The sequence below is a fragment of the Numida meleagris genome, chromosome 1 (assembly GCF_002078875.1).
Source record: "Numida meleagris isolate 19003 breed g44 Domestic line chromosome 1, NumMel1.0, whole genome shotgun sequence".
NCBI lineage: Eukaryota > Metazoa > Chordata > Aves > Galliformes > Numididae > Numida > Numida meleagris.
In genome coordinates, this window is record NC_034409.1 from 15339264 (window position 1) to 15474960 (window position 135697).

Sequence of the window (135697 nt, forward strand, 5' to 3'; positions counted from 1 at the left end):
GTTCGTCTTCGTGAGCCACGAGTTCGGGCTGGTGGAGGGCTAAGGCGAGCGGAGGAGTCGGCTGGGCAGGCAGAGCTCTCCCGTGCGGAGCTGCTGTGGCGCTGGCGGCGCGGTGACTCTCTCCCCGGCGGACGGGGAGGACGGGCGGCCAGCGGCTGCGGGACGGGACGGGAGCGTCGGCGCAGGCAAGAGAGGGGCGGGCGGGCGGCGGGCAGCCGGCTCCGCTCCCTTCAGGCGGCTCCCGCTTGCGGTGACGTCAGCGCCCCGCTCCTCAGTCGGCGGTGCGGAGCGGCGCGGAGCGGGCGCGCCCGGGACTCCGCGCGCGGTCAGCGGCCGTCGCGCCGCAGAAGGGCCGCCCGGCGCCGCCTCCTCCCCTCCGTCCCTCCCTTCTGCGCTGCCGGCCGCCCTCCGCGCTGCCTCATGTTCGGGTTGGAGAAGCCGCCGGGGCAGCAGAAGCTGGGCAGGAGCGGTGGGTTCCCGAACATGGCGTCCGTGGGGGATTTTAACGTGCTCAGCTCCAGCATCCCGGCCACCAAGGTGGAGCTCTCCGTGTCCTGCAGGTGAGGCGGCGGCGCGGAGCGGGCGGTGGGTGCGCGGCGGTCCCGGGGCGGGCAGCGGTTTCCCCTCCCGCGGAGGCACGCTGGGAGTCCGCGCCGCGGGCAGCCCCGGGGCCGCCGGAGCTGTGTTGCCTGCCCGGGCACGGGGCCGCCGGAGCTGTGTTGCCTGCCCGGGCACGGAGCCGCGGCTGTGGGGAGCGCCCGGCGCTGGAGCCGAGCCGGGGGAGCGCTGCTCAGCGGGCATTTAACTTCTGGAGCTGTCCCAAGTGCCGCGGGAGGGGAAGGAAAAAACTCCCATCCGGAGTAATCCTTTCATATAGTTTTAAGGCTCTCCTGCAAAACTCTTCGGAAACCTGGCGCGCCGCCTCGTCGCGTTTTGCCCGACCGCTGCTGCTGGAAATGCCGACCCGTAACACGGAGCGCACTGTGTGCAGTTCTGCTCCTCGATGTTTATTTGGCCCCGGGTTGTTCGCCGGGATTTCAGAAATGATGCTTTCTCTCTATGAAGCACAGACACATTTCCAGTAGCGCTCTGGATTTTTTTTTTTTTTTTGGTGAATTTTTACGTTTATTTTTTCACTCTCGTTTCCCTGTCTCTCTAAATATGCCCCAGCAGTTGAAGAGCAGGGGTTCCTCCCGGCAGCAGAACTCGCAGCTTCTCGTGGATAACTTGAACTGTTGATGTTATTTCCTGATGGGAAATGAGACAAAGTTTGTGCCACGCTGCTCCATTTTCTGCTGTGGTTGCCCAGGAGTTACTGCTGTTAGCACTGCTTCTGTGAGGACGGATGTTCAGGGCTTGGAACTTCAATCAGACCACTCCCTCTCTTCCCTTGATATATTTACGAAGGGAATTTTTTTTTTTAAACTAAAGGAATATACTTAGTATATTTACTATGTGTGCTTTGGTGTTTTATCATTAAAAAAAAAAAGCTGAGACCATGACAAATGTAGTAAGATTGAATTTGGAATACTGAAGGTGTCAGTAGCTGAGATGTGAATGTGCTGATGTTCAGCCCATCTCCACAAAGTTTACCTGCAGCAAGCACAGAGCCCATGGTTGCTCAGAAGGCATGCTGTTAGGTGTTGAAGCAGACGGGACCCCTGGCATTACTTCAGGTTCTTCAGATAGCCTATCAAAATTACAGATGTCAAAATTCTTAATGCTGCTTTTGACCCAGTTCATATGTAAAGGGAGTTTTTTTGATTCCAAGGGCTGTTTGTATCAGCCTGCAGCGTCTCCTTCAAGCCTAAGTTTTATAGTTATTTGAAAATCCATCCAGTAGTTAGTAACTGCAGGTGTACAACAAGGTGATCATTTCTGACATTAATTACCTGACTTATAACTAACCTTAGGACATCATTTACATGTTAATTTCTTTGTATGTATCTCTGACATATTTTCAAAAGCCGCATCTGTTTTGCTTAAACAAGGAAAAAAAAAAACTTTTAAAAATGTTTTCTCATCCTGATAACTCTTGATGTCAAATGTAGGGTAGGAATTTCCAAGGTGATTCCCTTCTTGGTGTGCTGCAGTGACAGCTTTTGATTGCAAAATCGTGTTTCAGACCTGAGTGTGAAATGATTGGGGCAGAGATTAACCATGAACAAACACATGGTTGTGATTCATCTGTAAAAACATTCCTTGGCTAAAGCTCTGGAAAAGTAGGGTTAAACAAAATTGTGAAATACAGTGAGGGTCAAGCGTGCAAAGTTCAGCAAATGCTGAAAATTCTTTCATAATTCAAATCAGCTATGTAGTTTCAGACATATGCAGAGAAATTATTTAAAAACAGTTAGAGTCACGTCATTAATTTTCCCTTGCTATCTACAGAGTTGTAATACCAATTTGGTCTCTAGTTTACATCAGTAGTTACCAGCTGATGATTAGTCTTTTGTGTGTGTATATATATATATATATTGTTTTAAATATTTGTTTTGATTATAGTAAATAAGGGATCTTCTTCCAATTTGTACATGTGCTGTAGTTGGGTGGCAGGTGAAGCAGTGCAAGGTGTTAGGTTTCATGTCTGACTGCGCCACAAATTTCTGATTCTAGTCAATACTTTTACCTCTGTGGTGTTTTTTGTTGCTTGTTTTTACTTATTTTTCAGTGAAGATACAGCTTCTACTCACATTTTGGTGTGGTTCATCTGTTGGCATTTCATAAGTCGTTGTCCCTGGCATGCCCATGCTGTCCATGGGATCAGACTAGCTGGGTGTCAGTACTGTGCAGGTGGGATTGCAGTGCTTCATGTTCTGCAAGCCAGCCCGGATTGGTGCAGGGGCTGGAGGCAGCCTTTAGGAGAGGTGCATCTCACACGATGGGTGATATTTTGTCTATGAAAAATGCATTCAACAGATGCCTTGGATGTTAGTTGATACTCTTCTTGGGGTTTCTTTATGACTAAAAACCTTTCACATGATACTCGCTGCTTATTGAGTGCCAGCACTGGCTGTAGTTTTGCAAGTGCTAGAAAAGCAAGAAATTAATTTTTCTAATTATTACTATTCAGTGTCAATCAAACAAAAAGTTTGGTCTTTTTCCAACACTTCTAAGTTGTAGATTTCCAAGCCTCTAAGATTATTTTTATCAGGAATCTGTATTCTTTGGCTCAAGGGCCAGATTTAATGTGGCATAACAACTTAAATGTGATACCTGGAAGGATCCTCTGATGTTGGCAGAAGTCCATGGTTGTCTGTCAGTTATTTTTGTAGCCATCTCCCTCTGTGCCCAGTAGCTCCCTCCATCATGTGCACAGGAGTGTGTCCATGGTCTGATGAAGACCTGCTACGCTGTCTGTTTTTTTTAAATTGCAGACTGGCATTGCTTTGGGTGATTGTCATGAGGTGGGAGATGGGATCAAGACCTTGACCCTCCAGTTGATGTGTAAAAGAGAATATAGGTTATTCTTTTATCTTTTACTCTGCTATTATTTTCCAACCAAAAAGTTTCTCTTTCTCCAAAGATGCATTTGCACAGCTCACCGATTATAGGCCTGTGTCTAAACTTGAATCTGTGCTTACCAGCTGCAGGTAGAAACTTGTGGTCTCAAGTGAGCTTGTGGTGAGCTTCAGACTGTGTTAAGGGGAAGAAAGTAACAGGAACATTTGAGATTGCTCATCTTTTATGTGTGCCTGCCCTGGTGTGTCTACCAGAACGTGACCCTGTCTGGTCATATCCTTCGTTGACTGCAATCGAGTTAAATGTTGGAAAAGTGTCACAGTCTGTTCTCATCTTCCCTGCTGTCAGTGAAGTTACATACACAGTAGGATCTCAAGCTTTTCAGTTTTTGTCGTGATCAGTATAATGGTGATATCTGCTCCTAGTGGTTACTGGGTGGACTGACCTCGAGTATCCTGATTAAGCCACAGCCTTTTATGAAACCTTATATTGCAAGGAAGTAAAGAGTTTCATGGTGCATCATGTTAGTGTTTATTTACCTGCTGAATGAGGAGTTGTCAAACAGAATTATCTTCCTTATTTCTGCACATCTGTAGGAAAGTGAAGAAGTAGTTTGATCATTTTATGACTTCTAGTCATAAAGCCAAGTCTAAAGCCAAAACGTAGCATCGTACCGGACACTGTGAAGCAAATGAACTCTGTCCCAGCTGAAACCAGGACATGCATCAATTATGCTGTAGTTACCTGAGAGATGGTAAAAGTCTTGTAAAACATTGACATAGGTCTGCTAGGCTTTATGAAGGATCAAGTGAACTGTCCTCATCATTCCATGTTCATGCTGGATGGGTTCTGCACTTTCTGTATTCCCATGCCAGACATAATGTGCAGGAAGGCAGCGTAGACTCCTTATGATTGGTTCAGAAGTACAATTGGTTGTCTGTGCCTGGTTTGGATCAGTTCTAAACTGCTTCACAATTTGTACAGAAATTTAATATTAATGAATGGGATGAATGGAATTAAACAAATCCTATTCTCATTTATGAGAATAATCTAATTTCAGGTTTCTTCCATGGAGGAACAAAATGTACCGCCTCAGGATTTTTGTCTTTCCATTTGTATGACAGCCTAAAAGTCTTAAGCAGTTCCTTTCTAGTGGTTGTGGTACCCACAGCATGTTTAATTTTATCGTTGATTGTCATGAGGACTGATTTCTAGTAAGCTCTCTTCTCTCCAGCCAGTATGCTTATCTCCATGTTTTTTCTTAGGAATCTGTATGGCAGAAAGATGCAATGGTAAAAGATATAATAAATTATTTGAGCTTGTAACTCTGTGCAGTACAGAGCACAGAATATAAAATTCATCCTGATTCAAAGTCTGCTTTTCATTTTCCTGCAGTTTTGTGTATGTGTGTCCAGGCTGGTTTCAAAATCTGTTTATCCACGTTTATGGATGGCTGACAACAGAAGGTTGATCTTGCACGTTTTTTCTTTGAAATGGAACCACCTAAACAGCCAGCTGGCTTCAAGAAAAATACATAAATGGGTGACAGCATCCATTGGATCAGTCATAGAGGTGTGCTCCTGATAGACTGTGGTTTGGTTTTCCTATGTGTGCATGTATTTTTTTTAACTTTAGGCAAACGCACATTAATTATAAAATTTAAGGCAGATCTGTGGCCCTGTAGATGCAGTCTTGCAGCTGTTAGGAGCAGTTACCAAGTTCTGTATCATGTGAAGTCTCAGGACTTGTCAGGTTTTGTCTGAACTTGTCTTTGCCTACTTGGTGCTTTGTTTGGATTTCCTTGGCTACAAAAGCAGTTTTTCTAATGGTCAAGTGGCTACTGTTTAGATAGTTTGTCTTGTGCAATGATGTGGCATAGCCATTATTTTTCTGTAGATAGCCGTAGCAGGTAGTTGTTCAGTGCAGAGTAAGGTGTCTGACTGTCACAGAATGGTGTAGCGCGGAGGAGCACCGTGGGGACACAGGATGCAAGGTGGAGTAGCAGAGGCAGAGGGTGGAAAGAGGAGGTATGGGATGCCTGCGGAGGAGACCTCACCAGTGGTCTTTAAAGTAGTACAGACTTGGGATATGGGCAAAGCTGTTTTTTGGAATAATAATGAAACCAAAGAGCAGGAACCAGATAGGTGTAACAAACAAATATAGTAAGTTTGAGTGCAAAATGGAGTTGCAGACCAACAAAAAAAGATCATGGTGTAACAGTGCGTTGGAAAACTAGCCCCAAGTGGGGCTCAGAATTTGGAAAAGGAAACCATCAACATCGTAATCCTCCTGAAATGACCTGATCCTCCACTGCTACCACCAGGAGCTTCCTCCTCCCCAGCCAGGATGCGGGATGCTTACTGGTGACTCACTGCTACACCCTTGCACAGCTGAAACCAACTATTCTAGGCCTCAGAAAGGTAATACAGGGGAAAGAGGAGAAAGGATTAGGTAGTAGGAAGTGTGTGTACAGCTTTAACTGTACCAAGGCTTTCTCTATTAATTTTCCTCATTTTCTTTTCTTTCTTTCACTGCCTTTGTAAGCAATGCCTCCTCCCCCATCCCACAATGGCTGAGAGGGAATATTACATTCATTGTATAAATTCACTTTCTAAATGACTTCTTTGATGTATACCCTTTAAAGAATTGTTTCAGAAAAACTGTGTGAGAACAATTTCTGTGCTTTAAACATTATTATACATTATGTTAAAACACATCTAAACTAGAACAGCATCTCCATGGATTTGGATCAACTGAGTAAAAGTAGCTGGGAGAGGACCAGTGAGCTGACCTTAGAATGAACTGCCAGAGCTTTGGACTGCCAGGAATCCTCAGTGCCGTCCCCCACGATACGAATCTGGAAGCTCAGAGCCACAGTCTGTTTACACGTCCAGCCTTAAAAATATTAATGTAGCAGGTTCATTCTGTTGTTTTCAAGTGATAATTGGTGTTGTGCTGAAGGAGAGTTCAACCAGTTTGTGATGTGAGCTGTTTGCTCACCTCAGCCAAAACCAGGATGTGTTCATAAATGGACTTTCTTTTGTTTAAAATGGAACAACTCAACTTTCATGTAGGTCTGCTTCATCTGCACAAGCCTTTCTTCGTTCCTGTCAGTTTCCACAGACAACTGCTGCAAAACCACTGTTTTGTTGATGGTTTAACCCCTGAGACCAGTCAGCAGTTTTAATAGAGGTATTGTCCTAAAACTGTTTTTATACATCTAGTCAGATAATATTTTTTGTGTGTTGTCATAAAAACTTACATAAGCTATGCTGCTCCAGTCGTCCTCCCTGCTTCCCTCTTTCTCCAGAGAGAAACACTTCTGAACCAGGATGTTTTGTAATCTGATGATTAATGTTACTTGGGAGGCTGACAATTATTTCTTCATCTTCTTGTGAACAAGAAGAGCCAGTTACTTCTCCAGAGGAATATTGTGGATGTTTTCTTAAGCTTGCTTATCAGAGATATGTTTACTTTCTTCAAGTGCCTCAAAGAGTGGAGGTAATCAGAGCAGATCATCCTAACTGCCTCTTGGTCAGGAGAGCCACCATTTTCTCACCTCCAGGCCTTTCCTAAAAGAAGCAGTCATTCTGACAAGGAGATAAAATTTTGAGAAATTGTCTGATCTACTCTTAGGTCCAGGGCATTTTGAATCTGGAGGCTAATAGGTTCTTTTTTGTTGTTTCCTGACAGAATATAGGAGAGTGTAAATAGCTGGGGAAAGATGATTGCTTAAGCTAGCATTACAACTGAAAAGAATATTCAGTAAATTACTCTGCAAGAAGTCAAGTGGGCTCTTCACTTAAGTAGATTGTTTGGATCGTGTGTTGCCTTACCTAGGGCTGACCGTTGGAAGTCCAGTGGTAGCAATTAAGGTTGAGAGACATTGACTACTGTGATATAAAACAGTTAAAATAAAAATAGTAGTGAAATAGATACAGTTCTGAACAAAAAAAAAAAAAAAAGGAAATTTGTTTTTCAGGATGTTCTTTGAAAAAAAGATACATGGGCCTGATATTAAAGGAGAAAATACATTTGTTTAATGAATTGTTGTGGTTTAATTCTGGCAGGCAGCTCAGTGCCACACAGCTCACTGCCCCTGACCCAGGGTGCAGGAGGGAGTTGGGAAGGTGGAAGTGAAAAAACTTGTGGGTTGAGATAAAGGCAGTTCACTAGGTAAAGCAAAAGCTGCGCATGCAAGCAAAGCAGAACAAGGAATTCGTTTGCTACTTCCGTTCAGCAGGCAGGTGTTCACTACTTCTGAGAGAGCAAGGCTCATCATGTGTGATGGTTTCTTGGGAAGACAAATGCCCAGCCTCCTTGCTGGAAGGGCAGCATGAGAAGCTGAAAAGTCCTTGGCTCTGTGCAAGCAGTGCTCAGCAAAAAACCGTGGGTGTGTTATCGCCACAACTTTCATTACAACTCCAAAACACAGCATCATACAAGCCTCCCCATGGAGTAATTCAAGTATACTCTGAGAAAAGTGATGTATGCTCATATAAGAATATATTATATTTAAAATACATGCTTTCTAAAAATTAAAAATCAGTCTTGCATAGGCAACTAAATTTTGTGTTTGCAATCCACCTGATGCTGCACTTCCTGGTAGGCAGTGCAGCACCACGCAGCCTTGCACTTCCTCTACCTCCCGACGGGACGTGGGGGGGAGTTGAAGAGGTGGAAGTGAGAAAACTGGTGGGCTGAGATAAAGACAGTTTAATAGATAAAGCAAAAGCTGCACACGCAAGCAAAGCAAAATAAAGAATTCATTCAGCACGTCATGTGTAATGGTTACAGGGGTGGGGAGGGGTGGGGAATGAGGTGGAAGAAAAAGAAACAAGACAAAAAAATGCCTTGTGGGTTCGAGACAGGAGCAATTTAATGAAAGAAGAAAGCAGAGGCTGCATGGAAGCAAAAGGAAAAAAATTATTCTATACTTCCAGTCAGCAAAGTTCGGTCACTTCTTGTGAATCAAGCCCCTCAGGACGTGTGCTGATTGCTTGGGAAGGCAAATGTTTTTGTAATCAGTGTCCTTAGTTCTCTTTCTTTCCCACCTCCCTCCAGCTGTTATTGCTGAGCATGACAGCGTAGGGTACGGAAAATCCCTTTGGTGGATGGGTGGCTGCATCCCCTCCCCACCTCTTGCCCACCGACAGCCTATGGCTTTGTGTTGGAGCCAGCCCTGCTCAGCGGTAGCCAAAACATCTCTGTGGTGTCACGGCTGCTCTGGCGACACGTGCAGAGCACAGAACTACATGAGCTGCTGTGGGGAAAGTCAGACCATCCCAGCCAGACCCAGGACACTTGGGAAGACAGATGTCTTAACTCTTTACCACCTCCCCCACTTCTTTCTTTACCCCCAATTTTATAGTTAAGCCCTATACCACATCTCTGTCTGCAGTTTGGGTCAACTGTCCTGGTTCTGCCTCCTCCCAGCTCCTTGAGTAACACCAGCCACTCGCTGGCAGGCAGCACTTCTTAGCTGAAAATAGTTTCAACCTGTGCAAGCACTGCCCAGCAACAAACCATGGGTGTGTTATCACTGCTATTTCATGAAAAATCCAAAATACAGCACCATACACGGCTCTGTGAAGACAATTAATTCCATCCTAGCTGATACCCAGGACGCTTTGTTTTCATAGAATCATAGAATTAGCTAGGTTGGAAAAGACCTACAAGATCATCCAGTCCAACCATCCACCTACCACCAATAATTCCACTAAACCATGTCTCTCAACGCTATATCTAAACGTTTCTTGAACACCTCCAGGGACGGTGACTCAACCACCTCCCTGGGCAGCCCATTCCAGCGCCTGACCACTCTTTCAGAAAAGTAGTATTTCCTAATGTCCAGCCTAAATCTCCCCTGGTGCAACTTGAAGCCATTCCCTCTCATTCTCTCACTAGTCAGAAGAGGCTGACCCCCAGCTCATTACAACCTCCCTTCAGGTAGTTATAGAGAGCGATAAGGTCTCCCCTGAGCCTCCTCTTCTCCAGACTGAACAATCCCAGCTCCCTCAGCCACTCCTCATCAGGCCTGTGCTCCAGACCCCTCACCAGCTTCGTCGCCCTCCTCTGAACACGCTCCAGGGCCTCAATGTCTTTCTTGCAGTGAGGGGCCCAAAACTGGACACAGTACTCGAGGTGCGGCCTCACCAGTGCTGAGCACAGAGGGACAATTACTTCCCTACTCCTACTGGCAACACTATTTCTGATACAAGTTTCTTAAGCACTGATACAAGTTTCATCAACACTATTTCTGATAGGAGTTTTCTTACGTGTAATCTGAAGGTGAAGAGAAACAGGAAACTTTAGCACCTGGAGAGATTCTAACAAATCCATCTGAAGTAAATCTCAGTTTTATCATCAGGGGTTTTAGTTTAAAACAGTGTGTAAACAGGTATTTCTCCAGTAATACAAACAGTTTTTTGAAACTAGAGGAACAGACTTTAAAATATTCAGTGCTGTAGTTCCTGTTTGTTCTTCGGTGCCAAATTTCTGTAATTTCTGGTGGAGGAATTGAATTTACTTCTGCATAGCAGTTAAGTATAACAAAGGGTTAAATTTAAAAGCTTACAGAACAGGAAGTTAGTATACTGAACATTAAAAAAAGTCAAATTTGAAGCAAATTATATGTGAATTAGGTGAGTAAATACTAGTTTTTAAGGTAGAGCTGTCTTTCTCAACGTATATGTTATACGTATATTACATTCAGATCATACAAAGCCATATAGCAATGATTTCTGTTCAGCAAACACTGCTAACTTGATCAGTGGATCTTAAAGAATCTGAATTATAGACAAGATCTTCAAGTTTTATGCTAAACACACTAAACATAGTCAAGAATTTTTTGAAGGAAAGCACTGGGCAGAAACTGTCATAGACATACTGACGTGTTTGTGGAGTTCATGAAACTGCATGAACAAGGTGATTCCACACAAGGCATTTTAACTTTTCTTCTTTACTCTTTTTTTTCTCCTTGGGAAATTGCTCTCATTATACAGATAAAGAAATCTTTATTCCAGTATTTCTGATCTCCTCTGTACTTTCCAGAGCAGACTAAGTAGGTGTTATTGCCATGGCTCCTATTGTTTTTTCTTCCCTTAGTCATCTATGCTCCTGCAAGTGTATTGGAAGGTGCAAAATGAATTCCTTCAGGATCTGTGACTGCAGAATAGCACTTTCTGCACAGATATTCCCAGAGTTCTTTGCGGTAGGTGTTTGATGTACGTGTTTCTCCAGAGGGAAAAAAAATCCACATGATTTATAGTAATTTCTTTTTGTTTTCTTTTTGCATTGTTTATCTGCACTATTTATCATAGGGGGTATAGAAAGAATATCCTCACTATGTTCAGTTGAAATACAAGTCTGTTTTTCTGGATATTTTGATTAGGAGGAAGTAACAAGTTTTTGGCTTTTCTTGCTTTTGAATTTGTGAACTTTCCTGAGAAAATAGTGTACTGCCAAAGAGAATGCTTTTGTAAGCAAAAAATTTTCTGCTCAGACTATTAAGGGGATAAGGACTACGTGAAGTTCTAGAAATACATCCAACTTTCTTTCTCCTTTTGCTCTTAGCACTTCTTTTGGTTGCAGATTGTCCTGTGCTTTTGTGACTTGCAGTTTTCATACATTTAAAGGAGCATTTTGATTGTTTTCCCACTAAAATGAAAATACACTGAGGAAATTATGCAGCCTCTTGAGCTGTTAGATGAACAAAACAGACCTTTCTTTCCTGTTGACATAGGCCTCTTAAGTTCCCTTTGAAGCCTACGTTGCTTGAACAGCCTGTTAAGTTCTTGTGTTGATATTTTAGTTGGTTATTAAGAATTTGGAAAATCAGGTGTCTGCAAACTTTGCTGAAGACACTTTTTATTTATGGTAAAATGTACAAAGTGTTGAATTGAAGATATTACAAGCTGTATCGGTTCAAAGCTGTGCATTGGCGATGCTTACTGAGCTGAACTGTGATGTCAGACTTTGATATCTCAATCCTTAGAATCCTTTCAGGGATGCTGATTGTATTGAAGTGTTCTTAGTTCATTAGGTCCCTGACAGCGAATGCTTAGTGGCTGGGAAAAGCATGAGCATGGGAGGCCTATGCTATGAGCTGAGGTGCTATTTCTTCCATGTAACTCTTAATCCTGAAATTTTCTAGGTTTGTAGGAATGCATTTTTGGATAATAAAAACAATTCCAGTTGCCATGAATTAATGACGTATCAAAGTATGTATAAATTAAAAAGGAAAAGAAGGCAATTTTTGTTTGAGATTGGCAATTCTGATATTGCAAAACCTCCTGTACTGTGTTTTGAAGCTGTTTGTGGTGGTCATTATGAAATAGATTTGTAATTACTGTTTTCACTTGCTTTGTTAATATTTCAATTTATATTTGCACATTGTTGCTTAAGATTGACTCCAGTCTCTCTCAATATAATTAAATGGGTATGCAAAAATCCCATTCTGAATAAAGAAGATCTGAAGAATGTGCAGGCTTTAGATTCATTCACAAGTAATAACTGTAATGATTTGGCTAAAATAAGTGAAAGGTTCTTTTAAAGCTGTCCTTTTCATATTGCCTGTTCTGAACTGTGGATTTGGCAGTACCTAAACTGAGGACACAGTATCTTTTCCTTGAAGTGTAAATGCACCGCTTAGAAAACCTGCATTTAGCAACGTATTCATATGCATTTCAACACTATGCAGAGGCATGAAACTAATGTGATTTAGACCTGAATGAGAGTAATAAATGCTGACCTTTAGAGAGGCTCACTAATTATTAAAAATAGTAAATTGTAAGGGATGTAAACTGGTTATTTAATCTGTCTCTTGCTCCAGGGTAGGATCAAAGAACTGTTCAGGACTTGCAGCTACCTAACTTGTTCTTAAAGATATTCAGGGGCAGAGATTTCATATCACGTCTGGCTACCTTTAACCAAGAAAGATGGTAAAACAATGGAATAAAGTTCAACTTAAGCACTTGAAGTACAGAGAATTCAGCTTAAGGTCAAGCGTGTTCCTACTTGTTCTGTCTACCTGGGGATCAGCATCAATATGTAGCAGTGTTTTCTTTGTAGGTATATTCCACAGACTTCTCATTATTTCTGCCTAAAACTTTATTGCTTTATTGCTTGAATTGAATGTTGAGTATTAAGAAGAAAACATGACTAGACTGAGAAGTTTCCAAAGTGGAATTTTCATTTGTTTATTCCCTTTTTCCTCAGAAAGGCACAAGATTTTTGGCTTGCATTCAATTCATGGCCTGTTGTGATACCTAGAACCATTTCAGCATTGCTGCTGTGTATCCACCTTTTCTTTATTTGTTTTCTGTTGTTCTTGAGTAATACCAAACCTAGACTAGCTGCCTAAGTTTAATAGCTTTTTCTTGTTCAGTGATTTCCATCATTGGAAAATGATGGTTTTCAGACCATTTTTTGGCTTGTCAGAATAATTTAAACTTTATTGATTTGTGTATTTGAATTTTGGATGATGAAATATTGATAACTGTATTCTGAGAATGGTTTTGTGGTCAGTCCTACTTCTCTAGACTTATTGGTAATAATGAGTCTCCTCATTTGTGTATGATTCACAGCTGGCTGAAGCATGGCTGATATTAGGTCTTGTAACAAAGAAACTTTTCTTCCAACTTTTTCCTAGGTATTTTGTAGGTATTTAGAATTTTCCTGTTTCTGTTTCCTGTGTTCTGTTTACCTGTTAGTTTTGTTTCGTCTTACTCATCCACACCAGATTCTTTAGATATTTGGTAATGGCTCTGTCATAACCATTCTTTTAAATAAAGTACACCGTTTTTTAGTTCAGCTAGCATGTTAATCTGTGGTAGAAGTTTTGGATCTAAAGTTACTTTTGTTTTTGATGTATCTTGTATATGTTAATGTGCTTGTTTTGTTTTTGGTTTTTACTTCAAGACATCATTCAAACATTCAAAATTTTGCTTTTTACTTCAAGACATCAGAGTACTTAAGCTAAGATTTGCTCAAATCCAAAATATATAACAAAAACAAAGGTGAGAAAACTCAACTGATAGTGCTGACTGACTTTTAGTAAAGGTTATGAGTTAGAAGGGTAGAAAACTAAGCAGATTCTTGATCGATATCATTAAAAATATCTGCAATGGTATCTTCTTTTTAATAAGATTACTTTTCTCTCTCTTTTTTTAACAGAAATCTTTTGGACAGAGATACATTTTCTAAGTCTGATCCGAGTAAGTATGTAGTGTTTTATTGTTTTTCCTCATCATATATTTCAAATGTGTAAACACTGGATTAAAAATGAGATTAGTGGATTACTGTGATGTCTGCTGGGTTTACGTTGTCTTTGTGACAGTTACTTAAAGCAGTGCTGGCTGTGCTTATAGCTCCTGTTACAGGAACAGGAATGTTAAAGACTCTGTAACCACTCTTGCATTCCTGAACTATGTCATCCCTTAGTTAAGCAATCAAGCTACGTTTTCCTAAAATCAATGAATGTAGAAAAGTATTTTTTTTTTCTTTTTAACTTTCTGTTGTTCTAGATTGCTTTCAAATCCAGGCAGCATACTTCTAGATAAACAGGAAGCACTTGTTGTTGCTAGTACATAGTGTCTGCTAATCTGAGAATCAAAATCTGGAAAAATAAAATTGCATTAATTTGTCTCTGGATACGTGATCTTTAGTTTTTCATGAGTTCATATTACCAGATATGTAAGACAGTCACACACATTTTCCTCTTCTTCCTCTTTAAGTTTTCTTAATGCATGACTGTATCCCAACAAACTCATTCCCATGAATTTAGCTGTGGTGAGACTTTTGATTTAAAATCTGAACATTTTATAAAATCTTATCAAGGGACTGAGACCACAAAGTATTTTTGTAGTTCTTTCTTTCCTTTTTATTTTTTTCCCTGAAAGTGGTGAATCAAAGCACTCCTGTATTGTTTATTGACTAATCCTTAGATTATATTGTCTTTGGTCATTTTTTCCCTCTCTACAACTCTCCGTATCTATTTTTATTTGTAGGTTCATTGTCTTTTTTATAAGCCCAGGCTTTTTTTTTTTTCCTCAGAATACCATGTACTGTACTCTTTCACTCTAGACATAAGCCCCGAGACAAACATGCTTCCATCATGTGTTTGGACATGTAACTGTGTCCTGATGGGATACATACTTGAATACTGAGTCATGAGACAGTATGAAATATTTAAGTACTTCTCTGAGTTTTTATTTGTTGGATCTTAATCAAATGTTTCTCGAGAGAGATTTCACAGTAGACCTTTGATTACTTCTGCCTCCTGGGAAACAGATGCATGAAGGTAGGAGGGCCTTTGACATTCCTAAGCTAGAAAGGTGTTGGTTTTTTTTAAATGGAGACATAGGTAATATCATGCCCCGATGTAGGAAATTTTTGAAGAAGCAGAGAAGAGTATCTTGCATATTGCAGACTGTTTTTTTAACCAATTTAGAAGAGTGTTCAGTGGCCTGTTGCCTTGATGGATTAAATTCAGGGATTTCTGTATTGAATTAAGACGTCTTTCAACAAAATTGATGAGATGTCCCTAACAGCATTTAAGCTTAAAAACTAGGCAAGTACTTCAAGTTTTTAACAGATGGGAAACTGTATTAGGCATGAATGTCAGGATTTGAGTAGCAGTGTGACTTGTGTGGAAGGAGGCCCTGACCCACTCTGTGACAGTCATGGCTTCTTCCAGGCAGCTCTGAAAACCATGTGAATAACCAGTGCCAGCTAGAGCTTCTGCCAGCCAGGGGAGCACACAAGGCCCTGCGAAAACACGTTTCAGAAGGAAAGTGGCAGCAGCTAGGGGCTAGAAACACAGCTGCTGAGAGTAATCCTGGAGCCACGCTTCTGAAGATGTGCTACCTGGAAAAGTCGCTATTCTGGAATGCGACCTGGAAAGGTGACACTCCATGCAAAAGACTTCTGAAGAGGCTGTGGTCTGCGGGCAAACGATGCTGGGGCAGGGATACCCCCAGGGGACTGTGGCTATTGGGTGGCCCGCAGGAGGGAAGGGGCAGGAAAACCTGCAGAAATCTTACTGTCTATCTTTGTAATATTTCTGAGATGTAAGGCAGCGATATTTTCATAGAATTAAATTAAATTACTTGGATATATGTTTTTAACCTTGCCTATCAGTGCAAAACACAGTGTTTTCTTGTTTCTTGTAAACTGCTTTTTTTAAAGCACTCAAATTGATGGTGTACTTTGGAGATCTGGGCTCACATTGTGAGTGCCCAGTTACTGTGCTAGTCAGGCCTATCTGTCTCAGGCTAGCTGTATAAAATCGTGGAATACAATATTACTGTCCTTGGTAAAGAGAAAAGGGGAAAACTTACATCTAGTAATGCTCATACTGTATTTGCACTCAGGAAATGACTTGGCATTGGTGGGTACTCTGCAAGAAGTATAGATTTTGTATTCTGGAGGCTATTAGATAATTAGTTTGCTGCCAGTGCCCTTTGTTTGAATGCAGACACATCACCATAATATAACAGTGAAAGTTAGAAGGGTGTATTGTAAAAAATGCTATTATTTTCTGTACTTGGAAGTATAGCAGAATATCTTTCCTCAGTGTCTGTTTGGACAAAGGCTGTTCTTGCACTGGTCTTGTGTACAGTAACTTTATCTTGTTAGCTAAAAAAGGTTTCAAATCCAGCACCATACTGCTTTCACAAGATCTGCTTTAAGGCCAGCTGAATTTACAGCCACCGGATCGCATAAAAAATAGAACTACACAGAGTTGCTCTGTATGTTAAGGTCTCATTGGATTTGAGGCCAATTCTAATATGCATTTCAAACTTCAATGCAGTTATCTAGGGATCATACTGATAGTGAAAATTCAATTTTGGCCTGTTGGTCTTTTGCTCAGAGAGGGACACACATGAATATAGTGGACTCCCATGCCCACATAAGCAGCGTTCTCCTGAAATTAAAAAGGAACTTGTGATTTCTCCAGTTCTCTGAGAAGGCTTGCTAAGCCTTTTTTGAAATTGCACTTGCTACTCAGTATTCTATTCAAATTCCAGTCAGTTCACTACAATCCAGAATATTCATGCCAAGAGGGATCTGGTACTTTGCCTCCCTAGAGACAAATTACCAAAATAATGTAGAATCGTAGAATCATAGAATGGCTTGGGTTGGAAGGAACATCAAAGACCATCAAGCTCCAACCCCCCTGCCGCAGGCAGGGCCACCAACCTCCACATCTGATACCAGGCTGCTCAGAGCCCCCATCCAACCTGGCCTTGAACACCTCCAGGGACGGGGCATCCACAGCCTGTCTGGACAGCCTGTTCCAGCACCTCAGCACTCTCTTGGTAAAGAACTTCCCCTGATATCCAATCTAAATCTTCCCTCCTTCAACTTAAAACCATTTCCCCTTGTCCTGCCGTTATCTACCCTTGTAAAGAGTTGACTCCCTCCTGTTTGGAGTCTCCCTTTAGGTACTAGAAGGCTGCAATGAGGTCACCCCGCAGCCTTCTCTTCTCCAGGCTGAACAAGCCCAGCTCCCTCAGCCTGTCTTTGGAGGGGAGGTGCTCCAGCCCTCTGATCATCTTTGTGGTCCTTCTCTGGACCCTCTCTAACAGTTCCCCATCTTTCTTGTATTGGGGGCCCCAGTAATGTAATACAGTGTTACTAGACATAGGTGGGACAGACTTGGATAACAATTACTCGTGGCGTATTTTAAATACTGAAGTCCATTACTGACAATGCTCTTCAGTGGTGTATATACTGATTTACTGTAATTTGGACCTTTGTATCTTCTCCAGTTTGGAGAGAGAGATACCGTTTTTTACCCCTAGCAATATTTTTGAGAAAATCCACTTCTTTTTTTTTTAATATTTCTCATAGAGACTGAGCTAAAGCAGTGATTCCATGATGAGGCAGGGAGAAGACCTTCTGCCAAGGAGCTACAGATTTATTAGTGTGGTCTTCTTTGAGGCAGTTGACAAAATCATTTTCCCATCCACTTCCTGACCAAACTGAGCCACCCTGAACCACTGTGCAACTGTGGCAGCAGCACCAGTTAGGATGGAGTGTCCTCTGGTGGAACCATGTATCTGCTGAGTATGGTAATAGAAGGAGTGTCATATGAAAGACTGGAAAAATAAAATCCAGGTCCTCCTGGGGAGGGTGTACCCGCAGAAGAAAGAAACAATGAGAAGAATCTCATGGCTCTTGGAGTAGGACCTTCAGGAAGCTCTGCCTAAAGGGTGTAGATGCTGGTCAGCAAAGAGCCTGTTGGAACTGGGTACAGGTTCGTGGGAGGATTATTGTGGAGAAAAAGCCTACTTTACTGTGGCTAACACTTTCTTGAAGGGAATTGAGGTTTTTATGCTTGGAAAAACTGATGTGAGCGGTTAGAGTAGTTTCCAGGCTAAAGGGTAAGTGTATACGCATTCAGTGAGAGAGGACCAGAGTAGGGTAAGGGGTGCTCAAACTATATGGGAAAACAAGACGTGGTAGACTGCTGTGTTTTGAGAATTGAATCTGTAGCCATTGAAACGTCTGCCCTCTTCTTCATTGAAAGATTTAATTTATCCAGAATTTGATACCGTCTTAAGGGCCCCGGAGTTTTAAATTACTAAATGTTAACATTTCTGGCTGTTGGTATCTTCCCTTGGAAGAACTCATATGGAAAGGCTCATTTCTCCAGTTGGAAATGACTTTGAAAATGTTGTTCAGAGGGATTACTGTAATTAGTATAATACCGGGATTGTTATGAAACTTCTCCTAAAGGCATTAGGGTAATAAAACATACCACCAGTGGAGACCAGTAACATGGACAATTATGTGACGATCTGGGGAGCAATCAGCTTTAGAGAAAAGAAAGAAGAAAGTTTTAAATTATTCTAAATTTGTGAAGTATTTATGAGAAAGTCTATGACTTTCATGATCCTTTTTCTTTACAGCCAAGACTGATTTTTTTTTTTCAAACATTGTTTATGAGATGCATGTTTCCATATCACTGTCAAATTTGCATCTTGCACCTATAAGAAAATAAAAATTACTGCTGCTACCTGCTAGTCTGTCTTAGTTATATTTGGAGTACCCAAGTCTCCAAAAGTAATACCTCCTATTTATTTCCATGGAAACTACAAGAAAGAACACAGTAACGCTATTTGATAGAGCAAATTCTAAGCTACAAAACACTATTTTTCAGCATAGTCAACACCATTAATTATGCATTTTCACCAGTGATGAACAAGGGCCTGCATGCCACACTCATAGAAATCTGCACCAGTAGAGGTGACCCACTGTTTCACAGCTGCTATGATGGCATGATTGCTAGGAAAATGTTGCTCATGCAGTCCATGTTTCATTGGCTCAAACAGATGGAAGTCAGAAGGCACCTAATCTGGACTATACAGTGGGTGTGGTAGGACTGTCCAGCCAAGATTGGCAATGTGCTTGACAGTCTTCATACTGGCATGGTGCCTGGAATTATCATGTTGCTAGGAGAAGGTTATCTTCTCTGGCCTGACTCTGGAAGTTTAGGCCTTCAGAACAGTGAGCATTGCTACATAGCAGTCAGAGTTGGTAGTTTGTCTGGGTTCCAGGAAATCCAGAAGAATCACCCCACTGCTGTCTTAGAAGACTGCACATCACTTTACCTGCTGAAGGTTGTGTCATGAACTTCTTGTCCATGGGAAATTCACGTACTGACGCTCCATCCGCTGCCGCTTTAACAGTGGCTCATAGTAGTGTTACTACATCTTGACACTGGTAATGATGCAGTCCACTAAACTGTCACCTTCAGCCTTGTGCTGGTTCAATAAGTTCTGACAAACTTGCACATGGTGTTCTTTCTGTTCCTGTGTGAACCTTCATGGGACCCACCTGGCACAAACTTTGCGATATTCCAACATTACCACCATTGTTTCCAATTCCTTGAAGCTGATTTTCATCTCCATACACTGTGCCCTGGTCATAATCTGACAATTTCCCTGAATGAACTGATCAAGACATTCTTCATTTTGTGCTGTGCATGATCATCCACAGCATGGTTTGTCTTTCAGGTCACTGTCATCACTGCTGAAATACACCTCCCCCTGCCTCACTGTGCTGACATCTGTTGTTCGGTCTTCATAAACATTCAGCAAATGTCATTGAATGTCAGTGGGTACCACTTTTTCCACATGGAGGAATTCAGTGACACACCTTTGCTTCATATGCACGTCCACATCAGACACCATTCTGTCAGAATGCCCCTCTGCTGCCATCTGTCGCACGGTGACAGAATGTAATGGAATACTGGGGGGAAGGTTCAACCTCTGCTGCCATACCACCAAAATCTGCCTCTGCTGTTGTAGGCCAGTGTAATAAAATAGGAGACATTACGTTTGGAGCAGCCCTCGTATATGCCATATCTGCAACCAGCAGAAAATTGCAAGTCGTGCTATCGATTCTTAGCTTTTTTCTCCTCATTTTAAGTTTATAAATATATATAAATGGTTCTTAAACAAGAGATGTGGTCCCAGTCCTGGAATGTACTTTTGGAAGCACTGGGAAGCCACTGAGAATGGAGGGGAACAGAAGCCCACTAATGCCTCAGAAATGAAAAGGTGAGAAGGATAACATTGCTTACTCTATGTCCTCCAAAGAGAAAAATGCAAATTATAGTGAACTGACCACAAAGAAACTGATTCTAGCAGATGTGTGAGCAGCCTTCCAAAAGGTAGAAAAAGAGTAAGAGAATGAATTAGGTTTAAAGTGGAGCTTTACTGTGTTTAAACCCTTTTGTATTGCGCGACTTCCATCTCATCGACCACAGTAGAAGACTAAAAGTATTCAACAGTAATCCTTTTTTAGTCTTTCTGTTCATAACTCTTTCATTTGGCTTCATAAACTGAGGAGATAAGGTAGTGCCAGAATGCCTCTTTTCTGAAACTTTGATAGTAACGGATATTTTACAGTTGTATTGTTGCTTTCTTGTCTTCAATATTGAATTTTTCCTCTTTTATATTCTTTTTTGTTGGACAGCTACGATGCACAATTGTTACTTGATTTACTGTATTAACACTAATACACAGGGCAGCATGTAGTACAAAAAACAAAGCAGGAAATCAATGATGAAAGATTATTACGTTTAGGAAAAATCTAGACAATAGAAATATTTGAATAGCAGAAGTGCACATTATCTATAAAGAGTGGCTTTTTCTACAAATGAATTTCAGTTGTATTCTCAAGTGAGTTTATAGATATGAGAAGTTTTTAATGGAAAACTTAGATTGAAGACCTCAGCAAAATGGATGAAATCTGCAGTTATATCTGCTTTTGAAATTAGTAAGACATCTGCCTTCTTGGAAACCACTACTGAAGATAGAAAATATTAATCACTGCTGAATTGGTGTTATTTGTTTAAAGAAGAGTTGCTAGTGGGGAAAGTGGAAGGGAAATTTGAGAGAGTATGTGATTTCATGTTAGCACTAGGGGTATTTCCAGAGAATATTTCTTAGTTTGTTTTTATATGTGGAAACTTCCTTTGACAACATCTCTCACATCTGCCAGGATTATCTTGACACAGATCTTAATAGATACAAAGATTAGTCAGAAATGTAGTAACCTTTGGACATCTCCATAGCTGATTTTATAGCTTCCATTTCATCCTATTTTCCCATTTAACTTCATTCTTTATATAATATAGTCCAGCAATCTTCTCCAAAGAGTGCTGTAAAAATAGGCTCATTGCTTTGGATTCATCCTACTATAATCAGGTACTGAAGCTCATAGTGTGATTGTACAAGGTTTCATTTGAGTGAATGGAGAAAGACAGAGATTGATTTGGATTTTTTTTTAAAAAAGCTTTTTCTTCTACAAGATACCTTATCTGGAAAAAATAAAGTTGAATTGTGTTAACTTTGAAGTCAAGCTGAAATGTTGAACTTGCTTTTTTTTCTGCTCTTCCTAATGTGTTTTTTGTGTATTTTACCTTCCAAGTAAGAAGAAAACATAGTTTGAAGCTTGACTTCATTTCTGCTTAGGTCAGTTGATGGTTCTGACTTTGCTGAGAACAAAACCAGGCTTCTACTTTTATTGTTCAAGACAGACATTCAAAATGGTATTATTTTTGTCTTCTGTTGAAAAATAACAATTGGCACAGGAGAAGAATTTGACAGAGAAAAGTGTGTTTCTGTATTTCCCTTATTTAGGAAATGGTGAGAGTTTCAGGATATCATCTCTTTACAATTGTTAGATACAACTAGTTCAAAACTGTTGAAAATGAAGTTTGCAGTACTCAGTGCAAATGATTTATGCTTATACTGGTACTTAGTGTATGGAAGACCTAATTAACTGTACCCCTGGGATGAAGGCTGCAGATTAATGTGTTGTGGGTTCTGTATTAGAAGTGCGAATCTGTAAGCACTGTGAAGCTATTGAGATTACGCTTCTTGATGTTTCAAACATAGCTTAGATACATAGATGTAATTGATTCAATTTTTATTAGGTTTTAATATAAAAAAAAGAGATACTTATGCAATATTCTTAAGTATGTGAGAAGGACTTACAGCAGAAAAAGAAGAATACCTGAAGAATTATTTTTTCCTTTTTCCACTTCTATTTCCTGTCTCTTTCTAGTAGGGACCTCATTTGTTTTTATTTTAATTCTCTCATTTCCTGAAAGAAGAAATAATTTAGGGTAATTATGCACTGGATTAACTAGGATAGTTAGAAAATCCACATTTAACAAAAACCTGCTTTTATCCAATTTTACTCGTAAGGATTTTAGGTGATTTGCTGGAGGCCAGCCTTAAGTGTCACCTTCCATTTTAGAACATTAGAACTCTATTTCGTAGTTCATTGCGGCAGCAGCGAGACCATATTGTCACTGATCTGGGGAGGCATACTGGAAGCTGAGGGGCAACACTAATATTTGATTTTCCAAGTTAATAGTTTTGGCAGCAAAACTGTCTACAAAATCAGCTTGTTTAATTAAAAAGAAACCATTCAATTCTGAAAATGATCAATTTTTATTTCCTTCCACAGTCTGCGTTTTGTACACACAAGCCATTGGAAACAAAGAATGGAGAGAGGTAAGATATATATACACACGCATGTATCAACTTTTGTAGTATATTTAATGCTTGGCATTTGCCCAGAGGAAGGAATGTCATAGCCTCTTGAATGCCGTGCTAACCAATAGTAATCCTATATCCCAGTAAGGAATACCTAGTCACATTGTTCTCAGTTTTCATATCTGTATCCCATTTATTCATTGAAAGGGAAAGCAAAATAAAATATGTAATTCTTCTGTTTGATACTCTTCATGAGATATGAAGTCAGACTATCAATCTGAACAAGGTTTGTGAATACCAAGAGAGGAGGATTCTCAAACAGTACAAGATCTGCGGAAAGATATAGCTGTTGTGATGCCTGGGATCAGCAAGAGTAACCTACAGTTGATGTAGAGTAGTGTTGGTACAGTGTTTGAGAGAAGCTAGGTCCTGCTGAAAAAGTATTGTTCAGCAGGGATTGTTCAGTCTGGAGAAGAGGAGGCTCAGAGGAGACCTTATCGCTCTCTGTAACTACCTGAAGGGAGGTTGTAGTGAGCTGGGAGTCAGTTTCTTCTCTCTTGTAACTAGTGACAGGACGAGGGAGAGTGGCTTCAAGTTGCACCAGGGGAAATTTAGACTGGACATTAGGAAATTCTACTTTTCTGAAAGAGTGGTCAGGTGCTGGAATGGACTGCCCAGGGAGGTGATTGAGTCACCGCCCCTGAAGGTGTTCAAGAAACATTTAGATATAGTGTTGAGAGACATGGTTTAGTGGGGTTATTGGTGGTAGGTGGATGGTTGGACTGGATGATCTTGTAGGTCTTTTCCAACCTAGCTAATTCTATGATTCTATGATTCTAAGAAGGTAAATCAAATATGTCTAAATTAGATAAATACAGCATGTCAACATATATATCCTATAACTGTCTCCCTGTACTTAGTTATCAAATTCTTTTTCCTTTAATGTTATTCTTTGAAAGAAGTGAAAGTGTTAGAGGATGGGTGGTCATCTTTCCCTTCTCCTCATGGAACGTACTTTTTAGCTGCCTTATAGAGAGGATTGATAGTTACTTAAAGAGCCATGAGAGGAATGAACTATCTTGCTATTGTTCACTGTAAAAAAGAGCAGCTGTGATATTCTTGTTTTCAGAACTGATATTTTTTGTGTTTGCTGCTGTCTGAAGGGGACAGGGGTACAGAAACCAGACCTCTTCCCTTATTTTTGCTGTCCTTGTTAGTTTTCTGGAGAAACATAATTTTTGCTGAAACTTCCATTCTGTCACCCTTAGGGAATTGAATTTGTCTCTGTCTTGGACAAAAGCTCATCATCTGTAGTTAACTTACTGCTCTCTCTGGTTCTGTATTATTTACCAGACGTGCTTTCAGTATGCCTACAGGATCACATTCCTCTCATGATTTCTGTAAAGAAATGTCAGACTGAAGACCTAAGTGGGAACTCTCTAATCTTAACTAAATTGTCAGAAGTAATGGATGTGCACAGAGTTCTATATGTCTGGACAGCTAACCCTGAAAACAGAGGAGCCTTTAGGCATTCAAGTGCCTGTAAGTGGCTCAGTGCAGCTGTGTAGTGAAGTCATTAAGTTATCCAGGTACTTTCTTGGTCTAGGATGAACAGGATTTATTTGTGAGAAATACTTTTTGTTGTTGTTGTCTAAGATTGATGTGTGATTCTGTGGAATTTTCATTCTATTCTGTTGTAACTGTTAAAATAGGTATTAACCATTTTACTTACTGTAATTGTCCTGACAGTCAAATTATAACGTTATCACCTCACTTAAAAAATGTTCCATGAGACGTTTGTGGGTTGCTTTAGGAGACTGTGAATGGAAAAACGCATCTGCTCTCCTTTTTAATAGATCCTAGTTTGTAATGGTTGAAGTAAGCTACCACCTTACAGCTTTGTATTGTTTGGTGCAAAATAGGATAGTGTGCTCGAATTGTATCTTCTCAGTGATGAGGGAGTGCATGTGGTTACGGTATCATGTGCCCATTTAGGAATTGCACTGTTTAAAATATGCTTTCAACAAGAGCGTTGATAGGAAATCTTACCTTTTTTTTTCCACTCTTAAAACACAGTTATCTTGTCTGTCATCTAGGTATAGGTATTTACAAGTCCTTCGACTGTTTAAACTATTTATAGTTAGTGAAAAAAGATAACTTCCTTAGGGCAGTTAATCATATCTAATTTAGATGTCCACAGTAGATTAGATGAATCATTCTTTAGAAATGCCTCCAAGTGATAATCAAAAGCCAACACTTCTACTACATTGGATGTAAAGTTCAGTGAATAGAATCCTGTTCCTATTAGCTGTTATGACAGTCAAAATTTCAGAGGTTGTCACAATAGAAGGACTGAGTCAGGATTGCATTTTGTATGTTATGGTGTATGATACTTATACCAGTGGTAAAATATAAAGCAGTAGGTAGAAAATTAGTTGATAATGTACATTGGATGGATAATCACGTCTTTATTTTTGTGCTTTTTCTGTCAGCTGTGGTGAGTGCAGTTATACTGTGTTTCACTGTCTGTGTATGTGTCATATTGTTGCATTAAAACACTTGTTTAATATTTCATGAGCTCGCAGAGGTAGAACCCACCTGCAACTGTATGGAGAAGAGAAAACTAGAAGGCAAATAACAAGACCCTGATAATATATGTGGACATTAAAGAATGGTGTTCAGTCGTGTCAACATACTTAACTTTTTTTTCTATTTTTTATCTTTTTATTCATAATTATCTTGTTTCTTTTGCCTAATGATTTTCTTTCAAAGACTACAGAATATGCCTGGGGATCATAAACTTACTAAATCATTTCATAATCTCCATAATTTCCCTAGTGCTCTATTCTATCAATGTGCTTTTTTCCCCCTCAGCTAGGATATCTGAGTTGATTCAATAGAGTAGTTAAATCAAGCCCTCTATTTAATTTCTGAGTAGATGTGTTCTGGGCATTGACTCCAGTTTGCCCATGGTACAGATTCCAGTGTTTTACTCAGTGTTATTCTTGTACACCAAATCCTCAGCAAACAATTAAAATGTTTAGTTCTCAGTTTAATAGGCTGTTATTTTTCAAAACAGTTTTTCTGTCATTACTTGCAGTGTGATCATTAGGTACTTCCACTGGTAGAATTAGCAACAAATGCATCATCAGAATCTAATCTTTGGTTTTAAAAACACTCTACTTCACCTTACTTTGTGAGGACATACACAAAATATGGCAAAGTATAACTTACTGCCATCTGTAGAAGACTTAAATAATATTTTGGAAGTATGTGAATTTCTTGACTTCAAAGGGGATGTTAATTGTGAAAAACAGAGCAGTTAAAAGTCAAATGTTAAGTAAATAATAGAAATTGGTGAAATACTTCAGCAATGGAAATTCTACTGGTAATATCCGCCACTGGTAAGGTGCAATTCTGTAAAAATCTATTTGTTTTGCCCCTTTATTATTTCAGTCCTTGTTCTAGATCATTTAGGAAGGTGCTGTATGCATGAGTCAGTCACAGGAACTTGTTGGAACCTCGCAAGAAGTTTTCATCCAGAAAATAGACTTTTATTTTTACATTTTCTTTCCTATATGCTAATAACTCAGTAAATTATTGTAATAATATAAATATTTATTAGTAAATGATAATTAAACTATTATGTTAATAAATTGATCTTCAAGATGAGTATATTCTCCCCTTCTACTGTAAGATTTTATGTGACCTACTTGATTTTGCTCAAAGTGGACACTTAGTCATATGTTTAGTGATTATGTATTTCACTGTAGCATCTACAATGCCATTACTGTTTTCACCCTAATAAGATACACTTTCGAGTTTTCCATGAGTAAAATTCAGAGGCTGTCCTAATAGAAATGATAGACTAGATACTTTTTAATCAACACTTATTGGGATTATTTTTTAAGAGTACTAGTGAAAGTTTCTTTGCTACAATAATTTATATCCACTTTAGCAGAGGGCCAGGGTATAAATGGGAATGTGTTTTTTAGCAGCCATGTAAAAAAAGTTTCAGTACATAGAAGCAAGTGATGGAGAGCACTGGAGAAGCCTACACTATCCCAATAAAGAAGAAAGAATAACTTCTCCTATTGTGTGATATTCAGTTCAGTGAGCAGATTTCTAGAAGGAAGCAACGGTATGAGGGAATAAAGGAAGTAATCTTCTTCTCAAGAAACTCATGTGTCCTTTCAAGCAAACTGTTTATGTAAAAAAGCCAAAGCACAGAAAAAAAAGCCAAAGCACAGGAATCAGTTCTATATTTTATATGCTTACAGTTGTATGACCATCAGTTAAAAAGTGGTACTTAGAAATCACTGGAGTTTGAACACAGAGTACACGTATCTCATATGAATGTCTGCATGTGTGTGTTAGAAGCAGGTTGTTTTACAGAACATTTTATGACTGTGCTTTTTCTGTAGTAAATTTGTGAATTTTTCAGTTTTTTTTTTCCTTGTAGCCTCTAATTCTGATTATTTGAGTCTGTTGGTCATATATATGTATAAGAATAAATTATTTTGTTATTTCTTCCCCACAATTCAAGTTTCTTATTTGTTCTGTTAACATGCTGTCGAGCTAGATTATAAAACATGAGATTAGGATTATTTTTTCTTGTGTCTTCATATGCAGTTGTGTGTGGGAAATTTCCAGTGGACACTTCTACTTGGAGCTTCCTAAAGAAATTTCAAAAAAAGAACTTACAACCAAGCACCTAGTGATAGTTTAAACCATTCCTTAGTTAATTATTTTCCTAGAACTTTTAAAAGAATACAGGGTTCTGTCTGTTCACATTTCAGGGAAGATTTCTAAAAGAAGAATTACTAAAGAGAAAAGTAATGGATTATTAAAGGACTAGATAAAGTATGCTACACTAAAAAACTCACATTATTTGCCTAATGAAAGAGTAGATTAGGGATAATTGTAATCTGTTATTAATAGAATAATGTAAACTATTAGTATAAACACTAAGAACTTAAATTTCATAATGGAAAACATTTGCATCTAAAAAAGAAATAAAAGATCCAAAAAATAGGAAAGGAAATGAGATAAAATCAGGAAAAAAAAACCAAGGAATTTTTCAGAACACATGTAATTACTTATTGGATCAACTTTACTGCAACTGTAGTAAAACTTAATGCATTTTAAAAACCGAAAAAAGATGTCTTAATAAATGTTATTCTCAAGTTCAATTACAGCCATAAGGTTGAAGTAAGAATGCATTCTGAATTCTTATGGAAAGTGGTTAGCAAGTGGTTGGATTAGGTCATTGTAGTTCCTTTATATCTTCTGATTGGGAAATACAGAATAGATAGTGGTCTTAACTAACTCGCTAGTCTTCTGTAACTCTTGTATCAAAATGAAGCTTATGATTTTCCATTAACCTCAAAGCCCCTTGGGATGGATCACTAAATTGAGATGGTATAAAAATTAAGATGACTAAATAAATAAATAAAATTCCTTTCTATGAGGAGAACTTGCATTAGGAGGTGGCAAAGACTCTCCATCTTGGGAAATACAAAAAATGAAAGCTTTTCTTGATTTTTTTTTCAAGTTTTTTTTCCCCATTTAATTAGTTAAATTGATTTTTTTACACTCTTGAATGACATTTCTAAAGTTATTTGTGTGTTGGCCATGTTAAGATTTTAGCTCTACACAGCTGTTAGTGGGGAAACTAGGCCATGAAGGGAACTAATTAATTAGCTGCTATGCTACTAGTTCTAATGGATTATAGAAATAACCTGTTCTACTTTAAAAAGCCATAGTTAATATGGAAAAGAGATTTAAAAAGATGAAGCTTTGTTTATCTTACTAAAAATATAGCCTGATGATTTTTAGAGGCCAGTATTTTAATGTCATCTATTAGATAAATTTTAATAGTCATCCTACAAGTAATTATATTAATTTAATACAACCAGACTGTTTAAGTAACCCTCTGAAAAAAATAAATAGATAAAAAAACTGAACCTTAACATAAGAAAAGTAATTTAAAATTAAGTACAAGTTAGCTGTGGTACTGAATTCAATCTTCTGAGTTTTGTAAGAATTTCACTGTAAAGGTAGCAGTGTAACACACATTGTCGAGCCTCCTCTGGTCTCAGTGATTTTATCAGCACCGTGCTGTGTATTTATCTTCTTTCCTCTTTTCCTGATAGGCTTCTGTCATGGCTCTCAAATCAAGTCCAAAACATTTCCCAGATGTAACATGGGTTTTGGTTTAAATGGAATATTGTTTTCTAGAAAGAAGAAAACAAATTTGGAGGGACTGAAACTGCCTATACATTTGCTATATTATCTTGTTTTTAAAAATTAACTGACTTTACCATTCTATAAGTAATAAATATTTTTCCTTTTGAAGTAACTTTTCTTTCAGATTCGTACATGGAGCTATTTCTAATGAAACTCTAAAACTTAGAAACCCAGTACATGACATGGTCATGAAATAATTTAGGTGAAAGGAACCTTTATGTTATTCAGCCTCCAACTAATCTCCTGTATCATGTTAATCAGCCTCCTGTTTCAAGCAAAACTGTCTTCATGATTATGTCAGGTTGCTCAAGGCCTTTCCCAAATCATGCCTGAAAAACTCTAGTGGCAGAGACTACACAGCTCTCTGGGTGACCTATTCCAGAGCTTAATCACTCATTTTGGAGGCTTGTTTCGCTTTATCCCATCATAACTTTCTTTGTTTTCACTTGTGATAGAAGTCTCTTTTCGTTGTGTTCTCTGAACTGTCTGGCTTTGTCTTCTACAATGCTGCTTAGGTACTGTAGGATGGCAGTGGCAATAGATCTTCCCTTAACCTTCTCCTCTCCAAGCTGAAGAAACCAAACTCCATGAGCTTTTCCTCATGGAATGTGTTCCAGCCTGCTGATCAGTTTTCTTAGCATCCAGTGAGTGGGAGACTAGCTAGCAGACCTTTACATTAAAGCCTCAGGTACAGAGGTTCATGTCTCTTATGTGTTATAAGCATTATAAGAACACTGTATGGAATTTCTTGATGAGTGAAAGTCAGGTCTTCAACATAGCATCTTGAAGCTTGGAGCAGTGTGGAATATGCTTGAGGATTGCATCCTTGGGTGAAGAACAGCCTTATATTTGAAAATTGAACGTTCAGGATGGACAGTTCAACAGCAGAGCAAACAGTCTGTATAGTCTGTCTACAGATAGTGAAAGTCATGCATTTTAACACCATCTTTCTCTATTCTTTTATTCTCTTAGTCCATTTACTATCCCTCAAGTGAATGACATGTTCTGAAATTCTTGAGAGCAATTTTTTATTGGGCTTGTCAAGTAAAGAATTGTTTGTTCCTACTCCAACAAGAGCAGTCCACTCAAGAGTGACCTCTATCTGAATTTCATTATTTTAGAAAGTCTGGATCAATGTAAGGAGGGACAGGGCTTTGCTGACCTTACTGCGTTTGCCAGTTTTGTTTTCAGGACCTTCTCCAACTACCCATCCAATCTTTGGCACATCTGTTTCTCCCTATAGTACTCTTCTTTCAGAGTCACAGTCGCATTCTTCACAGAATCATTTAGGTTGGAAAAGACCTTAAAGATAATTAAGTTCAACTGTTGACCTAACCTTCCGAGTCCTCTCATTTAAGCCATGTCTCTTAGTTCTGCATCCATGCATATATTAAATGCTGCCAGGCATTTAATGTAGATACTTCATCCTATTACTTGTCACCTGAGAAAAGAGACTAACATCCTCCCCACTGCATTCTCTTCTCAGGTGGTTGTAGAGACTAAGTAACCCCAGTTCTGTCAGTTGCTCCTCATCTCTCTTGTTTTCTAGTCCTTCACCAGCTTCGTTGCTCTTCTCTGCACATGCTCAAACAGCTCTGTGTCCTTTGGGGTGCATTAAACATAGCATAGACAGCCAGTCAAAACAGGTGATGCTGCCTCTTGACACTATATTTAGCCATTGGTGTGGCCTCACCTTGAATATTCTGTACAGTTCTGAGCTCCACAATGAAAAAATATGTCAGTGTCCTGACTTCTTTCATAGAAGTGCTGGGATATGAATACGTCTGAATAATACTGTCACGATTGAACATCTCACAGCATAACAAAGTGAACTTACCTAACAGAATTTGAGCATGCTATTTAAAGATGCAAATCACTACTGTGTCACTTCTGAGGATTGTTCCTGTTTCTGAGACTATCTAATGCCATGTCTTGAAGATGTGTTAACTTCTGTTGAATATTTAATTGTTCCTGAGGTGGGTGATTGCTTTTCACAAGGTAGTCATGCTCTAAGATACAGACTCACTTCTCCAGATGACCAGTGTGAATGAGTGGTGTTGGAAGTTATTTGGGCATTGTAAGAGGAAAAATAGTTACTGAAAGTAATTGAATTTATTTAAATCAAAGAAATAATGTCTCTGTAGTTCTTTACTATTTTGTTTTAATGAGAATCAAGTAATTAAAGGAAATTCCTGAGTTTTGAGAGGAAGGGACAGCAGAGTATGCTCTTGTCCATTCATACCATGTAGATGTTAGTTTAAATATTCAGTGCTCCAGTTAGAAACTTGGGCTCTTTGTGGTGGCTACATTCACACCTGTGATATGAAAACTTAAAAAAAAATTCTCAAAAAACTTCAGTTAGAAGAAAATAACTGTCTTTATTCTTTCCTTGTCCATGTTTATGGGTTTAATTCAGTCTGTCAGTTAAGCAGTTGGCAGTCTTTGACTTGCTGGAAGATTGGAGTCGCAGACTGCAGTTTTGAGAAGCTACTAACGATGATCTTTCAGGAAAGTGTCAGTGACCTTTTCAATAGTTCTATTAAAATGTCTTGATATATTCAATATGTAGGACAAAATGAATTGCTCATGTCATTAACACTTTTGTTTTGCTTTCTGTTTCAAAAGTACGTCTTGAAAGAACAGCTAAAACACAGAACTGTAGTTTTATGATCAGTTATTTATATCTGTGATGCTTATGAACTGAAGTCAATCAAAAGTTATTTTTTTTCATCTAAAATATTTTCAGCTCATCAAGAACTTGGTGTAAACACCAAGGGAAAAAAAAGCATTTTGCAGAAAGCTCAGAGATTACATGTAAAAAGAGAGCTGAACAAAGGTGAAATAGGAGTAGGATAGTGCAAAAATGATACACTTCTAATGGAAGAACTATGTTCTCTGATATTTAAATCTACCTGAAATAAGCAGTCTTTGTAAGCTTTTATTTGCTGTTGTCTTTTCTGAGGGAAAAGTGGGTTTTCGTGCTACTGAATTTCTTACTCAAATTTTCCTGGATTCTGATTGACTTTGGGAGCTGATGTTCATAAAGTTTTTACCGTATAACACAGGGCATGCACTACCCTTCATGTTGATCTATGAGTTCTTCTGCCAGTCTGTCTTCATCCATGGATAACTGGTCTATTCATGTGAACATAATCATTTTCTTTGTTGGCATCTGTTTAAGATAATTTTATAGGCTTTTTCGTATCATACTGCAGGTTTTGGAAGTCTCCTTAATTACAGCTCCTTAAATTACTTGCCTTAAATTGATATTTTTCTTTTACAGTTTGGAAGAACAGAAGTAATTGACAATACTTTAAATCCAGATTTTGTAAGAAAATTTATAATGGACTACTTCTTTGAAGAAAGAGAGAATCTGCGATTTGATTTGTAAGTTCACAGTTTTCGACTCTAATATTACAATATCTGTAAACATATTGAGTTTTGTAAAGCACAAAATTAACTTGAAATAGTACCTCTTGACATTGAACAAATTATTAAACACAATTGATTTAGCACTTCTTCTTCAGAAATAAATACGTATCGTAACAATGACTGAGTTTTAAGAAATTGGTTGGTTCTAACTAATCAAAATATAGTCATACAGTCATTGCTTTCATGATATAGTTTGAAGTGGTTTGCATTTAGAACATTTCTGTCTTGAAGACAGCAAAGCAGAGGGATAAACCCTTCTTCATTTGCCTAAAATCTCCCAGGAAATCTGTGGTAAACCCATTTTTAAGTATTACACTCTTTAGCCTCAATGTGCCATTTTTGTATCTAAGTAGTTGCTTCAAAGCAACTCTTACAATCCCTTGATTTTTATTCTTTTTTGGAGTTTCTGGAATGCAAACCAATCTGTATATTCATCAGGGCATAAAGTAAATAGAGCATTAGTATGGATTTTTCCTATAGTAATAGAAAAAAAGAAGGTATGGTGCCTGATGTGTATGTTAGCAATGTTAATGAACTTACATGTGTTTTTTCTTTTGTGCTGATTTTCTTTTAAGTTGCTTGCAGAGTGTATTGAAATGCTCTTGAATAGCAGTATCTCCTATGTCGTAGATACAAGCAAATAAAAAATCATGTCTGATTGTTTTTAGCTTTAACTGTCTTTTTGTAGCATGTCAGAATGCTGCCTAAGCTAATAAGAACTGTAGGAAGGATGAGTATGGGAGAAAAAGTACTACTGTATCCAACGTGCAGGTAGAAGCTAGCTGTTTGCGTCTGGACTTCAACTGCTGAAGGAGCGAAATGAATGCCAAGATAGATTGCAGAGTGCTTCTGGGTGGCTAGATGCAGTTGTTTTCATCTTCACTGTGAAAACCTGGTGTTCATTTTTTTTCCCAATTTTTTTTCTTAGAATTTGGATGCAGTATCATTAAATCTACTGAGTATAACTGTTTCCTGCTGTTTAAGTTATCTTTTAGTATGAGTTAGTCACTGTGAAATAGTGGTTTCCCCTCCAAGCTCAGATGAAGCATTTCAGAAGTTTCACAGTCGGGGCTGTGTAGGAATCCTGATTTGGCTATCTGTTGTTCCTTGTAGGCTGCATGTATGTTATGGGAGGAGAAAGTGCAATAGAAGAGCAAAAGAAATGAAGTAAGGAAAAGAATGTTAGGCTCAGTTGAAGCAAAGAAAGAAAAGTCTGTAAAGAACTTCTGAATAAGCGTAGTCTGAAAAAGTACTTGGAGCTGACGGGAAAGTCAGTCTCCTATTTGATTCTTCATGTATTCAGAGAAGTGGACTTTTGTTTGTTTACCTACAAAAAGCTGTAAACATCATATTCTTTACTTACAGGAAAGACCTGCCTGCTCTCTACTGTTGACAGACACAAGTCTGAACTCAGAGCTGAATAACTTTTTTTTTAACACTTGCCTGACCATATAGCCAGTGTGTGATTTCCCTTCAAGGTCCTATTACTGATTGGAAATGAATTAGTGTAGTTAAAGATGTGACTCACAGCTGTTGATGGATTAGAACTCCAATATAGATCGAGAAAGAAGCATCTTTAGAAAGCTTATTTTTGAAATTCCTCATTAAAATTGTGTACTACAGTTGGCCAAAATGTTATTTTTCAAAGAGAGAAAGGCCTGATAGATTTCAACTTCTGGCAGCAAAGAAGAAAAAGGCAGGCATATCTCTGATTCTTGTTCTTATGGTGGTACTGATAAATGAACATGAGCCCCTGCATACATCATATAGGACCAGTGTCTCAGCCTTCTTTCCATTGCTATTTGATGGCTTGTCGCTGATTTTGCCAGTGAAGTATTTTTTTTGTTCCAGTAGCATAGCTAGCCCTGAGGTCAACCTAACAGTTGTTTTTTGTTTGGTTGTTTGTTTCTGTTCAGTTTCACCAGACAGTGTGCAGTTATTATTGTCTTTCTAAAACCATCTGTTAGTGATTCCTTTAGTAATTTTTTCTATTGCCCAAATGTGGCTGGAGTACCAGAGTGTGGGAATTGAAACATGGAGTAAGAGGCTGAGGTGGGATTTGAGAAAACTCTTTCAATTCTGTTACTGAATCAAATGATACAAATATTACTGGGGATTTCTGACAATGAGAGAAGACTGATAGTATAGAGATTAGTATTCACAAAAGGACTTAGTGTATTAAATATTTTTAAAATTTTCTTGAATTCACAGTTGTTTTTTTTAAATCTGACATGATAATGAAAAGAAAACAATGACATTTTCTAGCTGGAGGAAGAAGATTATGATAAAAAGCTGAAAAGAGCAAGTCAAATGCTTGCTAAAAGCAATTTGATTTATTGTTAGTTATTTTTATTTAGTTAGGTAGTTTTTCAGTCATTTGACTAAGATAGTAATTCACAACGTAGTTTGATTTCTGTTAAAAGATTTTGAAATTTTATTCCAATTTTTTTTTTCTAGCTTCCATTGCTCAAACAGGAGTATTAGAATAATTTCTCTTACTAACCTGTACTCTGGAAACAATTTTATTTCAGATAGCCAGTGGACAGTTATCTTGTAATCTGTAATGATTCAATTTGCCTTTCTTACTAGTGAGACTTCCATTCATGTATCTTTTTGTGTAAATTTCACACACTGAAATAGGTGAAAGAACTGTTTGATTTTCATTTTTTTACATTGTCCTCAGATCTGTCATCTGGCAAGTTGGATATAACTTTCTTTTTTGTTTTTAAAGCTACGATGTTGACTCCAAGAGTCCTAATCTATCGAAACATGTAAGTTTTTTCCTGGTTATTACAATTTCTTGTGATGAAATGCTTTAGCTTTCTTAAGTGTATTTATTTTCTTTTGAGTGTAATTAATACCAGATGCTCAGAGAGAATTACAGAGCTTGTGCTCTTGTTAATAACAAGAATAATGCACGTGAGTATAACTTTAATATGATATATTACTATAAAGAGCATATTTAAGCACACGTATACCTTTTCAGGAGTTGAACTGCAGCATAATTTTTTTTTCAATATCCATCCAACACTTTGAAAATCCATTCATATTATGGTGCTTCTTATGTTACAAGAAGATGGAATATGAAAATTACTTGATACAGTAAAATTATAAAAATCAAAAATTAAATTAAATGTCATTAAAGCAATCCTGGATTGTCAATCCAAGATTCTCACAAAGATCCTGCGCAGGCTTGAATTCCTGCCAACATAGTTAACTTTCAAGAAATTGGTAGAATTATTGTACACTCCTTTATAGAAGAGCAATCTATTAAAATGCTCCAATTTATTGAGGAAGGCTTTATAAAGTCTTTGAAGGTTCTTAAGATTCTTAAAACCTTCTTTGAAGGGGAAAGTTGAATTTTTTTTCCATCTCAGTTTCATTTTTCTTGATGAAAAAGGCAATATAAGAACAGTATAGTTACACAATTACTGTTAGGATACAATATTCAGTAGAATGTGATTTACTCTAAAGAAAAGCCTAAATAAATGATAAACTTTTTTTCTTTTTTTCCTCAGTTGAAAACACAATTTCTTAATTCTCTTGTTACTGCTTTTCAGGATTTTTTGGGACAAATGTTCTGTACGCTTGGAGAAATAGTTGGATCACAGGGGAGCAGACTGGAAAAACCAATTGCGTAAGTATGCCATTCTTCAGTGTTGTTTGAATACATACTGCTAAATGAAGTGAGAGTTAGGGTTGGTTTTTTTTGTGTGAGTTCTCATTTTCTAATCCAGAATTTTTGTCAAATTGATTATGTTGTGCATGAGAGATAGTTTAAGTATAATAATCTTAAAAATATTTGCTTTGGTGTTGTAAATAGTTTATTCTTGTCAATCTATACTTAGGAATGACCACTGACATAGTTTTGATTTAGTTCATATCATTGATAAGATTAAATAATTGATTTCTGCTTCTTAAGGAAACACATTTCCAGTGTTTTGACATGACTGGTTATTCTGTAGGTGTCCTCATTTTTTATATTATTATCTTTAGATAGTTACAATACTTTATGATAAAAAGCTCAAGCTCAAAGAGGGTAGATTTAGATTGGATATATGGAAAAAATCTTTTACAGTGAGGGTGGTGAGGCACCAGAACAGGCTGCCTAGGGATGTGGTCGATGCCCCATCCCTGGAGACTTTCAGGGTGACTGGATAAGGCCATGGGCAACCTGGTCTAGCTGTGGTGTCCCTGTTCATTGCAGGGGAGTTGGATTAGATGGCCTTGAGAGGTCCCTTCCAACTCTAAGGATTCTATGATTCTATGATTCTATAATTATATAAATCACCTTTCTGTAAAAATGTGAAATTCCTGGTAACGCTGACATTCCTTAATCTTTACTTTTCGCTTCTGTCTTAATTGTTTTTAAATGATGTCAACTACTAAGAACATGTACACAGTGATAATGTTGCTAATGTTTATTTTCCTTTATTTTCTGAGGAATGTTACCAGTATATTTATAAATGTCTATAAGATGCCCATAGCTTTTTATAATCATCTTTATTTTATATAAATAGCTAGACCTAGAGCTCAGTGCCAGATGAAATAATAACTGTGAAGAATTTCCATCTCTGAAATTCAGTGGGTATTCAGTACTTAACAAAACTAGTGATTTTATTTATTCACTTTAAATGAAGGCATTAGTCCAGGTGAGTCCCTGTCTCAAAGCATCTGTAGACTTAAGATGTGAAAACATGAGTACTTACTTCCTCATTATGTCACCTAAATCTACTAAATTGCTTTGTCCTTGTTAAGGAAGTGATCTTTTTATGTAATAGATCATAAATTTGGACAACTGGGTAGTAACAAGTAACATTATCATAATTAAAGAAAGTTACACTTTTACTTCAGCAAAACAGAAACAAAAAAACAAAAAACAGTTAAAATTGATATAGAATTAGGTTCAGACAAGCACTTGCACAAGCAAAATTTCCTTCAGAAGAAAATGTTATCTTCTTACTAACCTCCTGTCTTGTCCATGGATATGAAACTGTCATGTTGCGTAAATCTGCAAAGAACCTTTCCTTAGGTGTACCCATTTATAATCCAAGTAATAAAATTTACCTTTTCATAGAATCACAGAATTGTTACAACTTCTATAGTACAAGTATAGTACCTTATTTCATTGATTTAAGTATGGATTTAATGTTGACTATCACTCAACATTTACAGAATCATTTGTGCTTAATGAATCTCATCAAAATCCTTTTGATCGCATGGAACGTTGTTATCAAAGCAATATAAGACATTATAAAACTACCAAAGCACTGAGATACCATATCAGAATATCCTCATAACCCACCAAAATGACATTCTAGCCTGCAGATTAACACATCATAAATCTCTATGGCTTTTTGTTCAAACATCAAGGAAGAAAACCCTGTATTTCAAAGACAGACTTTCCTACTTTTATTTTTATTAATGCTAGTAACACAATTTCCAAACAGTAAGTAAAATATTTGCTATTTATCCAACAAAATTTATCAAAAACTTTATATGGTCTATGGATTTTTCTGCTGCTGAGAGGATTTTGTGTCTGCAAACCACTGCTCATAGGGATATACAAATATTTAAAGTGCAAAAGATTTGAGAAATAACTGCGCTATTTATTCCTAAAAAATGCTGTAGTAATTGAAAATAATTTACAATTTTTATCCTAATGTAAGCTACAAATTTAGGTTGGCACACACTAAAAGCAAATATTTAAAGGTATAGCTGGACACTTTATGTGATTAATATTTATTGAATTTAGTATATTTCTTCATTTTGATCAGTTTGTTTTTTTTTAACAGTAGTTGCACTTCTGTGAATGATCATGCATTTGTTTACTGTGCTGTAATGTTCTTGTTACATTTTACTGGGTTCGTTGTGAATAATTTCCTCAATGCTGGTTTCCTTGCAAATCCAGGTGAAGGTTTCAGGCTTAGGAGACCTTATATATAAATGATGACAAGCACTGTTTGGGTTGAGTTGTTTCTGTGTGATTCCTTAGGGAAGAGATTGCATTTGTACTTTGTAGATCTTGACTCTTCCATGCAGCGTCTAAGCAGACATCTGTCACTTGTAGGAGAATATTTGTCTGTGTCAAACTTTGGTAAAAGCACCACCAATGGTACTTATTCTGATTTTGTATTCAAATAATGAGAATCAGGATCAGGATGAAGTACAATTCATACCAGTTGTAGCCTTTTTCCCTAGACTTTACTAGCTTTTTTTTCTTGCTAATGTGAAGAACTTAGTGTCATTAATAAAATACTAAGAAAAATGACCATTTCTGTAATTTGTATCAAAGGAGCTTGTTGATATGGTGTGGAGGTGGTCCTAAATTTTTCAGCTTCATGAAAACTGTGGCCAGCTTCAAGGAGAGCTATGTATGATAGCCATGATTTTCTCTTTAAATAACTTTGAAGTATTGAAGTGTGTCATGCCCCAAACCTTCTCAATACTTGAATCCAATTAAATTCTCAATTTTTTACAATTCCAGCAGAGGTGTAAGCTTGGAAATAAACCTGAGGTTTCATATTGTTGTGCCAAAACATAATTTCTGGTTGTCTCCGGAAGTGTTTCTGGATGAAATAACAGTTGAGAACAGGCCATTTAAATTGATAAGTAGCAAGAGAATTTTCATAATTTTTTTAAGTTAATCTAAGTGGCCATATAATATAAAAAAACTATAAAAATTATAATGTTTTGTTAACAAAAAGTAAGCTTTGTATAATTACTTTTTGAAAATATTTTAAGTTCCGAAAATATTTTAAGTGGGATTTCAGGTTCTTCCATTTCTGAAACGTATGCATCCCTGAAATAAACCTTTTTGAATCATAAATGTGAGAGGTTGGCTACCACTGCGTTGTAGGTAGGCATTCCTGTTATGTTCTTCCAGTCCATTAGCCTTGACTAAATTTTTTCTGTAAAGGTCTTACTTCCAATCATTTGGTTTTTTTTACAAAGGCAGATATCAGCTGTTCAGCAGCTCTCACTGTATAGTTAATGCTTAGAAATTGAGTAGCAAGGAGAACCTTGAAATGCATTTGCAAAACGTTTTCACATAGTATTTTCTCAAAATAAGCCTTTGGTTTAGCTTCCCTAATTTACAGCCAACTGCAGGTGATTCAAATTGATTTGTAATAATTCTGAGCTGTTAGTTCTCTTGCTAAAATCCATAAGTGTTGTTATCACTAGTGTTGTAACATCCTTTAACAATATAATTCACTTTCTCTTTAGTGCTTGGAATTGGAGTTGATAAATGTATTTTTGCTGAGTTTTAAGGGGCTCCAAATATGCATAGTTCAATAATCTGATCACTGTATTTACAGACTTGGTTTTTATGACAAGTCCCAAGTAAACCCCGACCCTGAAACCTCTCCTGTCCCCCATGCCCCCATACCCAAGGACTATGCCAGTATTTATATATGATTTATTTTTAAATCAGGGATTAATTTACCTATACATTAACAGTTCTGTTAATGTGACTACTCATTTTGTTATTATTTCCTTTATCTGTAGTAATAGGATTGTGCACACTGGAAAGTACTATAAGAGTAATGAAAATCTTCAGCTCCTCAAATCACCTCTTCAAGGTGTGGCTGGTTTAAGTGTCTGCAGAATAATTCAGGGTAACTCCTACAAATGTACTGTTTAAACTTAAAAACATATCTATGCACACAGCAACATAATATATTGACTATTTCCTTAAATGACTTGAAAAACTACCCAGAAAAAGCAACTTTCATATAAAGTGGTTAACTTGAGCACCCATTTTGGTTATTAGACAGCAACGGCTTGTGATTCAGCCATCCTGGATATGAAACTTTTAAAAACCTGTCCAAGAAATAGCCTAGAGGATAAGTATGTGAAGTGGAGATGGGAGGCGTATGTTAGACTACTCCCATACCCTTCCCAGGAGAGCTGTTACCCCATCAAAGGTGGGGTAGCAGGATGGTTGTGTAGTCTGGTTGTCTACTCACTTGAACACTGTCCTGTGTTTGAGACAAGGGGTTTGCCTTAATTTGTTTCCTTCTACTAAAACAAATGTTCACAGACTTATGCTAACAGCTATGATAATTTAGTTTAACTTATGCTATGAATTTGTGAATTAGACAGCGAATTGCACGCTAAATGCCATTAACTTTTTGCACTAGAAGTCACTTGGGAGGGCGGGAGCCTGTGGTGACTTGGTCAGAGGCAGGTGCTGACTTTGAAGGCACCCATATTTTCAAAGAGAAATCTTTTTGATTTCTTGAAGGTAGTAGTAGTTCATTCTGTCTTCAATATGGTGAATTGTTCAGCACACTTGAAATTTTTCCGAGTAAGCTCCTGAATTTTATTTTAAACATGTAGATTAAAAATAATTTGTTCTTGAAGTGAGTAACAGATGAAATTTGAAGTTTGAAATTAGCTTCACTGTATCTTTCTCTGTCTTACCATTATTTCACAGTTACACAAACCTATGTGATACTTTCTCTCTTGGCTAAACAAGTATTGTTTAGGTCTGCTCTGTTATGTGTCAGCTACTAAATGGACCCAAGCCAGTTGTCCTTTTGAAAAGTTTCAAAATATACCTTCCTTTTTGTATAAATGGTGTGGGTAGATATTTGTTAATGTTGATTTTTTTTCAGCTCTTCTCAGTGTTCAGGTTTTATTTTGTTGGAGTTTTTGACAGTGCTGTAGACAGCTATGGCTAATTGATTTTTCACTCTGGACTTTCTGGAGTCTGCTTACCTTGGTGTCTAGGAGACATTTGTTATCTTATTTTGTTCATTACATTTCCTTTTATGATTGTTTGCTTATACAGGTGTGTTTAATGTCTCAGTGTTCTTGGACCTGATGATCTTATGGGTTTTTTCTAACCTAAATGATTCAGTGATTCTTTTGACAATATTGCCTGTCTTCCCTTCCTAAAGATACCTTTTGCTTTGACTTTACAATTCTCTTTACAAAGTCAAGTCCACATTTACATGTCTTGAACATTCTTTACAATCTTCCACTTGAGATCAAAGAGCTTTTTCTCTTCATAGTATTGCTGAAGCTCATTAAAATTCTGCCTCTTCCATTCTCTGCTAATAGGCATACAAAGAAGAGAATGCTCAGTGCTGTTTTAGTTCTAGTCAGCTACCCTACTGAAGTACCACTTTCTGTAGTTAAGCAGCTTGAGAAGGTAGAACTCCATCCTCTTACTGACATTCAAGTAGACTCTGACATTTTTCCAAAATGAAAGGATTTGAAGTTTGCACTTTGAACATCTACAAAAACCTTATGAGATTTGAGAAACCATGGCTGCCATGAAGGCTAATTCAGACTGCTCATCACCAGGGAAAATTCCCTTAGGTATCTTTTCAAGGTAAAATACCTTTGTTCTCCACCTCATCAAGATGAAAGTACAGATCTCAAGCTGAGAGGGTCACTATTACAGTGATCTGTCCAGTAGGTTGAAATGCATATCTTGGTACTGTCCTTTGTGGTGAGAGCAAAAATGAAGATGCATACTTACTTTTCTTCTTTGGCTTCATCACAGGCATGACTTGCAGTTCTGTTGGTTTTATGAGCTCCAGTGAATTATGCCATGGAGTGAAAGTAATAATATTTGCTATTGGCAGTGTGAGGATATCTCCTCTACCTCCCATTCTGTTTCTGTTTCTCAAAGCCCATTAATGCCTGTCAGTAGCAGAAAACTCTCGTTTCCAGTATGGTTGTGTGCTGCCCTGTTGTGCCTATGACTGTCTAGGAGCTTTTGTGTTCACAAACAGTTCTTTATTGCTGCACTTTGTTTTACAAACTGGACAAGAACAAATGTGAACGTTTCCTCTAGCTCGTTTCTCCTGGGAAATAAATCTAGTCATACAAGGCAGGTGAAATGGGTAATTTGTCATTTTAACAGTAATTTTTACTCTCTTTAACTTTTGGGTTACTCAATTCATTAAATGCTTTCTCAAGTCAAGCTCTATGTAAGAATTGCTCAGACTGATCTTGTGTGCTCCAGTTGTATGAATATGAAAGGGTAAGGTGCAAATACATCTACTTAAGAATTGGTGCAGCTTTGTTTTTCTCTCAAGTGACTATCGCTTTCCTTGAAATTTTTCACAAATTGATATTTGCATGTTCTGTCTCCCTAGAGAGAAGATATGTACTAGCTACATTTATAATTCTGAGAAATGTTCCTTCCAGGACCTGCTAAGTGCACTCCTGTCGGGATTCCCTTTAACAATGAGGCAGAGCCATTGCAAAGCTTAATGAGCATTCAACAGTAGTTATTCACATCTGAGTGCCACTGCTTGTTAATGAGGCTGTACTGGATCCAGCTGGCCTGTTTGGGGAAGCTCTTTCTCTTGTCATCTTGCTGTCAACATAATTGATAGAAAAATATATTTGAGCCCTGGAATAGGTACTTCCTATATATTTGTCCTGTACTCTTATCTGTGGCTGTGACTGCCAGAGGGCCTAGGTTCTATGCATTCAGGAATAAGACGGTGAACACTTTTCAGATCATTAAAAAATTTAATCTTCTGCCTCACTGCAGTTTCAGCTTGCCAAATTTAAGGCTCTGTTTATTCTCAGATGTTCATATTCCAATATTAATTGTCATCTTTCTCTGACTTTGCCACTGACTTTGGCAAGATCCGCCTTTTCAGTTCTTATTAAGTCAGAGTGTCTTTTCAAGCTTATTTTGGTGCTGCAGATACAGTGTCTCAGTCATGGAATCATTTGTTCTAGGGAGACAGTAACTCCTCAAGGCTGTACACAGTTGACAGACATGCAGATATTGTTGAGGACTTTACTTTTGATTATGGTTTTGTTTTCAATTCTCGTAACAGTCAATTGCTTCTTCGAAGACTTGTACAATTATTTTGCCATCTTTGAGCATCTTTCCATGGACTTTCTGCAAAAAAGCAAAATCTTTCATTCTGTAGCGTCAGAGACCTCAGCTAACCCTGTGCCATAATGTCTGCCAGAATGGCACTTTAAATGACCTAAAAACTGTAGAACGTTTACAGTTTTTGGGCTCTCAGACCAATAGGACCCTATATGTAGACCTTTGCCCTGACCGGGAAGTCTGGTATGGAACACAGAATACACTCCTGGTGATTCAGGTAGAGACAGTTAGAGAGCTGCTCTTCCATCTGGACTGTCACAAGTCCATGAGACCAGACAGGCTCCACTCTAGGGTGCTGAGGGAGCTGGCAAGTGATTCTGGCAAGCTGGAGGTGATTGCTAAGCCATTTCCCACCATCTGTCAGTGTTCCTGGCTATCCTGAGAGGTCCCAGAGGTTTGGAGGCTTGCCGGTGTGACTCCCATCTACAAGAAGGGTCATAAGGAGGATCCGGGGAACTACAGGCCTGTCAGCCTCGGCTGACCTTGGTACCAGGGGAAGTTATGGAGCAAATCGTCTTGGGTGAGGTCACACGGCATGTGCATGGCATCCAGGGGATCAGGCCCAGCCAGCACAAGTTCATGAAAGTCAGGTCATGCTTGTCCAACCTAATCTCCTTCTATGACCATGTGACCAGACTGGTAGATGAGGGAAGGGCTGTTGGTGTAGTCTACCTAGACTTCAGCAAAGCCTTTGACACTGTCTCCCACAGTATTCTTCTGGGGAAACTGACTGCCTGTGGCCTGGGCAGGTGTACTCTTCTCTGGGTAAAGAACTAGCTAGAGGGCCATGACCAGCAGGTAGTGGTTAATGGAGTTAAGTCCAGCTGGCATCCCGTTACAAGTGGTGTCCCCAGGGGTCGGTACTGGGTCCCATCTTGTTTAATATCTTTATTGATGACCTAGATGAGGGGATTGAGTGTATCCTCAGTAAGTTTGCAGGTGACACCAAGCTGGGAGGTAGTGTCAATCTGCCTGAGAGTAGGGAGGCCCTTCAGAGTGATCTGGATAGGCTGCATTGCTGGGCTGAGGCGAATGGGATGAGGTTCAATAAGGCCCAGTGCTGGGTCCTACACTTTGGGTACAGTAACCCCATGCAGCGCTATAGGCTTGGCACAGAGTGTGAAGAGGCATCTGGATGAGGTGCTACGAGATATGATTTAATAGCTCGGTGGTAGTAATGGTGATGGGAGGACGGGTGGACTAGATGATCTTGTAGGTCCTTTCCAACCTTGTGATTCTATGATTCCTCACATTTTTTTTTCCTTTATTCAACTTGCACCCTACTTATACCCAGACTGGCACATTTTCTGTATCTGAATATCAGATAACTATTTCTGAGTGGTAGAGTTGGTAATGATTATGCAATACAGATTACCCCACAGATGCTGTTCTATAACCTTTTCCAGAGAATCCTACCCAGAGAATTTGGTTGTCAAAAATAAATACTGTAATGTCACTACAGTGCTATAGAACCAACTCCAGGACATCTCAAAACCAGATATTCACTAAAGCTAAAAAAGGTGGGTAGTGGCACTGCATTCTGGATTTAAACAGGCGGAAGTCTTACAACGTCATCTGCAAGATAATATTAGTTAATATTTGCCAGGCACTTGAAAGGACCGGTCCGTAATGCTTAATCCACAATTAATGCACAAGCTTGACTCTGTTTTACTCAACAGGCGTTATTGCTAGTTAAAGGCCTTTCCATTTGACTCATCTATGGCCACTGAAGTTTTTGGCAGGGTACTGACTTTACATTTAAGTATTTCTTTTCTTGGTGAATAGTTGTAAGGAAGTTTGTAAGGGCACAAACTCCTTAGTGTCTGCAAATGGCCCAGTCTTTTTTTTCATGCTCGTAGTCTCATGACAAGCATACAAAACTTATCCTTAATAGCATCTCAAACTGTAGAAGTCACTTGGTAGTTTTAAGGTCCTGAATAATGTGAGCTTTTTAAAGAAATTCTGTGCTAATCTCGATTAAGCATTTCTTTGCCAGCCATCATGGCAAAATTATCTTTCTTTTGTAAGAGACGTGTTCTCTAGATCTTTGGTGGTAGTCAAGCCAAACGTTACTCCAGGTGCTTTCAGATAGGACTTAACTGTGTGTAATTTTCCTCTCTACTCAGCAATTATTATTTCTCTTTTTTGCTGACATACTCATGCCATTTTCTTCAAGGGATTGCCTTTCCAGTTTCCTCATCTTTCAGAGTGGTAATTCAAAACACGTGTGTCTTTTGGGGTTGGGTCTCCCTTGTCCTCCATGTTCGTAAGACAAAGTACAGCAAGTCTTCATGTGCAGATCTCTGTTTCAGTCTGGCAGATATTGACTCTGTCTACAAGCAGAATGGCACAAGACTCTCCTATATCATTGTATCACCAGTTTGTCAGAAACAAAAGTTGCATATCAGCAGTTGGCTGTAGTTCTCCAGCTCTTCAGGAAGTAATCAGAATTGTATTTCTCATGATCTAATAACACAACAACTTTTTGGGAGTGGGGTAAATCTGTTGGTCTTTTCATACCAAAGTACATGTTTATTGCTTTTGTTCATAAGTACTGTCACTGTGTGGACTACCTCTCAAATAAATCCCTAATGCTGATTTGAGTCCATCCTGGATTCAGATGTCTGTGTAGCGAGAGTTTTGCTTCAGGTAATGGTAATTCTGATAATGGTTCTTTCTATTTGAGTGACATAGCCTACAGAATTGTGGTACTGGGGCCTTCTGGATTTTTAGTAATACTTCTGAGATTTCTATTTCTTCCTTATCCATCAAAGCATGGGTCATGGTCATTTGTTCCTTGAAACATTTTTCCATGTAAGTTCAGTATCACTCTAATAACTAAGTCATTTCTGCTGCTTCTCTTAGTACCAAATTTCAAAAGTTTTTGAGGTACTCTTCCAAAGTAAAGAATACAGTTTTTTCATCTTTAGAAAGTCTGAGACTACAAGTCAATATCCTATAGTTTTCAGGCATTGAGCCATTGGAGAGTGGCAGATTTAAAACCAAATCATTAGAAGAAGTGAATTGAACTATAAATCATACTGTATAACATTTGCAGTGACTAGATTCTTTTTCCTGTTGTTTTTAGAAAATTCTCCTGCTTGGTCTTAAATTGTATTGTACTTTATAAATCAAACCACGTTAAATGGAAAAGTGCCTCAGGGTTTAAATTGGAAAAGGGTAGATTTAGACAAGATATTAGAAAGAAATCTTTTACTTTGAGGGTGATGAGGTACTGGAACAGGTTGCCCAGTGAGGTTGTGGATGCTTCCACCCTGGAGGTGTTCAAAGCCAGCCTGGATGGGGCTTTGAGCAACCTGGTCTAGAGGGAGGTGTCCCTGCCTATACCAGGAGGGTTCGAACAAGATGATCTTAAAGGTCCCTTCCAACCCAAACCATTCTTTGATTCTATGATGATTTGTATGTATTTAAATTGTCAGTTAAAATTTATTATCAAGGACTCGAATAGCTTCCCTGTCTACTATGTTTTCTGTGAAATCAGACTTACCTTGTTGCACTGAGGATGCTAGTTTCAGGTGAGGAATCACACTTATACATGATTACTGGTAAATGGCTGCAGTGGCATGGGAGCAGCATTCCCTGATGTATTCCTTATAGATGTAAGCATCACATTCTGTAAAGGACTTTCTGCAAGCTTCCAAAATTGTTACATAGGGTTTGCATCAATCTTTGCTCCTGTATTCATAATTTCTAAACTTTGATCTGCTTGTAAGAGCATTCTCCCACCACTTTTCTTTTTTTCCTTTCCTTCTCTTCCTCTTTCTTTACCCTCCTCTCTCCTCCACTTCCTGTGTCTGTCTGTTTCTTTCAGGTCTGTCTCTTGCTCTCTTCTGTCTCTCGTTTCTACAGCTTGCAGATATGGTGTAGTGTTGCCTAGAAGTTAAAATGACATTGTTTTCTTTTTGTCATTGTATTTGTTTCTGCAATGCAGTGCTGTACCACAGTCTTGCTGAACTATTTAAAGCTTTAGAGCATTGTAAAAGATTTCAAAAGGATTAAGGAAACTAGTAAGCAAAAATAAGAACAGTGGATATAAATGTTGATATTATGTCACAAGAGAAGAACACGAGTGCCTTCTAGTTGTCTTTAAGAAATCTGGAAAATATAGTCAATTTAAAAATCTAATTTTATTTCAGTGTCTCCTTGGAAAGTAATTTTATTCAAATAGTTATTTAATTTCAAGAAAGAAGGATAGACATAAAGAACTAGAAATAAAACTAGCATAAGCAATAACATTCAATTTGGAAAAAAATTGCAGTAGTAATGACCAGAGCATGTGTTAATAGACACATTAATAGATAGTAGGATATGGCACCATTACCAAATTGTATCTGAATATCTGTACATTTTTTTCCCACTAAAACAAATACTATCGTATTATGTGACTCCTATATTGTTCTTTATGCTAAGGATTTGTTTTGTACTTTCTGATGTTGCAGCAGCATGTCTTATGTTATGGTGAAATTATTATGTGTCTTCATGAGCATTTCAATTTTAGTGTCTTTGTAAAAACAAGGCTTGTGTATATCTTTATTTTAGGCATTTTCTTTAAGGAAAGTCTGTAAATGGATCATTTTTGTAAATTTGTAATTTGTACAGTCATCTGTAAATGAAATATCAATGAAGGAGAAGAAATCAGAATTTCTGATATTGTCATTTCATCCCATTTAAACTTTTTATGTTATTTCCTTTAAAACCAAAACTGTTCTGTTTAAAGCAAATTAGAAGGAATATGCAACGTATTTACCATTCACTTAAGTTAACCAACATTTTTACTCAGCCAGGTGAGTCATTTTCACTGAGGAGTGAAACTTTGTGGCATGGCATCACTTTTGTGACTTGAAAACTTGTGCCTGCCTGTGTCTGCTGTAACTTTTGTCAGTGTACCATTAAAAGTACTAAGGTGATGTGGTTTCATTTTCTTGTAGAGGCATTCCTGGGAAAAAGTGTGGAACCGTCATAGTAACAGCAGAGGAACTGGGCTGTTGCCGAGTAAGTGTGTGTTTGTTGCTTTTTGAAAAATAAAGCAAAAATAGTTGCGATTTACACTGCACCGGATTGTTATAAGTAAAATGTATAAATTTCCATTTTGTGATATCTATAAGAAGTTAGGGTATTTTTTCCTATCAGTTACACTTAGCTTTATGTAGTAAAGAAAGAAGCAGAAAACAACTTGAAACATAAAGTTTTTGATTCTTAAATGAGTCTTAATCTAGTCTTTAATTCTCTGAGTAATCATATTTTAATCCCTTAGTGTCCAGTTTTTAACAAAGATCCATTTGTTTCAGCCATGGACTTACATTTGCATTATGAGATATTGATACTGCATGATCATCACAGTAAAGTTGACCTTAGAATTAAAAGAAATATATGCTAATAGTGAGTCATATTATTTAAAGAAGTGTGAAATTAATGTTTATTGGAAAAGGCTATTTAGATATTTAAAAGAATTTTCATAAAAGGAGAGTTCAGTTTCCTTTAAAGTTGAGGCTGCCTAGGGAAATGCAAATGCCTACTTGTTTTATAGAAAGCAAAAAAATTTCTCAGTGTGTAGCAGACGGTGGGGAATTTGGCTGGTTAAGGGAAGAGACCTGGTGTGATCATGTTATTTCCAAGCTGTATCACCACTTTTCCTCCTTGTAGGGGATCATGAAGTAGATTGGGCAGAGGAGCAGTCATACTGGTCAGAAAGTACCTGGAGCCAGGCCAGCTCTTTTGCTTCCCAGCACTGAATGAGCTAGCAGCAAGCCATAAATCACAGAGAAACAAGAGTCTGGAAGGAAGAATAAGGAAGGATTGTATATACAGGGTGATAAAGAAGGGTTGGAATCTGAAGGTGAGGGAGTTAGTCAAAGCATGGTATATACTGAATGAGTCTGTACTATGTACCTTAGAAGAGTTTGCAATGACAAGATAGCAAATCTTAAATGAGAAAAGAAATAATATCAGGTATTTTGTGAGATCCAGGGGATCTGGGCAGTATTAGATTGGATACATAAACCTACAAAAATACCTTAGGGTTTGAAGAGATATGTTTCCGGGGCTTAGTTTTAGCAGCTGGATGGTGTTGGGGGTAATGCACCACATTTTGTGTAACTTCTAACTTTCATACTGGGCCATAAGCTGTTAATTATTGTTCTATTTCTGCAGTAGTAATGTCCCTTGTATTACTAATATATCCGGTAGCTAATCTGTTTGGGTCTTATTTTCTTAAGTTCATTAGAAGAAATATCTTCTATAAGAAAGCAATCCTTAATTTTCTGCCTTATTTCGTAGTTAAGTTTGTATTATTTCTCAGCAGATTCGGTGTATTTGAACAGCACACAGTCTAAAATCTTATTTGCCTTTGTCAGACAATTTACCAGTCCTGCACAGTTATGCTAATAGGGTGCTACAGCTCAGTTTCATTAACTCCCATTAACAGCGTCTGTGGGAGTGCTCTCAAACAAACTACCTTTTCTCTGCTAAAAAATTAGTCTTGGAATAATAGATTTATACGAAGTATGCCTTTTTGTGGCTGAGATTTCTGAAAGAAGCAGTGGACAATTAATTTTCTTTCTTAATTTTCTTTCAAATTTGATAGCAAGTAGAACCAGAAAAATGTATGTCCTTGAGATGGAATTTGCTAGGCTAAATTATTCCTAATTCTGCCACCTTTAGTTAGGCTTTGTTTATTGTTTTTGTCCTTTGCTAAGGAGGATCCTAATGCTTTTCTTTCTTATCTGTCAGATTTAAATGGAAAAAAATCTAACTGCAGTTCAAGAAATTGGCTCCTTGCTCTGACATTTTTTTTTCTGTACGCAAATGTTTGACCTACTTGGGAATGGGTACTAACGTTGCCATTGCTCTGCACAGTAACATTGTCTTTCAGCCTGTTTTCACACCTCTCCTTCCATTGCCATGGAATAAATCAGTAAATACAAAGTGTTGTCAAACATGATGGTATGGAAGGTGCTAGTAAGTGATAGCTCTCTCATATAGCGATAGGACATTCTTGTGTTACTAGCACAAGTGATGTACAGTCATGGAAAATGCCTGTCTTTCTCCTTTTGTTTTACTTTGGCTCAAAATTTTGGTAGTACCTGATCAAAACATTAACACTTTATCAGATGACAAAATGGATGTATCATTTAATTGATTTCCCGCAGAAATTATTTTTCTACCTAACAATTCCTGAGACTGGTTTGCCATCACTTTGAGCATTTATAAGCAACCTCAGAGGAGACTGCAGAGTATTTTTTCATGGTACTCTGGTTTATTCTTCAATACTAGCATTGCGATCTCAATTATACTATTCAAACGTCACAAATACGTCATTAAGCTCATAATTGGTACAGGATTATTTTCTTTCCCTTTTAATAAACATAAACAGTAGGTGTATTCGAAGGCTTTCATATTCTTCATGTTCATCTTGCTCAAAACTTGCATATATTATGACTTTTGTTTAAAAGCACTGGAGGGACCTTACAATGAATTTGGGAATCAGTCTCTCTTCTTCTTGCAATCTCTTCTGCTTTCTCTATCATGTTCTCTGAGACACAGCCTCTTGTCTCCCTCATGAACTGTCACATCCTTTATTTGGGATATTTTCCTATCTAAGGTTATTGATTATTTAGATTAATTCTTAACTGATCTTCTGAGACTTTTTTTTTTCAAAATGGACAGCTTTTGTTTAGAATGGCAAAGATTTTTAGAATCGCTGAGTTGCTGAGGTTGAAAGGAACCTTGGGAGATCGTCTAGTCCAACTCTTCTGCTCTGCTTAGAGCAAGTTGGTCAGGGCTCTGTGCAGTTAGGTTTTGAGTATATTCAGAGAGACTCCTCAGTCTCTTCCAGTGTTTCACCGCCCTCATAGTAAAAAGTCTTTTTTTTTGTTGTGTTTAAATGGAACTTCCTGTATTTCATTTTGTACCTATTGCTGCTTTTTCATCCACTGGATACTAATCAAGAGAAGTCTGTTTACTTCCTCCTGAGGTATTTGTACAAATTAATTCTTCTGAGCCTTCTCCTCTCCAGCCTAAGAGAATCTCAGCTCTCTTAGCCACTCCTAGTATGAGAGACAGTCCAGTCCCTTAGTCAATCATCTTAGCGTCCCATTTTCTGGAATTGATCCTATATATCCTTTTCATTCCTGTACCGGGAAGCTCAGAACTGAACACAGCACTCCGTGTATGCCATCGCTAGTGCTGAGTCATTTCTCTCAGCTTCCTTTCAGCGCCCTACTTAGTGCAGCACAAGAGGCCATTGGCCTTCTTTGTTGCAGCGTACTTATTGACAGCTCACCATCAGCTTAGTGTCCATCAAGCCCACCCAGTTCTTTTCTGCAAAACTACTTTCAGGCTGTTTGTCCTGCAGCTTTTATTGGTGCAGGAGCTTATTGCCCTCAAAGTCCATTTCCCATCGTTGAACTCCATGATGTTCATGTAGGCCTGTTTTTCTAGCTCATACAGGTCCCTCTGAATAGTGGCACAACCAGCTGGCGGAGAAGCCAATACATCTAGCTTTGTGTTGTTTGTAAACTTGCTGAGGATGTGCTCTGTTTCATTAATGAAGATGTTAGTTGTTACTGGAGTCATTATTGACTGCTTAGGTACATACTAATCTCCATCTGGATTTAGGATGTTGATCCCAATTCCTTGAAGCTCAGCAGTTCAGGACTTTACAGAAATAATTGTAAGTGGCCTCACAGTGACACTGCCAACTCCATCAGCACTTTTAAGTGCTTCCTGTCAGGACTTGCTTGTGTACAATCTGTTTAAATGTTCTCTCACTTGGTCCTCTTCTCCCAAGGAGAGTTATCCTTGTTCCAGACTTTCCCAGTGGTCTCAGATGCCCAGGATTCTCAAACTCAAATCTTAGCAGTAAGGACCGAAACAGAATGGTATGAGGAAACAAATTTTCCATTTCCTCTGTCACTTGCTCTTCTACCCCAGTCAGTGGTGGGCTATGTTTTCTCTAGTCTTCATCTTGCTTTTATTACACCTGTAGACCTGATAATGGAACACAGTTATCCAGCAGGCCCTGCCTCAGTGAGCTAATGAATCTGCAGGTTTCTCTTTGCATTATAGTCCTTCTGGCACTCTTGCCTCTACCTGAAGACTTGATAGTGTGTGATCTATCGGTTTGCCTGGCCACAACAGCATGAGAATGGTTGTATTTGGTACCTTCCAGTCTCATTTTCTGGAATCTTCTGGCATCTTAACAGCAAGCTGCTAAGCTGTTTGCTTTATGGGCAGCAGAAGCAGAAAATGGCAGGTTTAAGTCACTGAAGGAATAAGACTTAGTTGTGTCACTGCAGCTTTAAAATTAATTCTAATGTGTTCTTTAGCTGTGCATCTACTTCCCAGAAAATGCAGCATTGGATGTTAGAAAGCACTTGAAACATTATGAGGTATTTAGCACAGAACTTAGTTTGCACACTTCTGTGGATGAATTCTTTGTTTTAGCAGTTCAAGCTGCACTGCAAAGATGTTTGCAAGAATATGAATAAGTAGAAAGCATCTAGGAGCCAGACACCTCACATTTATTTTGCTTTCTATTTGTATGGTTAGTTGTCAATTATATTCTTAATTTTCTTAAGCAAACTGCATGCTCTTTTTAATTTTCCTGTATTATCAATTTCAGGATTCAGTTTTAATGCAATTTTGTGCGAACAAACTAGACAAGAAGGACTTCTTTGGGAAATCTGATCCTTTCCTGGTATTTCAACGAAGCAATGAAGATGGCAGGTAGATACCTGCTAAATATTTGTGCTCGTAAGCAGTAGCAGCTTATTTGCAGATAGTAAAATAGTTTTCCTTTTTTTAATATTTGTCTGACTAAGCTGCATTCCTTTTACATTTATTGAATTTTAATATATCAATTTATGCAGCACCGAAATAAAACCGCTGTAACAAACATCGAATACTTCAACTGAGAGTTTTAAGAATTGAATGTATGGTAAATATAGATCACAATAAAAATTAGTCATAGTAAAAATCGGTAAACAGCAAGATATAACATGCCTTTAAATAGAATACTTGAAGAAAATTACAACTCAGAAACATGCTAATGCTTATATATTATTTTAGATGACAATTCTTTATGTTGTAAATTCAGATTTTTTTGTCTTTTTCACAGTGATCTATGAAACAGAATTCAAAAATATCTCAGAAAACATTTTTTAGTTATGCCTTCTCAGTAATAGCTCAGATAAGAACATAGACCTTTGGAACTTCAGGAACATATTCTTTCAAAGGACAACTTTAGTTGCATCTGTATGTAGAATTTCAGTATTGATTTCAACAGTAACCTTACCTCCTATTTTCTTTTGAACAATTCAGAACCCAAGATGAGGATTCAGAAGAGGTATTTTTATTTTGCATCATTTAGAGAAAGCAGAATATAGTAAAATGTACTCTATTTCGTATGAATTTCATATATACTTCATTTGAGAGGAGAGGATCATGGAATCTCATGGAGGCTTGTATGTTTTGTCTGAGACAACTCTGGTTTAAAAAAAAAAAAAACAAAAAAAACCAGACCTAAAATAGCGAGCAAGTGTGAGAAAGTCAAGACTCTTTTGTCTGAATTTCTTACCTGTTTAGCAGGAATCATATCCTGCTCTCCTCTGAACTAACTTAGTGAATGGTTGTAATTCCTGTTAGGTAAAAACATTTTAGGTTTGGAATTGTATAGCACCTTCATCCATAATCACTCACAAATAGATCTGTTCTCATCAGTTCTCCTTGCCTCCCTTCTCCTGGACTTCTTTTCTTAAACTTTATATGGACATTGTACCAGTGCATACAGGTTATAGATCTTTTTATTCCATGTTTGGTGGCGCAAAATTAAAAGTAAATAAATACAAATTGTATCTTTTTTTTATTGCAGTTTTACAATCTGCCACAAAACAGAAGTCGTAAAAAATACATTAAATCCAGTGTGGCAGGCATTCAAGATTTCGGTCAGAGCACTGTGTAACGGAGACTATGACCGGTAAGCTATAGGTTAAGCTTTCCTAGCATGCACAATTTTTTTCCTAGTTCATGTATTGTTTCATAGATACATTTTGCTAAACAATTCTATTACTGATGTTATTTTGTCAGCAATTTGAAAGGATATTATATATTCGAAACATCAGAATAAATGTACAAAAATAAAGCCAGTGTGATAAATCTGTAGGAAATGTTAGCAGTGATTTCATTCTCTGTGGTGATTAAGAAGGAGTTAGAAAGAAAAAAAACACAACAGCTTGAATGTCCACTGTTCCTAGTACACACACGAGGACTTTTTATAATGTTTCAGTGAAAAATACACACTGCACACTGATAATCTGCCTTACTTGGTTGACATTGTAATGTCAGAGGATGCTGATATATGTAAGCATTTAAAATATGTAGACAAATAGATGAGATACCCAGAAGTTCATCCTCATCTTGTTTAGACCTGAAGTTTTCAGCGATCCCATACAAAAGGGTCCATCTTTGAAAAACGTGGTCATAAACTATGGTTTTTCCAATGTTTTACCGGCAGTCTAGGTACTTAAGCTGAGGAATCATGGATATTTTTAGACTCCTTAAAAAAGGACATGGTAACTTCTAACAATATTTACAAGATAAGTATTTAAGTTGCTGATGATGACTTGTTATTCTATTATCACTATTCATATTTTCTATATGAATTGAGATAATGCTGTTATTATTACACAGCCAGATAAATGTCTGCTAATCTATCTATCCCTACTACCTGAAATCTGGAGTACTTAAATTATTTTAATAAGACTCTAAGGAAGTATAGGCTTAGCATTAATCATAGTTCTTTTAGCAATGTGTAGTATAACATTTAGATTAAAATAATGAAGGAAATATGACGTATGAGAATTAGAAGAACTGTATGAGTAATGATCAATGGCACTCAGTATGTATGTTGCTCTGAAAGTAATGCCTCTTATTTATTTCCGTGGAAACTACAATAATTATTCAATGAAATATATGAAGTAAAGCTGTTGTAATCTGTTACCATGAAGGTGAGCCTTTTGGAAAACAAATCAAGTTGTGATTTACTAGCTAATACCAGGATATAAACAGAAGCTAATACTTGTACTGGTCTGTGCTTCACTTGTTTTAATCCAAGTAGTTAATAGTGAAGAAGTAGAAGAGTAAGAAGTGCTTATATTCAGTAAGTTAAACAGAATGCTTTCACAGTAATAAAGTTCTGTTGTTATAAGCTGCTTATTAAAAATTGAAAGGTCAAAAGCTAATTCAGATTTCTGCTAGGGAAGTGAGATTTTTTTTTTATCATTCTTTTTGGCAATTTCCTTTCTTAGCATTTCCTGCTGGATCGTAGCTACTTTATTCTGTCTGTCATACTTTTCCAGTACTTGGTATCATGTTGCTTCAAATTTAAGGAAAGAGTGTTCTCCTGCATTCCTAACGCTGTCCTTGTGAAATATTTGGTACAGTTATTATCATTCATGTTTTTCTTCCAATTAGATGGAAAAAAATGCATTGATTTCATAAGTACATTCTAATCAAATAGAATTTTTAACTTGTGTATGGGTTTATATGCATAATGCAAAGCAAAATAATGCTCATGATGCTAGTCTCTGTACACTGCACTGTTTATCATATTAAATAAAAGGCTTTTATAATAATGTTATAAAAAAGATGTGTTAGATGCAATATTGAAACAACTCCAGCATTCCAAAAGAGAATTAAAAAAATAATGGCATGCCTCAAATTGTTGTGTAACTACTTTCCCATGTTGATCATGTTTTCAATTCTTTCCATTTCTTAACATGCTGTGTGAATGCCTTATGAATAAATGGCTCTATGGAACTTTACAGTCCTCCCTATAATAATCATGTTTGACATCAGGAAATATACTTTAGCTTCAAATTCATATTTGAATATAAATTCAAATTAGTACTGGCTGATGGTCCAGAAGAAGCATCCAAAGTTTCTTTATTGTTGTTTGCTTTTTTTAAATATGAAAACTTTTCTTTCTAAAGGTGAGGATTAGTTTCCTACTATCAACTTGGTATCTTTCACGTAATAATAGTTTCACAGATCAGATTATGGTACTCGAGGTTCTGTGATAGGTGTTGAAAGCTGAAAGTAATGTAATTGGTAAGAATATATGTCACAGTAAACATTCATTCTAGTTTTAGGTAGAGTAATTTCACGGCATTTAATGCTTCTGAGTGAACTCTGTCCACGTACCCACCCATACCCTCATGAATTATTTTCCCATTTCATCCTAGGAAGCCAGAGTCATGGTTAGATTGCATAACCTGGTGGTTATCTAACATGATCTGATGAAAGAGCAAAAAAGCTAGTCTGTTTTCTTTATGGGAACTCAAAAAAATGATGCTGCACTTTTCTCTTTGGTCAGATATCCAAGCAACATCTTCCCCTATTGTGGGGTAAGAGGGAGCTTATGGCGGTAAAAGCAGCACAGATTTCTTTTGTTGGTAGCCACAGATAGGACCTTCACCAAATCTTGAGTGGATCACGCAGTTTTCGTTTATCACTACTGCAGAATGTTTAACAGAGATCAATGCCATCTACCAGACTAAAGTTTTCTTTTGTTCTGGTGTTGTTGCTATCATTTAAGAACCAAAATGTATGGACTAGAATTTTAGAAGTTTGTTTTACTTTGTATTGAGTGTTGTTTTTAATCTACTCTATGCTGTCAAAGAATTTGTGTTTCATAATGACCTTCTCAAATTCTCTTCTTCTTAAGAGAAGACCTTTCTCTTCTCAAATATGGGCACATTATTTTTTTTTTCCCTGAAAGATGTTACTATTTCACAGTAGATATCCCTTTTCCATGTAATAGCACATACCAATAAACTGTCAAAATAAGTCTTATTTTGGTAACCTTCTGAAAAAGGTTGATAGCACTTTAAGGTTTAAAGAATCAGTTAGAAAAACAAACAGCAAAAACCCCAAGAAATATTTGTTCCCTTAGATTTCACTATATTTTACTATTCGTTTATGAATTTGTATTGAGTAACCTGAGTGACTTACTGTTTTCTTCACAATAAGAAATGATTGGAAAATCTGGTCTTCTAGCTTTGGCACAGTTGAGGTATCCAAATGCTCTTAAATATAAGTATTGACTGCAATCCTAGTACATTTGAACGTGAATTTTAATAGTGTTTTTCTCTCTTTAAAATTTTTTAGGACAATTAAAGTAGAGGTGTATGATTGGGATAGAGATGGAAGGTAAGACATAATTTCTATTGTTTTCTATTTATTTTGAAATGTATAAATATACAGTAGGCAGAACTCAACTATAGGTACTAGAAAAACTAGTTGCTGTGTTACAGTTCTGTTGTGATTTGCAGTTGAGATAAATGCTGATACATCAGCCTGTTTTGAACATGGTGTTCATACCTGGAACAAATAAGATGGAATGTTTTGTGAATCTCATTGGTGCTAATAGTTACTGTAAACATATGAATGGAGGGATAATCCATTTTATAATCTCCTTTTTTTGCTTAAGGCATTCCTTCATGAACTACTGCTTTTAAGTGTGATAAAATACCCAAGCCTGCAATTGATAAGGCATGGTTGCCTTGATATTGCAGTGTAGAAACTACCTATTAGTTATAATAATTTCACATTGCGATTGAATGTTCATTTCCGTGCTTTCCCTCATCAAAATGTTCTTGTAATTTCTGGAACTGGAAGATGAGGGTTTTAAATAACTCCATCATCAAAAGGAGGATGGTGGAATAAATATATGTGGATTTTCTGTAGCTAATTTCAAAGTGGGCAATATGTAATTGTTCAACCTTACTGACTTATCTTACCCTCTTTTTCTAAAGAAATCAGCCTTTGAAATTTGTACAAATTGTGTAAGATTCAATTTTTGGTCAGACTGAATTGATAACTCTTCTTTAAAAAATACTTGAGCTTGTGTCTTCATACCTTGTATAGAAAGTATATTTATAAATCGTGGTACTAGCACTTGCATGTGATATAAGAATATGTTGATTTCTATTTCTCAGTTGATCTGTCTTAATTATTTCTTGTTAATTTATATTTTTAAATTATGAATATGCAGTTACATTTGGATAATTAAGAGTATATTATTTATTATATAATAATGTCTCTAATATTACTAAAGCAGTTTGTTTCCAGTTCTTCTGTGGCCAAATAGATCTTTCATTAGTAATAGGGAAATTTAACCTGTGCTGTCATTCATTTCTTTGCTGACAAGAGCCAAAACCAGTTTCAGCTTTCTCAAATTATACTTTTGTATTTTTGATTCCATCATGAAGTCTGTTGATTTATAAGCATTCTTACTGCATTTTTATGCTCTGCAATTATCACTCAGTAGAACAAATTCATCCTTCTTGATTAGATACTTCCTGGAGGGACAAAAAACATATTAATTGCTTATAGGATAAGCAATTAAAAATGTGAGGATTAAAATTATTAGAAAAAAAGTTCCTGCATCACTGTCAAGCTTTAATTATATTAACATCCTCTAGTTTACACTTAGATCTAAAATCTAAAAATGTGATATACTTAGATCTTTAGATAAGCTACAATATTTTGTGAAAATAATCTGAAAATGAAAAATTAGACAATATTTCCAAGTTAATAAGAAATAAAGATGTGGGAGCAGACACAGCCCACAGGTCAGGGTGAAGAAGTGGCCAGCAGATCCTCCAGGGTTGGGTGACGGCTAGGACTGAAGGGATGCTGAGCCAGAATGCAGGGTAGCAGTCATCAAGAGCATGAGTTTAACAAGTGCCAGATTCTGCACCTGTGACGGGGCAACCCTGGACGTATGTGCAGACTGGGGGATGAGTGAATATGTTGAACCTGAGTCAGTCTGTGAAAGATCCTATTTTATTAATCTTCGTTAAACCCCGTGTTCTGATTTTAAACCCCTTCAAAATCTGAATCTGAGATATGATTAAAAGAAAAGGAAGAAATCTGACAAATAATTGTATAGGTGCAATTTTGAGTGAAATCGTCAACATGCTGTGGAATTCAGGTAATCATTAGCCTCTACTGTCCCAGACAATTTGAAAGATTGTTGGCTTTTGCTTACATCTCATTCTGAATACCTGTTAAAACAGTATCTAACGAAAAAATAAAAGTGAAGAATATTATTTACATATATTCCTTCTTACGCTAACTGTATGATTTTTTGTCTTTTGCTTTCCACCCTTTTTGAATTTAGAAGCATACAAAGCACTGACTTTTTACACATTAAATTCCTCAAAGATGAGACAGCACTCATCTCATGTAACTTCAGACAATTTAAAAATCAAGCTGCTAGATTGAGCTAATCATTTAAGCTATTTCAGTATCAAACGGGGGAAAATGGTATTCTGCATTCTGATTGAATCTGTCTCAACAGGAGTAAATTGTCGTTTGGTGATGCTTATGACTTACTAGTGATCATAACAAGAGCATTCATTATTAATTTAACTTGGAGTTAGCCAAATGGATCTGAAGTGAATCTTATTCAGGATGGCTTAATTAGTCTATCAAGGTTTTGTACAGCGCCACTGTTAAACAGATTACATTAATTTCCATTTCTGATGGACTCTGTTAATTGTCAGTTGATACAGTAGCTGATTATCTCACTGGACTGCCTGTTTGCGCTCCGGAGATGTGCAGTCTTGGGAAGAACAACCTTTGAAAGATCATCAGAGAGACTGCTAGATAGCAAAGCAAGTTGTATTGAATATTGCAGGTTGTTCTGCAATCGGTAAAACAACATTACTGTGCATACACTTGATTTATGATTTAGTGTTCTTTTGTTCAACAGTCTTGAGCTAGAGGGTTTTTTTTTCCTGTTTTTTTTCCACAATCGTGCTTTGGGAAATGGCTCCAGAGTTGAACTTGGTGCTGTGATGTTCATTAATTACGTTAGAAGTAATTATATATTCTTAGCTCTCATTTATTTTCTAACATCGCTTATAATTTCTTGACTCTTCAATTCTTGACTATTCTTCACTTAGAACTTCTTGACTACAGTTTCTTGACTGGACCATCTTAACATTAACCTATCATTTAAAAGATTTGCTTCTTTTTGTGTATTTTAGCTGACATTTCTAACTTAAATAGTTAGTTTTTCCATGGTTTTAATCAAGCAATGCAAAAAGTTTTATGTGGACAGTTAACTACACTGGATTCTTTTTATATATTTCAAATATCCCCAACAGAAATGTTGGCTTGGTACTAGGTGCAGTGCTGAGTTCTAATGTCATTTATTTCTGAAAACATTTGGAAGAGTCTGTATCAGGATACGTGGCACTGTTACATATCCATGACATAAAAATTTGAGTATTAAAGTAATCTAGTGCATGTAGAATGCAACTAATAGTTAAAAAAAATCTGTAGAGAATTCTTTTATTTTCTTTCATTTGATCTTGAGGAAATCATCTGAGAGGGAGAAACTGAACCGTTCACAAATTCTGGTTAAGCAGTGTAGCATCTTAGCAGTGCATTATTTGAAGTATCATTATTTTATCAAGAAATATATGTTTTCATAAACTCTTGCATCGGAGCAGCTCAATTATATGTATGCAAAGTTTGAGTAAGAAAACTGGGATTTGAGATGCAATCACCGATGAGGCAGATTGCTCTTCAATGAAATGTAATAAGAATTTAGTGGGCATACCTGCTTCGTCTGATTTACAGGCAGTGTGAACGCAAATGAAGGATATCAGCAATACTCAGGTGTTTTTATTTCTTTCTGAAGGCTTTTTCACTGACTTCAGAGAAATTGTTACCTTGCAGACGTGGTGCAAAAGCCATTTCACAACCTTGGCTTTTACAGTCTGTTATACAGAATAAAATGTTGGGTTTTTTTCTTGAATTTTAAAACTAGAAATAGTACCATGCTAACCTGGAGGGCACCATAACAGCCATTGGAGAATCTGAACACTGCAAGAGACAAAAATTTGTGTGAGAACCTAAACACTGCAAGAGAGACTGTAAATCTCAGATCCCGGCTGCTTTCCTCTTACTTCTTGTCCTCCATCTCTGACATCTTTCTCCAGCTGCTTAGCTGATTTTTGGATTGTTGGACTTCTCATCTTTCTCGCTGACATATTTCTGGGGATGACTGACATTTTCTCCATTGTTTTTTTCCTTTAGATTATTAAAAAAAAACCCAAAGCTAATGACAGTTCTGAAAGTGATTTTCAGCACTTCAAAGCACAGCACCAGAAGTGGCAGTTTTAGTGAGTTGGGATTCAAGTGATTGTTTGACGTACTGAGAGTCCCTGATTCAGAGTTCTGATATGCAGTTCATGGACAGAAGTGCCTGAGTCTAGGAATGTTTGGTGTTTGGAAGCCAAAGGTCTATCAAAGACAACAACTTCTGGTTCTCAATTTGGACACTAATAAGGAAATCTATAGGGTGATGTGCAATCATGAATGTTGGGAGGGATCAATGTTGTATTTTTCTAAATGAGTTATACTTCCAGCAAACGCAAATGTCCAGCAGGCATTCATCTTTCAGAGCCAATCTATTGAAGGGCATACGTCTATCTCAGTAGTGACTGTTCAAGTCAAGGCTGATGGTCTTTGAAGCATAGAGAGCTCAGAGACTGATTATTTATGTCCACACCATCTTAGTAAGATTAGCTAGAGGAATTAAATCTTTCTAGCTCAGTTCTTAACAGTGTGTGTATATTGCCACAACAAAAAGGAAGCATTCCAGTGTCTCTTAGAATTAAGGAAGTAGTTACTCTTAAGCAGTACAGATTTCACAGTATTTTTCCCAGACAAGAAGCCCGTCTGAAATTGCTTATCCTCTGCTACAGCATATTCATATATAGTCATTGAGAAGTTGCTTGATTTTCTGCTTTTAAAAAAATACAAGATGACTAGAAAGTTAAAGGTTGTTATTAAAAATTGCTATAAAAAGGAAAGTTTCATCTTTTACCAAGGTGCATTTTTTCCAGTGCTGTGGTGACTCAAAATTAAATATATTTTATGTGCAACATCTCTGTAGCTCTTAAGTTCTATTGCTTATATGCTGCCTCTTCTATTCCCCTGGTAAAATAGTTGTCACAATCCAGGGAGCATTTAGAAGAAGGAGACAATATCTTTAAAATGTGTTTCTTAAGAAAAGTCTTTGTCAGTCTCAGAAGCAATTTTCCAGTCTCAGGAGTGGAAGGTGATTGTTTCATGACTCTGAATCTGAGTAGTCAGTAATATCTTCACTGTATAGGATTTCTCAAGCTTTCTGCAGGATGCTTTATTGGTTTCTTTGGCATTGCCATGATAGCTGAACCGTTTAATTGCATGGTTTACAGATATTTTCAAATTCCTGCTGGTTTCAGATAGAGTTTAATTTTGTGTTTGTTTCATTGTTTTGTTATTAATAAAGTAAGAAATTTCATGTTGCTATGGATTGTTTCTGTTTTTCCTTTTTTTTTGCAGTACTCAGGAGTATTTAAATTTGCTTTCAATATTTATAGCTTAATTAGAAATGTGCTGTATTTCTTAAAAACAATTTTTACAAGCAACAAAATCATAAAACTTTGACATTCTATTCTCATTTACCATTGGAGGAAAGATTTTAAAAAATCATTATAAATTAGTTTCATAGCTCACTGGTTGTGAAAGCAGAGTGTGGAGGAGGCCATTGCTTTGCTTGGGAACAGCTGTGAAAACAGAGGGAGAGAGGATCAGGAGGAAATGGGAGTTGGAGCAGCAGTGAGAGAAGTTCAGCTGGGAAGGGCAGAGATGGGCGCAGAAGGTCTCACAGCTCCTGGAAGTTGTGTAGCAGGCTGTTAGGCAGTCAGGTGTGTGCTTGCTGCCCGTTGCAGATGTTCCATTCACTCCCATCTGGCAGCCGTGTGGTTTCTGTGATCCTGCTCCCTGATCCCAGGAGCCATTCACAGTGGGGCATCATCCAGTGCTTTCCCTCTGGCCAGCCTGCCCACAGTGGTTACGTTGCAGTGTGCTCTCCCCTGGCTATGAGCTGACAAAGCAGTTTTCAAAATGTGAGTGATAGAGCATGGAAATGTGGAATTTATTGTTAGAGCAGAAATAGTATTCAGAAATGAAAAGCTTGTAACCACTGCTTTAGTGTTTGAGCAAGATACCAGTGGAGATCTAGTGAGAAAGGGGTAATAATATTTGATAGCCCATTCTGTTTTCTTAGATTCTTCAGTGATCTGCCTCGCATGTAAGCTGAATTTACAAGCTAGTCCTCATTGTGTGGCTAAGCTACGCAAAAGCTATCAGAAAGATTTAACCTGATAAATCAAAACTTCATTTTTATTGCTAAAGACACAACAAAGTGAAAATACAAATTTTTAAGCAAATTCATGTTTTGCCATTGCTGCTTTCTTGGGTGTTAGCTCATACTGGGTATGCTTCTCTTTTTTTTATAAATGTTTGTACTAGATGTTTAAAGTAGTAAATACTGTGTATTTGACTTTTTTATATAGTCACGATTTCATTGGAGAATTCACAACAAGTTACAGAGAGTTATCAAGAGGGCAATCTCAGTTCAACGTGTATGAGGTAGGTGCTCTGAGACTTATTTGCTCACTTTCAGAAAATAAGTGAGAAAACTTCCAGTATTCGTGGTAAACTGGTTAAATCTGCACAGTGCTTGTCAAAATTAAAGCTTTGGAATTATTTCACATTTCTCCTTTTATGAAGAAGAGCAGAAAATCTGAAAAATCTGAAATCTTCATAAATGGATTTAATAGTTAGTAGGTATACGTGCATGTATATATGCACTGGGCTCTAATAGGGCAAGAACTTCAGACTCAGATGGCTGGGTTTAACTGTTGTTTTGTTGTGTTCCTTGGTCAATTTTATTCTTATTTCTACTGTCTTTCATTTATCTATATAAGCATTCGTACAACACAAGAAAACTGTTTAGGCAGGGTACAGTCTGTGCTTTGTTTGTTGTCCCATGGTGGGTATATACTGGGGACAAAGGAGCATCAGAAAAATGCTGAGTGTGCTTGCATGACATGGCATCATGAAGGACCCAAAGAACAGTGTTAAATTTGCTCTTTGCAAATCTCTGAAAGTCGATCTACAAAAGGCCTACAGAGGAAAAACTTCAGATTCAGCACTTCAACTTACAGAAAGTATTGGGCACAATCCATCCACTTTGTCTATGAGCATATGTGAAATGGAGGATGCTGAAAAGTTTTCACAGAAATGGCTAGACGTATGCCTACATGTGTGAAAATGCAACAGCATGTATAGCATACTGATAGACTTCTTAATTTCAAGACTGCTTCTGTCCCTCAGCGTAAATACTTGAGACTTTCCAGACTGTGGGCACACTTCTTGAAAGATTTAGGTTAGCTTCTCCATTTACTCCATGAGTTCCAGCATCATGAAGTTTGCATCCTATGTCTCTCAGAATTAAAACGTGTTATTTCTTCCCTATGGAATGATAGTTCTGCTAATAATGAGAAGGCAAACCTATGCAGCTATAGGCTGGGTGTTTATTATTGGGTTTTTGTTTTTGTTTTTCTGTGCGGTATGCAGATCTTTGTTATTCTTTAAGCTATCCTTTGGTCTTGGTCTACTGCCATTAAACTTCAGTATTTTGTAATGTACCATATTCCTTAAAATGCTGACATGATGGTTTGTGCAAGCACTAATGCGAGGTAGGGAATGAGGGTGCTCCAAATATGTGCTGCACTTTTATTTTGAAGAAGAGCAAAGGTACTGCTGTGCAAAATAGGACAAAGATTACTTAAAGCCATGTTTTTCTTATTTAGATCCAGAATCACCCTATAGAGTTACTGTAATTTACAGCAGCTTTCTACAGATAGTGTCACAACTCAGAGTACTGTGTGCAGTGAAACTGTCCTCTCTTGTTGTATCACTGACATGAATCCTACCCTACCAGGAATATTCTGTCATAACATCTTACAGTGATTTTGCAGTTTCTTAAATACACTATCAATATCTTACTCCTAGCAATAGCATACATTTCCTGAACAGCCAGTGTTTCCCTCCCCGTATGACAGTCCTCTGTACTTTCCTACTGCTTCCGCATGATCAGTCTGTGCAACGTCAGAACAAAAGAGACTGAACAAATCCTTTTTTAATTGTGTTACAGCTAGACTGCCCCAAGGCAGATAGAGAAATTTTTGTTTGAGTGTTTTTGAATTAGAAATGTTGTTATTACAAGCTCTCTTCAATAGACTTTTTTTTTTTTAACACGTAAGAGTTCAAGTAGCTTCCTTGGTTATTGCAGGAGTAAAAACTGTCAGATGTTAAAAAGTGTTGTGATACAAAAAAATTACCTGAAATTTGAACAAAACCTACATAATTATTTTTATAGTACCTGGAATTGTGGGTGAGAGAAGCTGTGATTTAATTCATCTTTGATCCCAAGTAGGTGCCTTGTTTCTCATGACATTTCAGTCCAAGCACTAGTGCATTTCCTAGCAATTCCTAAGATGCCGGTTGTCAAGATACGTGAAGCAGAAGATTCTCATGAATCTTCTTTTAGGCACTTAACAGCATATTTCTTGCCCATAGTCATTAACTCAGGCCTGACCATTGGAGAGTTGTGAGTGAAGAACCATGGGGCAGGCAGACAGTCTGTTACCTTCATCTTCCTGCTCTGGGCAATTGTCAGTAAGAGTCACCTTCCAGCTAAGATTCTGGTTCAACAAGCATTATTGGATTGCATATATATACAGATTTAATTCACAGCTCACCTGTCAAGCCACTGTTACTAGGAGGGGGATGGGTTATTTAGGGTTTTTGAGGGTGTCGGGGGGCACCTTTGTGTTACACGGTGAAAGGTTTGAAGAATACTCACCAGATAGCAGTGTGGCAAACCGAAGAGAGAGAGTCCCACTTATTTAGGCTGTTTGGGAAGATCTCCAATGATAGTTATCTCTTTCTGCTTTGCATTTCACAGCTGTTTTGTGTTGTGCAAGGAATGTAGTCTTGAATATGATTTCATTTTGGATGAGGGTGAATTTTAGGAAGACATTTTGCAATTTTTCCCATTTTCAGGAATAATTGTTGCAATATTTTATAGCAGTTAAGTGACTGCGATTTCAGTTGGGAATACGTTCATTCCTTGTCATTCATGAAACATGTGTGAATAGTTTACAGCAGAACTTGGCAGTAAGCTACAAGAATTTGAGTTTTTTTAGTTATGTAGGAGATATGTTGTTAATTAGGTTGATCAGCTAATGTTTTGCTTCCAAATCCATGTGAAATTACGAATAGGAGTGTTTTTAGTGTGCATTTAGTGAAACTGACTGAGACTTACCTTCAGGTATTGAGAAGGGAAACAGTTTTTTTTAGTGTCTGCAGTGGGAGATTGTATGAATATGGGTTCAAGACATTTGAGAGAATGATATAATACTTTGTAGTCCAACACCGTGAAGATTGTTGTGTACTGGGAGTGCACTGTGTTTGCCAGTCAGGTGATGGTCTGTGCCAGATTTCATGAAATAAGCTAGTTTTGAAACTGTATGATCTAGGCCTTTCTTGCCTTGCAATTGCCGTGCCTGTCATTGCACCAAACAGAAAAACTAGGAGTAGAACGATTCCCATTTTTCACAGATAATACTAAGAAGATGGAAGCAGATTAATTGAAGAGGTGCACTGTAAGACAAAGAAGTTATAACCCAGTACACTGGAACGTTAGAATCAGGAGTACAGAAGAATGCGGAATTTTGTGAAAATTCAAAGTCACTGTGCACTCAGATGTAATGAACACTCTCACCTCTCTTGTTTCAGTCCCTTATTTGTTGAATATGAGTAACAGCACTGCCTATCCTAGCAGGTATTTTGAAAATAAATGGCTGGTTTTTAAATCTGTGTATATCCCAGCCTGGAGGTGCATAAAAAGCACACTGAATAAATTTAGATTCTACAGATCCTGCTTTCTGCATTGGAAATGTCTTAACAATTATCTCTGTGTTTAATCAGAAATGATTGTGTTTTAACACTTGTGTCTACATTTCTAGGTAATAAATCCAAAGAAAAAAGGAAAAAAGAAAAAGTATATTAACTCTGGAACAGTAAGTACATATAATTTATAATATTACTGAATGCATTTCTCTTGAAATACAGAGTAGTGGACTTGTCATATAACAGAGTTAGAATAGAACCATCTGTGAAAGCTACAACAATAAACTATTTACTGTACTACAATATTTATTTTCAGATGTGTTTGGGTTTTTTTAAGTTGATATAAGTTGTTTTCAAGTATGCTGTTTAGTTGCCAATGATTTTAAAAACGAGTTATACCAAAGCTGGGGGCAGATTCTTGAAATTATTTGTTTGGACACTATTAAATTTTGTCTGAAATATTTTTGCGTTTTCAGAAGTCAGTTTTATGTTTAAATTCAACCTAGCATAATCATCAAAAGCTACTAAGTCATACCTAGCATGCCAAAGCAGAAAGAGTCATAAATTTTTATTACCAGCAGGTTTTTGTAAATCTCTCTTGAAATTCCTGTTAAGTCTAATATGGGATGAGAGTTTAATGTCCTTTTATTCATATTATGTTTTGAACCATTTGCTAGCAACGCAAATAATTCCCTTCAACATTTTCTCATCTTCCGTGTTCTGGCACCCATGATACTCAGAACAGCCATGAGAAAATAAGGCAAATGTTGAAGAATTTTATACTGGAAAATCAAAACAGATTTTAGATATGTTCTTTTGAAAACACATCCAGCATGGGGTTTTTTTGCTCATGAAAAGTTCCAATGAAGTCAGGAGGACTACTTTCACTCTTAACTATCTAGCTTTGAAGAAGTGATTTGTTGTTCCCACATTCTTATGTAAGTCTGTTCTTCAATAGGAAAACTATCACTTATTTTGTACCTCTGTTTTAAAACGTAAAAAGTAGTTTGTCCATGAAAATTTACCCTGCAAGATCTGATTAATTCATTAGATTTTTTTACTTTTTTATTTTTTTGCTAATTAAAGTGTTAGAATAAAGTTCCTTCAGGCTATCTGTCTGCATTTGAAAGAACATTTTTTACTCATATTTGGGCAGACAGAATCAACTGTGGGTTTTTTATTTTTTGTCTCAGATTAGCAGGAAATTTACAATAAATGGTTCGATGTTAGTAATTTTCTTTCCTCTTTTCTTCTTTGCTAGTGTTTCTTATCACTGCTTTTATAATTTCCTTATTGAGTCCTTTTTGTCCCCATTTGACCTTCTGTGTGCAGGCGTCAATTAAGCTTCTGCAAGTACTCAGTAGGTACTTCAGAAAGAATAGGCATATGTTTGCCTGGCCTGGAAAGTGATCTTTCATCCATTATCTTTCACTTTAAAAATAAATAAATAAATAAACCACCCATACCAAAACAGAACAGAACAGAACAAAACGACCACCAAAAAAATTGTAGCCGACTTCCAAACTTGTCTTCCCTTTCAAAAACTGGTTTCTGGAATGGTTACATTGTTTTCTATGTCTTCTTTTTACCTCCAAAAACAGTGGGTATGTCTCTACTTGTTTAATTGGGAAATGACAGTTCATATCTGACTCTTCTTTTATTTGCTTTCAGGTAACGCTGCTTTCCTTCCTAATTGAAACAGAAGTTTCATTCCTTGACTATATTAAAGGCGGGTATGTAATTGTCAACAAAGCTTTCTTCTTTTCACAATCTCATTGTAATTCACTAATAATTTGTGTTTGTATATTGCATGTGATGACTCTAAGTAATTACTTTAAGAACTGTATTGTTTCCTCATGAAGAGGCTGTACTTTCTTATGTTACTGGTGTCAGTTAAGTTATGGAACTTCATGTATACTGTTGGAATAGGTAATGGTACAAAAATAATGAGGTTGAGTAATGACCTCTGATCAACCAGTGAAAATGTGATTAACTGAAAGGGAATTATGTATATACTATTAAATTACTAAAATGCTGTTTTATTTCTTTTACTACACTGACCTTTGATTTATTTAAGATTGGCTTTTCTTTAGAGCCTTTCCCCTTCAAAGACATTTTTCAGTACTAATTATATAAGACTTATAGCACATTCAATTTGTCATTTATCGTCATTCCAAAAGGGGAGTAGAGACAGAAGCATCAAATGGTTTACCCTAGAACATACCTGGAAGTGGGATCAAATGTCCGGAATTCCTAACTCTTAACCTCTGTACCAGAAAGCAGTATTCTCTAAAAAAATGGAAATAATTTGTTACACATTTCTAGGCACTTAATATGGATTTTTGAGGCATACTGTCTGACTATATTTTCTATAGCTATTTTATGTCATTGATTACCTTTGGAGAAACAAGTTACTGGCTTTTTTTTTTTTTCTGACAATCTTCAACCAGGCTTCAACTGAAATAAAAAGAAGTCTGTGTTGTGTTTTGCTATTAGCAATACACAGCTTCATCTTTGTTTCCAGTAGCGGTAATCCTACAGACGATAATGTGCTTAAGGTTTGTTCCTAACACATTTATCATTGAAGTTTGTTCTGGTAAGATGGTGCATCCAGTTATGTTTTAGTTACAGAGAAACTGTCAGTAAGCTGGCTGTGCTGCCATTATGTTCAAGGTTTTTAGAAATACAACCAGAAATTATACACCATACCAAACTGATAACTGATATAGGGAATGGATCGTTGCTAAGAAGTGGTTCATAGTGTTGACCTAAGTCGTGGGCTGCAGCAGAGAGTAATCTTTTTCTCTCTCAAGGAGCAACAAACTGATGTTTTAATTTTCCCAAAAAGTTAAATTTCAAAGTCAGGAAATCCAAATTTACTACTGTTTGTTCTTCATCCAATAAAATAAGTATTTTTACTGAGGGTGGAGTCATAGTCTCTTATGTATGTCAAAACACAGTGTCTTTTGTCTCATTAAGATTAAATGCAGTGAGAGCATTTTTATGGATAATAGTTACAAATGTGAACGTTTAAGATTTTAAACGTGGATGTGGATGTTTTGTCTTTAAAATTGTTACTAATATCTTTGTAGAAATTTTTCTTTCGTGTCTGAACATATTTTTTCAGGCATGGTGTGATGGTACTACTGGAACTTCAACATCTGAAAAATGTTATCTATCTTCTGTAAGGAATTCTATCAGTGTATTTGCTTGACAAACTGTTCTGAGGCACCTAGATTGCCATGGGTAGGCCACCAGTTAATTCTGTGTTTCTGAGTCTGTTTCCAGTGGCTGCTATGGACTGCTGTGTCTTTGAGGCAGACACTGAGAGTGAGAGACAGACAGCTGCCTGAGATAACTGAAAAATACTTGGAGTGTTGAAGTTTTTCTGAATGTGTTTTCCATGTTAACAATCATAGTCAATCTGTTGTTGAACTCTTCTGATTTGTGGTTTTCTGGTTTTGGTAGGGAATCCTAAAAGTTGAAAGAAACAACTTTTAGGACTGTTGTAGTCCTTCTTAGGAACATTGCTGTCATGGTCATTAACAGAAAGAGAAAATGACCATCCATCCATGTTTACCAAAAGTCTGCATAGAATGAGGTGCCAGGCACAATATTGGCTCTTCTATAAATGGATGCTTATGAAATATTTCATGTTCAGAACTTTATTGTAGTTGATTTGAAGTGTCTAGAACGAGTACTGATTTAAGGGAAAGCTTGACAGCATTAACTGTAATTAATTGGGATTGCAGTATTGATTTGATTTGTATTTCAAATCTACATGTTTTTAATTGAAATATTTCATTCTAAGTATCATCAGTGACTTTTTTAAAAAGACATAAAAATGAAATAGAAATTTGTTCATACATTCTAATTTATTTTTATTTCATAACACTGAATTTTATGGTAGTATGTAGGAAAGAGATGGATGTCTCTTTTACATCTGTTGTGCTTCAAATGGTATCATCTTAGTTGCTAGCTTTTCCTTGTGTCTTGATGCTTAATCACATGTTACGACACTGACCTTCATATGTTTAAGATAGGGTTAGCTGTGCTAAAAATAATGTTTATTTCAAAATTGAACTTCTCCTTCCACTTAATAGCATATTTTCCTATAAAAATCACCTCCTGATATATGAATAAGCCAGGAATGTGAGGGATATTGCCTTCAAGAGGAATTCATTTGAAATCATTTTGTTTGTAGGAATGACTGTCAAACACATAACAGAGTATTTTATTTTTATTTTATTTTATTTTATTTTATAGAATCATAGAGTCACAGAATGGCATGAGTTGGAAGGGACCTCCAAGATGATCTAGTTCGATTGCCCCTGCCTTAGACAGGGTTGCCACCCATGAGCTCAGGTTGCCCAGGGCCCCATCCAACCTGGCCCAGAACATGGGGCACTCACAGCTTTTCTGGGCAGCTGTGCCAGTCCTCACCATCCTCTGAGTGACCCCCTATCATCTAAGCTGAGTCTCCCCTCATTTAGTTAGACTATTTAGTTAGACTATTCCCCTTGTCCTAACACTATTAAATTTAAATGTAGAGTAGGTGGCTCTGTTTTATCTGTAAATGAGACCAGGAGCCATAAAGCTGCAAGACGTAGCAGACAGAAAAAATACCTCTGTGCAAAAGTTTCCATACTTTTCAGACTTTCTAGACATCTTAAAATAGCATGTGATACTTTAGATGTTCGTAAATCATGAAAATTTCAGGAACTGTATCCTCTTTCAACCTGAAAGTGTTAAGTCATCTTTTCTGTCCAAGATTAGTGAAAAATAAGAGGAACTGTTTCTGCACAATTGTGTTAAAACTTGCCTTCATAAATATTTTCACATATGAACATCTACACATTGTTTGGATTGTGAGGGCTTTGGGCTTTCATTTTTAACTGAGCTGTACTGAATCATTGATGGTCAAAAAAGGAAATTTAGAACTGCTTTTATGACAGCTATTTTCATCCAACTAGTACATCATACGTAATGGCTTACATATTTGATGTACTGAGGAAACTTAGTTGAGATAGAGCTGTGAAGCAAGGGCTACCATGGCTACATATCGTAGAGACTGCCATGTATGTTGTATCCATGGAGAATAATTAGGAGTAATAGAGCTATATAGGAGGAAGATTTTAAGGAACTTTTATGAGGAAAATGTTGTTTGTGTTGATGCTGCATTTGCAAAGAGGAAATTAAAAAATTACTGTCACTGGAGACTTTTTAGATTAAATGCCATGGAGACAGTACAGCCCCTTGTTAGTGTTAGTTACTCCATTAGCTCAGTTATACATTGCTGCACAGTAAGCGATTCTCAAACCTTCACTGACTCCAGGCTTAACTTGTTCCCTCGTGTATCAGCTCTGATTGAAAGAGGATAGTTTTACCTTGCTCTCCCAAGGACACAAACTAAATGTCTGCTCTGTGGTGAAGATTACTGCTACTGGTAAGATGCTTTTGTTACTGCTAGTGATAATATAGGGTGAGTTCACCCTGAGAGATCATGTCTTCCTCTACTAGCTCTGAGTCCACAAGGCGTGTTGCTGTGCTTGGATGTTCTGTCTGTGCCTTCCCTTGTGTCAGGACACTCGGTGACCCAGCCTGCCTGGCCAGACAGTAATGCTGTGACAGTGTTTGTGCGCAGCTTTGTGACCTTACAACCTCACTTGAAGCCGTGGGTGTCATGAGCTTCTCATCTAGCTCCTTGGGGAATGTGCATCTGGGAAAGCAGAAAAACAACCTCAGCAAATGAACTTCCCGATCAGAAAAACCTCACATTTGAAAAATCTGGGGAACTAGGAATATTTTAAAGGAACAGCAAAAAAGCCTTGACCCTTTGCCTCAAGTACTTTGTCCCTCCCATTTCTCTGGGCCTTCTTGCCTCTCCCTGTAGGAAGTTCTGCTAGTGTCTTACTGTTCTGTGTTCTTTAAGTATTTCATAGAATCATAGAATCATTTGAGTTGGAAGGGACCTTCAAAAGTCGTCTGATCCAGCTCCCCTGCAATGAAAAGGCTCACCTAAGGCTAGATCAGGTGCTCAGAGCCTGGTCCAGCCTGCTCTTCAGTGTTTCTGGGGACGGGGCTTCCACCGCATCTCTGGGCAACATGTTCCAGTGTCTCACCACCCTCACTGTGAAAGACTATTTCCTTATACCCAATTTGATAGTTTGGGGTTGAATTCAGGAACTTGATAGACATGCACTGCTTTTCCAGCCTTAGGTTTTTAAAATTGTTATTATTATTATTTTATTTTGATACTTTATAGATCAACCAGCTACCAGTATGGTGGTTTCATCCTTCTACAAAATGGTGCATTCTGTAATTGAATTACATCATTGTACCTAAGCAAAGAGTGTGGCTTTAACATAAATTTCAGCATAGTTAGATTGCCTTAGGTTTTCTGTGGTTTGTAAATACAAAATTCTTTTCTTGCATATTGGAATTTTCTGTAGCTTAGCCCTGTGTAGATTCTGTGCTTCTTGAAACTAAAATCTAACCTACGCTGTGCAACAAAGTTTGGAACATTCCCTGTATGCAAGGTATTTGGGTTCCATATTGCATCTTAAGTTTGTTACAGTGGCATTTTGAAGTATTAGAGGAACATGCAGGGATAACAGTACAGCATTCATATATTGCTCTGAAAAAGAGGTTTTTTTGCTTTTCAAGATTTCCTAGGTATGGATATTTACCTTATGCTTGCTGTGTGCGTTGAGAACCTTTGGTTTTTTATACATTTGGTCTTACCTTGGAATATGGTTCTAGCTTAGTGACTGGTTTATTTATTTTCTGATGCTCTACATACAGTTAGGACACAAACTGTTAAGTTTTTGTGGTGTGATTTTGAGCACTGTTCAGAAAATGACTTTCTTGCTGTTTGGAGTAACACTATATGTCCCTTCTAAGAGCATTCAATTAATCCTGAAAACACCTCAAATTACCCTTACAGTTTTCACACAAACACTTGTTTAGTTTTCCTCAGCATTGTAGCAAACAGCTCTGTGTATAAAAGTCTGAAACAGACTGTCTGCCAGTTCATTTATTTTCACCTGAGTTAAGCACTAAGATAGTTCAGCATACCCTTCCTAATTAATCATTATGCAGATAGGTGATTTTACTGCAGTGTTTTTTTCGTAGTTCAGATACAGCTCTAAGCTTTGAGGACTTTTGTAAAAACAACCAGTAAAGGATCTTAAATAAAGCTTCTGTTTTCTTGGTGTGTTTTAAAATTTAGAGTATTTAATCATGCATCTAAGTTTGTCTTTAAGACTTTGATTTCAGATGCTTTTTAAATTTTTAGGCATCCTTACACTGAATGAATGATTTTTCAGCTATTGTCCCTTACATAAAATATAGTAATCAAATATCTTATCAAAAATATGTTATTATTGGTGAACATTATTAATATGTTAATAACAGCAGTCACCTAACAATGTGCAGTGGATAGAACCTAAAAATTATTCTGTTGAAAAGAAATAAAACATGGTAGAAATAAAAACAGGGCAGTGAACTGACAGATATATTCGTTACTTTTAATTTTCCAGAATAGCATGTATTACTTTGAAAACATTTCTTAAAATATCATTCAGATTAATTTTCTAGTCATCAGACTTGACTTCCAAATTAGTTGTGTCTGATGTATCCACAACACAGAGCTTCTAAATTAGCCTTCCCAAATTAGTTTTTTTTTTAATTATGAGCAGTTTGGTTTTCAGTCCTGAGAAGCAGTAGGGAAATTAATACCTTTTCATAGTAATCTTTCACACAAAATACGTGTTCACAATAGTGCAGCTGCTTTTGGAAATATTTTCTCCTGTGGTACTTATTTGAAGTTAAATTGTTTGAACTTCAAATACCCAGTTCTATGCTCAAAAAAAGATTTAATTGCATTTTGATAATTTTGACTAGAAGGGTTGATATTCATTTTGTACCTTTTTGCAGTTTATTATTCATTTTGCCATAGGACGCTAGTGCCTTGTGTGACCTAGTCTCCCATGTCTCCTTCCACAAGATCATACTTAGAGGGATGTTTCAAGTATCTTATATATGTATGTATAAAATGGTCATTGAAAACACAGGGTAATCATGGTGCATGTTTGTCCTAAGTGAGTTTGTTCCAGCTTTCCCAGTCCTCTGTAAGGCATGAATAATACTCTGTGTGGTCACAAATCCATAATACAATATTACACTTGCATTAAGAGTGGGATCCAGTTGCCTGAAAATGGAGTTTAATGCCATTTTAGACTCCTAAAATCTTCCATGATGCAGTAAGTACTCTAGGGTTTATAAAATAACGTTAGAAACTTCTATTTAGGAAACTGAATTCTACTGTGTGTATGCATCTGCAAAACTGTAGTAAGATTAAGTAAGTGATTTAAGTTCTGTTGTAGAAAGGCAGACATCTGTTTTGATCTTATTTTATGTCATGATTTTTACGGTTGTCAAATTGGTACATGCAGTAATAAACATACTCTTCTTGGAGAAAAACTGTAGTCCAGATTACTGTGGTTGGTAAACGGGTTAAGGATTTTTCTAGTTTAGCAGATGAATTTCTGTTATCTAGAGCAATGTACATTTAACACAGACATATCTGTTTGAGGAATACTTCTGAAACTGCTGCTGTCAGTCATTCCCTTTAGTTGCATTAAATGTGATTTTGGTTCTTTTTGTAATTTAGATGTATTTTAGATATTTTTTCTTTTGTTGGCTATTTTCCTTTTAAAGTTTTTTTTTTTTTACTTTACTTTCTCATTTCTGTCTTACATTCAGAATGTGCGTAACTGTTTCAGAATTTTTAGACATATTCTGGGCTGACAGTGTTCCAAGGAACCACAAAGGCTCTTCTTGATACTGTGGTTGTTGGTGGGGTTTTGCTACCTTTTAGCGATTGTGTCCACTCATGTCTAGTTTAGTTTGTGTAGGCCTTGGTCAGTGTAATAAAATGATTCCGTGTGGTTTTTTGTGTGCGTCTAGATCTTCATGAAAGTAATAGCATTTTCTCTGGGCAGTAAGGTTATTTGAGCAGTAAATCTTCTACTGCAAGGCCAGATGTCAGATTATTGATATTTGATCTAAGCGTCCATGCATTAAATATGTACATTAACTTTCAAAGAGCTGTAATCTTTGGCAGTTTGGTCAATACGTTCATAGTGGTGCACACTGAGGGGCAGAAATTTGAAGGAATATGTAAAAGACTTGGTCTGAGTAAAAAGTCAATTTTCAGATTCATCGAAACTCTTCTGCCTGATTAGAGTCTTAACAGTAAAGAGATTATCTCCAGAATGACAGTATTTTGTGCTGAAGGAAGTTACAGAACAGGATTGCATTAATTGGATTGTCACTCCGTAAGTCCATTAGTGTCTAATTTTCTGACAATAATGGTATGCTAACAATTTGTTCATGCACAGTAATGGCTTTACTTAGCTACTGCTTGAATTACTGATCTTTATATTCCTGTTCCCAGATTTTTCTTTTACCTTCCACAATTTTCCTTGGTACACTCACTTAAAGTGTTGTGTTCCCATGAATGAAATCTCCTGCCAAAAACTATGCTGTCTTTTCCGAAGATTTTATGTCTAGCATGATTTCAAACACATTCTGACTGAAGACACGGTTTTAGTGTTAAGGGCAGATTAGTAAAACCCTAATTGCCTTGCCAATTGCCTTCCTTGTCCAAAGAAAAATCAATATTAGTGTTGAAAATAATAATATACAGAGATCATAATAACCAAAATGTAAAATTTTTCATAAGCAATGAAAAAGGAGGGATGGAATAAAGAAAATGTTTTCTATATGTTCATGAAATAGTGTTTTCGATGTGTATTACCTGAATTTGAATTCCTATATTTCGCACAAAAACATTATCACGAATTTTGTTTATTTTTCCACATAGCAGTAAGGGTATTAGTAAGACCTGTATTTGCTTATTTTACAGAACCCAAATCAACTTCACAGTAGCTATTGACTTCACAGCCTCAAATGGTAAGAATAAAAATAAGCTTCTATATTCTGTGCTGTGTTTAGTTTTAAAACAATTTTTTGAAATAGTTTATGTGTGTGTGTACTGTATCAGGATTCTGCTTGAATACTTTGTATTGCTAATTATTTGTATACTTGGCACCAGCTGGTGTCAGCTGAGCACCAACAGACTAGAAACCAATTCCTGTCCAGAAAAGCTGGACAAACTGAGCAGATAGAAATTTTCTTTAAAAGAGAGACATACTGAATTACATAAATAGGAGCAATTTGCAGCTATTTACATACTTACAGTTGTTTTTGTATGTGTTTATTATTGCTGCAAGCAAATTGGCTAAATTAGAAGACTCCACTGAGAGGGACAAAACAAAGTCAAGTGGAGTGAGGCTGAAGTATGGTGAAACAGAGATAAGTTTTGATTCTCCTCCAGAATTGTTTTCAGAATCTCTTAATACTTTATATATCTCTTAATATTTAGTAAATTTCATAATAGAAGTGTGTATGACGTTACAAAAATGACACAAATATACAAGTTTAGTCACAATTTCTTGCTGTCCTTTCATTGGTGAAAAAGCTTATAGCTTCTACTATTAACCTATTAAAGATGCATTAAGAACATGGCATTTTTATCTGTTTTAACCACAATTACGTACATAGGAAATAGGTTTCTTTCCTTTTCAATTTCTTCTTTCCTAGATTTCTGTCATTTTTAGGAGAGAAAATCTGGGAGTGATTCAGTTGTAAAGTAAACCTGACTCTTGCTTCAACAGGTAACCCTTCACAACCTACTTCACTGCACTATATGAATCCCTATCAGCTGAATGCATATGGCATGGCACTGAAAGCAGTAGGTGAAATTATTCAGGACTATGATAGTGATAAAATGTTCCCAGCTCTAGGTTTTGGAGCTAGACTGCCTCCAGATGGAAGAGTATCACATGAATTTGCATTGGTAAGCAAATATATATAAATTTATTTAAATTTCTTTACCACAGCTTAATTTGGGGAATTACGATTTGTCTTAAGTAGTTAATAGGCAAAGTAATTAAAGAAAATGTTCTAATTCTTAGGTCTAAAAGACTCGTTTCAAAATTTCTCATTGTAGTGAAGTTGCTGACAGACATCCAGAGTCAAGAAGTCCCTGCAGGCCAAAAATAGTAATAAAGAAACCTCTACAGTAGCTTGAGAAACAAATGTTTGGAATACTTCAGTTTGAAGCTAATCTTACCTTGCTATGTAATTGAATCATGATCCAGATTTTTTTTTATTACTGTTGTTGTTCTCTCTTATTTTCTGTAATCTATCTTTCACAGGCTGCTAGTTTAGAGATGTCAAGAGATAACGTAGTGGAGCATAGGATCAGGTTACAGGAACAAATCTGAGATTTTGTACATGTGCCAGTTAAATTACAAAACTAAAATCTAACTGGAAATTACTGAGCCAGAACTGTGCTCCTGAACGTGACTCTAGTTTATCATCTGCCCTGTAATTTGTACCTTAAGTGCATACAGAGAAATGCCTTTTAACTGTTCTATGTAAGGACTGCTTAATTCCATTTAAGATGGTATTTATGTCTGGGAACCTGTTTCAGTGATTCAGACTGCATATAGTATGAGGCTGCAAAAACTTCTTCCCTAGGCAGTTAACAGTCAGAAGCAACCATGGCATTTACAATGGATATTGGTAGCAAACTTTTGAACACATCCTTAAATTCTTAGGTCATTCCCATTTAAAAATGCACACTGAATAGTATTCACTAAACTGCATCATTTCTGCTTCATAATTATTTTTAGTGATTAATCCCTTCTTATTTTCTTTAGAATGGAAACCCTCAAAATCCATACTGCCATGGCATTGATGGTGTAATGGAGGCATATTATAGGAGTCTAAAATCAGTTCAGCTTTACGGACCTACAAACTTTGCCCCTGTAATTAATCATGTAGCCAGGTAAGCATAACGAGTACTTTGCAGAAACTTTTTATTTTCAGTACAACTATTGCACTATTAAAGATTAACAGTTACATGATGCTAAAACATTGAAGAAGGTATTTACAATGTTTTTTTCTCATTCTAACGCGATTAACTTATACTCATTAGTACATGTAAATACTGTGTGCTGGTATTATGCAGACTTTCATAGTTGATTAAAAATAAATTCAAGTGATCCAGTTGATCTACTCTATGTTAAAATCTTAAGAGAATTCATGATGAAAAAACTATGATATCACTCGGCCATGTTCTATTTTTGTCTTTTGAATCACGGTAATCAGAATTTTGGCTTCATAAAAAAGACATTATCAAAAATTCTTAAAGTGTAATTTTTTGGCATATGCAGTTCCTTTAATCTCGATGTTGAAAATGTTAACAAAATTTTGCAGGGCTCTCTGTTGCTACAATTATCAGCTGGCAGAGGTATTCTTCAGGCAATCATACAGCCTCTGTTGGGGAGCCACAGTGCTGTTCTGCATCAGCTCTAACTTCTCAAAGTAAAACCTTTCCTATGTTTGTAGAATTTTCTCAAGGAGGATAATGTTGCCTTATCTTGGCAGACAAGGTCTTGACTTAAAGTACCACTCCTTGTGTTGGTATAGGAAAAGTGATACACCTCAGATAATTTAACTGAGTAACTATCTGAACAGATTTTATTTATAGATGCATAGAAAGAACTGATATTTAAAAAATAAAGCATCAGGAATGTGTAAATCATTGTATTGTTAATGTCTTATGAGCTTACAAAACAGTTAATTGTTGTAAAAAATATATATATATATTTATTTACTATTCTTTTTTCTGCTTTTGCTGTTGTTCTACAGCCCAGTAATAATAACTTGCAAGTTCAGTGATCCGAAGAATTGTCTGTGTGCTCCAATATAGCTAGATAGCTGATTTCAGTTCTATTTTTGAATCATGCCATTCAAATCATATACATGTATATTCTCCTGCTCGCCTGTAGCAACTACCTATCTCCTTTTAGTCTTCTCGTTCACATGGTCTCCCCAGTAGCAGTCTTTAATCTATGGCCTTCTGTCAGGAAATGCGCCAGCCCTTGTGGTAGGTGAGTTCCATGTATGTGGCATTTAGTGTCTGCATTAGCTGTGTTAACTCTAAATCTAACCCACTGACTTTTCTGGCACATTCTTCTTTAAAATTGATTGTATCAACTGAGCCGTCTAGTTCTGAATTTGGCAATTAACCGTAACCATCCTATTCATTTAAAAAAAAAATTGAAATTTGGGATCTAGTACCATCAGGGCATTGGCATAAGTTGAGTTCTTCTCAGCACTTCGTTCTCAGGAATACTTGTCAACTTGTCCAGAATTACAGAAGCCTGTCACCATCATCTGTAGTTCTTCCACTGAACTTTTCTAAATATCATCATTCTAAATATCAAGTTACTGCAAATTTTGGGAACTCTGGATCACACTGCATTGGAAGTGGAAATGCTGAATGTCTTTATTTCTACTGCATGACCGTGATTAATATAATATAGTAGTCCAGTTCTGAGTAAAAGCATCTTCCCTCAGGCTTCACCTTCTCAGTTCTTCTCTTGACTCTTATAGACATGGCAGTAGAAATCATTATAGTTACTCCTCCGATGCAGCCTGCAGTTTCTCTCCTAACCTACCTTTAGTTTCAAAGAAATTTCTTCTTTCCACATTCCTCCTACTTAAAAACACACCGATGGTGACATCTGTGGAAACTATGTCAGATATTACTATTATGACCTCAGAACTCTTCTAGAGCTCTTCAAGCAGGTAATAAGTTTGCTGACTTTCCTGTAGTTTTTTTTTTTAATGTGGATATTTTGAATTAATCAAATTCCTCTTCCATTAATCAAATTTGTGTTTCACTTTTTTCAGTCTAGTCGTGTAGAGTGTGAACTTCTCAGAAGGGATAGTGAACATCTATTTCACTCTCATTTTATCATTCCCTGTTACTGAAGTCATCAATGAAAATATGGTGAGAGTTGGGAAAAAGTGAGATAAAAGAAGTCTTGACATCATAGGGAAAATGTGTTGCATAGAGGATCTTTTCAATCTAGACATTTAATTCCAGTTCCTGCTGCTATTGTACAAGCAGAAGGTGTTCAACAACTTGATGGACAGTGGGGCTTTTCTACCCATCTGTATTTTGGGGATGGCTTTCAATGAGTTTTAGATTCCATTTCACAGACATTCTTCCAAACTCTTGCAAATGTTGTGGTTACAGCATCTTATTTATAAGCAGCACTCGCTTGCAAATTTACTGTTAGAATATTCTAAGTAACATCATGAGCATCATTAGAACATACCCTGGCCAGTGACCAGTGAGGTAATGAACAGTCATATCCTGTACTTGAGCATATATACCATACTATTTATTTTTTTCCGTGTTCTTAACTCTACTCATGACCAATTCTATTTTGAAGTTCTTCTTAACTCCTTCACAGCACTAAGAGCCTTCATGAAAGTAGTAACTACAATGCTTTCTGTCAAATCAAGAAGCAAGTGGAACAGCATGCTCCATGCAAAAAAAGCTCTTCACCAGCTGTGTAGGACACTTTGACCCTTGGGAGCAAACAAACTCTAGTCTTGGTGTCTGATATACAGGCCATAGTGTTCGATGGAACTGTTACAGTCTCGCTATCTTTCAGAACTTTCCAAATCTTCAAGAGCTGCTCTTTTTGAGAGAGCAATTGCTTCTTGGGTCCTTTGACCGCGGCAAGACTGGAATGGCACTGGATGTGTTTTGTCTTATATTCAGGTATTGCACAGGGAGAAGCTTGAGTCTTGAGAGTATACAAGTGTATCACAGTGTACAGTGTATCGTGGTGTCACAATTAATTATTTATAATAGTCCTTCATCCAATTTAAAAAATACAGCTCCTTCTCATGTGAGTCGCTCTGGTATAAATATTTGTTTTACTATCATACTATTATTTTTTTCCCCCTTAGATATGCTGCTTCAGTTAAAGATGGCTCCCAGTATTTTGTTCTTCTCATTATTACAGATGGAGTTATTTCAGATATGGCTCAGACAAAAGAATCCATAGTGAATGTAAGTTTTGCTGAAAATGCTGAAATATAAAATAACCATCTTTCTAGGTTTTAATATTTTAAGAAGTAAACTGAATCTATTATTATCTTAGGTATTAAATTAGTTTCATAAATTAACCATTCTTTCCAAACAATGAAAAAAAGGTTATTTTGCATAAAGATGAAAAGAAATTAAAAGGTGTATTTCAGCTTAATTACTGTTTCATGGGAAGTGATACTCTTCTAACACTGGATTTTCATATAACTTCTGTCATCTGCTTCTCAACTCCTCCTCCTTCATGCACTCCCACTATGCAGTATTTCATGATGAACTGTGATGAACTTTATTCTTCTAGTAATTGCAGACAGCTTTATTTTTCTTTTTTTTCCCCATCTTCTAAAAACTGCTCAAAATTCTCTGGTCCCAAATGCCAAGCATAACTGTCAGCTAATTTCCTTTTTGATAGTTTTAATTTTAAAAATCAAGACTTTTCCTTGAGTTCTGCGTTATTTTAAATGTTTTTTCTCTTTGAAACTGCTGTGCTTATAAGTAATATTCTATATTACAAACTGTTCTTTTGTCCCTGGGAAATGTCAGATGAAAGTACACACAAAACCAGCTTCTATCCAGAGTCTGAAAAGGCCCATACCAATAGTTTTGAACGTACCACGGTGGATCTGTCATGTCAAAATAAAAGACATAGAATGAGGTGACATAATTTTGAAGGCCCACTTCTGCTACTTTCTGTAGAGACCTAGAGTACTGTTCCAGTTTGTAGGGTGCACAGGAAAATATTACAGAAATGTTCTGTCTCTCACTGGAAAGCAAGATGCCTTCAAGTTCTAGCCAGCAGCACATGGACAGTCTGCATGTCAGTGAACTCTGTGAACCCGCGTTTTTATAACCACAGCTTCAGCTGTGTTTGAAGGTACCAGTTTACTTCCTCTCCGATATTAAAATAGGATAAAGCCACTCTCACCTTTAAAGGAGGTAAACAAGCTTTCATCTTACAAGTTCATCCTCTGGTCTAGCTTAGAAGTTTGGAATAGAGCTTTTTTTTAGGTGACAGAAAGGCTCCATGGAGAAGAAAGAGCAGCTTTTGATTTAACTCTCCCTTCAATTCAAAGTCTGTATGAAGGGTGAGTAAGAGACCAGCAAGTTCATCTGGTTGATATTTTGTAAGATTAAGTATTTGGTCACTTAGAAATTCAGAGAAACCTGAGTTCTAAGAGTAGTTAATTTCTAGGAGTAATAGTTGATATTCTGCAAATGTCTGGAAGTTCAGGAGATGTGTTGTTTGCTTAGAATAAGCAAAAGTTCAGGAATTTTGCATACTTTTGGTGAAAATTGATTAGTTTTTCTGGACAGCTCTTGAAGTGCGAGCACAGTGTACCATGACAGGACTAATTAAATGCTGCCCGGTAGCATTTTTCAGTCACAATATTTGGAATAATGAAGAAAGGGGCGGTAATGTTAAGTACAAGCTGATGTGTATAAAACTGAGAAAGAGTGCATTTCATTTTTTAACACTGATTGTGCTTCATGCATCTCTCTTGTTACAGCATGTATGTCAGACTTGTTCTGCTTTATCAAACTGTTCAAAGGTTATACTGTCATTCGGAAAATGCCAACACCAAGTTTATATGCTAAAGTTGAACTCTGTCTTTTCACTGACCTTGCTACTTACGGTCTCATATACATTGTATCACATAGTACTGTGTCTATCTGATTAGGAATATTTTTGAAGAATGCTTTCTTTAAATTCAAACACTAAGATTTTTGAAAACATCTGAAAACCAGAAGATGTTCTGTGCCTTTAAATAGTGCCTTCATATCCAAAAAAATACTTTACACTCGCTGTCAATGACTTATGCAGTATACTGCAACTCAGTTACAGTTATGCTTTATTTATTGTCCTTTATCACGGAATGGCTGAGGTTTGCAGGTACCTCTGGGTCCATCTGGTCCAATCCCTGCTCAAGCAGCAACACCCAGAGCTGCTAGCCTAGGACCATCTCCACATGGCTTTTGCCAACAGTTTTCATAGCATACTGGTATTTAAATTAATAATTTGAAATAAAAAATAATAAATTGTGTTTACTCTGCTACCAAACTGTAGTTGGAAGATGGACTATGTGGTATGACTTCGTAATGAATTTGCAATCAATGTACAGCATACGCTGTACAATATAGAATGCTGTAGCAATTAGTGATTTATAGGATGTCATATTTTCATTGTTTTAAATAGCAAGTATACATTAATTAACTGTATGTTTTCTGCTTTCAGAGAGTTAGTTTTATATACAGTTTTATGACAGATCAAGAATGGGAAGTGGGAATGGTGCATCTAAAAAGAGAATGTCTTTTAGTTGAGGCAGAGTAACGCTTTTTACATTCCAGAAGAAAACTATAAGTCTGTTCTAAAGCCACTTTACTTGAAACTTCAGTTGAGCTGATCTTAATTTAGCAGAAAGCGTACATGTATGATTTTTGGCCAGAGTAGACTCCTGTTTAAAACGACTGTAGACATTTCACAGTTCAGTAGAATATCACCAGATATTCATCAGAATATCAGAATATCCAAAAAACTTTTACAGTGAGGTACTGGCACAGGTTACCTAGTGTTGTGGTTGATGCCCTGTCCCTGGAGACTTTCAAGGTGAGACTGGATAAGGCCCTGGGCAACCTGATCTAGCTGTGCTGTCCCTGTTCATTGCTGGGGAGTTGGACTAGATGGCCCTCAGAGGTCCCTTCCAACTCTAAGGATTCTATTATTCTGTGACCACAATAAGAAACATTCCTCAACCCTGTCATTTGTTAGATGTTTTATTTTTTTGTTGTTATCCTCCTCAAAAGAGCCAGTTTCAGAGGATTTCTGTAGTGGATATCTAGTGCTGCTGTCACTGTAGGAGAATCCAGTATTTATGATGCTGTCTTCATAATTCTGAAGGTTTTACAGAGAGTTCATTCTGTGAAATCCGTCTTTGCCTACTTTCATTGAATGAAAAAGATAAAGTAAAATAAAAATTCTTAACCATAACACAGTGTAATATCTTGTTTGCTTTGTGGCATGGAAGACTAACTTGAATAAAAATTTTCATTCACAGAAGAAACAGTAGATATGTGTTGCTCAAATTGATCATTTACTCTCATCTTTTTAGGAGATGGGGATAAGGAATTGTTCTTTAAAGCTTCGCTTCTGTATGAGTTTTATTCATGTTGTCTTTGCATCTTACATAATAGTGGCTAAGGTTATGTGATGTATTAAACTTCTTTTCTTGCTCTTTTGAAGGCTTCAAAGCTTCCAATGTCGATAATTATAGTGGGAGTAGGACCAGCAGAATTTGATGGTAAGTGTTTTAGTGTTTTTTTTCTAGAATGTTTTATATTTGTTTACATATCTGTAATGTGTGGCTTTTGAAACACATACTGTTCTTTACATAATATAGAACAAGCAGTAAGTACTGTTGACATTTCCAGCTGGATTGATTGATAACTCAGTATGATTATAAGCTACCATGTCTGGCTGTGTAGCCCCTCAGGCTCTCTCTTCGAGTCATAGAACTATATGGGGGCTGAGCACTTACAGTGCTCTAGAAAATGGGGGGGTGGGGAGAGGAGTAAAAGAAGTATACTCAAGTAATTTTGAATTTCTGAAACATCAATATTTAGTTGCCTTGTGATGTATCAGTTGACTGGAAATATTGATCATCAGTTCTTACCGCAGTAATAAAATACAAAGGAAAATAAGTTTGAGGCAGTGATCTGTGTTAAGCTGGGTTTCACTTTATAACAGAAGTGAGCCTTACTGTCTAGCAGCAGTGGGAGAATATTACAGCAGGAAAGAAATCACCACAATTATTTACATGTTCTTTCATAAGATGTTCTGGAATAGTACTCTCTATTCCAGTGATTTAGGCACTTCAGTTATTTGAACTAATTTATCGCCTGGCATCTTGCATATCACCACGACATGAAATGTAGATGCTCCGTGTGTATCTAATCTTCAAAGTTATACATCCTTTTTTTTCCATTTGAGTACTTCTGGTTAGACAGTATGTCTTCATCTGTACAGATACATAATGTAAATAGTCATTAATGACTGTACATTTTAATTCTTACACAAATATTCTAGGAGTATGGAAAGTGGTATATTAAGTATTGTTTAAACATTGTATTCCTTGAAAAGATTGTACAGGTGGACATTTATTCTTCAGATGATTGTATGCCACAAGCAAAGGGAAGATACCATTTGTTTTCATAAATGCACAAATGGGAAATTTGCAAGCTTTATGTTTCCTCCAGAGAATTCAAACTCTAGTCCTATATTACTTATTTATCTCTCATCCCTCCTTTGCCCTTTCCCTTTCTCCCTGTTTGTCCAGTCCTTGGGTTTGCCCAGACTCCTCTTGATTCAGTCTGGACATGTGTGTTCTGTCATCCTTTTACTTCTGGAGGTTGTCTTTACAGAGTTCTTGGGGTATCACCCCTATAGCTTTTCTTAAAGCAGGATTCTGCTTTAAGAAGACTTCAGGATACAGTTTCCATCTTTTGGGAGGAACTATCTATCTGCCTGGGGGTAGGAAGGGCCCTACAGAGGGATCTGGGCAGGCTGGGTTTCTGGGCTGAAGCCAATGGGATGAGGTTCAACAAGACCAAGTGCTGGGTCCTGCACTTTGGCCACAACAACCCCAGGCAACACTACAGGCTTGGGGCAGAGTGGCTGGAAGACTGTGCAGAGGAAATGGACCTGGGGGTATTGGTCAGTGCTCTGCTGAACATGAGCCAGCAGTGTGCCCAGGTAGCCAAGAAGGCCAATGGCATCCTGGCTTGTATCAGAAATAGTGTTGCCAGCAGGAGCAGGGAAGTGATCATCCCACTGTAATCAGCCCTGGTGAGGCCACACCTCAAAAACTGTGCTCAGTTTTGGGCCCCTCACTACAAGAAAGATAGCGAGGCCCTGGAGTGTGTTTAGAGAAGAGCAACAAAGCTGTTGAGGTTTCTGGAGTACACACCTGAGGGGGAGCAGCTGAGGGAAATGGGATGGTTCAGTCTGAAGGAGGCTCAGGGGTGACCTTATCGCTCTCTACAACTACCTGAAGGGAGGTTGTGTGAGGTGGGAGTCAGCCTCTTCTCCCACGTAACTAGCAAGATGAGAGGGAATGGCTTCAAGATGCACCAGGGGAGATTCAAGCTGGACGTTAGGAAATAATATTTCTCCAAGAGAGTGGTCAGGTGCTGGAAAGGGCTGCCTAGGGAGGTGGTGGAATCACCTTCCCTGGAGATGTTCAAGAAATGTTTAGATGTTGTACTGAGGGACATGGTTTAGTGGCAAATATTGGTGATAAGTGGACGGTTGGACTGGATGATCTTATAGGTCTTTTCCAACGTTGGTGATCCTATGATTCTGTGATTCTTTGGACTTAGACTCCATGGGTGAAATTTGTCCTGTAGATGTGTGCCAAATCTGTAGTCCTACAATGCTGAAGAGGACAGAGAAGTATTTGTCCCACATGCAGAAGTTCTTTCTAGAGAACACAATTTGATCATCTTTGATGCCAGCACTGAAAAAGTGTGTGTGTAGGAGCATGTACTGTCTTAAAATTTAGAGGCCAGTCAAGCCTCAGTTCTGCTGTAGAGAGACTAAGCTACTCCTCTCCGGATACCACTGCCCAGTCTAGATCTCAAAGCTTCTGGGGGCTGCCAGAGGGGTCTGGAGTTCCAATAGATGGTGGGCTTACTAGCTGTCTTTGGAAGAAATATATTTTTTCGTTTTGTTTGAACTTGGTTGCTGGTGGTTTTATTTATGCTTTCGAGTTCTTGCGTTGCAAAAACTAGCATTTGAAAGTTTGCATTCAGTGAGCTCAGCCCCGTTTGTAAACACCTAAGAAGCTCCAGTGCTGCAGGGCTTTAATTTTCATATAGTGTACTGGAAGAAGAGTTGTGGGATTGTTGATTTAATGGCTGATCAATGATTTGTGATCCCAGGTCCCCCCATTGCCATGCTGACCAGAGAGCAGGCATGCCATTTAATAGAAGCCTGGAATGGCTTCTGGGTATATGGACAACTTCAGAGATTTCCTGGACCCTGTTCAAAAAGATGCAAGAGTTAGCAAAAAAAAGTTAACAATGTTCTTTTAAAAGCTCCTAATTTGTATGTCATTACAGCCATTACATTCCCAATATGAATGATATTACCATGTTGTGTTACGTTCTTTGTATCTTCTGTAACAACAATTCCTGAATTTTAATTTTTGTCGACCTATAATGGTATGAACATAGCCTTACCAAAATGAAATACTTGCTGTTTTGGGAATCAGAAGGATATGGTGGCCCTTATTGTGGTGTGTTTTGTTCTGAAGATGATGATAAAGACAAAATGTAGGTATCATCAGCATGAAAAAGTGCAAAATAGCTACAGTGCATGATGTAAATGATCTTAAGAGTTACCTAAAGATAGCAATTGTTGTTTCTGTTGCCCTAAAGTGTAGATTGACTAAAGTTTTTCTCAGTAATGTTTTTTTGGGAGGAGTAGATAAACTCATAGGCAAATCCATTTGTTTCTTTTTTAAGCTATGGAAGAACTGGATGGTGATGTAGTCAGGATTTCTTCAAGAGGAAAGTTTGCAGAAAGAGACATCGTGCAGGTGGGAGAGAAAAATTTTTCTAATAATTATATTTTATTGATCCTGTTTGTTTTGAATTCATGTTCTGTCCTTCTTCCTTCCTTTCATTTTGCTGTAGCGCTGATGAACTTTATCTTGGGATGTTTGTAAAAACTTCAGAAACTCTTTGAGATGCCTTTTTAGCCTTTATATAACACAAAATACTAGATGTGTGTTCATTAGAAATGGCCCCTAACCAGCAGCACAGAAATAAAGTCTTAGGGTTATACAGCAACAGAAGAATAGTTAGTTTCATTTGTATTCCAGGCACTGTAGTCTTACTGTGAGTCTGTTAAGAAGAATTGCAACAGTTTTGGAAATGAGCAGTACCTAGACCTCTAACAAATGCATGTGAAATGCCTAGGGTGTCTTTCCATTCCTCTGAATGCCAGTCCAGAAGACTGTGGGTGTCTCCCATTTCCTGTGACCTGTCTGCCACATACAACCATGCAGATGTCTCATGCCTTAAGGTACTCCAGATGATGACAGACATCTCCATTTAGGTGACTGAATCAAACACTAAAAGTGTTACTCTTACCTGCATGCCGCATGCTGCTCCGCTTCTCTGCTCTGGTTCTGTTCCTTCTCTTTACAGTTGTTCAGTCAGCCCTGTAGTTCTCATTGACACCTAAGCAGTCACACGCAGGGTGGTATGGTTGCTTTGTGTGCACATATTCACCATAATTATCCTTCTTCCCAAGGGCAGTAGATTTCTAAAAGTCCACAGGTTTTCCAAAACATTTCATCAGTGCCCCAGCATCCTTTCTTCCTACCTCATTATGTACCACGTGGACAGACTTAATTTCGTAATTGTTTTTTTGATTAAAAAAAAAATTGCATCAGAAACTAGATGCTATTTTTTTTTATTTTCATGGGTAAACCAAACACAGAGAAAGGATTTGGTGGCTCAGCATTCTAGTCCATGCTAAAGGAAGCACTGAAGCTGACAGTGAAAAGCAGCAAACTTCTCAAAAATCAGATCAACCTGATGACTGTAGAAGGAATTATGTCTGTCTAAGATGATCTTTCAGGTCTTTTCCAACAAAAATAACAAAAAAATAAAAGCAAAAAGTAAGGTACCTAGACTAAGTCAGCTATAAACAAGCTGGAAGTGCTTCTGGACCCCAAACTAGTATTTCTGCAAACCCTGAGCCATGTCAGAATTTTTAAAGCTAATTCAGACATTTCAATCATGCATTGCACTGTGCACTTTAAATATATGCTAGGTAGTTATACATAATTCCTCTAAACAACAGCAGCTCCAAAATCTGCCGCTTTTACATTGAAAGACCATAAATAATGGGTTCTTCAAATGTTCTTCAGATGTTCTTCAAAACTTCTTCAAATGTTATAAAAAAGATCAGTGAAAATGTTATGCATCAGAAACATTCTACTTTTTTCTGAGATAAAAAATAAAACTAAATAACTTTTTTCAATTTTTTTAGAATTCATCGCGTATCAGAAATGTAATAAAACATTTACTTGCTATGAACATCTTCCATTCAGAACTTTGCCCCAAGACATACCAGATAAGCTGAAGGCAGTACTATTTTGTGCTCTTTCTGTCTAAATAATAACAAATACATGATGTGCTAGCTACATAAATAAAAAGGGATAATGTCAAACCCTTGAAGTTTAGTATGACCTTTGTTTTGTATATGGTAGGATGAAAGTGACTTGCTTTTATAAAATTAAATTCTCAAATGTGAAAGATCACGTTTTTTTTTTATTTTAGGTTAGTTAAAATTAGTTCGTATAGCTAACTGTTAATTTTAACAGTTGGTACATCTGTTATATTTACTACTGACTGCAGTTCAAGGAAAGATTTGACCTTTGTTTTTCCCTCCTTGGTAATAAACACAGGTATTGTGGGGACTCTGAACTATATGCTTACCAGTTCTTCCTTGGTTTACTGAATTTCTGCTGCTTTGTTATCCTCTTTCTGTTTAAGAAGTTTTGGCAAAATACTTAACTCATAGTAATGTACGTATAGTTTCTGTTGAGAATTTTGTATATTAAAATTTTAAATTAAACTCTCAAGCTAAAGGCAAAGCATTTTGCATTCTTTCCATTTGCCTTTGATCTTTCTGATATCTTTCATTCTGCTCCTCTACCACTCCTACAAGTTCTTTGTGGTAGCTCTAGGCCTTGCTGTGCGTATGTGTATCTGTATGTATGTTTCTGTCTGTAGTTCCTTAAACTCTTCTGATACCTATATCCCATAAGGAGAGGGGAGGGAGAACTAATTTAGGCCATCCGTATTGCGTAACTGCAGTGTTGAAATAACCTCCCTTTGCTGCAGAAATTGTGGTCTGAGTTTTCATGTCTGTAAGTAAGGTGATCTCTTGAAATGGAATACTTTCTGGTTCTTAACCCAGATTGCATATGCTTTTTTACATAAGACTGCCATTGCATTAGGAAATGAAAACGCTGAGCTTATCCCTTCACAGCTCAGTGTGTAAGCCTACAGGCTACAGAGGTTTTTCCATTTGTTTGTTACTCTTCTAACTTCATGCTTTTGGGGACAGTGAGATTTATTCTTGCCAATAAATTGATGGAGTTTAAGAAGGAGCAAGCTGTTGAAACTGAGCAGTAGCTTACTGACTTCTGAAAACTAGTGATGGTTTTTTTGTGTGTGTGTGTGAGAGAGAGAGAGAAAGAAAGGAGTCAGTACTAGAAAATGTCACATCTTGAAAATACTAGAAAATGTCAAATCTGCTTGTTTCTTATATTGAAAAGTCACTGAATAAATGTAGAAGTGGCTATTACAGCTAATTATGGAACTGCAGATGTTTTGCTTCCTGGCTTAGTACCCTAAATCAGTTTCCTTTTTGCCCCTTGTTCTCCCACCTGTATAGTTGCATGGCCTTACTGCTTGCTCTTGTAGTCTCATGATGATGACAGTCTGCTCTAGCTGGCCCTGCTTGAGCAGCTGGGATGGACTAAACAATCTCAAGTCACTTCCAGCCTCAGTGGTTCTGTGACTTTGACATCATCTTCAAAGGAACTGCAGATACACTGCTTCCTGGGGAAGTGCTCTAACAAGTTGCTGTTTATGCTTAATTTGGTTATGCGTTTCAATTTAGCTCAGCACATTGCAGATACGTAGGGTTGAAGCTGTCAATTTGAGAACTCCATCATCTGTGGAGTTAGGCAAAGAGTCAACTGAGTTGAATCCCTACGTAATCTATAGCGATACTATGCGCTCAGAACAATTTCTATTTTTCAGTTATTTTCCTTTTGATGAGCAAGCTATGTTTTCCATATGCTGCTTCTTTTGAGCGTTTTTTTAATATTGGCTCCACTGAAAATACAGAAGTTGATTGCAAAAAAAACCCCAAAAACAAACAAAAAAACACCACCATAGCAGAATGGTAGGAAAAAACATCTAGTTTCATAAGTCCAGGGTGAGAATTGCTTTTCAAAACTGATGAAAAAATAATTAAGTTCTTTATTGATAAAATGTTGTCTTCATCATTTTTTTTCCAAGAGTTCCTTTATTTCTTTAATACATTAAGTAGATTTCTTTTATTTCTTTCTTTCCTGGAAAACTGTCAGAGTCTCAGGAATGCAATGTAAGCTGAACTCCCACTGTAATTCAGTGGTCCCCTAATCTTGAAAGCTTTAGTGCTTTTTAGAAAAACAAAAATTAATAGAAAGCCATGGTTGATGTGCATCCAAGAAGACAGAATGTTTCAGGCTGGGATAATGGGGAAAAGAGTCTGCTTATTTTAGTGTTCAACCAAGAGCTTAGAGATCCCAGGGTTTGGCTTCTCAATCACTTCTGGTTTTATTGAGGAGTATTAAGTGAGAAAATTCTCCAATCAAGTTTTCTCAGTTTCCCTTGAGGAAAAAGGCACCATTAGGATTTGTATTCAAGCATAGTCTAGTATATCAGTACCAGATGTAATTTTGGACATTGAATCCCAGTTTTGAAAAGTCACCCAGCTGCAGTCCTGCGATAGGCTCCAAAATCCGAGCAAGAAACAGAATTCCTAATAAACCTTCCTTTTGGCACAGCCTATTAACGTAACTTAACCCACCGCATCTCTGCATGCTGTCTGTTGTGAAGAAAAATCAAGGAGCCTAGATTGTTTCTTTTTTCCTTACCAGCAGCACAAGCATCTTATTATTGTGAATTCCAAGGCAGAGCTGGTAGCTGCCTTTTTGGGTCTTGCAGGTCGGGGTTCTTTTTTGAAATCCAATCTTTTTTTGCTTAGGGTCCTGATACGTTTGTTGGTATTAGGTAAAAAATATGGTATTAGGTAAAAAAATATTACCCTACTAAGTATAATGAAAAATGACCAAGATTATAAAGTCATCCTTTCTGTTTTGTTCACTTCAGATAGCAAACATTCTCCCTACAAATTCTGGTAGGTGAGGCCCATGAATAAGACATGTAAGCCAAAAATAGCTTTGTATGGAAGAGGTTGAGAGGTATTCCAGGTATGTCAATAAAGCACATAGCTGGTAACCTGAGCCAACCATGGTTTGAGAATATGTTTCTATTAGAAAATGGATTTTTCTTTTAGATATGTGTATGTATATAAAATATATATAATATAATATAAAGTGTGTAGGGTAGTATATTAATATGCCTTTACTACCTAGATAGAACTTTCTCGTTTTTATATTTTAAGATGTATTTTGTGTCTACATCATGACCTGTGTGAACGTGTCTTTTCTTTTGTAGTTTGTGCCATTCCGGGATTACATTGACAGAAGTGGAAACCATGTGTTAAGCATGGCGAGACTTGCTAAGGATGTTTTGGCTGAGATTCCAGACCAGTTTCTGTCCTACATGAGAGTCAGAGGAATAAAGCCATCACCTGCACCACCACCCTATACACCTCCTATTCATGTGTTACAGACTCAGATATGAGCGCTCCAAAGTGCTCAGCATTTAGTGCAAGTCAAAAGTCTCTGGATGCAGCAGTAGCTTTTTGGAGCTAGAAAAATTCTCTTTGCATACCAAAATTCTTCATGTGGTTGCATGAGCAACTGAAAAGCTTTTAAAAGCTAGGATCAAAAAGTTGATGTTCTGAGTCTTTTTTTTTTTTCTTTTGACAAAAGCCCTACTTTTTTTGATCTCTTTATTGGGGAGGAAAGCACAAGTCAGGATTTCAACTCAGAAGATATGTCCTCTCTGAATACTGTGTGTACATAAATGTATAGGAATGCTACTCCTCTGTATCAATGTTTACATGTTACTATTTTTAAATTTCAGTACTTTTATAACTATTCTTAAGAATAAAAATTTGGAATATTGATTCACACATCTTCTAGCTTGCAATAGTTCGTCACGAGATCACAAGAGAAGCAATATCTCTTTGAAGGTTTGTCCAGACAAATACAGATGAAAGCTAAGAAAAGGACAAGTAGGTGTGTTTTCCAGTACCTGAATTGCTTCAGTTGGTTCTCAGTAATCTGTCCGTTTTACGGTCTGAGAATAAGCTCCTAAAATGTGAACGTCATAATTACATATGACTTCTGACTAGGTCCAAATTTCAAGGGGGAGGAACGTGTATTTTTTCAGAGATTCTCCAGTTTCTAAGTTTATCTGAGTTTACAGTTTTTTAAACTAGCTACTGAAGCAAATTAGAAGAGTTACTTGCTATAAGTAATTAAAGAAAATTACCTCAAATCAGAACTTTGAGTATTAGAGTTGACTCACTGAGCTCATTAAATCTTATCATGCATTCCTTAAAGCGCTGGAAATTTTGCATCAGAAAAGTCTTTTGGAGTGATTACAGCAGATGTTTTATAATGGATCATTTTAAACTTAATTTAAAATTACAACATTTTGTCTAGATTGCCCATTCAAAGGGATGCTGGCTCTTAATATTTGGGTTTATATTGTCATTTAATCACATTTCCATTCAGGATGCATGAATGATAATGTTAATTAACTGGTTTAAAAATTGCACAACCATGTTGCTTTGTGCACAGTTTTGTGTACTGAACTACCCAAAAATTTTATTATATGCCTGTTCATATATAATTATGAAATGATTTTGCATGTACAGTTTTTACAAAATACACAGTTTTGTGAGTTTGTGTCAGATATATTTTATTTAGAACTAATGGCCTTAAATTTCACAGAACTTCTGAAATGATTGTGAGTTGCCTTCAAATACTGTTAAAATTGAACATTTTTAATTTTGTGTGTGTCACAGTTGTAACTGTCTTGTAATGTAACTTTTTTTCTCTGCATATAACCTGTTTACTACTTCTGTTTCTTACTACTGTATGTGGTAATGTACAGTATGAAACTACGGTGCGTTTTTTAAGCATGAAAAGTTTTTTTCCAGGAAATGTATCTTCAATATTAATGGCATACAACTATGTAAATGCAGAATCTTCCATTTTTAAATATATTTAAATTCCTTCAGTCTCATGCAGGAAGTTCCTTTTTTTCCAGATAATTATCTGTTAGTAAAAAATAAATGTAAAAAATACTAAAAAGTGTTTTTTGTTAAAAAATAAATATTGTTTTATTTTTATTTGAAAACAGTTTTTACATAAATATGGACTTTAATTTTCTCACTAAAACATGTGTTTTTTTAGTGGATTGATGTTGCATGGATGAAATTTGATACCTGACAAATTTTGATGAAAGTGCATCATAAAGAATCAGTTTAAATCTGCCGAATGGTGGTGGTGGTCTCCTTCCGTCCTCTGCATTTATTTTTCATACTTGCACTGTTGGCATTTTAGAAATAGCTGAATTGATGCCGCACTTCAGTTCCTTCATTCTACCGTTTTATTTGTTCACAGCAGCCCGTCTATTAAGCCGTTTTTCGTTCTAAAGCCAGAATGACCAACTTCTTTTACTTGCATTCCAGTTCTTCCAACTTGTTATTTCTTCACTGTTTATCTAGTACTTAGATATCGATCAGGTGTTTTATCTACTATTTCTTTATTTCAGACCGAGTTAGACAAAAAAATGAAGAGTAAGTTCATTAGCTGTCATTTAATCAGCAGCTTTTATTAATGTGAAGATTGGTCTTGTAACTAATTGTTACTTGTAACAAGTGAAGGAACTTGCAAGGATAGGTATGATTTAATCAGTTTAATTAATAATTTAGTGATTGATCAGAATTATTTTTTCTATCCAGCCCGAGTACCAAGCTGATGTATTCTACACTGCTTTTCCTTCTGTTTGGTATCGGAGTGTAAACCTAAGTTGAGTCATGGAAGGAAAAAGATGTAGTTGGTGGCCTCCATATTCTGGTGGGAAAAGGAGACTTTCCTGACTGGTGACATTGCCTGTTTGTTTGACGTCTTAATTCTGCAGTGTGTATAAGACCATTACGTAGGCTCACAAGGTGAGCTCAGTCATGCCCATAGTAAAGTTGAGAGTTACTGGTCATAATTTTCATTTCTCTGGAATACCAGTCGCATGGCGCTCTCCCACTGGCTGTAACAGAGGAGCAGCTGTCGGATGGACAGCAGAGCACAGAGGCTCTTGCCAATTTGAGGTAATGCTGCCCAGGCTGGGCTGTTGTGTTTTACCACTTTGTATTCCATGCATTTCATAATTCTCCTCTTGTTCTGTATATAAGAACGTGGCTATTAAAGGCCTAGAAAAAGATACGTAATGCCTCTGTCGCAAAGACTGAAGCAAAACAACACAGAGCATTCAGGATGCTAATGCTAATGGTGGGTATGTGCTGCATCAAATAGGAAGCTTTGTGAGATCAAAGAGAAACGTTTAAATGAGAGAGGAGTTTTAGACCTTGAGCGGCAAACCAAGTGGTGTGTGTGGGAACTGCAAGAATAGTGAAATGCTGACACATGAAATCACAAGCGTGCTACCAAAGCTCGGTAATACTACGACTGTGAAGTAGCAGAGAGGTTTTATATTTCATAAAGGTAAAATATGACAGGTGACAAAACGAGTTGCCCTGAAAGGGAAGCTCCCTGAGGAAAGCGCGCTTCCTTTGGTATCTGTCTTTGAACAGATGTTTTCCTTGTCATCAGTGCAGGAAGTGCTGTGGCAGAGTGCAAACTGTACCAGTGTTCTTCCAATTAGGAAGAACGCTGCTTCATGGAGAACAGAATTTGAGAGTGGCTTTTATGTTTGGTTCAGATTAGTCTGGAATTGTTTGCTAGTCTGGAAGGAGAAATTAGTTTGATTTTAGTTACAAAAACAGAATGTTGTAATTGTAGGGAAAGGTGGCAGCCTGTACAACAGAATTCACGTGGACTTCAAACCAGCTTTAACTCTGTACACAAAAAGGTTCGTCAAGTGTAGACCCCCGAGAAATACTTGAAAGAGAAACAATTCAGAAGAACAGGTATCATCTGAGAAGATGCATTTTGAAAAGATGGAGATTCAAAGCTAAATAGGGTCAGATTAAATTCACTCCGGAATACTTTTTAAAAAATGATTGAAACAATCAGGATGATACATGATTGTCCTCTTTGAGAAGTAATAAAAGGACACAAAATGACAAATTATGCCAGTGCAGCAGGAAAGCAGGGAGCATAGTAAGAGGTTATTACGACTGTATCAGAAGTTTTAAACAGAAATGTCAAAAAGAATAAAAAAGGAGTACTTGTTGCTAGGGATAAATGTGAAAGATACGCACAGACAAGTGAAAAAAAAAAAGTAAGTCTCAAGAAAGCTGAAACGCTCAATGTCTTTTTCCTTCAGTCATCATAGAAGAAGTATAATAATTATACGGCCAATTCCAAATAATGGTAATTATTACCTAAACCTAGGCTTACGGCTACCAATGAAAATGCCTATTTTTTTGGAAGAGCAATATAATGAGCTTTAGGATAAGGGAGAGAAACAGCCACCGTGTCACTTTATTAAATCTTTAAGTTGACATTTTAAAGGCAAAGCAGGAGGTGACAGCTTCGTTTGAAGTGTTATGTAATCCCAAATTGGTTAGACTTTGTTCAGAGAAATGCTAGTACTCTTTCATTGTCAAACAGGAAAAGTGTATCCGTTGGCGTTCCACAGGGACCTCAGGGGCCTGTCTTGCTTTTGGTGCTATTTGGTGACTGCCATTGATGGTGCAATTTATGGAAAGTTTTTATTGAATTAGCAGGTTGTATTCACTGTAGATAGTTCAAACGTTTTCAAATATGAGTTTAAAACTTAAATTTTATGGGTTAGAAAAAATAGCTATAAAAGAGCAAATTAAATGAGTGAAGATAGGTGAGAGTGCTTAAGCAACAAAAATCTGTCTAATTGCGGTATTTCGTGGCTGTGCAACAATTCTGGGGAATATCATCAACAACAACAAAACAGAGGTTCGTCCTGGTTTCAGCTGTGATAATTTTCTTCATAGTGGCTGGTATGGTGCCATGCTTGGATTGAGGATGAAAATGATGTTGGTAACACAGAGATGTTTTAGTTCTTGCAGAGCAGTGCTTACAGTAAGAGAAGAAGCGTTCCAAGTTCTTGTGCAGTGGGGGGCTGGGTGTGCTCCAGGAGCTGGGAGTGGACAGCAGCAGGACAGCTGATAGAAACTGGCCAAAGGCATGTCCTGTACCACTGCGCCGGGCTGGCCTCTCTGCCAGAGCCTGGCTCTAACTCCTCTGAGATCACAGTGAGCTTCCACAGCAGGGGTCAGCGTGACATCAAAACTTGCCCTACTGATGTGGAGAGCAGATGGGTATTAGCATGGCAGAAATATTTTCAGGAAGGCTGACCACGACCATGTAGAGCATTAGGCTGTTGCTTTGTACTGCTCAGTTTTTCACATCAAATGTGCTCTTACTTTCTTTCACAGCGCTTTACAGCATTAGTACAAATTCTCTTCATCACTCCGTAACAGATTATTGTTTCTCTGCCTCTAACTTGGTATGGCATGATTTCAGGTTTAATTTCAAGCCAGTGTGTTGATGCTCATTGCTATTAGTGTGTGTCTTCCCTTAGCTGATTGCAGATGACTGCTATTTTCAGGATGGATTTCTAAACAGAGGGCATAAAGTACTGTATTTCTGAGCGTGCATTTACTGCTAAACACTAGACAGTATTAAATCATCGTTCGGATTCTTATTTGGTGAATTTGTTTTGCAAATAAAGGCATTGAGTCAACTGAGCTTTTGTATCCATCACCCCGTGCCACGGAATTCTGTGAGATAGGAATGGTGTGAGATACCTGCCTCCATGTGCCACAAGGTGCCACTGCCTTGTGCTGTGCAAGTGTCACAACAGCCCTCTGAAGCCACTCCTTGCTGTGGCCATGTGCTGAGTGATTTCATCGCTTCTGAGCTGGTCCATTCCCCAGGGAGCAAAATCCCACCCAGCCTGAAGAAGAACATGATTGTCATAATAACGGGGTGGACATGGACATGCCCTTGCCATAGGCTCTTATGTGGTTCGATGTTCTTTGGGCTGATCATGAAATCAAAGCAATTGACTGCATGTGCAAAGTGATTAGCAATGAAGGCTGTCTTCAGCTGAGTGTGCCATGGGGATGCAATCATCAGGAAGAGGGAAGCTGCTGGGAAGCCGATCGGTGGCTTTCTGTGAGCACAGAAATTCTGTAGGCTGGGGAACTTCTCTGCAGAATGGAATGGAGTAAATAATTCCCTTAATGTGTCATTAAATACTTCATTGGCAGAAAGCTCCCCAAAATACAGAAGTGAGCGTACTGCCTTGTCTGATCACTTTCTGTGAGCAAGAGGAATGGAAAATACCAATAGATTGTCAAACCTGGAGGAACAAAGGGGAGTTCTGCAGGAGTCTCTCATGTCTATTGCTGGTAAATATTGTCATTAATACTATTAACAGGGATTAGAGGCTACATTTATAAAACCAATGAATGTGTCAGCTCACCAGGGTTACAGGCTGGGAGGCCTAGTTAGAATTCAAGAATGTTTTAGATAAGTGGGAGGGAAGGTCAGGAACCAGTGAGATAAACTGCTGTGAAAAAAAAGTAGGAAGCACTGCATTCAAGAGGGGAATAAATAAGCACGAGTGGGATGAAAACAAAAAATACCTGGATAAACAGCAGTTCTGGAGTTAATAATCTGCAGATTCCAGTTGTACTCTGAACTGAATATGAATCAAATTGTGATACTGTTACACAAAAAGCAAAGATCACTCTGAATGGTGTTAACAGTGGTAGTTTGTGAGAGAAGGGAGGTGGTCATTGCTCTGTGCCAAGCAGTGCTGAGCCTTAGCCTGGTGCTGTGTCTGGACCACATCATTCTGAAAGAGTCCAGAAGAGAACAAGAACAGGAGGTATTCAGTCATGGAGGAAAAAACTTAAAGCACTTGGGTATGTTTCGTATGCAAAAGATCAGAGGGACCATGATAAATGCATGTGCTTGTGCAAAGGGGTGCTGCAATGAGCTATTCTCAAAGGTCAGAGATGACAGATGAAGCTATCGTTTTTGGCAGCAAGAAAGGCTTATATGGGATGACAGACAAAATTTCCTAACTGGAGAGCACCTTCTAATGTATCTCAGGAAAATTGCATAATCTGTGATTTAGAAATTGTTCTGAACAGGTTAGGCAGCCACTAGGGCTGGCCTCCCTCTAAGCAAGATGATAGTGCATTAAATAGTTAAATATCCTCCTGAAGTCCTGCTCATTAGTCCTGTAAATGCAGGCAACCTAATTAAGAGAAAATAAAGAATATTACATGCAGAGAGGAGACAGAGGTTCTGGAGTGAGAGATATGAGATGCACTTTGGGGCTAATGATGATTTCCTTTGCTAAATCAGTCTTTCCAACTGGAAAAGAGCAACAGGAGAAAATGTCATCTACCACAAAGTACTTGGGCAGCCAGTGTGGTGTGGTCATGGAAAAGGGAAGATGGGACCTTGGAGCAGCAATGCTGGGGTGGCTTGGTTAGGTGGTAGGAAGGCACTAGGAGAGCCATGGAGGGCTCTAGTGAGATTTCTAGTGAGAGTCTGAAATGCTTGTGCTTGTAGGTGTATCTGTCATCCATCTTCAGAGAGATGAATTCAAATGGGCTGGTGTGGATATTTCCATTATATAGACAGGTGAGATTGCCAGCTCCTTGTTTGTGACCAAGGCTAAGAGGAGAGCAAAGTTCTTCTCAAGGTGATGGTGAATGCCAAGGGAAGTGCCAGGTGAGCTGGTATCAAAGGATATTGAAGTGGAAGGCTCTGTGTGCAGATCTAAGAACTGCAAAGAGATGCTAAAACAGCAGTAATTCTGGTGTGTTTTAGTGGGAAACTTAATGAGCTTAGGAGAGAGCCAACATCGTGTTACTGCCTGCAGCACATGGGGGTTGAATCCCCCGGTGTTCCAGCCAGAGCTGACTCCTGGTGGCAGGCAGATATGGAGGGGAACAACTCACCTCTTCTGCCTAACAGAGAAATCAGCCTTTCTGTCAGATGAGCTGTTTCTACTGCCCATCTCCACAGCCATCCTTGCTCCTAGAGGCGCATGGGGAGCACAGCCATCAGGGTGCTCTGTGGTGGAAAAGGCCTCAGCCCTGGGGCTGTGTGCAGGCCTCTTCTGTGGCTGCTGGTCCCACAGGGTATCTGCGGGGCTGGGAGAGAGGAGGCAGTGAGGGGCCCTCCAAAGGCCTTGCAGCCCCTCCCCTGCTCCTGAGGCCTCCTGATTTTCAGAGGAGAGCAAAGAGCCTCAGGAATGAGCTCCAAGGAATGGAATGAGTAGAAGCTGTGTCCAGCGTGGCCTCCAGCATGATGCTGGCAGCCCTGGAACACCAGGTCACCATGTCATGAACTGGGCGCCGAGATCTCTGTCTACTTCAGATCTTGCTGTCTGAGGGCCTCAATTCCCCAGATAAATAGCTACAGTCAATCTTCCTGATGTGCTCAGCCAGCTATGGTTACCTGTCATTAACAAGAGAACATTGCGTGTGTTGTAGTGACTGATGTGTAACAGCTTGTGAGCCAGAACTCATAGTATAAGCATGTGGGCTGGTGGGGAAAAATCAACAGAAATATTTCCTGTGATTCATTTACAGAAAGGACATAGGAGGTGATGTTAGTTCCGCAGGATTCATAACACCAGGTGACACTGAAACACCGTTCCTTCAGTACCAACAAATGGCATTTTCCTCATATCTCTAATTCACTCACTCACGATAGAGGATTAGCTCCCTGATAAAAGAACTGCAGCACCCTTTAAGAGGTGCTGCAACAGAGCTGTAATTGGACTAACATTATCAGATGCCCTTAAATCTGTGCTTTGCATGTTTGTCATGTAAAGCTTCAGAGATAAATGCCTTCTGCATGTGGAGGGAAAATCATTTTACGATGGAAGTGACTGGTGAATAACGCTCTCTCCCACTAACCTCCTTTGGAGCTAATGGTTTGCTCCTCTGGCTAGAGTTGCAGACATTCTTTTGTTGCAACCGTGACAAGTATTTGACAAAAGAAACCCCACTGGCTTTAAAACTGATTCATCCTCATTTTCTGCTCTCTAGACTTCCTCAAAATGTGTCATTTTTCTGTAAGTTAGATCCATACAAGCCTCCTTTGCAAATGTCACTTTGGTAGCCCTTCACGAAGCTTAGAATAGAATTCAATTTTTTTAGCATTTTACTCAGTAGAATTCACCCTATGGAGAAATCACACCTTCTAATGAAATTAACTATTTACCCCTCACTGAATTCCCTTCAGCATAAGAATAGGTGTTGCAGCAGATAAAGCCTTAAAAAAAAAAATAAAACCCAGAAGTGAATTGCAGGCATGCTGCAATTGCTTCTGAAGTTATTTTCCTCATCTTGCTAAGCCTCTTGGTGGAATACAAATGGGAAGAAGGTGATGCCTTTGAGAGTGAGGAAAACCACTGAATCGCAGCATTTCATTACCTGAGAGAGGCTGTCAGCTGCGTGGCAACATTTCCCTCTGCCCTGGAAGAATTAACAAGAACAGAGAGACACATTTTCCACACACCCACAGAATTAGCAAAGTTCCTTCTGGCACTGTTAGATATTTAACAGTACAGAGGGATTTAAAACGCTTGTTGATGCACACACTGTGCTGTTATCAATAGACATGTCCATTATCTGTCATTCCAAGGAAGTACCAGGCTTCCAAAAGCTCTTTTTAACAAAGGCAAAACAAGCTGAAATGGTGCTGTATTTTAAACCTTTTAAATGGAAATAGGAACAGAAAGATATTTAAAGTGTTGCCGTACTCAGGGGGCAGATGCTGGCATATAGATTCATAAAATCATACAACAGTTTGGGTTGGAGGAACTTTAAATCCCACTCATTCCAACCCCCTGGTGTGGGCTGGCTGCCCTCCATCAGCTCAGGCTGCCCAGGGCCCCACCCAACCCGGCCTTGAGCACCTCCAGGGATGGGGCACCCACGACTTCTCTGGGAAGCTGTGCCAGGGCCTCACCGCCCTTCCTTCTCCCTCCCTTTCCTGCACAGTCCATCTCAGAGCTCCTGCCCCCCACAGCTCCGTGTTGGTGCTTATCCATACTGGGGCCAAATGCCCATTTGATGCCACAAATGCCACTTTCCCTCATTTCACAGCTCGGTGTGTGGAGAGCAGCATTTGCCCCGCAGTACATGCACCGGCATCCTGCACTGGTATGGCTCTGCTTTGGGAAGGACAGTGATCAGATCTGAGGATGTTCACATGAGTATCACAGCAGCAAGGTGATAGCTGACTATTTAGGACCACTCCTCATGGAAATGTGCTGTTCTGAAGTAGGGGGGACATCAGTGAATCAAGAAAGATTTTGGGAAGCAAGGAGTAAATACCCACCACAACAAGCAAACATGTGCCATCGCTAAATACGACACTCGTGGTTTTCTTTTTTATTGGGAATGGAAGCGACTGGCTGTGATTAGTGGAGAATAAGGAGTTCATCTCGCTTTGTAAATGGAGGAGATGGAGCAAGAGGAAAAGCAGGGCTCCTATTGCATCTAAGGCACCAGAACTGGCATCCTATGACGCCAAGACACTATTTGCCCTGGCATTGCTAGGGGCAATGGCCATGAGCTCAATGCTCCCCAGCAGAAGCACAAAAGGTGGCTTGGTGGGAGTGGAGATGAGCAGGTGTCTGGTGCATGGCCCTGAGGCTGACAGGGTGAGAAGGGTGGAAACTGCAGCTGGAAAACCTGCTGAAGAAAATGGTGAACTAAAGGATTTGTCATTTTTTATCAGAGAGGAAGTGCCCAACAGCCGCCTCCCCATCCCAGGACATCTCAGTGCAGGAAAGAATGCTTCTTCCTCTGCCTGTGCTTGCTGGTAGGCCTAAACAAGTCTCCTGCTGTGTTCCACGGCTTGCTGAAGTTCTCCAGTTGCTACAGAAATAGAAATAACCACTGGAGAAAGGGAAGGCAGAGGAAAAAGGCACAGGAGTGCAGCGTACACAGAGACATTTTTGAGGAAGCTTTAAAAGCATGTGTGTTAGAGGGAAGGTGACAGCAGATGAATACAAGATGAATGTAGATTCTGGAGGAAAAGACAAGAAGGCAGAGTTGTCCTTGGGCTCTGCTCCACCAATGATGCTGTATTTGCAAAAGAGCTAAATGAGAACACACCGGTTGATGCAGTGCAGAAGGTATTTTCTCTGCTTTTACAGTGAGAGTTGCAGGTAAACACACCTGTGAAATAGGAAAGCAGTGCGTCCAGCCCTGTGCTCTCAGTGTGTGGGTAACATTTCCAAGCCTGAATGCAGCACTGAAAGCAAGATGGGTACTTCCAAGCAGAGACACAGCTCTGTGCCTGGCATAGGTGGTGCGAGATGCTGTGAAGTTCAGTGGCTGCTGGCCGCCCAGTCCTTCACAGCTTTCAGCATACGTGGAAATGCTGTGCCCCATGAGACAGGCTGGGGACAAATGAAAAGGTTTAATCACAAGATATGATCGCAGAGCTGTATTTCTGATGTGTCCGGACAAGGAAGGGCCTGCCTAGTGTCATGGTGTCACCCACTGGGTCTGAGAAGCTTTTGAGCCACTCCAGTTGCTGTTCTCTTCCCTCTCTGTACTGTGGAATATCCAAATTGTGAGTGCTGTAAAGAAAGCTGAATGATCCCATCCTCCATCTGTCTCATTATAGAAAGCACCCTGTGACAAATGGAGGAATCTCCAGACATCTCCACTGTTTTCAGTGGCCATCTCATGTTTTCATGGCCATCATTAGAGCATGGATGGAAGCAATGCTGCAACAATTTCCCTGACCCTACAGGAGTGGAGAAGGGAAACAGCTCTGCACGCTTTGAATACTATCTGCTCCTTTTAAGCTTGTGTGCTGTTTTAGACTCAAACCAAAGCTTCAGCAGAGGCTCAGAGCTCCGTCACACCTTGGTGGCCATGTCCTCTGCTCCCTTTCCTCCTCCTGCAGTGGTTCCCATCAACTGGCACCTCCTCCCACAGCCAGGACCAGAGTGGCTGACACCACACAGAGGCCATGCACAGATGGGGACATTGCTGTGACAGTCACCCCTTGGTGCACTGATGCCCACATACTGTTCTTCATGGTGATCCTCATGTGGGTTTGTCTTCTCATGGTGTTTGCTGTAACCACCAGATGCTGGCTGTGTTATTTGTGTCTCCTCCTCTGACAGTTGGTGAGGGATCTTTAACAAGGTCTGGGACATCCACGTGGTATTATCCCGTGCTGAAAGGGGCAAAATCCTTGTCCGAATCAAACATGGTGCGATGCTCTGTGCAGTAGCAGAACCACAGCTCTGTGGCTCCAGCACAGGCTTCTCCCTGCCCACAATGGAACCCCAGCACTTCGGAGAAAAGAGTGGACCAAAGGCACCCTCACTGCCTGCAGCTGGCACTACGGGCTGCTTCAGTAGCTCCTTCTCTCTTGTTCTATATGTGTACTTTTTTTAATAGCAATTGTATCAGTACGTACAAATTCTGTCCATCTTGCAGACAATCTGTTCCGAGAAGAAGCAGTAGCCTTCCTTACCCACAGCAGCCAGCTGTACCAGAAGCCATTCCCAGCAGGAGCCTCTCTGTCCAGAGCCACAAATGGAAGTGGTATTTTAGGGAAAACATTTGTTCCCTCCATTATTTCTACCTGATAGGGACAGGACAGCCACCCTGAAGGGCACGTGGGCTCCGCAAAGAGGATGTGCTCTGGTGGTCTGTGCAGACAGCCCAGGTGATGAGGAGGCATAGAAGGCACGAGATGGTCTCCATGCCGAAACCCCTATGGAGAGCAGCCGCCAGCACCCCCAGCTGCAGTACTGCCTCCTGAGAGCCAGCAGCCTGCAGCAGAGCAAATGGTGAGATGTGATGAGCTGCAGCGCTGAGTGAGTCATACATGGCTCTATTTCTGAGTTACACCTGCAGAACTGCTGACAAAACTTCAGTTCAACCCATGCAAAACCTGAATTTCAGGTTGCCCAGAGGCTGTGGATCTCCTCCTTGGAGATCTCCAGAAGGTGCCTGGCCATGGCCCTGGGCACCCTGCTCTGGGTGTCCCCGCTGGGGCAGGGGTCGGGCAGAGAGACACAGAGGGCCCTGCAGCCTCATCTGTTCTGTAACTTTGTGAATGGAATGAGAGCAGAGTCAGAGCCTTGATGGTCTTTGGAAAGTCACACCAGCTTCTGGTGAGAGAAAACAGGAGGAGATGCAATAATAACACGTCACTGTGCCATGCAAAAGGATGGAAGACAAATTTCACAAGGGTCAGAAAAATGAAATGGGTAACATTCCAAAGGTAAGACTTACCTGCACTCAGAAACCACCAGGGTTGGCATTTACCCTCCCAGGGAAATTGAGGAGGGGTTGTAGTAATGACAACTGTGGGAAGGTGTCTGCGCTGTTGATGGGCTCACACCTGGAAGTCCCTGCTGGCTGCCCCCCACCAGCTCAGGCTGCCCAGGGCCCTATCCAACCCAGCCTTGGGGGCCTCCAGGGATGGGGCACCCACAGCTTCTCTGGGCAGCTGTGCCAGGGCCTCACTGCCATCTGAGTAAAGAATTTATTCCTTATATCTGATCTAAATTTCCCCTCTATTAGTTTAAAAGCATTCTCCCTTGTCCTATCACTACTAGACCATGTAAAATGTCAGTCCCCTTCCTGCTTATAGGCTCCCTTCAAGTACTGGAAGACCACAATTAAGACTCCCCGGAGCCTTCTCTGCTCCAATTTAAAACTCCCTCAGACAGTCTTCATAGGAGAGGTGCTGCAGCCCTCTGATCATCTTTGTGGCCCTCCTCTGGACCTGCTCCAAAAGCTGTGCATTATTCTTGTACTGAGGGCCCCAGGCCTGGAATTAAGTTTCTTCAGAGTGCTGAAGTGAAGCAGAGGGCATTTGTGGGCTGCCCAAAGCTCTGCAAGGCTCTTGCATGCAGGAACAGTGATGGCCATGAACTTTGAATCTGGGAAGAAGAGATAGGGAAAGGGGATTAAACTGATGAGGCCTCAAAACTGTGCACCGCAGCAAGGAGACACCAGGCATTTTGGAAGCATCATGCACTCCCTATATCACTCTTCCTGGAGCCTCCAGTGATATCTGGATGTCCCTGAAGGATCCAGAAGCAATTTCACATAGGACTCTGACTTACTAGGAGCCCCTCCGAGGAAGTCTCTAGGGTTAAATTCAACAGAAACACTTGGTGCTTCAGTGCTGTTAGTGTTCTGTGAAGCTCATGAAAATCCCTTCTCATGGGATTGCAGAGTGGCTGAGGCTGCCAGGGACCTCTGTATCCCTCTGGCCTAAATCCTGCCGAAACAAGGGCATCCAGAGCAGGGTGCCCAGGGCCACAACAAGGCAGTCTTTGGAGATCTGCAAGGAAAAGGACTCAAATCAAGTGTTGGATGAAGTGCAAGAAAAGGTGGTTATCACAGAGTTTCATGGGTTTTAGTGGAAGAAGCAGAAGAGATGGAGATGCACCAGTACGTCTGTGCACATGAGCACCTGTCTTGCCCTTCAAGAAGAGTGAAGGGACTTAAAAACACAGCCACACCTCAAAGGGACCTGAATACTCCTGTCACTTCTCCCTGAGCTCAAGGTGACCCCATGGCCAGCAGCGATGTGTCAGGTGGGACCAGCTGCAGGAGCACTGGGCTTTGGGTGGCTGCATGGTGGGAGAGAAGCAGTGGTGAGTGCTGGGGTAGGGATGTGGGATGGATGCCCTGGGGCACGAGAATGGGCACAGCACAAAGAGAGCGGTCAAAGGGGTTCCCTTCGAGGAGCTACAGAGGAATTACTGTCTAATTCTGTGTAGTGACAGGGAAAGAAATAGAGCACAGCACCAGTTCCCGAAAGGGATAACAGTGCCACAGAAAGCTGTGAAGAGAATATTAAAGTGAGAAAACTGATAAGCTGTTGCTGACCAAAAAGCAGTAGTGGGAAAACCACTGTAAAATTAGATCTTTCTGGTGGTGCCTGATGTCCGGCCAGGGCTGTGCTCCTGCTGCAATGCAGAGCTCACCTCAGCTGGGAAGCAGATGGCCGGGGAAGCCCAAGGAGCACTTCAAGGGGATATTTATTTCCAATTTAACTATATCTTTCACATTTCACATTTCTCTCTTTGAATGTGCTAATGCTTTGCTGAAATCAATACTAGTCTCAAAGAAGTCTCAGTGCATTAGTGGCACATAGCTTATATATTTGTCTATAAAAGAAAACAGTGATAAGCTGTTCTATTAAGTGCGATTTCAGGTTCAGCAAGTCAGCAGCTGACATTTATCACATTGGTCACGTCAGCGCCACTTATCTTTTATAACCAGATCTGAAAGAAAGATTGTGTGCAAGACATTTCCCCTGGCAGCACTGCCTGCTCCTGCCTGGGAGGTACAAGGCTGTGCTACTCTCGCACAACAAGTTTAGGCATCTTCTTAATTAGGAATGAATAATAAGAATTAAAAAAAGAAAAAGAGAAAGAGAAAGAAAGAGAAAAGCACCTTATTTCACGTGATTAAGTAGATAATAAAAATACAGACTACCCTCAAGCACAATCACTGATGAAACATTTGGGCACTGAACAAACAGGCCAATGAGAATGTTAATATATAAATGAAAGTCTCATCTAAGCAGCCAAAAACCTGTCACTATCTGGGAGGAATGCACAAGGAAGAACAGAGACCTAAGGGGAAGGCTTGTCTCTCCACAAGGGCGCGGGGCTGGGGCCGCATGCAGAGGCTGGAGCTGAGCACATGTTGCAGCACTGTGAGGCACTTTTTGAGCCACACGACCTCCAGATGGGGCGAGGGAGGCTCCTCACAGCTGATTAAGCCCTTAGGGTGTAGCATGTGTTTATGGGGAGTGCCATGGGATTTCCAGCTGGAGAGACACGCTAAACCCTACAAACAGGTCTCCACAGTATCAGTCTACTTGCAGCATTTCCAGTCACCCAGAAGTGCTAAACAGACTTGGATGCACCAACAAGATCTTTGTCTTGCTCCTGATGGTGTTGCTTAATTTCCTAGCTCTGGTTCCAATTCCTGCCCTGCTTCGGGTCCTGCCATTCTGTTTTCAAAAAGCACAAGTGGTGACAGATGTTCCTGACACCCGCAGTCGCCATCCTGGCGCAGATGTCAGTAACTGCAGCACTGAGTGCACTGCGGGACGCCTGCGACAGCACAACTATGTATCATGCAGGACAGTGATGAATCTGAGAGCAGCCACCCCGGTGCCCTGGCCAGAGGGGTGCAGAGAAAAATTTCCAGCGTAGAATCATAAAATCATTAAGGTTGGAAAAGACCTCTAAGATCACCTAGTCCAACCATCAACTCACCCCCACCATGTCCACTGAACCACGTCCCTCAGTGCCACATCCATACACATTTCTTGAACACCTCCAGGAATGGTGACTCCACCACTTCTTAGTGCAGCCCGTTCCAGTGCATCACCGCTCTTTCTGAGAAGAAATGTTTCATAATACCAGACCTGAACCTCTTCTGGTGCAACTTGAGGCTGTTACCTCTCGTCCTATGATCTATGAATGCACGCCTGGTGGAGACAAGGTTCAGCACAAGCTGAATGCAAGGCAGCGCCCTGTGTTTCCAAGGGCTGGGAACACAGCATTAGTTTTCCTCTCAATTTCTAAGTGTATTTTCTGCTCTTTTAATGACTGAGCTTAAACAGGAAAAGTCTGGGAGAGTGTGGGGTAACTGAGCAGATACAAACTCAAGCCAGTTATTTTGCTTAATTTATTCTACAACATGTCTGCATGGACATTAGCCAGGACAGATCAGCTGGGAAAACTTTATTTGTCACCTGGGCAACCGCTAATGTCCCCCAAAGAAAATGCTGTCTTGTTCTCCTCTGTATATTACTTCTCTTAATTAGCATAATCTATTTAATCGTCTCTTTGATTTTTTTGCTGATGGAGGCTGAGAAGCATCTGCTCTTAAACTTGGCCTTGCCTTTGTCTCCTCCCTCCTATGTTTAAACACTTCAAAGATTTTCTGTTAACCAGAAGTTGTGTCAGCATCAAAGACATGGAGATGCTGTGCCAGTGACCTGCAACCTGCTCTGTGGCTGCTCTTTGTGTCTTGAAGCACTGCTGCCATCCTCACTTCTGTCTGTGCCTAGTCTCTCCTGGTACAGGGTATTTCAACCAGAGGAAATAACCTGGAATTTTCACATGGCAGTGAGTTGGCTCTGCAGAGCAGTACAGACGCTGTGACGTGGCTCAGAGCTCTGCTCCAGACCGGTGCTACCCTAAACACCAACACCTCCGTCTGGTCTATCCTTCAGGCCTACTCCAACTCCAAGTATTCTGCCTATAGGAGAGAAGATCTTCTTTAAAATGTCAAATAGTCTGTTGCAGATATTCACATCTTTACTGGATACGACCCTGGGAATCCTGACATAACTTGAGCAGAATTTTGGATCACATGCTGACTAGGAGACCCTTCCAACTTAAACCCCTCTGTGATTACATGACCTTGAGGCAAAGGATTCTGTGGAGGCGTGCGGGATAGGAGTGACCTTGCCCTCCATACATGCCACAGCAGCATTGCCCTCTTCCAGACTGGGAAAGGATCTTCTTCCATACTCTCTTCCACACTCTTCAGAAAATCGGCTTGCTTGGCAGTGCTGAGGAAACAGGGAGGCAATACATGGAGATTGCTCTATGCGTGTCATAGACAAGGGCCCCCAGTGGGGTACACTCATACACTGCAGTTATCTCCCTTTCCTAACCAGCTCTTCAGTAGGGGTCTGGGTCAGCTGAATGCACAGATGTCACCACCATGATATGAATGAGGGCTGAGCTGGTGGTGGCTTTGAGATAACAACATCGTGGAGCCAAGCAGGCTCCAGCTGCATTTGTTCAGAGTAAATGATAGAATCAGAATCATTAAGGTTGGAAAACACCGCTAGTCCAACCATCAACTCATCAGTGCAGGGGTGATCAATGCACTACAGCCTACAGCTGTGAAAGCTGAGTGATTCCAGTGATTCAGTGTGTCTCTGTGTTTGTGTGTCATGCTAGTACAGCATGGACCCCTGGTAGCTTTTGGTTGCTTATGGTCACTGCCATGGAATGTATGGTAAGCAGAGGGTAATCTGAGCCCTGCAGTGGGATCACCTTGTTGGATCCAAAGATTCAGTTCCATTGCCTGTCTTCTCCATTGTTGTAACTATGCCGAAACTGTGCATTTTATCTACTGAATCCCGCAGTTAGAAATTTGGGATTGCTTTTTCCAGTGTATATGAAAAAATTCACATGCTAATGTGTACGTTTTGCAGTTTTAACTGGAATGAAAAATGTGTCAGTTCTGCAAATCTGGGGTGCAAAGATGCAGAAAAATCTGATTCCTTCTTCACCCAGATGATGGAGATGAGGTGCAGCAGGTGCCATGGGGCCAGCTGCACCTTGCCTCTTTGTGTGTTGGGTTTCATGGGCAATCCTGAATCACTGGATGGAGCTCTTTTTTAATTTTTTTTTTTATATTCATGAGACTGAATTTCATGCACATTTCTCCTCTTTTCTTCTAAATCTTGAATACCTGCAAACGTGTTTCCATGTGGGGGGAGATGTAACACCAAGGAGCTACACAGACTCTGATAAGATCTTATCGCTATGAGGCCTTGGGAGTCTGGAGACAGGGCTAAAGTGTAAACAGGATGCTCCTTTAGTATGCGCAGCTAATCTTGTCACATCTGAGACAGTTAAGGAACCCTTTGTTTGTTATCAATGTTGTTTGGAAGAACTTAAGGCCAATTAACCGTGAGTGGATTTACTGCTTGCGAGTGGAGGATATATAAGATGTATGTTGAACACAATAAAGAGGCTTACTATTCTGATGCTACCATGACTGAGAGAATTCACTAACGGGACTAAGCGCCGACATTTTCAAATGCTATTGAGATGGTTGCAGAGGTGTTTGTTGCATAATTTATTTAGAACGTGACTTTGGAAAAAAAAAAAAGTGAGATGGAAGGGAACTGCTTGAGCAGTAACACTTCAAATATTTCAGCTGTCTTCTTTGGATTTCTTGTTTCTTTCTTTTCTCTTGTTTCTTTTTTAATGTTATTAAAATGGCCTTTTGCCCTTCTGTTCCCTCCTTGTCAAGTTTACCTGGACTACAAGTTAAAACAAGCCTTTTCTTCTATTCTGTAATGTAGACTTACTGTCAGAGAAGAATGGGCCTTTTCCTCTGTTATAAATATAATAGACAAAAGACAGCCGGTAATAAACCATGTTCCATTTCCATTGAATTACTGGAGTGGTGAGAACTCATAGATCTGTCTGGAGAGCCAGGAGTCAGCTGGGAATGGAAAGGTTTCAAGTGAGAAACCTCACTTTGCTGCACTGGTTTTGGTCATCACCATACATTTGCAGTGACAGATGGTTCTTGGCTCATTTGCCGAGCCTTGTGGTGTTGCCCAGGTTCCACCACAGGGCTTTTTAATCTCACTGACTGCTAGGAAGGACTTGGAAGTCATCTTTTTTCACAATTAGACATCTGAAGGATGCTTTGCTCCATTTTGTTATGTTCAAGGGCTGCCGGTGCTGCTGTGCAGCAACATGAGCCTTTTCTCAGCTCCCCACCAGTGCCTAGGATGGAGCAGGGTACATTTTTCTTGTCTTCTTTCTACCTGCAGTATCATCTGCCAGGAGTCAGCAACAGAGCTTTCCAAACACTAGTACAGGTTCCTCTGTCAGTGAGTCAAGCTGTTCTGCTCTCCAGTCTCATACAGGTCAATCCTTTGGTGGAGGACATGAGAAACGTCTGTCTGATGGACCTGGTACTTGCTCCTGCATTCTCTCCTCCACAGTACCTTCCCTGCCACAGACACCGCCAAGCAAATAGATTTCCCTCAGACCATGGAAAGGAGTTTGAGAGCTGGCAAAGTAGGCTCAATGTAGTCCCTGTATAAGCAGCATGGGTCTTAGTGACCCAGGTGTGGAAGCCAGTCAGATCACCTTGTGCTTAAAGCCGTGACAAAAATAAGCTGGGAAGAACCTCAGGAAATCACAAGAGTGGTGGCCTTTGTTTCAGCCGCTTCCAGTAGAGGTTTGTCTAATCTGTCAGAAGTGTTAATTAAAGTTCAGGTCTGCTCCGTATCATTTATTTCAAATTGCAGGGAGAGAAGGGCACCAGGTTCAGCCTGTGTCCTCCCTGGGGCACCCTTCACTGTGACTGTCCCACTTCTCCAGCATGAGCATGTCAAGCACCAGGTGAGCTCTCTGGGGATGCTGGCAAACATATTCCCTCTGAGCAGGTGATTCACAAACCTGTTGAAGTCCTGCCTCCCTGCCCAAAATGTCGGGTGGCCCCTGTGCCAGCGCTGCCCAAGTTTGGCAGCACACAGGGCAAGCAGGAATGCATTTCCATCAGCATCTGATCATGCAGATGGGCCTTCAATACCAGCTACCTGTTCCATATGTGTCTGTAGACATCAAACTCTTCCTTAGGCCTTTGCTGTTGCTGAAACCCATGATACTAGTTTCACCTTACCCAGACGGTGAGGGAATGGTGTTACTTGGGACACTTCTTCGGCACACACACTCACAGGTGAAAATGCAAACGGAGCAGCAGAGTGCATTCAGGGAAGAGCATAGACTTGAAATTGATCATATAAGTCTGGAAGAGAGATACCAACCACCCAGCTTTCTCTTGGGCATGATCCATGCCACAGGACTTCCCTGTGCACTTTCCTGTCCTAATTTCTGTTTGAACAGAAAATAACCTTTTCCAAAGTATACAAATCTGAAGGAAAAAAGAAACAGTAAAGGCGAATTGCCCAACAAATTTAATAGCCAGAAGAGAAATGAAAGTATTTCCTTCCTCTGGAGGGGGACACTTGGTCTTCAATGTACACAATATATTCCACAGTCCCATTCATTTTACTTATGAATTACTCTGCTGGAAGTCCTTATTTTCCTGCTACCTTAAATTTATCTAGGATCAGATACTAGTCACTAGAGCTCCATTTTAATATCGTTGTACAAATTGATATATGTGTTCTAGATTATTATACCTTAGTCTTCCCCCTGGATCTCAAAACTTTCATGCCAATATGTAATTTGTTCTCATTAGCAATATCTTGGGACCTCCATGTGAAGGGACCAAGAAGGCTGGAGCTATTAGGCTTTAGCTAAGACAAAGAAGGGAGATGCAATGGTAGGCAGAAAACAATAAGTGCTGGAAGGAAGATAAATGTGGTACCTCTCTGAGTCTTTTCCCCAAAGAACAGGGTGATACGGTGAAAGTGTGCAATGTAACTCCTCTGTAAATTAAAACTGATGAAAGAAAATAGGCCTTATAAGATAGATGATAAATCTTTGCAGCTCACTGTTCCCAAAGTGCTATCAAGACTTTGTCTGCAGCCTGGGATAACCACTGTCCTCAGCAGGTGATGCAGGCCTTTGAGCACCACTGGCTGACGATGGCACCATGCACAGGACTCCTTTATCTTGGACTTTTTTCTGCGGGCTGCACGTTTTGGTCCCATGTCCTGTCAGGCTTCAAGTACTGCACTAAATGATCTATTCCATCCTACCTCCATGCTGCTAGTCAACTGTAAACACAATTTTCTTGCTTGTGGTCAACCATGAGCAAGGTGAGTTTTCCTTCATCTCTCAAGTCTGTCCTTAATTACTGATGGAATCTACTTTGATTCTCTGTTCTGTGATCACAAATGTCTTTAAAGATTTCTTCCAGTTGTCATGGATCAAGGAACATAGACTGCTTCCTCTGAGTGATAACTGCTAAGCTGTTCTCTGAAGAGCTTGAATCACACCATGTATTTTGTTCTCTCACACAGCTTTAAGCCCCCTTATGGCAAACCATTCTCACCAGCAGCCCAGCATCTGGGAGAAAAGCCCCAAGAGCTGCTGGATAACCATAGGCCCCAATTCCCTTAATTAATATCCTTCTGGACAAACGTAAAAGTCAACAAACAGTGAGGGAAACAGAAATACACAGCAGAGCTTGTGTAAGCAGGATAATCTGCTGTATTGGGACACTGCTTCTTTAAAAGTAAGTTGTTCGCTGGTATTTCAGGGCATTAACTCTTTTAAAAGACCATTAATACCAACTTGAGTGTTCATTAGGCTCCAGCCCCCAGAGGTGGTGAAGCCTACTTCTGCTGCTGCTTGAGTGGGCTCCACTTTTGGGGGGGTCAACAAGTTTTGTGGAGTGTACCCCTCCAAAGATCAATTTATTTGATCACAAAGCCATTTGCATGTCTGTAGCATAGCAGAAATCAATGACTGCTAATAACAGGGGCAAGGAGCCACTTCTGGACTCTGCAGCAGGAGACAGGCTGCAAATTAGCACAACTATGCCAAAATTATCCATTTACATGGCCTCTAAATATTGACAGGTTTTCATCCCCTCTTATTTCATCTCAGTCTATTTGCTTTATCTAGAGGGTATGGTGCATTTTTGATCAATTTTGTTTGTTCTTTTCCTGAGGAAGCTTATCTTATAAGTCACAAAATACTTCTGAAGGAAGGAAAAAATACACAAAGAGGCAGCTGTTGGAACAGAAGCCAGCTACAGAGAAATCAAAGGATTCATCTGCCTTCATATCAGATGTCTGCAGTACAAATATCTATGGATGATCCTACCACCCCAAGCTCCCTGCCTAGTGAGGAGTGCGAAGCAGGCTCTTGCAGGGTGTTACTTAGCTGTGCTGTTTTAGGCATCATCGTTTGGATGAAACGAATTTCCACTCAGTTTGTGCCAGTTTCCCTCCTGCCTCTGAAGGAGGTCCAGCTCAGATGTGGGTGTCTGCACACACAGACTGCGGTGGCCCTCTGGCATCTCGGGGCCTTTCATCCCTGCTGAGACAGCCGGTCCCATTCTGTTTCATCCCCTCTCCTCGTGCAGAAGCAGCACTCCAGGAACCCACCAGCCCGGTAATGTAGGGTGGGGGAGGCTCTACCTTTTCCCATGGGTGCACAGTAACGCAGGCGGTGCTGCTGGGGAAGGGTTTGCGGACGCGGCGGAGTGCTGTCCAGGCATGTGGTGCTGAAACCTCGTGATGCAGACACCTGGCTCAGCCCCTGCCTGTAGCTATCCTCGAGTGTTGCGCGAAGCTGGAAGTGGAAGTCACAGAAAACAAAGTAGAACAGAGTTAAATAGTTCAACTCAAAACTTCTGTTGCTCCCCATCGTTCCAATGCCATTCTCTTTTCCTATCAGCAGCTCTTGAGTCCAACAGTAAAATATGGCTTACGTGATCTGATTATACGTGCACACGCCAGAGAGGACACACGCGCCTTGTGCAAATCAATTACAAATCTCCAAAGGACAACGAAGAACTAAAAATAACAAAAACAACAGGAAGCATTGTACTCTGGTGGGTGACGTTAAAAAAAAAAAAAACATGCTGACTTGATAATGAAGCAGCAGCGGTATGACTTCTTTTCCTTCCAGGCCATCTTTAAAGATGTGCTAAATTGAATTACTTGTGCTTAATCAATTGAAATTGAATGAGGTCACAAATTTAAGCAAGAAAATATGCTGTGTTGAGGACCTTAATAGGAGATAATTATTTAATACAGGAGGCAGAAGTTTGCAATAGTCCTCCAATAGATCTCCTTTTCATCCATGGCTGGGTCTAGAACTTCTCCTGAGTTTTGCTCTTCTCATGTGTTACTTTCATTTACCTATTCTCTCACACAATCTTTGCACTTGCACTTCCCATTTTGCTATGCTTTGTTGTTGGTTTTCAGCCCCCAGAAGCCGTGTTTTTCATTTGGCACATCTCTGTGGAAAATGCCTCATCTTTCACTGTGTCAGATGGGCTCTGGGGGTGGGGAGCTGCTGAAGGGCGTCTACATTCCTGGGGCAAGACAGAATTCCTCCACATTCCTCCTCTGCTTCCACCATTACCAAAGTAACTGACGTCCAGCTTTGGTCATGTAAATGCATGACTTAAGTCATTGCAAAGTGCAAGCCTAAAATCTGCTGAACAGATCATATCATTCAACTACAAAATAGCTGTAAGAAAAAGCCTGTAAAAATCTTAATATTCTTAAAAGCATTGGGATGTAATTTGACATATTTCCAATAAAAACCAGCAGTGTTATCACATCAGCATCAGAGAAGATAAGGTATTTTGCCACAGTTACAAATACAAGGAAAAGAAAGATGTCTAATCCTTTTCCAAGAAAACAGGGGAAAAATAACTGGCAAGATGCCTGCATGTGGAAGTAATTTAAATGTATAAAGGTGTTTGCAAAGAGAGTCCCGAATATTACACTGCCAGGCAGGGAGAAGGAGAAACCATTTCCAGAAGCAAGAGAAACTGGACGTGTAACCAGCAATAAAATAATACTTCCGTATGAACTTTCCAGGAGTGAGACCAGCCCAATAAAACTGCTAATGCCCTCTCTGGTCTCAGCACTCAGCATGCCAGACAGCTTCTTTTCTTCTTGTTGATGGCAAGAGGGGCACGGAGGGTGCAAGCAATGGATTAAGTAGATAGAGCTAAGTAGATATAGCAATCCAGAGAATCTTTCACTCCAATATCCAAACCACATTTTGTAACAATGGCACATTCCATTGCTGCCATCTGGCAGTGTCTTCACTAGTGTTGTGATCTGGGAATTGTGACCTCAGTTACCCCATTCCCTCCTGCCCTGGAGTAGGAGGCTGACCTGGAGAACTCCTTCTTGTATGTTCCCTAATGCCTCACATGTAATGGCTGTAGTTGTCCCCAGGGCATTCAGCCCTGTTAGCTTCAGCATGTTAGGGACTGTTCCACATACTTACTGCCGAGGAGGGAGCAGGACAGCCTCTCCCACATTTCCCTGCTCAGCTCTTTGCTACATGGCAATACCCCAAATTTAGTGCCCCACAAGTTAATGTGGTGGGCAGCCAGATAGGTGAGTAACCAAAACCAAAGCCACATCCACTGACATGCTCAGGAGGCGCTGGAAATGAGAATGAATACTGAATACTGACTCAGCATTTGCTACCACAAATATTATTCTCATCATATTTAGATGGTGGGTTGCAACTTTTTACATATGAGTTTCCCATCAGCAGATCTGCTAGGTTGCACAGCACATCTGGACTGAGGTTCATCATCTGCTGTGTGACAAGGAAGAGGCTCCTAGGATTGTTTGGCTAAGTGTCTGATACAAGTGTAGGTGGGAATGTGAACTTCAGTTGCTTGTGTACACTCTTTTGCAGTGATAAATTGTGCAGTATTAGGAAACAGTCCAGGATGGAGTTGCAGTGGGGCAGTCACTGCACTGCTCAGTTCTAGAGGTACAGTGATGCCGTGAGTGCCTCGAGCAGCCGGGACAAGAAATGCTGCCATTCCTCTGCAAGTGAAAGCTCACCAGTCCCTCTCCTTTCCTGTTATCCACACATCTTAAATGTCTCACATATCTGACCCCATTTACATACACATCTCTCCCCGCAACAATTCCCTAGCAGTGAGTGTGAGATTGTGTTTTCTAAGGTCAAGAGAAGCAAGATAGTAATTACAGAGATAATTGCTTTTAATGGATTTTTCACCTACAGAGCCCCATTAAAATGTTCTTTGCAGGAGAACAAGAAAGGAACAATGTTTTAATGTTAGTCAAAGAATGGTTTACAAGAAACACTTTCTTTCTCATTTATTGTACCCAAGTTCCTTGACAGTGATCATGAATTAATTTTCACGCAGCGCAGACCAATTTTTGTGGAGCAGGCTCTGCTAGCTGCATCTGAGCAAAGAGACTTGGAACGCACTGTCTGTGTTGATAATATTTAAAATTGGCTGAAGGACACTGATCTCTAGCCAGGGTTAAAATTACTCAGGTGTCTCTTAAAGATCTGCTAGGAGAAAGCCAAAGTGTCAAGACCTGTTAGAGCAGGATACAGGTAAACCATGTTTTCCTCCATCATCGCACTGATAGCGCTTGACAATGATTTGAATTAATCCCTATATATCCTGCAACACCTTCTGGCTCAGTGTCCCCAACTTCCACACTGGATTGCTCATATTTTGCTTATCTTGTTTAGCACCTCCAGGAACAGAACTGCTTAGGCCACCTGCAGTGATCCCCAAGCAGAGGGCCAGGATGTGAGCATCCCCTGGGCACCTGTGGGTGCTTGTGCAGGGGGAGCACCAGTGGGGCACCAGCCCCTTTGAAGTAAATCCCTGGTAAAGAGATCAAATAGCCCCCAGACCTGACTGTTCCCTTGTGAGTACCTCTCCACAAGGCAGGAGGTGACTGGGGCTCAATTTGGGTTACTGCTTTCAAGGGAGACATCTCGGTGGGACACAAGCCCATTCCCACAACGGCTGGTAAGCTGGGGCATGCAGCAGGGCATGATGCTGGTGCAACCCATTCCCATCACCCCTCCCTCCCAGCGATGGTCCCACATCCCTAGCAGCCTCCTCTGCTTAGTTCACCTCAGCCGTATAGCCTTTTCTGTAGGACTTCCACACGCCTTGAAGCATTCCCCATTTACTCATACAAACGACATCTTTTTTTTTTTTTTAATTGAATTCAACACTTCATGTTTTCACAGTTTGCCAGAAAACATCAAGTTCTGCTGCCTTCCTTTGGTGTGTTTGTATCTCCTCCAACATTGTGCAGTTTTTAAAATCTAATGTGCAAACTCTCCAGTCACTCAAGCCATGGGTGAAAATGCTGATGGGTCCCTGGTCCTAGTGACGAATCCCAAAAGTACAGCTAATCCACATGTGATCCTTTAGGCAGTGACCCAGAGACTGTCAGACTCTGATCGCTACGCCAGACCTGTGATCATCCTTCACACTTTCCTAGGAATTGTCTACCTTGCTTACTAATGAAAATCTCAAGTGAGATGGCATCAAAATTTCATTATAATTCAGCTGTGTGCCATACACTGCTGATCACCCATCACAGAAGCAGGTTAGACTGCCTTGACGTTAGCATATAACAAATCTATAGTAGCTATTACTTGTATATTTGTTATCTTTGAAGCGCTTGCAAACAGGAAGTTTACTTGTTCCAGTACTTCTTCTGGGAATCAGAATTAAGCAGAATTATGTCCATTTACCAGATCCCCCTTCTGCCTCTCTGTAGAGAGAAATAAAATTTTCTTTTATGGAGTTTCTTGGTTCCTCAATTCTCCTACTGCAAAACTGCTCAGACTGTTCTCAGTGTGTCCTTGGACAGCTTCAAATTTCAAATTCTGTTGGGCTCCAACAATTTCAAAACATTTTAAGTATTTCTGTACTTTCTAACATATTTCAGTTTCCTGTTCTTTCCTTTTAGCCTGAGTTTGTACCATTTCCCTTTCCTTGATCTCTATAGATGTCACAAGGAAAAGTGGGCAAAAAAAAGGCATTCTGCAGTTCAGCCTCCTCAGTATCATTTGCCATTATCTTTTCTCCTGCAGTGAGTAGTGGACCAATGTGTCTTCTGATACCTCTCTTTCCATTAATGCCTCCTGTGTTTTTTTTTTCTGTTCTTTTTTTCTTTTCCACTTGAATTTGATTTTCTCCCCTCCAGCGAATGCTGTCCTTTGATATTCATCCTCACTCACTTGACCTCATGACCATTTTCTCTGTACTTCTCTCTGTATGAGTTCACTGAAGCCCTGGAATTTATCCAGACTAGTCTCTTGCTGCAATTTCCAGCCTGCCTACATTCCAGTAGATTCAGTGTCTACCAAAATATTAATGACAAGTTGACCAGTAACCTGAACTATTTCTGCTTTTAAATTATTTTCCAACAAACTGTTATGTTGTATGTCTCTTTTGTTACTGAAATCTGTTTCTTGAAGCCCATTAATTCTGAAGAGTTGGTTTTGTTTTGTTTAATTCTCCCACTTTTTTTCTAAGAGCTACTAACTCTACCATTTTTTGGACTCTGTCATCAAACATTACCCTCATTTCATTTTCTTCTGCAAGCTCATGCAGTTCTTTGATCATCTTTTTTTATTATTTGACCTAATATTCGGTCCTTGTGCTCCATTGTGTCGCGGATTTTCTTTTTCACCTTTTATCATTATCCAAACTTTCAAGCATACCTCTCTTTTCTCTCTGGAAGTCAGAGCATATATCCTTGACATATAGGGGAGTGGTCCCTTTTTTTCTCTGTTTGTTCTTGCTGAACAAGTTTTGGGTTTGGCATTTCAGCTGGTACAAATCATGTCAGAAAGCCACTGCTTTGATCATTTACTCAGACTACCTCTGTTCCCAGCTGGCACACAGATCTCTGAGGTACTTGGCCAGCCCAAGCACTGTCCTCCCCTTCTGCCTCCTGCATCCCTCACATGCAGCCTTCAACCCCACTGCTCCCAGGCCCTGTGGAATTTCCACTCAGCACTGCAGTCTGCTTCCACTCAAATTAAAATTTCTTTAGGCAAATACATGTGCAAAAATGTTCTTCCAGATCTTTGTGTGAAGTAAGAGTGTGCCATGCCAGTATGTGCTATCATGCTTTGAGCCCAGGCCACTGATGGGACAACAGCAGTTGGGCGAGCGCCCCACTACCATCGTGTTGGGGATGGCCCCAGGGAAGGGTGGTGGGGAAGATGCTTGCTCAAGGAGTGTTGCTTCCAGGGACGGGCAGGACCAGAAGGTCCTGAGAGCTGTTCACTTCTGACGAAACTAGGGGCCTGAAGAAATGCCTCAGAGCATCTCTCATGGCACTAGTAGTCCGAGTTTGAGCCCCTCCAGTCTCATCAGTTGCAAATAATCTCCATAGGGATTAGCAGAAGAACATCATGGCAAGACCTCCTGTACTGATGTCTGCTTCCAGACTGTGGCAGATACTTCAATATAAAAACCCTGGAAAATGCCCGGGAAAAATCTCCCATGTAACATCTTTACATATGTGTGTGTATGTGTGTGGCTGGAGAGCCAGGCAAAATGCAGAGCAAAAATAAAACCAGGTTAGGGCATGGTTGAAATACTCTGTTTGATACACTCTGTTGAACATAATTAGTCTGATTGCAGAAATACTTCTGTAGTGATGGGACTATTTGATGTCATCCTCACAGTGCATGTGTAGAAGGTATCACTAGCCAAAATTGCTTCATGCCAGCAGGAGTCTGTGCAGTTTGGCTTACACCGTGTGAGGAGAACAGGGTAACACAGAGACTTAATAGTCTATGATTAGCAGTTAGCATCAGTCTACCAGTGGTACTCTGAGGATCCCTTCAGAGCTCTAGGAAGGAAGCAAAACCACAGTAAGCAGCTAAAATCAGCCCTGAAAACAGATGTATTAATTTGAATTTGAAAAAGAAAAGCTAAAATTTTTCAAAAGAACCCAAACCATTAGCTGACCTCCCACATCTATCTTGGCTCTATGTGGTGCTTCATAATGCACTTTCTCTTCTTGACATTTCACTGACACAGCAGGAGCTAAATTAAAACTTAACCTACCTGCACAAGAGATGTATTCAGGTAATTAATGGTAAAAACTGCAGCTTTAGCTTCTACTGGCATTAAGAAAACAGGATAGTAGCTCTAGATCATCCCTTCTCCAGGGAGAAGCTCTGTCCTCAAAGAGGTGTGAGGATGGGAGCCTACCCCAGCCTCTCCAAAAGCAAGGCAAAGTCCTTTCCTTTCCTTACCTTTAAAATCACCCTCCAAAGACATTCCTCAGCTGCCATGGGCAGTTTTGTCCCTGCTCTTTACCAGCTAAACCAATTTCTATTTCAGATGGCAGACAGAATCATTTCTTAGAAGAGCTCTGTCATTAACTCACTGAATATTAAATGGCATCAAAGCTCTGTAGATAAAATTATTTCAAGGACTAATTACTATCAACCCTTCTGGCTTTAATTCTAGACCTGAAATATTGCAGTGTTAATAAAATAGGATTCACAGTACATGAGACATGTGAGAGAAGATTCAATTTGTAATGGTAATTTGAAATATTTTAATAGGATTTCACCAGTAATATGAAGATTGGCAGTGTAATGATTTGTGGAAATGAGGAAATAAAGCTCTGACAACATATACTGGGCCTTCCTGAAACACCCAGGAGAACAGCAGAAAAACTCTAGAGGTGTCAGTGTAGAATAAGCCAAATATCTTGTGAATTCTCAAGCTGCTCTTCTGGAGTGGAACTTTCTCCCATGCCAACACTGCAAGAGCTCAGTGCCTGAAGTTGACAGAGGAAATGAATTTTAGGCTTAAACTCTCCAAGACCTGCCTCCAAAACCCTTGGTGCTCTGCCATAGAATCACAGAATCATTAAGGTTGGAAAAGATCTCTAAGATCACCCAGTCCAGCCATCAGCCCATCCCCACCATGCCCACTGACCACGTCCCTCAGTGCCACATCCACACAGTTCTTGAATTCCTCCACGGACGGTGACTGCACCACCTCCCTGGGCAGCCTGTGCTAGCACCCAACCACTCTTTCTGAAAGAAATTGTTCCTAAATCCAACCTACCATTGCAGCTTTTTATCTTTATGGTATCAAAAGGCACAGATGAAAGGGACAGGTTGGATCTGTCACAATGCAGCAGGACTGCATGCCACGTCTCTGCTGCTATAAAGGGTGCTGTTAGAGGAGAAGCAGGCATTTGAATAAATCCCCCAGCTCTTGTGACGTATTTTGCCAGTCAAAGGGAAGACAACACTGTCTGAGGGAGAGCATGGTTCAGGTGTGATGCAAGCTTTTAGGAAAGAAAAGGAAAGAAACCTCTAAAAATATAACTGTTAGGAAGCAAGAAGTCTGATAGGAAGATACACTCCATGTCGCTCATCAAGTGTCTGTGGGTTTGGTAAATTTGTTGGGAGGGAGAAAGTTTCATGTCTCTGTTTTGACATTTTCTAAAAGTGATTGCAGCAAAATTACAGTCTTGCTGAAGTGCATCCACTACCCTTCAGCTGTGGCTTTTCAACCCACATGACACAAGAGACACTTGGCTTAATGTATGCAGAACACCTGTGTGAAGGTGTGTTTTGATATGCAGACACGAGAAAAGATCCTCACATAGGAAACTGTATTTTCTCATTATTTTCTCAAGACAATGTTAGTGCTAATTAAGAGCCCGTTCCGTGCGGCTGGAGGACAAGCAACACCAAAAAGAGGATCCGCTTTTAGGAACCAGGGTGAAAGACTTTGCTGTGGATCAGACTTAGCTGAGGTGTGCCAAGGATGCTCAGTACCTATTCACCGCCCAGCAGTTACAGGATCAAATTAGGGGCTCTGTGTCTGCAGCCAACAACAACTCAGCAGCAGGTGCCCACAAGTCCCTGTCTCCACCCAAAACTGGTCCTTCGGTGTGCGGAGGGCTGGGAAGCAGGTGGGCGTCCCACAGCAGGACGCTGGGACGTGGTGTTTGCAGCAGAGATCCCGCAAAGGACAGTGCAGTGATTTCATTTGTAAGCATAATCAGATAGCAAAATACAACCAGAGAATCAGCATAATTAATTCAAATCCATGCCTGGCACACAGGTTCTCTGTATGAGCCATCTTTCAAGTCAGCATAAATTGAAGGTTAAGCTGGCCGGCCCCACTGTAATCAAAGCAACTCACGGGCAGCTTAATTTTAATTACAGCTCCTGGGGACCGTTTAGGTGCTCCTCTGGATGCTGCCTGGGCTTTATAAAGAAGATTATTAAAGTTGTCAGTCACAGATCATGAAAGTTCAGGAGCGCAGAAAGAAATGGACTGATACCGGTTTGTCCCCAAGCAGAGCATACAGAGGATTAAATAAAAGCTGTGTAAATAGCCATCTTGGATCGGAAAAGCATTTTAGACTTCTCGCTGAAAGTTGCTACATAAATACAAGTGATTATTACTGATTTGACTAAATGAGGAGGAAGAATGCTTGGAAATGAAGCACTAAAAATACTGCATTTCAGATGGGGAGGTTAAACAGCAAGAAGAAGCCTTCCTTCATCATGCTGTCCCCATCTCTGGGCTCAGAGCCAGCAGTGCTGTGTAATGGCAGGGCTACCCTGGAGGGATGTGGGCTGCCCACCTCACAGCCACGGTAACTTCAATACCAAAGAAGTCAGGCATCTCTTAGGAGCTGTTCACTTCAGTTCTCCTGTCTATCAGAGGGAAAGATGGAAGAGTTCAGCCACTCTGTCTGTTAACTGCTGGCTCTGGACGGAGTAGCTGGTGTTTAAGTTGGATGAAGGAAGTTACCTAGGCAATAAGATGAAGAAGACACCTGAAGTGTAGTTGATGAAACACATAAAGATGAGCCCTACCCATGTCCCAGGCTTCCCACAAACTGGCCAGAAATCCCCTGCTGGGGGTGGAACTGGGGCTGGCCCCACGGCAGGGGGGCAAGGGAGCCCCATCCCATCCCATTCCCATGCCCATCCCCATGCCCAGCACACCCCCGGATGGGAACTTTCCTTTCCCAGCCTCCTCAAAGCCTGTTTGAAGGAAAACCTGAATCTGCCACTGGAGGGGAACATTTCCATAGGAGTGAGGGCAGCACTGTATAACAGGGCTGCAAGGTCTGCTCCTCCGTGCAGCCTGAAGTCTGTTACTGATGGCAAACAGGAACTGGATAGTGTATGTAATAAGCAATATATACAGAGAATTGTACACACACAAGATGGAAAATGGTTAATGTTTGTGATTCTTTATGAAGATGATTGCCTGGCTCTCTCGTTTGACATTTCAGTGTTTTTGCAGAGTCCTCCGAAGGAGGAGGCTGTTTATTCTTTGTGCTTCAAGGAAAGGCAAGGAACATTTTTCAGAAATTTTCTGCTCACTGGGTTTCCTCACGAATTTCAGACACTCAATAATTTCAGGGTAGTAGGAAGCGAAAATTCAGAGCCCAAGCAATTCTTCTCGCAAATGCTAATGTTAATCTATAAATAAAACATACATTGTAAAGCAACAACTCCTGCGTGGTGGGGGGTAGCAGCCAGCCTGCTCTTAAATCTTCAAAGCTGGAATTTTGTGCAGCATGAAACACTCTGGGGGTGATTGGCACAGCAGCGAACCACATCCCAGCCATGTTACTGGCCACCAGCCACTGTGGCTCCATGTGCCACCAGGAGGAAGGGAGAGCCACCAGCCTTCCTTGCGGGTTCTCTGGGCTCCGCTACCCACAGTCACACTGAGCAAGGCCCCAGGGCTGCACGGACCCAGGAGAAGAGTTAATGGCAAGGTTGATGGGATTGGCCAGGATGGAGGACTCCTCCTTGCCGGGGATCAGCCAGGCTTTGCAGACCATCCCCAGCTCCAAGTCCAGAGCAAGAGGAGCAGTTCACAGTGTTTACAGCCTGAATCCTTGTCCAGGTTTATATTGTGCCAAGGTGGGCAGAGGAGGTGGAGGGAGATATCCAAAGCTGCTTTCCTTTACCTCCCCTATGTTAGCCAGGTCCTACTTCCTGTGGCTGTCTGCCTTGATGGAGAGGGTGGGCGCGGGTAGAGGGTGGGGACGGGGAGGCTGCCTTCAGTAGGGACTGGCATTTTCAGGCACTTTTCCCCAGTGCTGACCAGTAAAGGCATTCAGACTCTCAGATACCGCCTTGTACAACAGTTCAGGGTTGGTCTCTAATCTTTTCAGGTCACCTTTAAAAGATCTATCAAAAGCAAGAAAAAATAGGTAGCCAAATGTAAGCACATGATAAATTGATGAGAACCAGTTTTGAGAAGGAGCAAAGTGATAAATGTTTAAACAATACATGGACATTACTAAATGCACCTTTCTTTTTTTTTTTTTTACCGCAAAACAGAAATTTACATTATTGCCTTTTCCCTACTGGCCACAGAAATGCTGGGGGGTGAAATAAGCCCTTTCAGCTCCAAACCCAGATCATAGCTTTCATGTGCTACTGTCGAGAAGAAAATAGCATCCGAGAGCTGTGGCTGCTCAGAGCATGAATCACCCTTACATAAGCATCTTCCCTGGCATGGAGAGGCAAAAAGCTGGCTTTGGACCTGAGTGTCACACCAAGGCTGGACATTGCTGCATTAATAAAATATTGGAAGCAATTCTGGCACACGGTACTCCAGAAGCTGCAGGAATGTTAATTCTGTTGGGTGTTGAAACTGTTCTTTGAGAGCAGCTTCCTGGTGGGAGATGTCTGGGAGCACTCAGGGTGCAGAAATATTTTGAGGAGGAGGTTTCCCATTCAGAAGCCAGGGCCAGGGCGGTGTTTCCATCCCAGGTGCTGCAAGCAGGAATCCTGGACCTCAGTGCAGGGTTAACCCTGGCACAAGGGATGACTCCAGATCTTTCTTCCTGTTCCCTTGCTGGCCTCAAGAAATTGCTCACAGAGAGAAGAAAATACCAACCAATCAGACAAGGGGTTTGAATTTTGGGTGATGATGTGTGGAGCTGGACTCGATGATCCCTAGGGGTCCCTTCCAGCTCAGGATATTCTATGATCTATGATAAGCCTGGGACAGAGAGGAACATGCAAAACTTCCCAATGAAGCTGTGGTTTCCGAAGGGAAATTATTGTCTTTATGTAACACTGCTTGTTTCCTTGCTCACTGTATTGCTTTGAGAAAACTTTTGTCAGGCAATGATCCTTGCTGTTCATGTTTTCAGTGCTGCAGGAGGAAGGTAGATCTTCATGACACAGAGGCCCACTCTCTGCTCTCCTAAGCATTTTGCTGCACATTTAAGCTGCTCAGGGAAGGGTTTGCTGCACTGTGTCTATGCAGTGCCTTCCCCAGCAGGACCCGTTCTGTGCCTCCACAGCTAGGAGCTATGATAATGAAAATAATTAATAATAATAATAAAATGTCATGTCTTTCTCTCCATGGCTTGCTCTGTAGTTGGCTATTAACCTTTCTGAAAGCACAGCAAGCAAACAGCAGCAGAGGCACGAAGAGCCGAGCAGGACGGGCACATCACTGCTCCTGTGCTCCCGCTGCAGGCAGTGATAGAGGGAGTTGTACTTCAGGAGTCCCATTATTTCCTGTGTGGAAAATTATTACAATTTCATTTGAAAATAAAATCATCACCTACTGCCTCCGTGGTTAGCAGGAGGGACCTTCAGCGTGAAGACCCAGTACTTGAAAGCACTGAATTTACTAATGAAGTGAACACAGTTGCTGTGTATTAATTGTACTGTATGCACATTAATTAAGCTGTGACAAGTTTGGAGACCTTGATTCCAAAATCGTTCAGGCAACCCTTCTGTGATACAAGGATCACTTCTGAGCCGAGCTCTGGAGATCAGCACGAGCAATGATGTTTCTGAAGCAATTTCTATTACTTGCCTGCCCACACTGTGGAAATGTTTGTTTCCCATTGAAACACAGATCATCTTTACCTGCCAGTGACACACCAGTGCTGTCAGCCACCTTCAGTAAGTCACAGGAGGGCATCAGAGAACCAGCAATAAACCAAGTACCTCAGTGATGGGGAGGGGGAGAGGGTGGGCACAGGGATGAACATCTAGAGGAAGAGTAAAAGGGTACATCTAAATTAAGAAACACGCTCTGACACAGGAGGCTGACTCATTTGTGTGACAATGAAACAGCCTTTGGCCCGGATCCCCAGCTAGATCCTTCAGTGGTGAGCATCAAGTAGTGATTTCTCACCTCTTACTGAGGTCTGGAAGGATGGATGCAGTGACCCCTGGGACCAGGGAGCCCCAGGCAGAAGCAGAAGCAGAAGCAGAAGCAGAAGCAGAAGCAGAAGCAGAAGCAGAAGCAGAAGCAGGTTGGAAGGGACCTCTAAAGATCACATAACCAATAACATAACCAACCACCCTGCCATGGGCAGGGACACATTCCACTCAGGTTGCTCAAAGTCCCATCCAATCTGCACTTGAAAATATTCAGGGCTGAGGCAATCCTGGCCCGTCACTAATTCTCACCTCCCAACCTAATTATAAACATGCTGATCCTCAGAAACCTCCAGCCTCAATCTGCAGTTTGGGAGCTGTGCACTCCCAGCAGAGTCAGCCCCACACTTCTGGTGGATTTCCACAGGATCACCTGCCCAGACTAGCACTGTTCAATAACTTTACCAACAACTGCAAAAAGGAAAAGAATAACCAAAACATGAGAAAAGTTCCTGGGAAAGTTTGTAGTTAGCCCTAATCTGATGAAAAGAAGTGTCATAGAGTTTGCTAGAACTTTTGACCATGCAAATGTATATGGTAGACTTGTAGCACCTTAATACAGATAAAATATATTTAGCACTGGATAATATGAGTCACTTTTGCAGGGAGGAAATCCCTTTGGGAAGCAGGTAGGATTGCTCATAGATGGCAGGTGTGTGTGTGTGCCTGCCCTGACCAGGAGACAGGGAGCAAACGTAGTTCTCAAAGCAACCAGGCATGGCCCATCCAATGGAGAATCTCCACATGGCACTGATACCTGAATCCCAGGTTCAGCACTTTTAAAAGGCTGCTGGAAAATTACAAACATGCTTCTAAGAATAGCTATAGAACCGGTGTGTTAATCAAAGCCTGAAGAAGCTCAATTTAAAAAATCATCTACAGTAAAGCTAAGGAAGAATATGTTCTTCATAGTTTGTTAGCTGTGAAGACTTCGCTTCACTGACTAGCAAAGTATGGCAACGGGACAAAGTTTTGGCCAAATCCCTTGAGAAGCCAAGGAAGTCCTGTGAGGGAACAGCACTGGTGCCTGGTCCTAAAAATCCTTCAAGCAGTGGGTGCTGGGACACAGGAGAAATTTCCCCTAGCTCAGTAGAACCATCAAGAGGAGCAGAAGGGCCAACGACCAGTGACATCCCTGGGGCACATTGATCAGCCCCTGTCCGTCGGTGCCTTGAGTCTGGCCTCAGCACCAGAAATTTCCTTAGAAAACATGGACATGACCTCAGACAAGACACCATGGGTAAATCTTCAGGTGAAAAGAATTAGCCTCTGGAAACATATACCTAGGAATACCACAACTTCCCTGTCAGCAGAGATCTTTAAATCAAAAGAATCTGTCTAGAATACATTTTCCAGTGCAGTGAAGGACACAGAGCAGGTGCAAGAATGTTTGGTGGAAGCCCATGGCGGTGTGTGAAGAGGGCTGCATGAGATAATGATGGTCCTCTGAGGCCCTGAAGGATGGGATTTCTGTGAACCAAGTATGAAAAAATAAGCAACACAACATGAATAGTGCTGGTGGGAAAGAACGGACCTGGGTGTCTGACAAGCTCATTGTGTGTCACTTCTGTGCTGCTCCAGAGACAAGTCAGCCTTCAGTGGACAACTATGATAAGATCCAGAGATCTTCAGCACAAGGGATGGATTCTCTCTGTAGTTAAGGCAACTCACTTTACTGAAGGGTGGCTCCTACCATTAAAAAAAAGCACAAAGGTAACAGCAGGACAATGCTCTCATGAGGAGCATCATCTCCATAAAGTTGCAAAGTGATGTTCAGCAAGAAATTGGTTTGTGATACAGGAAATAAATGATCTAATATTGTGTTTCAAAACAGATACTGGAAATGAGGACAAGGTAATCACAGCAAGCACGTATAAAAACAATTAGTGACTGAGTGGTGTTAAGGCAAAAATATCAACTTGCTTAATACACCGGGCACACCAGCAGCTGATCTACCAGAGTGATATTAGCATGTAAGTATAAAAATCATTACTTTGAGAGGGATTTCAAATAGCAGAAGACTTGTTCCATGCTCTGGGGTCAAGAACAGTCCACAAAAGATGACACACAAATGGGTACATCTTCTGAGTGGAAGGCAAAAGGCGTACCAACAAAATAAATTAAGGTACCTAATGAGCTGAGATACATTAGGGATATAGAACATCAAACTGATATTAATCCCATGAAAATACACATAATGTGAAATCCCATAGCATTGAGAGATACAATAAAAAGCATAGCTGGATGGTAAACTTTGTTGTTGCTGAGCCAATTTTGCTAAGCAATATGTTCACTGAAATAAAACCAAATGTATTCTGAAGTGAAATGCTGAAATGTGAGCAGTGCCCCAGAAGGACAGCCATGCTTGGCTTCAGAAAACAGTCACTCTGACCTTAAGGCAGAGGTTATACAAAGTAGAGCACCTCCAACTCCCCGCGCAGAAGGCAGAGGTCTGGGATTGCCCTGGCATCTGGCACAACTGTCACAGCCCTGGCTGCGAGGTCCTGGAGGGAAAGGGGGAAAGTGGGAGGTGATCTGGTGGCTCAAGCCCCGCATCAAATGTTGGCACATTTCAGGGAAATATTTTCAGCCTGGAAGAATAATTTATCTAGTAATAATTGATGAATTTAAAAAAGAAGCAGATACACATAAATATAATGTTTTAGAAATGACAGTGTTTCATACATTGTAATTCTAGGCACCTTCTGCCATTTTACAGAGCACAGAAGTGGAGGAGTGCTGCACAGGTCTGGAGGTTTGTAAGAAGTCACAGATCTAAGTATGACTGAGGGTTAAGTTTTCAAACACCAAACCGGTGGCATGCTGGAAGCAGAACATCATGGCGCCCTGGAGTGCAGCATCAAACTGATGCTCCCAGCTTCGGACACAGGTGGAGATCAGCTAAAGAATCATGGAATGGCTTGGTTGGAAGGGACCTCAAAGGTCATCTAGTTCCACCCCCCCTGCCATAAGCAGGGTTGCCAACCACAAGATCAACCACTAGGTCAGTCTGCCCAGGGCCCCATGCATCTTGACCTTGAACAGCTCCAGGAAAGGGGCATTCACAACCAAATGGGTAAGAAGTAGGGTAAGAAGAACAATTTTGTAACAGCCAAAATTTAGGTCAACTGCCTTCACAGCTATCCCTCCTGTCCCCAAGCTTACATTATTATTACATCCCGTTCACAAATCCATCAGCTCTTCCCTTGGCCATGGCTGGAACCAGTGGGATGTGCTGGTATTTCAACTTATCAAAGGCAGAGATAACACAAGTAACTGCACTGCACACAACTTACTGTCCAGTACTGCTGGACAGGAAACACTGAGCCCATGGCTTGAGAATGGCTTATCTCTTAGATCCACATCAAGGCTTCACAACACATTGCCAAACATGCTAGCAGCAAAATTAACACAGCGTCTAGCTCGCTTTCAGGAGAAAGTCCATGCAATGAGTCACCATTTTTTGTCATTCTGAGTCATGTCTTGTGATGGAGTGCACAGAGAAAGCCATACTCTCACCACCTTGTTCAGCCTTTGGATCTTGTTTTTTTCTCCCTTTTCATCAGAATTATGCATTTAGGCTTTTCTCACTTCCACAGGATGAAATGTTTTGCGGGGCACCCTGGATAATGGAGTGACTCTGAATGCTACTCTGTAGCAGGAGATTAATACTATGAAATCTCTTACTAAAATTAGTATCTAAATAAACTTTTTTTTCTACCAAATTAATGAATTAAGATGTGTGAATTAGTGCTCATATAAAGTAAACATTAATTTTTTGAATAAATAACAAAAATAAATCACAATATTTTTGTGCAATAGCAAATCCTCTAATTTTATACTCTTCTCCTTCCAAATTACAAGTGGAGAATCAATGCTCAAAAATTCCTGAAGCAAGTTGCATCCTTCCTCCTTTCCAATAGTGTTGACAAATTCATTTTTTTTGTGCACTTTTTCCTTTCCTCCACATAACATTCTTCCCGAGGGAGCACTACTGATTTAAGTTTCATATTCTTCATCAATTCATATTCAGTTCATATTTTTATATCCTGCTTCATATTCATATTTGCAAGAACAAGAACTTCAAGTCAGCTTTTCCTTCTGAGCCTGGGCAAACAAATGGTTTTATTTCCAGAAGTGCTGAGCACCCAGTGCTCCAGCTGAAGTCAGCAGAAGATGTGAGATGTTTTACAGCTCTGAAAACCACATCATTTATTTACTGACATCTTAAAGATTTAAGAGACAATGTTAATTTCCTGTTTTTTTTCTTGACCTTAAATGAAAGTGCTGCAAAACTCTTTGGAGACAGTTCTCTCAGTAACTTTCCTTCTTCAAAGTTCCCCGCATACTCATCCAGAAAGAAAACTCAGCTGAACTCACTGCTCAGCACCATTAACGTACACTTACAACCTCTTCAGCTGCTGCCTTTGGCTGAGGACTGCGTTATGCTCTTACCTGCTTCCTCTGAGCAGCACTTGCTCTGGAGACCTAACACTTGCCTTACATTGTGGACAGTTTTGTTCCTGAAAATTCAAGGGAAACGCCTTGATTCCCTGAAAGTTCTAGCTTCCCAAAGAGTTGTTTCCATCATTTACTATTCCAAGGTAGGCAGTAAAAATCTTAGTCTCCTGAACTGCACATTGGCTTGAAAGACATCTGCTGGGGCTTCTTGGACTCCGATTGCATTTGTGCAGCACACTCAGAACTTCCTCCTCTGGAAGGCTAGGACAGCGATGGTGACATGGTGTGGGCTAAGAGAATGGATGTGCCATGGGTGGGCCAGGTCCCTGTGTCCCCATCCATCTGTTCCCTCACCATGTCAGCCATGGTGGCAACACAGGTCAGAGCCCAGATTCTTCAGCTCCAGCTGCATTAATAGAAGAGCTTCTCTTCTCTTGGGTTCACATTCTGGCTAGGAGCAGAGAAATGGGGGAAAAAAAACACCATTTAGAAAAACAGAGGATGGAAGAAGGCCTTTGGAATACCTGTGTGGTTGCAGGTCCTGTCTCACACACCAGCAATCCTGTGCTGAGTGTTTTTCACTGGGATAGGAAAATTTCATGTTTCAGTCCGTCACTGGAGAAGATTTGCTTCACTAGGATCATGAAAAACAAGAGGGGAAGAGATGTTCATCATTAACAAGCATTGCAGAACATCACTGTGCAACTGCCCACGCAACACTGCCTCCCTGCAGGCGAGGCTCAGCAGGCTGGCTGCAGAGATGTCTGTGAATGGGACACACATGGTGCATGATTTCAAAACTGGGGAAATGATTATCTTGCCAATGATAATTAAAAATGGGATTCCAGTGAAAGCTCATTTGTGCAGCATAATGTTCATCCGGGGAAATAATAGATAGGGTGGACTGAACTTCCAAATTTCATTTAAACCTTCTAGACTTCTTCTGTTACACTAGCCTCCTTGTACACACACTTCAGTCTTCCATTCCTCCATTGTTTCTTAATCCTAGATACACATCATCTATATTTATCCAACTAAAATGGATTAAATGCTGTTAAATCCCCAGAACTGAACTGTGGCAGTGTTTAAGACTACAAGGTAAGATGAAAGGGGATGCTTTTGTCTTCCCCATTGCTTCAACCACCAGCCCTTTCCATTACCAGACCTCTTAGCACTGTCTTTGCCACCTTGTCCAGAGAGAAGTGGGAGAGCAGGGAAGTTGAAGAGCCTGGGTGAAAGAAAAGAAGACTCGTGCAACTACAGCATCCTGCAGATTCCCCCCAGAGCCCTCACCTATCTCAGCAGCAGCACAAACATATTCAGCTGATGAGGCGATGAGATGGAAATCTGAACGCTGAGAAAATGGAGGAAAAGCACCCACAGGATCTCTTTAAGTCTCTCCAGAGCTCACAGAAACCATGCTCAAGGTGCTCCATGCTCAGGTTCGGTAAATGAGATGCAGTGTCACAGCACCCGTCATTGCACGAACTGATGAACAAGGCCACATCAGCATCTCTGGTGATAGCCGCCACAAGCGAAAAAGAAATCCATATAGCCCCTAAGCCGTCATCAGGTTTAAAGCCAGATTGTGAATCAGATAAGCCTAACTGCTGCTAAAGCACAAAACGGGATAGAAGAGCTTTACCAGGGAGGGTTCTGCTGTTTATGTCCTTTCGTACTGATTTTTGGAGCTATGTCTGTCAATATTTCCCAGCTCCCACTGAGACCACCGGCTACACTTTATCTTCACAAAAGCTCTTTTGCAAAAATAGTTTTGTCATTTTAATCCAAAATGCCACTTGCTGATCCTTCCTCCAAATCTAGAATGTGCTACTTCAATGAAAGCACTGAACCTGCTTGTACGCGAGCTCTGGCATTTTGGTGGCAAGATACTGCCTTTGCCATGTTGGGCAGTCAGCTCCTCCCCAGGCAGCTCTCCCAGCACCAACTGCTACAATGCCTCTGTCCTCCTGATCCCACTGATATTTCCCAACCTTTAACCCCCCGAACTAAGAGCCTGCAATGGCCACAACTCTCCCCCACCACCACCGTTCCCGCTGCAGCGCCCTATGAGCATTTCACATAGGTGATGCTTTGTGCATATCCTCGGGGAAAGGCACACATGAAGGCAGATGGGGAGGTCATGTCCTGGTCACAACCACACAGCTGGGCTGGGGCGGTGAGATTTTCCCCAAGGCAACCATAGGAATGCACAAAATACCGTGCTTTAGAAGTGGGCCAAGCCCCTCTGAAAGCTATCAGCACAGCATCAGCCTTTGGGCCATCACTCATATCCACTAACCCCCCTGCTACAGCATGCAAAAATGTTTTCAAACTGATTCCCCAGCTCTCTTAACTTCAGGTTTTGCTCTTCCTGTTCTTAGTTCATAGAGAAAAACAGCATCAGCTTATTTTCCCCCGTGGCTGTTTCCTCCAAGCCTGATGGGCATAATGAGCATGAGAAAATGTTTAACTGACACTGGAAGTACAGCTCAAGTGCTTGTGGCTGTTTTCATACTTTGCAAATTGCTTTATTTGGTACAAATGTTTGGAATTATTGAGGGAAAACTGAAGATTTATATCCAGACTTTTGAAGGCGTAGGCATTACTTATTTTAATAGGATTTTTTAATATTAAAAACACTGCTGTGTAACCTAAAGGCAAGGGGGTCTAACCACAAAGAAATGATGGTCCTTTTCTGGACCTGCCTCCAGTTACTCCCTAGCATATTATGAACATGTTGATAGTTATTATCATTACTGGTATAAACCATAAACTGGTCAAGATCCTCCCATGTAGTGTGGAATTTAACCACTGTTATTGCAGGGTGGAAAAAAAAAAAAAAAAGAAAAGAAAAAAAACCCTTTTTCTTTTTCTCTTTTCTCA

The 135697-nt window shown here is 39.5% G+C and overlaps 1 protein-coding gene across 4 annotated transcripts; it reads left to right on the top strand.

Moving 5' to 3' along the window:
• Positions 268-95187, top strand: CPNE8 (copine 8). 4 transcript variants are annotated; one of them, XM_021384639.1, is made up of 20 exons: positions 268-560; positions 13639-13679; positions 22456-22502; positions 32017-32120; positions 34897-34936; positions 35726-35802; positions 47988-48051; positions 52682-52785; positions 53930-54034; positions 57226-57267; positions 63480-63555; positions 67002-67055; positions 68557-68618; positions 76817-76863; positions 77628-77809; positions 78678-78805; positions 81793-81895; positions 85167-85224; positions 88448-88521; positions 93233-95187. In XM_021384639.1, the coding sequence occupies exons 1-20, from the start codon at positions 421-423 to the stop codon at positions 93419-93421; spliced, it is 1737 nt and encodes a 578-aa protein (XP_021240314.1). In that variant the 5' UTR covers positions 268-420; the 3' UTR covers positions 93422-95187. The 4 variants fall into 4 exon arrangements, with proteins under 4 accessions (XP_021240314.1, XP_021240317.1, XP_021240315.1 ...); XM_021384642.1 differs by lacking the exon at positions 268-560 and adding an exon at positions 5355-5455; XM_021384640.1 differs by lacking the exon at positions 268-560 and adding an exon at positions 5388-5489.

Coding starts and splice junctions, on each gene's coding strand:
- CPNE8 (XM_021384639.1), top strand. CDS start 421: ATGTTCGGGTTGGAGAAGCCGCCGGGGCAGCAGAAGCTGGGCAGGAGC. Junction 561..13,638: donor GAGCTCTCCGTGTCCTGCAG/GTGAGGCGGCGG, acceptor TTTTTTTAACAG/AAATCTTTTGGACAGAGATA. Junction 76,864..77,627: donor TGACTTCACAGCCTCAAATG/GTAAGAATAAAA, acceptor TTGCTTCAACAG/GTAACCCTTCACAACCTACT.